The sequence below is a fragment of the Gossypium raimondii genome, chromosome 9 (genome assembly GCF_025698545.1).
Source record: "Gossypium raimondii isolate GPD5lz chromosome 9, ASM2569854v1, whole genome shotgun sequence".
Lineage (NCBI taxonomy): Eukaryota > Viridiplantae > Streptophyta > Magnoliopsida > Malvales > Malvaceae > Gossypium > Gossypium raimondii.
In genome coordinates, this window is record NC_068573.1 from 42907529 (window position 1) to 43051240 (window position 143712).

Sequence of the window (143712 nt, forward strand, 5' to 3'; positions counted from 1 at the left end):
CGACAGTACCACCCCTAATAATAACCCAATCATCAGTCTTTATTTTTCATAATACTTGTTAAAAATATAAGTATTCAAAGAGGGAAAAAAATTTATAGATACACCAAACAAACTGGTGGCATCAGAGAAATTTTTTAAAATTTCTTTTAAATGTCACCGATATGTTAAGTAGCACCGGTAAATATTTTAAAAAATAATTTTTTGCAAATAATAAAATTTTTCAAATTATTTTCGAAAAAAGGCCAGACGGGTACTTTTGTCTGTCAGTAAATTCCATTACTGACAGATTTCAATGCGTCAATAGCTTACGACGGTTTTAGTCTGTCAGTAAGGATTTGTCAGTAAATGACTTAGTGATATAATATTACTTTCAAAAAGAAATAATATTTATGGATTTTAACACAAGCCCACTAAATTCTAGGAGACCTTTTTCTAATTTCAATGATTGACCTATTAAACATTGGCACATGTCATACCTATAAAGTTAGTAGCCCTGTCAAATTGATTGGAAATAAGAATAAGAATAACTCTTTCAATTACAGTTATTAATGTGCTCTCATTTGAGAAAATTTGAAAAATGATTTAGGTAAAAACTTTAGGCCCGTTTAAGATATAGGCCAAATTCGGGCTTAAACATTCAAACCCGAGCTTAGTTAAACTCATTTATAAGTTTATAATATTTTATATTATATTATATAATTTATAACATATAAAAATTAAATCTATATTAAATATATAATACTGCTCTGATATAAATATTAAAATAAGGTTAATATGGTTATATAAAAATTTTCAATAAATAAAAAATATTAAATTAAAATAATATGAGTAGCCCTAAAACAGATTTGGGTTAATTTTTTGTAAATATAGATAGGTTTAGAAAAATTTTGGACTCATATTTCAAATAAGGATATGTTAATATTATACTTGAGTCCGGTTTAAACTCAATCTCACCCGACTCATGAACAACTGTAGCGAATACGTTATATATATATAATTTTTGAAAACAAAAACCTCAATATTTGACTTACGGATATATAAAGACAAAATAAGGATGTAGATTGGTTTCATGCAAATCACCCGCGTGCCTAAACATTTTAATCAAGGAAAGAATTTTGGCTCTTTCGATGTGGGTTTCAATTGAATGATAAAGACATGTGACACTGACACCCAACCTCTTTTCTGCGCCTAACAACGACATAGAAGCAGCTAAACAATCACATCGCAGCATAGAATGAGAACTTACTAAGCTGCACATATCCCCCTGCTATCTCCTCTCACAATTGTCAAACCCTTCCCTTACTAAATAGATAGCACATAATTGGCCATTAATTTATTAACCACTCATCGCTCGTTAGAGCTCGGCCAAAATGGCAATGGTGAAAGCAGTCGGCCTTGATGGCTTATCCGGATTCAGTTACCCATACATAAAGATGGAAAGGAGATTAATCTGGTTTCATGTTGTTGCCTTCTTGTGATTTCAGAAGCATCATCTTTATATCTACTAATTCACCGATAATTTTCGCATGCCGAAGCCATTAACATTGGGCTTCTTAATGCTTAAGCTCGTATTAAAGGGGAACCCTGCACCTTAAAATGGAAGATTATGCTTTTAGCATTTAAAGTTTCATATATTTTTAAGCAAATAAATGATAAAAATTATAATTTAAACTCAAAATGGTAAAACTAGAAAGATGTATGTCAATATATAGGGATGACAATTTGGATTGTATTACAAAATATTTAAAATTTTGTTTCTAACAGGTTCGAATACATCACAATAAATAAAACTATACTTTAGTTATCAAATCTAATCTTCATCTTTGATTAAAATTTACACAAACTAGTAAATATAAATATCAATAAAAAATCTGAAATTAAATATTTTAATTATTAATAAATCTAAAATGTTTAAAATTATCAAAAAAAAATCTTATTTAACATCTTATTCTCTAAAATCTTTTGTAACTTCTATTAAATCTTATTTATTTTGTATTCCTAAACCTAATCGAACAATGAGATGAAATTAGCGAATTTCTAGATTTGTAATTAACCCTTTTATTATTTGATCAACTCAATTAGTTAAATTATTTTAAACAAAAAGTTAACTAATGTTCATATAATTAAAATAAATATTATAATGTGAATTTTTTTCCTAAGGTATCCATTAGAGCGAACCTAATGACTAATCCTTTGCGTTTTATAGGCCCATTAAGAGAATAAACGTTGGTCACGAGTTTTAAAATTGCTTCATACCCAAAGCAAATATCGAACCCTTTAAACATGAGTTATATGAATTTATTTTGTAATGTGACATAATTATCTTTAATAAATATTATATTATAAAATAGTATACATGCACTTTTAATGACATATAACATATCAATTGTTATATAATTATATTGTGAATGTATAATAATTAAAACATTGTGATATTACAATGTGCATTCTTCTATAATGATGTGCAACCTAAATGTTGAACATGTAACTAATTTTATGGTATATTATAATAGATACAATTAGTATTATATAATTAAGGTATATTAGTTATGCATATATTATAACATAATTGTATATAGGGTTACATATCAAATTCCATTTGGCATGTTGGCTTGAAATAACATCGTTATATGCCAAATTCTACCGGATTGACCGAAGGGCTTTCTCGAGGATCTCATTCATTAACAAAGAAGGTAAAAAAAAATAGAAACAAATGAGGAAAAATAATTTATTTAAAATTAGTATTGACCAGTAAAAAAAAAATCTTTTCCATGGGAGTGAGTCTAGTTGATTAACAAAGAAGTCTAACCTATATACAATTACTTACATATTTAAGATTTAGGATGCATATCATTAATAGAAGAATGCACATTGTAATATCATAATATTATAATAATTATTTTACATTCATAATTTAATTATATAGCAATTAATATACTACATGTTCTTAAATGTGTATGTATACTATTTTATATAATATAATATGTACTAAATATAATTATGTCATGTTTTAAAAAATTCATATCATAATATTTATTATAATTATATAAATATTATTTTTTGTTTAAAAATTTAACTAATTGAATTCATCAAATAATAAAAGGGATAATTGCAAATTTAGGAATTTTGATGACTCCATCTTATTGTTCAATTAAGTTTACGAATACAAAATAATAAGATTTAAGAGAATAAAATAATAAATGGGATATATTTTTTGATAATTTTTAAGAATATATTTAAATTTATTATCAATTATTATATTTAATTTTAAAATTATTTTATTGATATTTATACGTTATTTATTAGGTGTGTAAATTTTAACCAAAATTGAGAATTTTAACCATCAACAGTCATGTGTCCAAATCTTATAGTAAGTAAAGTTCTATATATTTTGTAACCAATGCGGATTTGGATATTCAGCAAATATTAATATTTAATTCATATAATTTGCAGATTGAGATAATCTATAATTTGTAGATATTTGACCCATGTTATCCTTACTAATATAATATCATAATATAATAATGAAATTACATTTTAACTCTTATAAAATATATAATTCAATCTCAACCTCAAGGAAAAAATTTCGCTTCACCCTAGAAAATGATATTATTAATAAAAGGAACAAAACAACTATTGAGGGAAACTTAAACCCAACTCGAATTTACTATTTGTATTCTAATAATATATATGTGGATTCATTATTTATGAAAATAAAATGAATTTGAATAATAAATACTCAAAAATTAATATTTGAATATAGTAGTAATTAAAATATTCTAATTAAATGTCAATTGAGTTTTAATCTGATTGGAATGAGCATTGTTGTTAATAGGGGTGAGCAAAATTCGATTCAACTCGAAAAAATAAAAAAAAATCGAATTTCGAGTTAAATGAATCAAGTTATTCAAATTAATTAAATTATTCGAGTCAACTCGATTTTTTTTTTGAATTTCGAGTTCGAATCAAGTTTGATTTTTGAATTCGAATAACTTGAATAATTCGAATAAACCGAATATTAAACTATAATATTTTATATTTTTACCCCAAACTCTCAAACCTCTTTACTTTCCCCTAAAACGTTTACTTCCTTCCACTTTTCCCCTGAAACTTTTACTCATCTTCCACCCTCCTACCCCAAACTCATCCCCCCCCCATTTTTTTAATATTTTCCCCCAAAATTTTACTCCCTCAACTCTCAAAACTTTTTATTTTTCTCCTAAATTTTTAATTCTCACATTTTACCTCAAATCAAAAATTAAAATCATAAAAAATCCCTAAACCTAAATAGTAATAATTTTACTTATACCTACTATTTATATTATTAAATTAAATTTCACATTTTGTGCTATTTATATTATTTAATTATTTAATCATATTGAATCTTTATAAATTTTTGTTAAAATTGAATTATTGATGATGCTATAAAATATTAGTGTTAAAATTTTATGTTTGTATCAATTTCACATTTTATCTTTAAAATAAATTTCATTAAAAAATCATTTTTAATTTAATATATATATTTTAATTTTAAAATACATGTGACAAAAATTAGAAGATAATTGAAGCAACTAAGCAAGCAAATAAACTAACCCGTATATAAAATATTAATAATAAATTATGAGAGGATGACAGTTAATAACAAATTTGATTACGGTGGACAAATTTGATTACGGTAGGTGACAGTGATTACAAGGACCCAAAATCATTTTTTCTTAATTTAACTTGAACAAATATATTCGATTCGATTCGAATTCTATCTCACTCTACTTGATTCGAGAAAATTTCAAATCGAGTTAGGATAATAAAATATGATTCGTCAACTTGATTAACTCGAAATTTTTTCATTTGATTTGATCAAACGTTCACCCCTAGTTGCCAATATAGGAGGACGTGGATTCGAGTGCGTTGAAGCGCATTATCCTCATATTTATGGGTTGGGAAGAGACTATGGGTAGCTTTAGGCATTGTGTTAAAAAGAGCAGATATGATCAAGACATATAATGAGACAGAGTATTTGAAAACTGTGGCCCATTGGACTTTGCTGAAGCTAATGTAATGTAACAAATGGGTTAACTTACAACTCAGAATAACGATCAATACAGGAATCAATCATGGGCCTAAAAAGAGAATAAAGCTGATGATTAAACAAAATTGTAAGTGCGGAGTCCTAACTCGGGAACCAACCTCTGGTATACTGAAGCCACGTAAAATGGGCTACACTTCGTCGTCTCATTTAGCATTTTCTAGGGTACGATATTTACGGCATTTAGCTTCAATACCAAGTTGAGATACTTGATAAAATATGTCCGCAATTTGATCTTCATATTGGCAATAGCTTGATAAGCACATGAAGTAGCAGCTACAAATTCAATTTTCAGTTTTTGGTAAGGAGACAATTGGCTGTTTCATTTTCATGGCCATCAGAATTATTTCACATTAACCCGGTATTTAACAAAATAATAATTGGGTTGTATAGATATTTAATTGGATTTATTAATTATTAAAAATAATTATTTTTTGGAAGAATATTTAATTATTAAGTTAGTTAAATATACTAATTTGGTTTTTATTTATTTATTTAAATCATATAGTTAAATTGGACTTAGACCAACCCAACTAGCCTATTAGGGCTGGGGTTTGCCACAGCATAGGGAGATTATTTGCCTTGGAGTCGCCGACCTTATGCCCTCAGAAGTCCTACTATTTCACATATACGTACACCAAGTTGATAAAAGAAAGAAACTGAGTCTAAAAAAAATGACAATTTATTTCACCCTTGATTACACCTAACAATTTTATACTATCCTAACAACTTCTGATAAAAATAAAAAATTGAGATATTCAATCCCTAGTCCCTACTCCTACATGAGTCGGGTGAGGAAAATGAACAATTTATGTACGATTCATTAGTAAAGTATTAAAACGGCAGTTTTCATTTCCACACTGTTGTTACCAATTATCACTTTAGTTTAGCATTGTTTTTCACAAGTATTTTTGGGTCAAAAAAAATATTTTTAAGCAAAACCTAAAATTTTCCATTTACGCTTTTGGTAAAAAAAAAATTCCTATAGCGCTTTTAAAAAGCTCAAAAATATCTTGTTTAACAATACTTTAAAATAAGGTTGCATACACATTAACTCTCTTCATGAACCTTAAAATTAGGTATAACAGACCAACTTCATTTATTCATCTCCATACAAATTTAAAATCTCCCTCACTTTCCCTACCTAACTAATAATATTATTCATTTCCCATTTTCCTCCAAATAGTATTCTTCACTTGTGAGTGGTGACCCAATTTTGAGACATTTATGTGAAATTCATTGAAAAACCAAAAATAACCAATACAATATTGGCTGGCTAGTAAGGTCTAATTTGATTATACGTAATTGCGAGGCATAGATTTCTACTCTTATTATGCGTATATATTTATTGAATAGATGATTACAAATTGTTTAAAAATTTTAAAATCAAATTTATTTATTAACATATCAGTTGATTTATTAAAACATATTATATTACACTATTATTTTCGAAAAATAAAAGTTGGATCAAGAATCGATTAGAGTATCAATTTGGAGAGTGACTTAGAATTGGATAAATTGAAAATCGGGTTTCTTAAATATTTTTTAATTGTACCAATCAAATTTAATCATAGTTTAGGAAGGGGATAAATCACCATTGATTGAATAGTAGATGTCGGTAGGCATGGGCGCGTGGCGATCTACATTGTACCTGTAAAGCTAAAGACAAAAGTAATTAAGGGAATTTTCACTCCTGTCAAAAACCATATACTAGGTTTAGTGTTGTCTTTAGATTTCACGTTACCTATTTTTCTTCAGTAGTGGAGGGATTCAAAATTCATCATCTTTGTCTGTTTATTTTAGTGACCACATTAAAGTGCCAAGAAATTTATAAATAGCAAGGACATTTGACTTTATTTTCTTAGCATTATCTACTCCTGAAAAACCAAACGTGTAAGATATGCATTGGAGCAATAATGCTCGTTCAACAACCTTATTCTTCTTTTTTAATGGAATTTGAAGAAGGGACTATTCCAATGCTTTGAAATGGAGAAGGCAAATTTTGAAGGGTTAGCAGGTCCAGACCCAAAGGATCTCTCTCCAATTTCCAGGCAACTTCTAAGGGTTGATTAACATGTGGGTGTTCCACTTGAAATTGGATTTACCACTCTCCAAATTCTAGAAGGCTCTCGCCCCTTTAGGACCCAAAATACAAGTCTATGCACATGTGATTTTGCATTCCCAGGGCCCCCTGTTTCGACTCAATATATACAACGGAGAAAGATTGGGCAATACTCTTATTGACTACGTCTGCCGTCTGCGTTTGATATAAATCTTTTATTTATTCCAATAGTTTTGATTTTGTGATGACGAAACTTCTTTTCCTCGCAACTTAATATGAATTTCCCACTTGTTCATGTTAGGTATACCAACGATTTTCTGAAAGCATAAATCCCACATGAAATTTGATGCTGCTCAACTTTTGTAGCTAATTTAAACATATAAGACCACTGAATTACGTCAAGTAATTAGTATTCCAGTCAGAAATATGTTTCCATGAAAAGGTTTAACTTTTTTCCCCCCTTATATACAAGTTAAAAGGACAAGTGTTATAGTGATGGTTTAAATATTAGTGTAATGCTAAAATATGCTACTTTAGTTCCTAAAATTGTGGCATGTATTTAGGATTCATTTGTCATGTAAATAGTTAACATAATGTGCCAAAAATGTGATTGCGATTAAGCCGTATTTGCACTTTTTAGTTTGATATTGGGCTAAGCTGATGCTTAGTTTGATTATGTTAAATATTAATTGAACTTATGAATTTAAGCTTACTTAAGTTTTATATGTTCTAATTTGTTAAATGAGGTATGTGGGTATGTAAATGTGGGAGTAGGACTGATAAGTGCTAAAAGTAACATTTTAACATTGCTCTTAATGTGTTTTTGGATGATTATTCGATGTTAATTGTGAATTTTATACTTCTAATGTTTTAAATTCATGTTTTTATATTTGCGAAAGCATTTGAGGGCAATATGAGCGAAAATCGAAAATTCGGAGCAAGTTATAAGAGCTACATGGGTTGACCCCTTCCATATGACCGTGTGACCTACACGGGTTGCCACACGACCATGTGATAAGCAGTGTCGGTTGCACAAAATTACACCCTAAACTGTGGGAAATCACATTTTATAGGTTTTTCGGGCATTCTCAGACATATATATGACAAAATACGAAGATAGGAGAAAGTCATCATATAATACTCAATAAAATACTCGAAAAACACCATTGAAGTCGATTCTGAAGCAAATTTCCATCAAGATTGAAGACTCCAAATTGATTTCTCAAAAGATTATAATGAGTTTCTTTATTTCTTTCGGATATAGTCTTTTGGATGCTTTTATTTTAAAGCATGAACTAATTTTCTAAATACCTAGGGGAGATGAACCCTATGATAAATTCTGTCTTTTGATTTTTTATTTTACGCAATAAATACTTAGATCTTGTTCTCAATTACGTATGCTTAATTCTTGGTTTAATATTTCTAGATTATTGACCCATGTTTGATGTGCTTAAATCAGAGGAGGAATAGAGCTTGTTTAATAGTAGATCTTGCGTAATTGAGTGGAGTTGCATGCAATCCTAGAAATAAGAGGACATAAATCTATCGAATTAGATTCAAATCTAATTGGGGAATCCATAAATCGAATTAATGCGATAACAATGGTTTTAATTAGGAAGAAATTTTAATTAATCAACCTAGAGTCAATTACTCTTACTCTCGAAAGAGATTTAGCATAATTTAGGGATTTATACGGATCATGATACTAAGTAAATAAATTGCAAATTTAGATTAATTGTAACAGTCCGTTTTCAGTGAAATCGAAATAGTGATTTCGGGGCCACAAATTTGAGTCCGTAAGAAAAATTATTTTAAAATAATTTTATGGTCTACCATATGATAGGAATATCGTATAAAAATTTCATTAAGAAAGTTTTACCGATTACATGTTTAATTGGTAAAATGACCAAATTGTATAAAATGTAAAAGTTGAGTTCTAGTAGCTATAAGTATCAAATAGCTATGAAATTCAAAATTGGAGGTCCTTATATGGAAAATAGACCATTAAGAGGGGTTAGTTGATAAGTATGATGATTCATCCATGAAAAATTAAGAAAAGAAAAGGATAAAATTGGAAAGATGAAAAAATAAAGATGATAAATAATATAATAAAATAAAACAAAATATCATCATTTATCATCTTTCCTAAAATCAAAAGACGTGGAAACCCTAGTTTGAAGCTTAAAGATAGACAAGCTTACTTTGGCTCAATTAGGTGAGTATTCAAGTCTCGTTTTTAGTAATTTTTATGTTTTTAAAATCGTAATAGCTTAATTTAGCTATCTCGGGGATTAATTTGCAAAGTTATCAAACTACTAAGGTTTTTCCATGGATGAATATAGTTGAATTATGAAGTTTTATGGTAGAAAATGAAAGGTTGTTGATTGATAAACAACTTTTGTAAAAGGAATTTTGATGAAATTATGATTTAGGGACTAAATTGTAAAGATGTAAAATTCACGAAAAAAATTCTAAATTTTATGAAATACATTGGCTGTTAATGTTACATGTAAAATTGGTTAGACTTGGAATAAGGATTAAATTGTATAAATTTCATTTTCCGAGCCTAGGGATGAAATTGTAATTAATTAAAAGTATAGGGCAAAATGGTAATTTTTCCAAAAATACTAATTGGATTGAATTGAATATGAATTGTAATAAATTTATGTTAAATTCATTCGTATAGATCCAGATAACTCAAATACGAAGTTAGATAGTGAAAAAGAAAAAGTGTCGGAGTAGTAGATTTTGCTTACACGAACACTTGTCAAGGTAAGTTCATGTAACTAAATTGAGAATTCATATGTGTTAATTGAATTTTATGTATGTGATTGTATTGTTGCTATGTATATGAAATTAATCGCATATCTCATAATGCCCAACAAACATTAAGTCCCGATTGAATAAATGAAATTCGATAGATACAGGGTTCCTGTATTGGTTGTGGTCTAGCATATGTTGCAGACACACCACAGTTCAAAAGAGCGTCCCATTATTAGTCCTCTCGAGCTTTTCATTATATGGTTCTTGCGAGCTTCCCGTTAATAGCTCTTCAGAAAATCTTGATTGGTTGTGATTCTGCATGTGTTGTAGACACACCACAGCTCTTATGAGCGTCCCGATATATGGCTCTTCGTGAGCTTCCCGATTAAAGGCTCTTTGTGAGCTTCCTGATTAATGGCTCTCCGAAGCTTCTCGATATGGCTCGCTTGAACTTCCAGATATATGGCTATTCGGAGCTTCCTGTTAATGGCTTTTCGAAGCTACCCGTTATTTGCTCGCACGAGCTTCTTGATTATGACTCTTATGAGCTTCCCGTTATACAGCCCGGATAAGCTTCCCGTTACATGGCTCATACGAGCTTCCTGTTATATGGCTCAAGAGAGAGCTTCCCGATTATGTGCTCTAATGAGCACTCCCGAATATGAATTGACGGATTATAGTTTCGTACACTTCATGTGTACTACTCGTGCATCTATCGATACTATAAATGATTCAACGGGAAAAGTTCTGACATGAGAAATTATGAAATTGAGACGAATTGTTACTAGTATATACTTGAAATACAAAGATATGATATGTGCATGTTCATGGACACTTGAAGTGATAATACATGTATGTGCAAATTGAATATTGATAAGTCCATTCATGTTTCTTGGTATTTATGTGGAATACATGACTAACATGTTTGATGAGAATATGTGTTAGGCAATTGGCCAAATTGGTTTGAGCATGTTTTTTTGCTTACTTTAAATGTGAATTAATTGGTAAGTTAATTTCAATGTTATACGAACTTACTAAGCTTTAAAGCTTACTCTGTTTTATTTTCTCTGTTTGATAGTATCTCGGAAGCTCACCCTACTTGTTTTCCACCTACACCAACACTTAAACACATTCACAAACCATATCAAAGCATTTAAAATAAGTCCAAATCCTATCTTAAACATGACATAATATCACATACAACCAATGTATCTTTAGGTACCTCAGATGACAATTTATTATCATGTTAATCTATAACTCATACTTACCTATTTACTAAATGCATTTATGCATGATCACATTCATTCTTCAAACATGATAGATCCACTTATAAACATATCAAAAATATGTCAAACACAAGCCATTCCAATGGCTAGTTTCATTCAAAACATTTACATGCCATTATTGGCTAAATAACCTATTCATGCCATTATAACCATAATTAATTTACCATATATACCTAAATAGGCCAATGGATAGTGTGAGTGATCTTCGCCAAGCTTCCAATCGAACGAGCTTCCGAATTACTATAAAACAGGGGAAAATAAAATAGAGTAAGCATGTAATGCTTAGTAAGTTCATATAACATGGTAATTAACTTACCATTAATTCATGATCAAGATAAACATGCAAGACACATTCAACCAATTTGATCATAATCCCTAGCGCATATCTTCATCATCCTTGTTAGTCATATATTTCATTCAAATATCAAGAAATATGTATGGGCTCAATAGTAATTAAATTTCCATATAAATATGCTTTCCACATCATGTATTGATATAACATATACAAATCATATCCATGTATTTCAAGTACATTTTCATAATAATTCGTCTTGAGTTTAGACTATTTCATGTCGAAACTTTGCCCATTAAATCAATTGAAATGTCAATGGTTACACGGGTAGTACGATCGAGGTGTACAAATATATAATCATAGATGAACATATTCATCAAAAAAATTCTATGTTCATATAGCATTATCTCATATTTCCATATATCATTTATTATCATTTTCATGTATTTCAGGCAGATGCGTGTAATAATTCATTTCGTGTTCATATATTCTCATGTCAGAATTTTGCTTGTTGAATTTTATTTGAAATATCGATGGATACCCAGGTAGTACAATCGATGGATACCCAGGTAGTACACTCCAAGTGCACAAATTAGCAATCCGTCAATTCATATTCGAGAGTGCTCATTAAAGCACATAATTTAGAAATCCTCTCTCGAGCCATATAACAGGAAGCTCCCAAAGAGCCATTAATCGTAAAGCTCACAAAGAGCCTCACTGGAAGCTTATCTGGGCTATATAACGAGAAGCTCACATAGAGCCATAATGAGGAAGTTCACATAGAAATTTTAATCAGGAAGCTCACGAAGAGCCTTTAAACGGGAAGCTCACGAAGAGCCATTAGTCAGGAGCTCCGGATAGCCATATATCGGAAGTTCAAGCGAGCCATATCAGGACTTGCACAAAGAGCTGCGTTTGTGTCTGCAACATATGCAGGATCACAGCCGATCATAAAATAGGACGCTCAGAAAGAGCTGCGTTTGTGTCCGCTATATATGCAAGATCACAACTGATCATATAACAGGACGCTCATAAAGAGTTGCGGTAGCCCGCAACACATGCAATACCACTACCGATCAGGATGCTTGTAGGAACTATATAACGGGAAGATCGAGAGGGCTTATAACGGGATGTTCGTAGGAGTTGTGGTGTGTCTGCAACATATGCAAGACTACAACCAATTCGGGAAATCCCATATCCATCGAATTTTATTATTTAAACAGGACTTATCATGCATCGGGCTTTGTCGGATATAAGATTAATTTCATATTGATAACAATGGTACAATTCACATACACATAATTCAATTTAAAACATATAAATACACAATTTAGTTACACGAACTTACCTCGACAAATGTTCGTGTACATAATATTTACTAATCCGATATTTTCTCTTTTCTTCGTACTAACTCCGAATTTGGTCTATCCGGATCTACATGAATGAATTTAACATCAATTCATGTTCATTTCAATTCAAATCACATATTTGGAAAAATTACCATTTTGCCCCTAAACTTTTCATTAATGACGATTTCTTCCTTAGGCATGGAAAATGAAATTCATGCAATTTAATCCTTATTCTAAGCCTAACTGATTTTTACATGTAAAAATTACAACCCATGTATTTCATAAATTTTAGAATTTTTCCATGAATTTCACATCTTTACAATTTAGTCCCTAAATCAATTTTTCATCAAATTTCCCTTTACAAAAGTTGTTTATCTATTAACAGCCTTTCATTTTCTACCATAAAACTTCATAATTCAACTATTTTAATCCATGGCAAAACCCTAGTTCTTTCATAACTTTACAAATTAGTCCCCAAGATAGTTAGATTAAGCTATTACGATCTCAAAAATATAAAATTCATTAAAAATAAGACAAGAAAACATACCTAATTGATCAAAGTAAGCTTGCTTGAGCTAATTTCTCTTAGCTAGGGTTTCTATGGAAATAATTTGGGAAAGATGATGAAAAATATTATATTTTCATTATTTAATTAATTAACATCTTTTATTTTTTTCACCTTCCAATTTCATCCTTTTCTTTATTTTATTTTCCATGGATGAATCATCATCCTTAACCACTAAGCATTTTTAAATGTTCTATTTACCATATAAGGACCTCCACTTTAAATTTCTATAACTATTTAATCCCTTTAGCTATTAGAACTCAACTTTTGCACTTTGTGCAATTTGGTCCTTTAGCAATTAAACATGTACTCTGATGGTTGTCGATTCCACCAATATAATCCTACACCTAATTTGTAAATTTGAGCAGTATAGGGAGTAGGGTCGATCCCTTAGAGACTAGGTTTACTGAAAATTGTTTCTCTCTCGACTAGATTTATGTCTGAGCAGTTGTCGTGCCCAAGAAGTTTGGGGGTAAAATATGAAACCTAAAATAAACAGAGGGAAAAAATGTGTAAAAAGTAAAAGCTGAAGACAATTAAATAAGAAACAGTTAAGTAAATTTCAAGAAAAATCAATTAAATTTAGCTTAGCTTCAGGCACGAGTTTTTCCGTCTTTGAACCGATCCTCGAAATTGGATAAACTCTTCTTTTCCAATAAGCTAGTTATAGCTGCCAAGGACGCCTCAGACACCAACTCTTCTTTGTGTAAATTAGTTATGGAACGTCCTATAACTAACCCTTGTCGATCGAACAACCTATGAAACATTGATGATTTAGAACTCCGGCAGCTTTGCGTACTAGAAGAGCCTAGCTCAAACCAATGCCCTCAACCGCATGGGACATTTAAATTCGGTTACTACTTTCCTGGACGGAACCAAACAGCAATCCCCACTTGCCACACCAATGTGTTCACGAAAAATCGATTATACAATCGATCCTTTCGGAATTCCAATTATACGTCTAACCACAGTAACTCAAACGACGTCATTTTTGACTTAGTGTTTATTTGACTTTGAGTTGACGAAATCATACTCTTAATCCGGAGAAATAATAATACTAAAATTTAGGAGTTAAATTGCTCGAGTTCATAACTCACGGGTCTTGACAAAGTTAACACCGACCTAAAGCTGAAATGAGTTTAGTTGACTATGTTGGAGTTTGACATATCTGGAGTGGGTTGGATAAATGAAATAAGGTTGAAATGGGTAAAAGAATGGGTGGCGTGGTTTAACCTACTAGAAATGAAAAGGGTTTGAAAAATAAAATGTAAGTGGGGGTGTAGGTTGGTGACAAGCTGGATATTAATAAAAATGAAAGTATAAAGAATCAAAGACAACAAATAATTTCGTGAGAAGGAAGGAAAGATTGCATTCCAAAGATGAAAGTTTGATTCTGAAATGAACATAATACAACATATTTATACTAGTGGCTTTGAGCCAACTTTCCTAATTTAAAACCATTATACATAGAAAGTGCATAAAATCAAGGAAAAATATCCCCATGATCAAAATAAATCCCTACAAAATCTCTTACTAAGTCAATCAGAAAATTTCAGCCAATTACATCTTTTCAAAATTCCATTTCAGCCTGCTTTCTTTTGCTCCTTCCTTCAATCTAGCCCAATTGTTTCTCTTTTTTTTTTCTTTTGACCCCAAATTACACCCCTGTATAAAATTCAATATAAACATGGAAAAATCAGTGGTGCACTCTTATAAATTAACCAATTTAATTACATAAAATAGGTAACTTCAGCATTTAATCATAATCGGTAAAATTTCTTTGCAAAATTTTTATATGACATTATTATCATACTGTAGATCATAAAATAATATTAAAATAAATTTCCCTTCTGAAATTGGATTTGTGGTCCCGAAATCACTGTTTCGATTTTACCAAAAACTGGCTGTTACACTTACCTTCTAGCAGGCATAGTTAATACCATCCAATAAAGGAGGCCTCGAGTTTGATATTCCTTCCATCTAAATAGCAAATCAATGGCAAAATCTCCACTTATTACATCAAGAGTCTAGTTATAATGCTAATTGTGAAATCGTGAAATTTTCCTTTATATTTCAGTTAAATTGCAAATGGGCAACATTGCAATCAATTATAAATTAAAGATGGAAACTAAAGTGTAGTTACATTGTTTGGTAACTTCCCACTTCTATAGGGCCTTGCCCATAGAGTAATCCACTATAAATCAATTTGTACAAGACATGATTTAAGTCCAATTCACTCACAAGTTAGAACCTCACTCCTATAGTCAATTTAGATCACTCTCCCATCAAGATTTCTCCCTAAAGCTTAGTTGTAAACTAAACAACAAGAATAGTTTACTTACAAATATGCACAAAAATAAGTTACTCAATGAACAAGATAAGTGTTCTATTTTATTCGTACATAGACTAAAACAAGCATAATGTGACCTATTGAATTACAATCAATGTGGATATCAATCTCTTCAAATAAGTCTTTAATAATGAATAAAGTGGTAGAGATTTTCTCGATATGATCTTCCTTGAGAATCAAATCTCTTTAATTATGAAAACTTCAATCACATTAAGAGTCTTCATAAAGTCTTTGCTCGACCTGACTCTCCTCATATAGTCTTTAATAGTTGCAGCTAAAAATCTCTTAAGATGTTCAATTAAAAGCTCCAACAATTGGTCAAAAGATTGCAACAGATATGACAATAAGTTACAATGGTCAGTTAGATGCATGTTGGGTTGCAACTAGCACTTGTAACTGATGTAGACAAAGAGTTTAAATTGTAGAGAACTTTCTTGTACTCAAGTGACTGGCAATATAAAAGGGGTTACTTCCAAGTCATTCTATACATGCACAAGTTTAAAAGTCTAAAATTTCTCTAAAGAAATCTCTAAAGAACGTGAAGAAATTCTGACTAACAGCATACCTATTCCAAAGAAAGCTACCTTCTGATCCTGTTTAATTGAAGAAAGGGAGTCAAAAGTTGTTTTTAAGAAAGCCACCTTTTGATTCGATTCAAATGAAGGAATGAGAGCCAAGCTTGTTTGAAGAGCAATTCAACACAACATTTGAAGCAACTAATATCCATCTAAGATCAAGTTTAGATGACCCTTGTCGAAGCTCAACGGAAGAGAAGAGTCAAAAGAGTTCTTTGTAGATAAATATCTAAAGTTTTTAACTTTTTTATATGCCAAAGCTCAATCAAAGAGAAGAATCAAAGGAATTATTTGTAAATAAATATTGAATGGTCTAACTCTTTTCATGTCTTATATTTGACCCGAAATTTGTGTATACTAACACTAACAATTAACACCCTCTAAAACAACTATTTATAACTAACTCAGCCAACTCTCTAACTAACTCTCAACATTAACCACTATCAAATAACTTTTTCATTTTCATGTATTATTAATGTAGTTTTTCATGATTATATAATTATTTACAAGAAAACTCAAAAATATTTTTCTTTTGAGAAAAGAATAGTAAGAAAAGACAAATCTAGAAAACAGTCAACGGAAACGATTTATACCACCTACGCCAGCCGATAGGAAATATGAAAAGTTGGTCAAAGTCTTCAACGCCTCACCCTTACAATCGTATGCACGGTTCCATCTCTCTTCTTTATTTAGAATAACATCAACTTTCATTTTAGAATTTTCATTATTATCTTTTTATTTTTCCTTTTCAAAACTAATTCCAATCACTTAATTTATGTTTAACTAAATCCAATTATATTAACGTGCATTTGGTTGCCCAATCATTTTGTATTTACCATTGCTATTATTTTGTCACTGATGGCATATATCAATGAGAAATATCTTCATTTATTTAAATTATGTTATCTCCATCTATTATATAAAAAAGGAATAAACTTGGGGAGGGGGGACTAGTGGGGTCGTCTAGGCTTATAGGTGTGAACCATAGGCCAAGTGGGTCCCTTTCTTTTTTCACCCTATAAAAGAGCTGCATGCATGCCACGTGTATGACTGTGGGAGACGTATACACGTGGGACATGAAAGAATAACGCGTATAAGATCATGATCATTCAAAAGCCAAAACAATAATTAATTATGAACGGCTTAAAAGTTAAACCAAAAAATTAGCACAGTAAAATGGAAGTTGTATACATTTTTTTTTTCAACCTTTAGATTTTCGGAATTCCATGCAAAAATTACTAAATAAAAGAAGAAGAAGAAGAAAAAAAAAGCGTTACCGCCTCCTCCACGTACATTCTGGGAAAGCAAATCCCATCGTTGGGTCCTTCACTTGTTCGGACGGGTCCAAAAGCGAATAGACCACGCCACAAAGTTGCAAAATATATTATTCCATCGAACAAAAAAGACTATAAAATATATAATAAAAAAATTCACTTAAAATTTTATGGCTAAAACCTGGGATGATAATAAAATCTTCGGGTGCAAGTTATGTATGAGCGGTAGCAGAGAAGGAAGTCCCCATCACAGCATCGGGCATCAACAGTGAGACTTTCAGGGTCGTCAGCGTGACGCCGCGTGAACGCAATGGGAACAAATGGTAAAAAAACGATTTATATAAATTATATTTCAAAAAATAAAAAAACAATAAAGGGAAGGAAGAGAGAGATTCCGCGTAGACAGATAGAGACGGAGAGAGGAGTGTTGGGGGTAGGGGAGAGAATGTGAAGAAACAGAAAGCTTTTTCCTTCCTTGGTTTCGTTTTCTTGAATTTGAACGAATAGTAAAAACGCTCGCTTTTGACACCTAAGCTTCCAGCAAATCTATCTATCTATTAATCTTTTTTTTCCCCCTTTTTCTCTTCTTTTTATATATTTTTAGGTTTCTTCAGGGATTTTTCTTTTTCTTTTCTATTCTTCTTTTTAAAAATCTTTCTTGAGGGTTCACATTTCTTGTTCACACCATCTCCATATAAATCTTTCATGTTTCTCTCTCTCCATCTTTTCTTCTTTCTGTCAATCTTCTCTTTTTTGGATAATCATCCTTTTGAAGGCTGCAAAAACATAAGACTTATCGATAATCTTGTGTGGCTTTTGTATGCTTTGCGTGTGATAGTTGTAAATGGAAGGGCACCAACACCATCATCATCAATATCAGCAGCAGCAGTATCAATATCATCAGCAGCAGCAACAACCACCTACCAGCAGTGTTAACGTTGATCCTGATAGATTCCCTCAATGGAGTATTCAGGAAACGAAGGAATTCCTGATGATCAGAGCGGAGCTGGATCGAAGTTTCATGGAGACCAAGAGGAATAAGCTGCTTTGGGAAGTTATCTCTACCAGGATGAGGGAAAAGGGTTTTAATCGAAGCACTGAACAGTGCAAGTGCAAGTGGAAAAACCTCGTTACTCGGTACAAGGTAGGTATCTCATAATAGTCAGTATTTTGATTTAACTCCCTTTTATTTTTTAAACGCAACGGATTACGTATCCAGGAATATTTATTTCTCTGTTTTGTTTTACCTAAAATATGCATCCTGAAAACCCTATTTTATATACACATACGCATTCAGGGATGTGAAACGATGGAAGAAGAAGCTATGCGGCAACAGTTCCCATTTTACAATGAGTTGCAAGCCATATTCTCAGCAAGGATGCAAAGTATTTTATGGTCAGAAAGTGAAGGAGGAGTGACCGGGTCGAAGAGGAAGGCGGTGCAGCTATCTTCAGACGAGGAAGAAGATACGGAGGAAAAAGAGTTAGAAAGGAGTAGCGTTAGGAAGAAGAAGCAAGGCAAAACCAGTGGTGGTGCAGGTATTGGTGGCAGTACAAGCGGGAACGGCAATAATAGTAATAATATAAAGGAGATATTAGAGGATTTCATGAGGCAACAAATGCAGATGGAAATGCAATGGAGGGAAGCGTTCGAGGCGAGAGAACACGAGAGGCGGTTGAAGGAGATGGAATGGAGGCAGAAGATGGAAGCATTGGAGAACGAGAGGATATTGATGGATAGGAGATGGTATGAAAGGGAAGAACAAAGGAGAATGAGAGAAGAAGCTAGAGCTGAGAAGAGAGACGCCCTCATCACTGCACTGCTAAACAAGCTCAGAAGAGATGATCACATGTAGACGACAAGTATTTATTTATTCATGCATGTTTTAGCAGGAGATGAAGCCTTTGTTTGAGAGGTTTGTCCTAGAACTCTCGTTCTATATATCAGATCGATATGTTGTTTAGTTCTATGAATTGTTTCTCTCTTTCTGCTCTGCCCACCGAGGCTTCATCTTTTGCTAGTATAAGAGAGCTTCCATTTCCTTAAGTTTTTTGTAGTGTTTTTTTATTCTCCATTGCCATTATGTTATAGTTATAAGAGGTCAGTTGACAATGAAAGCACATTCTCAAAGCACCATGGATAAAAAGCTCCAAGGTCTAGACATATCTTGCGCGATAGTTAAACAAATTTAACAATATACACACAGGAAAATCCACAAACGATAGTGAGTCCGAAATAATGTTCATAGTGGCCACTGTTGAAAGTGGTCCATTAATTCTTGCTTCTGCCTCTCAACTTATTCAAAGTCTCGTACCTTTCACTCACATTACATTGATCAATCTCTTCATAGTAACCCTGGTCAGCATGTCTACAGCAAGAAGGATTTGGGTTTCTGGTTTTCCATGGATTCCTAAAGTTATGGCTGTCAAAACATGTGCTTGACTTTCCCATATTAGAAAGTTACCATATGTGTGTTGTGCATTTTCTGGTGAGCTAATTAGGTAAGGTGGACTAATGAGTGATAAAGAAGGATTACCGTAAGGGGAGTCATCCTCTCTAAAATGATTACCCTCCACGCAAAACTAGAACAGGCAAAAGTATGTAAAGCGGATATATAGATGAAAAGGTTGTTTCCTGATGTAAGTGTTAGCTAACTTTAGCTGAAACGAGTCTAGCGGATTTTTAACACGTTTAAGCTCCGTTTTTTCATTTCTAGTTTACTTCACTTATGGCTTGAACTAGAGATGCATGTCTTGATTTATTTTGTTCATCGTTACTAGTCTAGTAAAGTTGTGTGCCAGCTTGAAAATCATGAATTTAAGATTATGCAACTATGTACATATTGATTGTACATGAACCTAACATCTATTTACGTTCATACTTATTAACTCATTGTAAGTTGATGGAGCTTGAGTGGTTCGCAGTGCGAGCTTGCCTCGTTCATATTTGTCACTGTGAAGACGAATTATTTCTTACACTCTTTATATATTATGTGATGTGAACCTAAATTTTATTTTAAACTTTATTAACTATTATTATATATAACAGAATAGGAATCTGCATTAAGCATATTACCTTACATTGTTTTAGGGTATGATCAAGAAAATCTTATGGATATATATATATTTGTAGGCACTAATTAAAAAGAACTTCGGAATAGCCATTAACGCATGGAATTTAATTTATTTGTAAAAGCTTTTTTATTTCATTTCATTTCATTTAATATTAAAATTTTCGAAAAAAATTAATGCTTTAAAATGATTTGAGGATCTTTGTACAATAATTAACTTAGGATTTCACTTTCAATGTGTGAAGTGTATTTTGTGTAAGTGGTAGAGATTATGATAACAAATAGATCAGTGTGTGGGGTTGATTTCTAGGGTTATATATGTTATATCTGCCTAGCTAGCTGGCAAAAAAGGAAAAAGGAAACAAGAATGCCATGTATGTATTATACATTGTTTTTCATATGATTGGTATTTCCAAGTGGTGCATCAATTCACTGTAACATTCTTAGGCTGATCTAATTTTTTTATTTTTTAAGGTTCATGCATTCTCAAAATGTAGCAGAAATTTTTTGGTAGTATTCTTTCTTATGGTTAACATATATAACATATTATGATGAAGTTAAAAGAAAACAAGCTGATAATGGTAGGCATGTAAGGTCACAAAATCGCAGGCATTGAAATATTTTAGTATATATGAAAAAGTGTGAAAGCAAGCAATGAGTCTTCATGTGATGGCAACACATATTTGTCTGCTTGAGTTTTGCTTTTTCACATCTCCATAGCACTTTTCCTCGCTTATTGTTTTTGGTTTGCAAGTGATTGAAGCAATTAGTATCTTTGCTGACCCTATGCATGACTTACGGCTTTTTGTCCACAATATATTCTTTTCAAGTTCATAACATGCCTCTTCCAAATCCACATGATACTAATAATTATGATATATTTAATTTGTCGTTTTGTTTTTTCTTCTTCCAGTTATTAATAGACTCTAACATGCATCTGCAAAAGGGTAAAAAACAATTTGTACCGTGTGTTTTTCGATGATCTTTCCAGCCAAATGGATTGACTTATTATGATTGGAGACAACCAAGCTTTAACCATGTCTGTATGCATGTAATCCACCAATAGATTCAGATATGATTTGAGGAAATAAGAAGAAGCTTCAGATTTGCAGGACAGCTATCACTCTAACCGTGTTTCTCATAGGAGATATAAAGATGCTTATTAAATTCACCGACGTACGTATGTATTATATATGCTGTCACGAGCATATATGGATGTATCAGCATAAAACTTCGCAAAATGGTACTTGTAACTTTTCATTCACTTTCCTATTTATCTCTTCATACAACTAAATGCACTTCTGTTTCTCTTTCCTCAGAAATTGTTTACGTCGGTATTCTTGCTTCAATTACTTAGAAATTGAAGAAATGAAGGGCTAGAAGGGATAGTTAATAAGTGACCTTGGTGGATTCGAGTCGCGGAAATTATTTGCTGTGGGACTGATTTGTTCTTGTACGCATGGTCATATGTTTGGTTTTTTTCATGATTTAGTTATTACCAACTTATTCCACTTGTTGACTAATAAATTTTGCATGCTATATTAATGTGAAGGCCAGATTCTAGTGTCATATATTAACCATGTGAACCAAAACCCCGTCGTTTGACCAGATTTCTAAAACTGCAGGTGAAAACATCCTCAGCGCTACTTTTATTAAATTATCAAAATATGAACTTTGACTCTCTTCCTCGCTCATGTGCTCAGCAATTATAACGTTCCAAATGGAATAGCAACATCTTCAAACAAAACGGATGAATTAAGATTCTTTCCCATTTTAAACTAAGATGCACATTCGCTCCACATGCAAATATATTTCTCACCCTCATTCAAACTTTTGAAACACGGGACACGAGAAACACCCCAACCATAAATAAATTGGAAAATAGAAAATTAGTTCTTATTTTTTACTTTAAACGAGAAACTACTAGCACTAGAATTTTATTTAGGGGGGAAAATATGTCATAGCAACCATCAAATCAAGGGTCACGAAGGGAAAAAGCAAGATTCTCATTTCTACACAAATCGCAATTCTTTCAGTACCCCACTCACAATGCAATCAGATGCGACATTGCTTTCGCTTCATCAAGTTGACAACCTTTTCTCTTTTTCTATGTGACATTCAGGATCTGCTTTTTTCAAATCCTTGATTGGAACTGCATCTTTTTATGGATTATGGGACTTAATAATTTAATATTACGTTTTAATCACTTACGTTATTATATTGTAATATTTTAATTACTAAGTCGTTAATTATCGTCAATAGTGTAACGGTAAGCTGATGTAGCATATCAAATCATCATTTCAAACGAAAATTTTAGGTTAAATTCTACAATTGGTCCTTATATTTTTTACCATTTTGAGCAAATTAATTTCTTTTATATTCTTTTGAATTTTTCCCATTCTCTTATCACTCGAAAAAATTAAATTGTTCAAATATATATATATATAGGGACTAGTTTTAATAAATGGAAAACGTAGAAAAACTACATTAAAAAATAGAAAAGGGACAAAAGCAGAGGGACAAACAGAAGAGAATGGAAAAGAAAAGAAGAAGAAGAGGAAAGTTAAAAAAAACATAAAAGAAAAAAATCAAATTGCTCAAAATGAAAAAATATAGGACTGATTATATAAATTAACCTAAATTTTTATTTAAAATGGTGATTTAGCGTGCCACATCAGCTTACCATTACACGTTAACAACAGTTAATGACTCAGTGACTAAAATATTACAACACAATAACATAAATGACTAAAATGTAACATTTTAAACATAAATAATTAAAATGTAACTGAGATAAATAAATAAAAAAACTATTTTGATTGTTTTCCATTCTTTTAATTATTGTACTATTGGTAGATTTTTATATAAAAATATAAAAGATAAAGTATTTGATAATTTTTTAACTAAGTTAAATATTAGTATAGATAAAAATGAAAGAAAGCCAAAAAGCTTTCCCCTCATTCACACTATCCACATCCCTGAACAAAAATGAATAAACCCTAACCATTATCCCATGCCTTGTCAGCAGCAGCAACGGTTGCTGCCTTCTCCATTACTTCCTTTTCTTTCTCTATAGCTGCCACTGCTCCTTCCCCTTGTCTCTCCACCTCCACCTTCCACTGCCATTCACTATCTTTAACGCTTCCCCCTTCCCCTCCCCTTTTTTCGTCTTTGGCATGCGACTTCCAGGACTCCCCCACAGTCGGGCTTGTGCCTTAATCCTTGGATAGCTGCTTTTTTTTCTCGAACCAGTGGAGGTTTGCTTTCTCGAGTTTGCGACTTTGTGTGTTTTGTCTACACTTGATCCAAACAACTTTTCTCTTTGAGGCTACGTCAAAACTCATTGGGAAGATTATGGACATTAGCATCGAAACAAAGCACCGATTCACAATGCTTCTGGTGATGGATTTGTTCTCGAGTTGTTTGTGGTTTACCAGTGGGTATTTTTTGTTTTGTTTTAGCAATTATTAAAATCAAGTGTTGTTTCCAATATGCTTTTGTTCTCTAGGATTCATTGTATGGGTTTTGGGGTTTGTGAGCTAGGCTTGGGCTTAAAGCCTTTTATGCTTTTAGTTATTTATTTTTATAATTTATTCTATTTGTTACATCTCTCCAACTCTCAAACACGTGTCAAAAGCATAGACAACGTTGACCTCCTATTGACTTCACTTTAAAAGTTAATCTCGCTTGACCATCCGCTCTAAATAAGGAAGCATTGCCTGCACGCATTCTCAACGATCCACTGAACCAAGAAGGCTCTTAGTCATATGTTTTCCTAAAAATGGCTAGATATCCGCTTTTCAAGTATAAACATTCACGCCTTTGAATTCATATAAGACTGATATAAGTATAACAACCTTGTAGTAATTGGATGCATAACAGAATGAGCTCCATTATGCACATTCTTTATGTACCAGATGAGGATAACCTTGTACTAATTGGATGCATAACAGAATGAGCTCCACTATGCACATTCTTCATGTATCAGATGAGGATAACTCCCTTCATGATAACCTGACACGTCACACTAATGCATAAAAGAATCTCTCCTATAAATACCCTTATCAATAAAAAAAGAAGGGATCGCCTTCTAACACCCTAAAGTTACTCTGAACAATTATTTCCTCATATAGTTGGTATGCTCTCTTGTCACTATCTTGGCTCTCCGATTCTTTAGGTGAACTGACCATTATTAAGAAAGGAAAAAGAAAAGAGAGGAGAGAGAGAATGAATTGAGTGATTTAATTAGTATGAGTAATATTAAGAAAAAGAGAGTGTAATGTAATGGCTTGTGGTGCATGAAGTGGGTGACCCTACAAATCGAGAAAAATGTGTTGAGAGTGATTTTATTCTTTGTGGGGTGATAATATTGCGGTCAAATGGGAATAGTGAGTATTTAATTCGTTAAAATTCAAAAAGAGAAATTTAATTAATATTGCATCATCCATTTCTGTCTTGGGGGAAAGGAAAAGCTTTTCTGGAATGAAGTTGACTCCCTTTTTCCTTGTTCGTTTATGAGTTGGTCAAATTTTTGGACGATCTTCTATCCATTTTATTAGATGATCTTACATTTGATATATTAAATATTATATAAAATTAGTAAATGTGTATATATATTATTTTAGTTTGTACCTACCTACAAGTTCCCAATTTGAAAGAAGCCACGAATATGGTTATATTATTAAATTAATAAATTATTTTTATTAAAATTTTATTATATCAACAAGGTTCCTTCTATTATTAAAATCGTTAAATAAAATATTAGATTTTATATTACATCATTTAAAATAAAAATATTTAAACAAAAATAAATATTGTAAAATGAATGCCGTGAACATCTTGATTTTGAAATTTTCACTTTCTTCTTCTTTTTCGATTTTACTTTATTTTTAAATTTAAAAGTTACGTGACAAAGATTTTCATATCAAATTTTACTTATTATTTAATAATTAAATTAACGATTTCATTAATGAAATGACCTAATTAATATTCATATCAATAATTTAATGATGTATTTAAAATACTCTAAAGGTTAAGAATCCATTTAAAATAAAGGGCACAATTTAAGTATCTCTTCTGCAATTAACTCTTGTGTTAACTAACAAAGAAGAAAAGTAAATTAGCCACTTGTCATCTCAAGGTACGTACGGTCAATCTCTTCCTATAACTCTTCTCTTGGAATGTGATTTATTTAAAGCATTTCCTTTTGAGTCATAGTTTCCCATTATATTATAAATTAGTATTTATTAAAAATTTATTACATGTAAAAACTAAGTATTTAAAATAAATAAGTTTAAAATTAATATATAATAAATAAAAAATTATGGTTTAAAATTAAATAATAATACATGCAAGGTATAAAAATGAAAAAAATAAATAATTTATGAGTAAAACGAAAATTAAATTAAGAATACTTGTAATGACCCAAAATTCACGGGCATCGGAAAAGTATAATATCGGGCCTCCGTCTTAGTAAGCAGAGTCTGAAAATAATTATTAGAAATATTTATTAGACTAGTTGTGTGTTTAATTATGTTTTAGATAGGTGAATTTAGCCTAATTAAGAGTAATTAGTAAAAAGGATTAAATTACAATAGAAGTGAAAGTTTAATTATAGATTAAAATAAAATAAGAGGGACTAAATAGGTAAATAAGCCAATAGCTAAAGTTTAGGCGGCAATAGATGGAAAAATCTGAGATTTTTATGTTTTATATATATTATTTTATTATATAATATAATATATATTATATTATATTATATTGTTTTATATTATATAAATTAAATAGATGACAAATGTATGGTAAAGATTAAGACAAGTGTAATAGTAATAATTATATAGGTACACTTGTAATAAAAATAAATATATGCTTAAATAATAAGTAAAGATTTTTTTTAAATATATTATTATTAATATTATTAGTTAAAATAAAAGAAATAAAGTAAAAGAAACAATGAAACAAAGAAGAAAAGAAACAGAATAGCTAGAAAAGAAACAGAGAAAGAGACGAAAAACAGGGGAAGAAAAAGGGAAAGAAAATAAAAAGGGGAAATTGAGATTTTAAAGCTTCAAGTTAATTGGTAAGCTAAATTTAGCCCTTTTCTCTTCATTTTGATGTTTTAGAAGCTTTAAAACAAAGTTTTGTTGAAGTTAAGTGGAGGTTATGGAAGTTCATAGGTTTTTGAACATGATTCATTTTGAACAAGTTGTTAAATTAGGGGTTTAGTTGATAGAATTTCTAGTTAGAATAGATAAAAGAATGATTTGTAAACTAAGTTGTAAGTTTTACATAGTTGGGATTAAGTTACAAAAAGCCTTAAATTAGGGTTTATGTTGAATAAATGATGGAATTGAGGATTTATTTGATAGAGTTTCTAGTTAGAGTTGATACAAGGATTAAATTGTGAAGTAAGCTACAAGTTTTGAATTTTAGGGATTAAATTGGGGAAAATTCGAAATTAGTGAAAATGCTGAAAATTTTGTAGATAAAATTTAGTTTAGAAGAAATTTGAATAGAAATAGAGTGTGAATTAAATTAGAAAAGTAGATAAATTTAGTTAGGATTAAATTGGAATCAAAGTCTAAATTAGATAGAAATTTTATTATTATTAATTTATGTTGTAATTAATGGTGTAAATTATTATTATTTTCGTAGCTAACAAGGAACTCGAAGCATCGGCACACAAAGGAAAGGAGAAGGTTATTGAGGAATAATCGAGTAAATTCGGGTTTGTATTACTATAATTCAAGTTATTTATTATTAAATGCTAAATTTTAATTTATATGTGTCTAGTAAATGAAATGTGAGGTAAGTATTAATATTAGTATTAATATTATTATTAGTATTATTATTATTATTATTATTATTATTATTATGAGTGGGAATTAAATTGAATAGTTGATATGAATTAATATTTGAATTGTTTGTTGATTGAAAGCGGAAATGAATTTAAATCGAATTGTGAATGGTATTAAATTGTATGGAAATGTATTGAGTTGTGAAAATGTGTGAATTTGTGAAATAATTATTGATTGAAAGGTGGAAAAATGATTGAATTGAAAGTGTGAGAAATTGTGATTGAATTGAGAATATATGTGATTTAAATACCCTATTAACTAGTCGAAATTTGAGTCGGATATAGTTGGCATGCCATAGGATTGGAAGAGTTCAGGATACTTGACCTCGAGTCGATGAGACACTGGTGTCACTATATTTCTTCGGATAGATTCGATGAGGTACTGGTACCAACTTTCTTGCTTTGCCGATGAGACACAGGTGTCAACTATTGCTTCGAACTATCCGATGAGGCCTTTGGGTGCCATTCGGTGTGTTTGGTTGGATCCGTATCCGCCAAAGTCCGAGTTTTGTTAATAGGGTAAATAATGAAATGATAAACCGAACGAGTTGGTCAACGAGCTATTGAAATGATATGAAAAAAAAGTTGAATTGTGAATTGAAATGTGAAATGAGATTGAGAAATGAACCTAAGGTTCATGATTTGTTCAAACTCAAATTGTGGATATACGATATTGGTTGATGAATTGCTATTGTTGAAATATTGAATTTAAATTGTATATCTGAATTATGCATTACATGTTTATTATTGTTATAATTTGAATTATGGTAATACCACTGAGTATGAAATACTCAACAGACGGTTGTTTCGTCTTGCAGTCGATAGGAGTCAAAGGTCCGTTCAAAGATCCAGATCAATCCCGACTTGAGATAATTTTGGTGATGTATATTTCTTTTGATAATGTGGCATGTACATAGGATGTGTATAAAGGTTGTTATGTTTTAATATAAATGGTAAAAAAATGTTAGTATTAAAAGTTTATGAATTATTATGAAAGAAGTTTATCTATTTTGATTTATTTATTACCTTGTTAAATTTTAAATTGATATTATGTTGATTGAGTTTGATTAGAAGTATTTAGAATAGAAAATGTGAATGTGGAATGAATTGGTTGATTTGGTTATATTTGGAAAAGATATGATTTTAATTTGGGGTTCTATGTAAAAATAAGTAGAAATGCTGTCGAAATTTTTATAAAATTTATAAAAAAAAAAAGAGAGAGAGATGAAGTCAATTGGTAAACAAACATATGAATTTATGATTTTATTTCAATATGATTGTTAGTTATTTAAGAATTTTTGTAAACTGTCTGATATGTCCGGTAATGCCTCATAACCCTGTTCCGGCGATGGTTCGGGGTTAGGGGGTGTTACAATTGTTGGTATCAGAGCTATCAGGTTTAGCCGATTCTCGGGCTAAATCGAGCTTGGAATTGAGTCTAGATGTACATGCCACTGTCGAGTCTAAATTGAGTCGGGATTTTTGGATGCTGACCTATTTGTTTGCTTTGTTTATAGATTAAAGATGTCTGAAGAAAGAATAAATGATACTGATGAAAGAATGTATACTGAAGATAGAGAATTAGATGAAACAGAATCTGTTGCACCGAGTGTGAATCCGTTGGGTAACCAACCTCCTAATGTAGAACGAGAAAATGCTAGAGATAGAGATGAATCTCAATTACTGAGAATTATAGCTGATGCACTACAAAGAGTAGCGGGGACTACTCCTGCTACGACTCCAGTACCTACTCAAAGACGGGCCCCGATAAAGGAACTGAGAAAATATGGTGCCACTGAATTTATGGGTCTAAAAGGAGTCGGTCCATCCGCAGCTGAAAATTGGATGGAGTCGACTAAGAGAATTTTACAGCAGTTGGACTGTACCCCCCGGGAGTGTTTAATCTGTGCTGTATCGTTGTTACAAGGGGAAGCTTATTTATGGTGGGAATCAGTAGTTCGACATCTACCAGAGAATCAGATAACGTGGGATTTATTTCAGAAAGAATTTCAAAAGAAATATATCGGAGAGATGTATATCGAAGATAAGAAACAAGAATTTTTAATGTTACAACAGGGTGATATGTCAGTAATAGATTATGAGAGGGAATTCTCGAGATTCAGCAGATATGCCTCCGAGTTTATTCCGACAGAAGTTGATAGTTGCAAAGATTTTTACGGGGTTTGCGAGACGAAATCAAGGTACAGTCAGTATCTCATCGGATCACTGTGTTAGTAGATCTGATTGAGAGGGCTAAAATGGTGGAACAAGTTCTGGGCCTTGATAAAAAGACTGAAGTTGTTAAACCAACCGGGAAGCGTACAGGAACTACGAGTTCAAACCCTCAGCCGAAAAGACCAAAGGAGTCTCAAGGTGGTTGGAGATCCAGTTTCAGATCAGACAGAGGCGGTAGAAGTAGAGGAAGACAGACGACAGTATCTACTGGCAGTGTGAGAGGTCATTCTCGAGAAATAGAAATTCCAGACTGTCAGCACTGTGGAAAGAAACACAGAGGGGAATGCTGGAAATTAACTAGAGGTTGTTTCCGATGTGGTTCTACAGACCATTTCATTAGAGACTGTCCGAAAGCTGATAGTACTGCACCCGTGACATCACAGAGATCAGTATCTACTGCTAGAGGCAGAGGGACAGGTAGAGGTAGCTTGGTTTCAAGGGGAGGAGGTAGTAGAAGGAGCAATTATATTGGTACCCAGCAGTCTGAAGCTAAAGTACCCGCCAGAGCTTATGTGGTCAGAACACGGGAAGAAGGCGACGCCCACGATGTAGTAACAGGTATATTTTTACTATATTCTGTGCCTGTTTATGCTTTAATTGATCCCGGATCTTCACACTCTTATATAAATTCAAAATTAGTTGAATTGGGAAAATTTAATTCTGAAGTATCTAGAGTGACTGTAGAAGTGTCGAGTCCGTTGGGGCAAACAGTATTAGTGAATCAGGTTAGTAGAAAACCAGTGTTCGGTCCAGCATCCAGAGTAATCCCGACCTCAGAGAAATTTAGCGATGTATTTTTCTTTTGATAACGTGGCATGTACCTAAGTAATGTTTATACCTAAGTGATGTATAGGGATTAGTCAATTTGAATGTTTGTATCTATGATATTGCTAAAGGAAGATGTGTGAGTATGTGATAATGTTTGGCTTTTAAAATGGTTAAGTATGAATATGTTTGGTAATATGTATGTTTAGATGATAAATCATGCATGGAAATCATGAAAGAGTAAAAATTTGTAAAGAAACAGATTTCAAGCAACTACAGTGATGTGACTTTGAAAATCACCTAGGATATTATAAAATTAATTAGAGGGTGAATGATATATGGAATTAAAGCTTGTTGAGTCTATTTTCATGGAAAAATAACGGTTTAACAAAAGAAATTTTATATTTTAAGATATGAGAACTTTAGTTAGACAGGGTCAGAACTGTTTTAGGAGTCCTCTGTTCTAAGTTTAGAAAATCATTATAAATTGCACAAAAATGGTTATGAGTTGTAGTTTATATCTATAGATTCCTTATTGAGTCTATTTTCTGTAGAAATGAGTAATAACTTCATATGAAAATCCTATAATGAGAAAATTTATTTTTAGTGGCAAGAGGTCAGGACAGTCAAGTGGTGAAATAGGGGAGACTTTAACTAATAAACTGTACTAATTGGCTGAACCAAAAATTCTGAAAATTTTATAGTAGGAAGATATATGAGTCTAGTTTCAGGAAAAATTTTCGGAATTAAATTTCGAGTCCCGTAACTCGATTTATAATTAATTTAGTAACTGCTGCGCGATTAGACAGATTGCTGTAAATAGTGAAATTAATTTTCAAAACAAGTTTTTATGCTTCGAATTAGTAAGATAAGCTAAGTAATGCCTCGTACTCGACTCCGGAAACGGTCTCGGGTAAGGGGTGTTACAATACTAAATGCATTATAATTGTTTATCGTGATGTTATTATCAATTGTGAGTTATTATCGAGTTAACTTGTGACGCAAACTCAATTAACATTATCGATATAAAAATCTTATCACGCGTGTATGCATGTGAAAACATAAATTTAGAACACAAATGTGCTTTTAAAAATAACATACAATAACTAATGAAACTTATGATTTGAAACTAATTAATAAAAACACATGAAACATATAAATTATTAGAATGAAAAATTAGATTAAATTGTTTAATATGGTGTTGTCGTCAATCTTGAGTTGGTGTCTAGTTAACTTGTGACATTAATTCAATTAAATACATTATTAATATTAAAAATCCTATCACACGTGTATGCATGTAGAAACTACAAATTTAGAACACAAATGTGTGTTTAAAATAATATGCAATAAATAATGAAACATATTATTATAACACATGAAATATGCACGACGTTAAAATAAAAAAATAGAGTAAAATTGTTTTTCATGGTATTGTGACCAATCTTGAGTCAGTGTCGAGTTAACTTGTGACATCAACTCAATCAAATACAAAATTGAAATGTATAAAAACATCAAAATAAAGCTTTAATTGAGTGGTATTTAAATGTTTTACTAATACAACTGGTTTGAGTTCAAATGTCGCTATATGTATATTTTATTATTATTTTAATTAAAATGACTAAAATACCCTTAAATAATATAACTTATTTTAATTACGGAATGACATTTCTATAATTTTCCTAATCGAGTTGGTGACCGGTTGAGTGTAACACTAACTCAATAAATAGTATAGATATAAAATTGATGGAGGTAATAAAGTATGCATGATACAATTGAAATGTAAATATTATATTAAAATAAAGTTTTGGTTTAATGATAAAATTAATGCTTTATTGATGTAAATAGCACAATTCAAAGCCAACCTCATGTAATAATTTATTGGATTTTTAAATAAAAATGAAAATATCCTCGAATAATATAATTTATTTTAATTATAAAAGGATTTTTTGTAATTTTATTAACCGAGTCAATGCCCAAATGACTCGTGACACCAACTCAATCAGGACTTAAATAATAGTATAGATATATTGATATTATATATTATTATTCGTATAAAAATGATACATCATAAAAATTTAAAATTAATTTTATTTAATTTATTATAAAATTAACAATAATACATGAAAAATATTTTTAAACAAATAATAAAACCTAAAATTAAATCATCGGAATATGTTAGCGTAAGAAAATATTCAACAATTCGATTACCGATACAATAAAAATAAACATTAAACATATATATTCTTTATTGATCCTTGGCCAAATATAAATAATTATTATGTAATTCAGTTAATTGGTTAGTAAGTAAAAGTATATAAAACTTATCTCTCATCAATAAAAATTCATATTATTTATGAGATTAATAAAATAACATATAATTATATTTTAAATATATATATCTTAAAATTAAAATACTCTTATTATTGTATAAAATAGATCTTTAAACTTAAATAATGCACAAACATGTTTGGAGAACGTAGGGTAATTAGATTTGAATATGATAATTTTAATTAATATTTGTCTTCGTATGCGATATACGGGTTGATTGTGTATACTAATTAAAATATATTATATTGAATTATTAAAAATGATACATAATTTGTAACATTTCATAAATATTATTATTAAAAAAGTAAAAATAATATAAATATTTAATTTTTATAATGATGACAATTTAAATTATAATGACAAATTTTTTAATATTTAAAATAATCTTGAATGATTTGATATTACTCCATTTCAGCTCTACTCCTAAAAAGATTTAAAATATAATTTAAAGATTAAAAGAGAAAATAATATGTAAATTAAGTTATTAAACAAAATTACATAATGAAAAGAAAAAATAACACAATTGGTAATTAAATTAATAAATTAATTTGTATGATTTAAACAATAGATTTAATATCTTTCTCATTTATCGATTAAAGAAATAAATATTTTATATATATTATATATGAAATTTGATTTTTAATAATTAAAAAATGAGTGTAAAATTTAAAATTTAGAGACTTGAACCACATATTTATATTTTCTTATATTAGTTATATACGTAAAGCACATTTATTTTTTATTTTTGTAATCGATTTACTAAATCAATTATAATAAAGACTATCGAGACATATGATCCTTGTTATATGAACAAGTATTCAATTTGATATATTTTTATAAGGAAATTAGATTGAACTAATATTAATTTTAAACTTTAGTCAATAAAAACGTGACAAATAATTAGCATGTCAAATGACAAACGGTTAGGTGTGCCACATAGAAATTGTTTCATTTTATTGTAATCTCAAATTACAATAGTATATATACATATATATATATTAGATTACTTGATGGGATTACTTCAATTCTCACTCATTCTTAATAATTGTAAAGTGTAATCGAGGTGTTCTAATTACACTAAATGATTAACCAAATATGCTACAAATGTGTATATATATATATATATATATATATATATAAATAATGAAAAATGTGTTGAAATTAGTTTAATTGAAATTCAATTAAAAATGAAAAATTTGGGCTTGAAGCCCACAACTAAGGGGTATAATGACCAATTGAGATAAAACCATTGAAATCAAAGTCGTGAGGAGAGATCTGAAATCGAATGTCTACATTACTTTTCAGTCAATAGAAATTTTCATTCAAATTGGTTCCTAATTAGAATTTAAATCCAACATTTAACAAAAAGGGTTGTATATATAGGTAATCTAAAGACAAGAACAGTATGTACAACTTATATAGGAGTTAGGGGTTTAACATGACAACCATGGAGAACGGAGGATGTAAGATCGATGAGGATATCTCATGCTTGTGCTGAGCTTGGTAAGGACGCCATTGATGATTGCTCCAATTTGTGGAAGTCCAAAGGTGAAGGAATATAGACTTCAATCAGGTGGCGTTGATGTTGATAGACCCTCTCCTGGAATGAACTCAGTCAAGGAAAGGCTGCAATCGATGATTGGCCTTCTTTGAAGGACGATGTTCTTTTAGAGATCAGAACAAGTGGATGCATTGCTTCCACTAATTATATAAATTATGGTCTTTCTTTAGTCTTTACTTTTGTGTTCTTTTTGCTACATTTATTAGTGTTGGCTTTGGCTCTAGCTCTGGCTCTGGCTCCACAATGTAGTCAAAACGTAAAAGACAAGTAGGAAGGGGAGGGTTTCAAATTCATTCTGTATATGGTTTTAGTATTAATTCCTCAGGTGGTCCCGATGGTTACCGTTTAGGCCTGACAATAGAGATTTGTATCGTAATGCCATCCCATTCCCTGCTCAAAATAGTAGAATCCAACGCTACAAGCTTTGACAAAAATACATAAGTCTCAAATTCATGTCCAACTCAACAACAGTGAAGCTTGGAAAATGTATATTCTCTCCCTAAAGCTGCAAAATATATAAAACCCATATAAGTCTACAAAGAAGAATTCTTTTTGTGTTTTCTAAACTCTGTTACTAGTACTTTTTTATTACTAACAAGTTTACATTTGCTGATGAATCAACATGCATTCTATTCCTAAGCCACGTGAGACTCGAATCTTGTTGCAGAGACAAAGTGGAAGAGTAATCAAAACCGGCCAGCTCTTTTCACACCCGATTTCCCCTTGGAATGTTGTTTCTTTCAAGGTTTACCAGTTACCGCCTTGCTTGGAAAATCATTGCTTGCCTATTATGTTTGCACAAATTTACATGTGTGTGAAATCCCACAAATTCATCAGCTACCTGCTGCAGCAGGTAATCAAGTATATGCTCCTCAAACTCTGCACAAATCTCTTCGAATGTGAAAACTTTCTTGGTTTCCCAGTTTGAGAATTTTATATCTCCCTCTGTCAGCTTGCTAAGCTTATCAACCAACTCCATGTAATACTCAGTCTCCTCCACATTCGTTGACTCAAAATTCTCCTGCTTTCCAAGGCCTTCAGGGATTGAAATGCGAGCACTAGTATCAGTAGTGGTGAGGGAGTCATGTTTCACTGACTTTGATGACCATTTCTTCGACTTCACTTCCAAAGACCTTGAATCTTCTGTCAGAAATGTTAATACATTACTCAAGTTAGATGGCAATGACAGTGTACTGTGTACCACACACATATAAAACAATTGAAATTTAGAACCCTAACCTGAGACGCCATGGACGACAAATGGGTTCTCAGAGTACTCAATTTTCTTAACTGGACGTTGATTCTTTGTCTTCCTAGTCACAACAGATACTTCCTTCTGATTTACCACCTTCAATGCCTTTGAATTTGTTCCATTAATGCAGCTACCAGCCTTGAAAGAATGTTTACCAGAAACTCTCCTTGGCTCATTTTTAAGCTTAGATATCTTCTTGTTTTTCTCTCGAATCTGCTTCTTACAAACTACTTTCTCTATTACATTATCTTTTTGCTTACCGTACTTACTACCTGATCCATCTCTTTTCTCGGGTTTCCTTGGCTTAAACCCTGCAGCTTCATTGTTTCTATACTCATTATCCAAGTACACAACCAGGAAGTCTTGGTTCTGATTATGTTGGAATAGTTGTGGACCTTGTGGTACCTCACGAAACGACGATGATGATGTTCTCACACGGCGATGTTTGGTTTGTTTGAAATCAAGCTCCAGCATGTAATCCATGAAATTGACTGACCTGCTGCGGGTAACAGGACCAGGAATTTTACTTTTCTGAAGCCAGTTGTTCTCCGGCAATGAGTCTAGCCCCATTAGCCTCGCTACTATCCCAGGACCAGTTTCAGAAGCTTGGACTTCAACCTTGGCTATATCATCCACAGTGTTTAACCCTACGATGTGGTCTGATGGGTGTGTTTGGGGAGTCCCTGAACAAAGAATCCGGCGCAAAACGGATGAAAAACACCCAGAACCAGACCTTTTTGTGTTACCCATGGTTCCAACTGAAGACAAAAAGAAAGATGAAAAAAAAAATGCTGTAATGATAAGTGAGTGAGAGGCAGAAATGTGGGTGCTTGTAGGCAAAAAAGAATGGTTCAAATATAGTCAGCAAAAATAACCCACCGTGGAAAAAAAACAGGGGCGGGCTTTGAGTTTGAATCGTACACAAATGAGTATGAATTTCTGCATTCATTCATAGGATAGGGAGAAGGTGGGTCTATATATATCATAGACAGGAGGAGGGTGTAGTCGTGGTATTCATGTTAAAAATGGTAGAGCTACGCGCAATTAGGTCGCGTATAGAGTGAAGGATTATGTGCATTTAAGACAAAGTAGCCTGCGACAACATTTATTGATTCTTGTTGGCCCACGCGCCATGCTGAATTAGGGAATAAGGAGAATAAAAAGAGTTGATTATTTTAGATTAGCGAAGAGGGGGGACCAGGTTGTATATTTAGGCATATTTTTATCATTAAAAGGATAGAGGGAAAAGCAGATTGGGCAGCCGAAGTTGTGGACTTTTGATGGTGCTCAGATTAGTGAGGGTTTTGGATGATTGTGGCTGTGGTCTTTGACACTTTTGAACTACGTATTTGCTGCAGCCACCGACTCTACAGAAGAGTACACGATGGCTTCAACGAAATTTATTTGTTCAAGTTCGTTTGGACCTTCACATGCCTCTGTCGGGCATTTTGATCGATTGATAAACATCATCTATATAAAATGTTAAACATAAGCTTGACTAATTCTAACTGTCTATAGGGTTTAACGTTTTTCAGATAATTTAGACGGTTTGAAATTAATTATGTTAGGGTTTTTATTTAATTTGTGTTAATTGGGCTTGTTAAGGTGTTTTGAGGAGTACGATTTGATCTGTAAAATTAAGGGTGAGCTAAGGGGCATCGGAGTTGGTACTTCAATAACTATTATAAAATGATTAAGTGAAGATCAAAACAAACAAAATATATCGCTAAATGAGCAAATTAAGAATGTGAAGGATACTAGAACTTTAGTTGCATCTTTTGGAAGATTTATGTTCAACCAATTATACAGTTTATAAAGAACGTAAAAGATTTAATTGTATCTTTTAAAAAATCATAAAAAAAATTTGCAGAATATAAATTGTTTAATTAAGATTTCACATAAATATGTATAATTTGTGAGTCTAAATTATAGATTATCAATAACTTTTAATTTTACAAATTAAATCAAGCAGCTCAGCCTCAACCACACCAAGTTAAAAAAGACCAACAAATTACTAACTTGATTGGATTGTTATTTGCAGGCATCCGATGGTCAATCGAATATTAAATTACCAAAAAGAAAAAAAAAAGGGTGTTTTTACTTGATGGTGGTTTGTACGTCAACCCATCATTCAATAAACGATGTATGTGTTTATTTTTTAAAATTTAGCACCTTTCAAAAAATTCTAATCCAAATTTAAAATATTTATATTTTAAATAATTCACTTATATATTCAATTCGCTCAAATTTAAAGGTTCATTCAAAATTTAGAAAGATTTAAATAAAAAATTAGACTCGAAAAATAGTTTATGCAAAAATATTAAACATGTTTAAAATATGAATCGGCTTGAGCTTAAACATTTAAGGCTTAAATCTAGCTTGACCCCTTTTTTAAGTTTATAATGTTTTGTATTATATTATTTTATATATTATATAATTTATATCACATAAAAATTAAATTCTTAGTATTATATAATACTACTATAATGTATACATTAAAAAATTTTAATATGACTATATATAAAATTATAATAAAATATAATACTATTAATTATTAAATTAAAATAAATCTAAATATATGTTTTAAAATTTCAAAAACAATATCAGTGAACCTAAAATTAGTTTGGGTTAGCCATTTCCAAATATGGGTGGACTTCGAACTAGACTTACCGAACACAAATGTATTTTCATCATTTTTAGGCCCGACCCATGAATACCTCTAGTGTATATGTATATAAAAAATTAAATTTAAATATTTTATTTTATTTTTAATTAATATTATGTTTTAAATTTTTTTATAGTTATTCAAATTTTGAATTTTTGAATTTATATTTTTTATAAATTATAATAAATGAATATAAAATAAAATAATGATATCTACATATAATTTTTTGAGATTAAGAATCTCTATTAAAATAATATTAATAAAAGTGATAAATCTTAAATTATACATAAACTTTGGTTGTTATTTAAATGTATACATGAAACTTTAATTTTCAATCAATCATATATATTTATATTAATTAATAAATAAATTTATTTTTATATTGGATAAATATGAGTATGCGATATATAAACATAAAAATGATGTTATATCAATAATTGTGTTAATAATTTGTGAGAATTGATATTCAAAGCTCATGTATAGTTTTGAGATTTATTCCTTAATAAAAATATACTATGGTTTACAATATAATAGTCAATTTTATTAGCTATTAATAAATAAATAAATAAATAAATAACCTCCATATTTACAAATATCAAAATTTTAGTATCAAAGTCATCTTAGATGTACATTATGGTGGCAATACAAAGTAGATAATCTCACATTGATTGAGAAAAGGTTTCTAAGGGGTTTAAATAGAGTCTTGCTTCCTATCCTCGTTGAGTAATTGGGGACTAAAAGCTCAACATACGTATGTCTACTCGATCGTGTTAACATATAAGTTTGTGTTTTTTGGATAAAAATGATGTTGGCTTTTTGTCCATTAAACAGAGGTAAACTCAACTTAAACATAGGATGTCAAATAAAGATACTGCACAGACGGTAGAGGACTCACTCAGTATCCACATCTCCACTAATGGAGTTTTTCTTTTCACCATTTCCTTTTTTTTCTTTAAACTTTCTACAGTGTCATTTTCCTTGTACCCCAAGCAAGGAAAGTAAAGAAAGATGAAGCCAAGACAAAGCTCTGGAGGTGGGAGTAATAAAAAAATGATTTTAAGTTGTTAAGTAGTTTCCATGTCTTGAGCCCCAAGTAGGTAATTCAAGGCCTAAGACAATAAAGAATTCAATATTCACCAATAGGGAAGAAAGGCGGAGTCAGTGATCCTTTCTATAATTAAATATATATTTTATGATGAAAAGGAGGAAAAAGAAAATTTGAGAAGGAAGACCTCTGGTTTAGTTGATTCAAATGGAGGATTAGAAGAATGTTTTAAACTTGCAAGCATTAGAACAGCACATGCTACACAAGTGATCTTTCTCGCGCCTACAACAGCGAGGAACTCCAACGCAGTTATCAATGGATTCGTTTGTTTCGGAACCCAGGCCGGCTTCATATGAAACCCTCAGCAACAAGTATTGCTCTTCATGTGCTTTACTTATATGAGTCGTTAGCCTTCTTTAATGACCATCCGATGACTGATTACATATATTTGTTTATGCTTGTTGTAATATAGTGTTCTTAAGAGAGAACGGAGGGCAAGAGAGAGGCAAGTCAGAGAAGAGGAGAAAAAGAAGGTGACCACGAATAAGATACCAGAGAATCAGAGGCAACAGGTGGCAAATGATGATACCATGGATCCTACGGTAGGTTTCACCAACCACCAATTCTCTACTTAAAGAGCTCTAGTTGCTTAGCTCCCTTAAATAATGTAAAAATAGTTATGGGTGATAAATGCTCAAAATAAACTTTGGTGGCAGCAATTCCTCAGCAACAGAATCAAAAGTTTGGCATTACTAAAGGAATCTGGTGTAAATCCGTACCCTCATAAGTTTGATATTTCAATGTCTATCACTGAATTTATTGACAAATATAGAAGTTTGTACGTTGGTGAACATGTTGAGAACACTGAAATCTCCTTAGCAGGTACTCTGCATATGAATTGGTTTTATCTCTATGATTGTCTCTTAGGAGTGTATTCTGATCAAGATAACATTTTCCTTAAGGGAGAATTTTGAACAAGAGGTCATCATCGTCAAAACTATATTTTTATGATCTTCATGGAAATGGTGCTAAAATTCAAGTGATGGCAGATGCAAGGTACATACATAAATACATACGTACGTACATATACATCTTTGTCTTCAGTTCCATCATTGATCCTCTAAGATTTTCTATATTAAGTTTCAAAGGTCTCCTTATCATGGATAATGAAATCAAGCAACTTGTACCTTTAACGTGAGCTTGATTTTGGTAGGCATTCCGACATGGATGAAAATGAGTTCTGTAAGTATCACTCTGGGGTGAAGCGAGGTGACATTGTAGGGATATGCGGGTTCCCTGGTTAGTGTACATCTATTTTAGTAGGATATATGATAGATTGCTCATTTTCCGTCGTTTTTTTAGCTGCATTTGGTAGAGTAAGCAGTTTTGCATATATTCGGGACCCAGATATCAAATTTTATGTGGAACTCTGATCTAAGAGAGTACATAACTTTCTTTATTTAATATATGGTTGTTTAGTTCCAACTAATGCTTCTTATAGTGAAGATCCAATTCTAGAATTTGGTCATTATTCTTTAGTTACGTTGAGATGATACAGTTGATCTTAGCAAGCTTTGAGTGCAGAAATTCATCTTAAAAATGCTTCATATACATGCATCTTCTTCATTTACGCATGTCAGGTATATAATGTCTTTGCTCCTGATTATGCTACAGGGAAGAGTCAAAGAGGGGAATTAAGTATTTTTCCTAGGTCACTCGTGGTACTCACCCCATGCCTGCACATGCTTCCAAGGCATGCAATCACTTCCAACAGCGATGAAGCACAGTCTAAGGTAAAAGATCACAAGGAATTTCTCAACCTTCATAGATGTTTTTCTAATGCTAATTATATACTGATATCCCTAGAAGAAAACAAGAAATCATTCATGGACCCCTGGAATAACAAGAAATCCTGAAACTTACATTCTCAGAGATCAGGTATGTAATTGCTACTATTTCGGTTGCCAAGAGATTGTCTTTCTTTGAGGCTTGAGAGTTGAGAAATTGATAATAACTTCTTTTATGTTAAGGAAACTCGATATCGTCAACGTTATCTCGACCTGATGTTGAACTCAGAGGTTCAGAAAATATTCAGGACCAGGGCCAAAATCATATCTTACTCCAGAGACTTCCTTGACAATCTTGGATTCATAGAGGTATGAAGATACTTAAAAGGGTTGAATAAATGTGTGGTAAACATTTTTTTGAAATCTTTGTGTTTATAAATATTCTAACCATCTGTCTCAGGTTGAAACCCCTGCGATGACTATGACTGCTGGAGGAGCTGCTGCTCGGCCATTCATCACACATCATAATGAATTGGATATGAAGCTCTACATGCGGATATCACCAGAACTGTATCTCAAGAAACTGGTTGTCGGGGGACTTGATCGAGTTTATGAGATTGGGAAAGTATTTAGGAATGAGGGAATGAATCTAACTCATCTTCCAGAATTCACGATGTTTGAATTTTACATGGCCTACGCAGATTATAATGACTTGATGGACATTATAGAGAAGCTGTTATCAGGTTCGTATTTCACACTCACAGGAATGAGAGGGGTTGTTACCATAGCCTTAGTGCTCTACCTTAACTATTGATATATAACTGCCTTTTTGTTGGATTGAATGCATATCTGGTAGGCAACCAATGACTGATTTTGCAGGTATGGTGAAGGAGCTGACAGGAAGCCATAAAATCAAGTACCATGGTAATGGATTCGACAGTGAACCTGTAGAGATTGATTTTACTCCACCTTTTAGGTAAAGATACTATATGTAGTATATTGTAATATCACATAGGTCATAAGGCTAAAAGTATCATGTCAGGTCTGGTTACCATTGTTTCCCTAACTTGTGCAGAAGGATTGATTTGATAGAGGAGCTGGAGTCTAGGGCGAACCTCAGCATACCCAAAGATCTTTCCAGCGAAACTGCCAATAAGTTTTTGTTGGAAGCTTGTGAAAAATTTGATGTCAAATGCCCTGCTCCCCACACCACAACTCGGTTGTTAGACAAGGTCATTGCTTCCCCCTAGTTAGTTCACCAACAGTTAATCATCTACATAATCATATCACATCAATATATTTGGCTTCATACTTATTAGAATTGGTGAATCCAGTAACAGCTTGTGGGCCATTTTCTTGAAGAAACGTGCATAAACCCTACTTTTATCATCAACCATCCAGAGATAATGAGTCCTCTGGCAAAGTGGCACAGATCAAAACCGGGGTTAACCGAGCGCTTCGAATTATTCGTGAACAAGAGAGAGGTAAAACTGCAAATACAAAGTTCATGCTATTAATTAACTAGTGTTGCAACCAACTAATCCCGATCTTGGTTGCAGCTATGCAATGCATATACTGAATTGAATGATCCTCAAGTACAGCGCCAAAGATTTGCTGAGCAGCTCAAGGTAGCATCTTTTTTTATTCTACATATTACTGATGCAACAACAATAGGCTGTTCAGTGCTGTAATGTAACATGGTCATACTGTTCTTTTAGGATCGACAATTGGGAGACGATGAAGCAATGGTGTTGGATGAATCATTTTGCAGTTGTTTAGAGTATGGGTTGCCCCCAACTGCTGGACTGGGAATGGGGATTGATCGCCTAGCTATGCTGCTTACGGATTCACCAAATGTCAAGGTTACGGTTCTTCAATCTTCATTAATTAATGTATTTATGTACATACTTGGATCTCAATGTGACACTATGGTGTTTGTTGATATAGGAAGTTATCCTTTTTCCAGCAATGAAGCCTCAAGATTAGACTTTTCACCAACGACCAGCTGACTTTGAACCGAACACAAGGATTAGTTGTCAGTTTGCTGTATTTATTGTTGTCTGTGTATTCCTCTTTGGCTAATTGGAGATGGGTACTTTAAGCTCCTGTAATAATAAATGCTATCAAATCATTATTATAATATCTTGTATTTTCCACTTTTAATTTTTTTTTCTAATTTATCAATTGAATCGGTGAGTAAAAAATTTTACATTAAAATATTGAATTAACACTCATTCCGATTTTGGTTTCAAGAAAATTGCTATCCCTACCTCTTACTACAAACCAACTCTGCTCATTTCTCATTTATTCAGTAAATATTCATAATTACCTTAATTTCACTTTTTGAAAAATGTTAACGAGTGTGGTCATATTTCTATGAAAAATATTGTAATTAAACAATTTTTTTTAAAAATAATCAATGATTTTTTCCAAAACAAGGTCTTGGTTATGATATCTAAAATAATAAATACTTAATCAAAATTATACATTTTCGATTCGTCTAGGATGAGCGCTTTGATCGAGTAGTCTTCTTCGTTATCTTCAAACCCACGTCTGCCGAGTGTGAGGTTGCTTTAGAATCTCAAATAATCCACTCGTTGGCTGCATAATTCATTTGAACTCGTTATCGTCCTAACATAGCCAATAGAAACACTTACATAACCAATTTAAACCAATTACCGAATAAATAACTGGCATCCGAAAATAACCATTAAATTTACTGGTGCCGGAGCTCCACCGAATTGTCATTAAACAAGACATACTTTCTAATTAAAAAATTTACTGAATTAACAAAAACACAAATACATAAGAAAATGCTCCACGTTCCTCTCTCATTCATCCTCTAACAAAATATAATTTTTAAAAAAAATTTCAACTCAGGTTGATCTACCACTAGAATTATATATAACTATTTGGTCACGCAAAGAGAATGACTCCACCAAAATAAAATAACGGTATAGTGCACTGATGGTGGAGCCATTCTAAATGGACCCACCTAATAAAATAATATTTTTTAAAAATTTAAAAAATAAAAAAATAAAATAGACCAGGCATGTAAAAAAGTCCTTCGCACCACCAAAAAGTTAATTTTTGTATTTAAGTAGCTGACGTAACATGTTGGTGGTGCCATTATCTTTGGCTCCATCAACTTTTATGGTTCAATTTAGATCATTTACGTATATAATCAAAATAGAGAGTCATTTACATAATTAATCAAAATTTTAGGATCATTTATATATAAAAGCCCTTATTTGATCCTCTAACTTTACAAAAAAAAAAGTTATTTTAGCCATTTATTTAGTTTTTTTTATTTTTTTAACCGTTGAACTTGTATTATTTATCAAATCACTCCAAAATGGATGGAAAAATTAACCTTGCTAATGTGGCGTACACATGGATTGCCACGTATATGCCACATCATCAATTAATTAATTATTAAAATTTTAAAAATTGATTAAAAATATTTTTAAATATTTTTTTAATTTAAAAAATGAGTTAATTACTAACATAGTATACAGTGGATATTAGTATTTTGGAGTGATTTAACAAATAGCTCAAGTTCAAGGGTTAAAAGAGACGAAAAATTAAATAAAAGTTAAAATTATTATTTTAAAATTAAAAGGCTAAATAAGTGATTATATACTTTTACCATTAATCTCATTACTTAATTTCTTACAACCTTATACTTATAAAAATCCTTTTGGCCAATTAGCATATATAATATAGAAATCCTAAACTTGCGTGCCGACTTTATCTTTCTCCGTCCTGTATTATCTCGTCTACTACGTTTTCCATTTTCGTTCCGATCCGTAACTCTCATTTCAGCACCATGACTGTTCACTCCCAGATTCAAGGTTCGTTTACTAAATTTTATTTTTACAAATTAATTATCAAAAGTTTCCCTTTTTCTTTTCAATTGTTTCTCGTCGTTTGATTCTTAGATTTGCTCTGAAATTATATGGGGAACAGTTATTCGATTTAACGAGCCTTTTACTAATCTTCAATCAATTTGTTAGTAACTATAAAGAATATTAAGCGATGCATTGGTTCTGTTCTCTAAAAAATTAGGAGCGTTACATATATTTCTGGATGAATACTAGGAAATATGAAACGTGGATATCTGGGTTAATTTTTTTTTCAACTGAAGAAATATTTATATAATTTGCTAAGTGATGGTGTTTTCGATTCTTGTGTTTGTTTGGTCTAATAAATTTGCTGGCTTCGATGTCTCACAGATGAAACTGGCAGAAGTGTCAAGCCTTCTTATTTTAGCTCGCCACCTTTGGACGTTTCGGTCGCATTCCCTCAGGCAACTCCAGCATCTACTTTTCCTCCTCTTGGTATGAAATCTATCCATTATTCTCTGTTTTTCAGCTCCGCTTATGTTTATGCATTTGAACTTGTTGAAAATGGTTGCAAATTTGACTGTTTTTTGGAGAACAACAAATTATTCCTTCTGGTTGTTAAATGATTTATAGCTTTTGACAAATTGTTATTGCAAGGGGAATCGTGATTTCTAACTATGTGTTTGGTTTGATCTTGGAAAACAATTCAGCTTCCGACTATTATCAATTTAATGATCTATTGAGTCCTGAGGAGCAGGCTCTACGTAAGAAAGTAAGAGAGTGTATGGAAAAAGAAGTAGCTCCTATAATGGCAGAGGTATCTTTCTAATAATGAACCTTTTTCACAACATTTTGTAGATGACAATTAAATGCTGTGGTTTCTAGTATTTAGTTATGTTCGTTTCTGTTTACTTATATTGTATGTTCACAAAGAGAGCAACTAATTTGAAATTTTTCCCTCAGTACTGGGAGAAGGCAGAGTTTCCATTCCAAATTGTTCCCAAACTTGGTGCTCTTCATATTTCTGGTGGTACTATCAAGGTTATTCCTATGCAGGTTTTGGTTTTTAGCTTATTTGTTCCTTGAAGTGGAAATCAAGCAAGATGTTTGGTTATTTCTGGGTTGCAGGGTTATGGATGCCCAGGTCTCTCCCTCACTGGAAGTGCTATTGCAATGGCAGAGGTTGCTAGGGTTGATGCAAGTTGCTCAACTTTTATCTTGGTGCACTCATCTCTAGCCATGCTTACAATTGGTGAGATCTATGATACATGTCAACAACCAACATTTCTCTCTATATATTAGTTCTAATTTCTGGTATCACTTCTTTTTATCAATAATAGCATTATGTGGGTCAGAGGAACAGAAGCAGAAGTATTTACCATCATTGGCACAGTTAAAAACTGTAGCTTGCTGGGTAGGTTTTTCTTTTTGGCATTAACATCTGGGTAGGTATTTAGTGTCTTTTTCAGCTATAATTAAAGATATTTAATGTCATATTCAGGCTTTGACTGAGCCTGACTATGGAAGCGATGCTAGTTCTCTGAAGACAACTGCAACAAAGGTCCATCCACAACCTTGTCTTTTGGTTTTCACATCTTTTTTTAATATAGCTAATTTCACTCACTGGTCAGCATTCTGAATTTTGTGTCTTATCATGTTTGCTTTCATCTCAAACATTCAGGTAGAAGGAGGATGGATACTTGAGGGACAAAAACGCTGGATAGGAAACAGTACTTTTGCAGATGTGTTGGTTATCTTTGCCAGGAATACTACAACCAACCAGATAAGCGGGTAAGTGAAACAGCATACAAGAAATAGTGTTTAGCATTTGGTCTTGCACACAAAAGAATCCATTAATGATAGACACGATCATATGTTCACTAGTAACTAAAGTATCAGTATTAGCAAATATAGAATGATAACCCAGGATCACTTTTTCAGTTGAGAACTTATGTTCATGAAGAAGTAGAAGCATTCAAACCTGGTAATAAGTATTAAACAATGGTAAAGCTTGTATTCAGGGACCAGGGCCTCTGGTCCCCATTGAGTTCCACAATTGTTAAAATTCTAAACAAAGGTGGAATGATATATCACTGGTTGCAGACCTTTGAAACTACCATGGGCTGTTTACTGAAGTGATAGCGTAGGAGAGAAACATTGAGATTGCTAATTGGAGGGTGATTAGATTCATTGCCTGCTCTTTTTCCTTAAACACGGGATGCTTCTGCCTTCTGTTTCAGATATTTAGTTAAGAAAGATTCCCCTGGATTGACAGCTACAAAAATACCAAACAAGATTGGATTGCGAATTGTTCAAAATGGAGATATTCTCTTAAAGGAAGTCTTTGTTCTGGATGAGGACAGATTACCTGGTGTGAACTCTTTTCAGGATACAAGCAAGGTTTGTTTTAATAACCTTCCTCAAAAAAATGAGATCTGAACTCAATCCTTCTTTGTAATCTGTCGATAAGTTCAAGTTAGTGGACAGATCCCATTTATATGGATTTTTTTAATTTGTTCTGCTGGATCTTATGCAATATATATGCACATATGAATTTCCACCATGGCAAGCAGGTACTTGCTGTTTCTCGAGTAATGGTTGCATGGCAACCTATCGGCATATCGATGGGTGTCTATGATATGTGTGCCAGGTATGCAATGAATTCTTCTCCGGTTTGCGAAATTACATTTCAAGCATTCAAGATAACATGTTTTGCATTTGCTATGATGCAGGTACCTGAAGGAGAGGAAACAGTTTGGTGCTCCATTGGCAGCCTTCCAAATTAACCAGCAGAAACTTGCTCGCATGTTGGGTAATATTCAAGCAATGACTCTTGTTGGTTGGCGCCTTTGCAAATTGTATGAAGAGGGTAAAATGACTCCCGGTCATGCCAGCTTGGGAAAGGTATAAACGTTTATGATATAGAAGCCCATGATTTCATGTGACTTTTTTCTTTTTGAAATCTTATACATGACAAAACTGTTATGATCTTCAGTCGTGGATTACCTCAATGGCAAGAGAGACAGCTGCTCTTGGGCGGGAGTTACTTGGTGGCAATGGAATTTTGGCCGATTTTCTTGTTGCAAAGGTTTTCTCTACTCTCGCCTCAAAATCACTTTCAATTTATTCCTGCCAAAGTACAATTCAGAATAGAAGTAGGTTCGAAAGTGCATACAGCATGATGAATAGCTAGATATTAGATGTTAGTTTTTAGTGAATCAGGTACTTCTGAAGATTTGGTCCGCATTGGTTACCCAATCAGGGTAATTGTGGAAGATGATCTACTTTTGTTTTTGGTAGGAACATCCTTAAGTTTTGTTGCATTGGTGACCATTGCAGGCATTCTGTGATTTGGAACCCATTTACACATACGAAGGCACGTATGACATCAACAGCTTGGTAACTGGTAGGGAAATCACTGGTTTTGCCAGTTTTAAGCCAGCCTTAGTGAGCCAGCGAAGCCGCCTATGAGAAGTACCGTGTAGACTTTCTTCCCTTCGAACTTGTTACAGTAAAAGTTGAATAATGTAAAAAAGAATCCTAAACAGAGTCAATCAACTTATTACAGTAGAAGTTAAATAAATTATTGCTTCTGTTGTCATTACTTGCTTAATGCTTTTGAATGTGAATCAACATTTTTTTACCATTATAATATTGAGGAAGAGGTAAGGGGAATAACAAGGTTTAAAGCCGTGTCATCTAAGTGTCAAAGAGTAACCTTTTTGATTCGTTATATTATATAAAATATCATCATCTCACAATAAATATTTGGAAGTTGAAAATTTTACCCAAGCTGCTGTCGTTGTTTTTGGCTGATAAAATTTATCGAATTTGATGCGAACGGGTATATTTGTTAAATCATTGGATAGTCGATTATATTTCAAATTTTTTAACAAATAAGTAGGTATGTATCTCTAATTATTTAATGTTGAAAAGATCAAGTTTGTTATATTTACATTTATGACATGTCATTAGATTAATGATTTTAGTAACAAAATGATCTAATTAATATAACCTCAATAGTTTAAGGATGAAATAAGATTGATTCGAAGCTTAAAGACCAATTTAGAGTAAACTTCATAATTTGGAGATCTAATAATTTATGTAAAAAACTAATTGGAAAAAAGTAAAAATATTTCACATCTTAAGACACTTCCTTTCCTTTCCCCTCTAATTGAGATAAATAAAAAGCAAGTCTGCCGTGCCTAAATAAAAAGGAAGAGTTTACCTGAGATGCTTATCCAGAGATTGTTACCATAAAATGCAATTATGATCCACAACCTATGAAAGGCATAACAATATAATACACCGTCTTACAATCTCATTTCTTTTCTTTCCATGCTCTCTCTATGGCTAACTGCTAAAAGCAAAACTCAAAGCCACTAGTTTTTGAGCAAACCAGCAAGCTCACCCTTCTCGTACATTGAGGTCAATATATCACACCCTCCAACCAGCTCTCCATTCACAAAAACTTGAGGGAATGTGGGCCAGTTACTATATTGCTTCAGTGTCTCCCTTAATCCACAATTATACTCTTCATCCAGCACATCTACACTCTCATAATCCACTCCTTGGTTTTCCAGAATGGCTATTACTCTCTGCGAGAATCCGCACATCGGGGCACTTCTTGACCCCTTAATAAAGGCCACCACCTTGTTCTGCTTCACCAACTTATCGATGAGTTCCTCAAGTGGAACTGTCAATTGGACATGACGACCGGGAGTAAGTCGGAGATCTGCCTTCTTTTTTGGAGGCTGCCGGACCCAAGTGGTGTTTCCCGATTCATTGCCTGGCGGGACCTTTCCAGTGGCTTCTATATGCTCTTCCATCCATGACTTCCAAGCTTGAGTTAAAGCTGTTCTATCAGCTTCATTGACTACACCAACCTACACAAGGCGAGTACATCACTCTTTGATTCTCTTAACTACTATCAAAGATAAACACCATCAGTTTTACCATAACATGACCTCTCTACAAGGTAGAGTTAAGAGAGAAAATATATATTATTGAAGAATGAGAAAGCCAGGTTAACTAAGCTCAGACATCCAATGCCAAAGCCAATTTGGTGGATTTCAACTCAGCTTGCTTGGTAAGGATAGAAGCATTTGCTGCTTACTTTATTCATTACAAGCCTCAAGGATGGTTCATGATGAAAGTTCACAACTTACAATTTTGTTTACATATAATCCACCCAATTTGGTGGTACAGCCTTTGATTCCCAATTCATTTCCATGGTGAATAAAACTGTAACAAAGATCATTCACCTTAAATGTCTAGTCACTAAACATTCAATTCCAGCACATTGATAAATACAAGACATTGGAACATTTGAAACATCTAGACCCACCATATTACAAATAGCAATGAACTTTTGGTAACTAAACAGTTAAATAAAACAATCGGAACTTTCTGAACATGATTGAGCTAAAAACTTAAGCAATTCTGTTCAATATCTACTCATTTCAAATGGATTCCTGCATTTGGGATTTCCCATTAAGAAAATGCAGAGAAGCTGCACATTCACCAGTGCTTAGAATTACCCAACTTCGACTACACGGTTCTCAACCCACAAAAAAGATTGATGATTCCCTTGCATTTAACTTTACAAGCTTTATGCTATTAAAAATCCGTCAAACTCAAGCATCAACCCAGATCTTAGAAGTTGCATTCACTTTTTGAATTAAATATCTTGCAGTTATTTACTCAATAATTCCCAAACTCAACAATCAACATTCAAAGAATTAAGAAAATTCATAAAATATACCTTAACGGAGCAGCAAAGCTCCGGCACTGAAGTTTTATGAGAAAAAAGGCTGCTAGCAATATTACGCGAGATGCCTATAAATTGAAGTTCGTCATTTTGATCAAAAACGGCGTAGACTCCAGCATCCGAAGGGAACTTAGCGGCAAATTCCTCGGGAGTGGCCGGGACGGGAATGGGTTCGACCTCCGAGAGGTTCTTGACAGCAGAAGCGATTATTAAAGAGCGAGTTTTTGTGGAAATGGGAGGTCTCAGAGAAAAGGAAGGGAAAGACAGGGAAGGGGCGAAGCGTGAGTATAAGGAAAGGGTAGGGGTATTTTGGGGAGCATAAGAAGAGAAAGTGCGAAGTGAAGAAGAGGAGGTGAAGAGTGGAGAGACATTGATTGCGGCCATTAGAACAAAGATTGCCTGAAATCTGAAATTGGGATAAATTAATGATTTGATTGATAATTTGAGTTGTGTTAAGAACCAAAGTTAGAAGGGACAGGAAAGTGGAAGAAAGATTTTTTCCCATTTTTGGCTTTCATTTTTATATTTATTTGTTGCCATCAACTGGGCTAGCAATCTACATTTTAAAGTATGGGCTTCACAACTTCCTTTTTTCTTTGCCCCATCAAACTGGGCTTAGCATTAGTTACCCAATCTAGCAATCTTCCTTTCATCATTTGTGCCTGAGTGGTTGCCTAATAGAATACGTAAAATGGACAAATTTTATTTTAAGCTTTCAAGTTATAACTTTTAAAAAGAAAAAAAAATCGATTTAATCTTTTTTTTTAAATTATAAAAATATAAATCAATACAATAATACAATTACATTTCACGTCTCACCAAAATATAATATTTAAACCACATCTTCTAAAATCTTTTTGGACTTCACTCATGTGCCTAACTGATGCCACTCATCTTCCCTGTTTTTATCTTAGGTAGTCCTCCATCACTCCATTTTTCTATTTTTGCTTTTGCCTTTTCTTAGAGGACTCTCATCAGTTTCTAGTTAATTATCTCTTCGTTGTGGCCCTTGTCGACTTAGATGAGGATTGGCAAATGTCCTGTCGAGTTCCTCCCTTGATTCTTTAGAGTTTTCGACGATGGTCATTTTCAAATTCGTGCCTCACAAGCTTCCCTTGCCCCCGTCTCCTTGTCACTCGAGGCAAGACACGCCTTTTTGGATAGCCTTCCTTCTTCTTTGACCAAGGGTTGTATCGTTGCAAGAAGTGGGCAACACTTTGGATTTTTTTTGGGCTCATTTAGTTTACTTGAAATGGACACGACAATTCATTTATTACGTAACTATCATATAAGTTTTAAATAATATGGCATATGGTAGTCTTTATAAATAACAAGTTTAAGTAACTCTTTTAGTTAAGACTTTTTTTTTTAATTGGATGTAGGAAATGGGGTTGTTTAGTATTAAACCCAAGCTCTCATGCCTATAACATAATATTATTGTCACTATACTAGTTTTACCTATATGAAGTACGCTTTTTAATATCACTCATCTTTTACTCAACTTCAATATTTTTGTTCCAATTTTATCCTCACCCAACAACCACATATTATAAATACAATTATTCATGGGTCGGGTGACTCCTCCCGCGATCAGATCGGCTTAGCCTGTTATTTCTTGTCCTCGGGCCAACTTGACTCGGCCCAAATTTAATTTAAATAATTTTAAAATATTTTTATTTAGATTTAACTATAAAATATATAAATAATTAAAAACTATATATTTATTAATTTAAAAAATGATATTTTATTATTTTATATATTTAATATAAAGTTATACTATTTTATTTTATTAATATTAAAATTATACATTATAATATTTTGTTATTTTAATATACATATTTTTAAATAATGAAATTTTGGTTTATTTTAAATTATATAAAAATAAAGATGTTAAAGGTAAGATGGTACATTAACAAATAACATTTATGTTTTAATTTATAGCAAACGCTGATAAAAAGAATAATTTATATTACAAATTTCACCAAACAAACATACTGATGTTGTATCCTCCATCTTTTATCTAACTTGAATATTATTTAGGATAACACTCGTGTTTTACCTCATGCCTACCAAACTTGAAAATCTCTGCAAGGCTGTGTAACTTCTTGGTTCATGCGATCGCCTCCACCTATGAGCTCAATTCTTTCTTCACCCATGTTCTGGCCAACTAGATGCTAACTTTCAAATCTAATCACCACCAGGTTTCCTTATGGTCATCTTCAATATAGTGGTAATAGAGCGCCTGTATCCCCACTTCTTTGTGTGATCCTCTTGTGTTATCGACTTTGGCTTTATTTCAAAGAGGTCGAATTCTAGTTTTCATAACCTTTGGGTTTGTTTTTTAGGATTGAACCTGTGAACTCTTAATTCTCCAACTATTTTAGTTGATTTCTGTATTCAACTCTATTTTGTAAGAACTTTTTTAATGGACAAATACATTCACACAATTATAACTTTTTGAGCAAATTATTATAAACTCAATAGTAAGTAAATAGTTTCATTAATTAGACTGGAAATTTGGAATACCAGTTCATTTTAACTTTTTTAAGCATAAAATGTAAATCTCCCCTAAATTAAAAGTGATTATATGTTCTGACATAAAAACTAATACATCCAGTATTTTACATTCATACTTTCACAACAAAACTTGAACCCAAATTACCCCAAACCCCCAAAAAAAAATCTCAACTTAAAATAATCCGAATTGGATGATAATCAGATCTGAACCTTCTCAAAACCAACCGTTCATTACAACTAAAAGCAAAGGATTCAGATGCTTCTAAATAGACTTGAATATATAATAGAAGCAGATGGGGGGGAGAGCCGAAGAATGAGATGGAAGAAGCTTAGCAAGTTAATCCATTGCGCATGCATGCAATGTTCCAGGTAAACGTAGGTCAAAATTTATTATGCGAGAAGGCATTAATTCACTTCTTGCCAACACTATTGATAATGGCATACACTGTAGCAACCGTAACGGGAAACATTATTTTTGGTTATTATCTCTATGGGAAGTCTATAATTTGCTTCCTCGTGTCATAGGCTGTATTTGATTCATTTTTGGATACACCATGCCCTGAGTCTAAGAACTAAGACATTGCAGATGTTCCCATTTCAACAATCTCCACTGCGTGTACATGGTTTAACCAGTGGGCCTCAAACCATGTTAACTTCCTCTTCAGACTGTTGCTTGTCCCCTGCAATTTCTCAGTTCGTATGGCTCATGGTCCCTTTATGCAGGATGAAGGTAGAAGGTAGAAGGCAGGTTTGCCTACTGCAACAAATAAGAGCAATGGAGGATATAATCCAAATTATACAATTATATTTGAAAAAAGAAAATAACTACTCAAACGAGATGCAAAGGAATCAGATAGCTACCGTCTATATATACTTGTAACATTCAAGAAAGGATCCTTGTGCCGTATGTTCAACATTACTTGTCAACATCTGTACGGATATCAGCCTTGCCCAAGTAAACCAGCTGCATCTCCTCTCTCCAGATCTGCACAAAGCATAACATGTTGAATATGTTTAAATATTCACTAGCATCTGCATTCAAGTTATTTCAAGAGTCAGCTTAACAGATTACAGTTAGGCTCCTACCGTGTCACGAAATTCCACCCGGATATGAGGTACATTTGTCTTGTGTATATCATTCCCATCAGGCCCTCTCTTGTAGTAGTGCTTTCCAATCCAGTGGGACTGAAACAGACAAATTCATAGAACTAATTTCAATTACATCAAATCATTTCAAAGAAAGGTCTACCGAAGTGGAAGGGAGTAGTAGACCAGGAACAATTCCTTAATCAAACCATTTACTAGTATCATGAAATAATTTTCAAGCAATTAGACTGGTGCCATTTGGAAAAGACAACAGGCAATTCTTTATGTACAAGTCATTCCTAGTCTTATAAAAGGTTGCAGCAGTGTATCACTGCCCTTCCTAATCATCACCAAGATTCTAAATAAGAAAGAATTTTACCTTCAAAGCATGAGAAAAACCTGACTGGTAGACTGAATTACGGGCAATCTCACATAGATCACATGAACTAAGCTTCCACACCTGCAAATCAATGGTTTTAATTTAATTGAACCATAAATAATAGTATATATTGTAGATTCTTGCTGAGAGAGAGATTACAGAAGCAGCTATGCTATACTCTTCCACCAAAGGTTCCTTTGTTAAGTGTATTTGAAGAGGATCATCCGTAGAAAGGGAAACATTCAGACCCCGCAAGAAAAACATTGGAAAAGGGTTCCGATGATAGTCCAAAAACAAGGAATTGTTGCTCAGAGGAGACATAGCCAAGCCAATCTGATAACCAATAGGCCATGACAACAGTTAGAAATGCTGTGCTTATTGATAACTAAAATTACTTTTCAACTTTCCATGTGCTCTTACCTGTGCCAAATAATAAAGATACTGTAGCACAGGCGATTTCCTCAAATTGATTCCATGTGCAATATTATGAGCAGTTAGAAATGTTGCCGCAAGATGGTCAATATCACCAGCCTGAAACACTAAAAATATGAGGGGCACACATAAAATTGAAATATTCATGATAGGTTGCATATAACTTTCATAAGTACCTCCCCAGAATGTGGTCGGAATTTGATGGTTGACATGCCCTTGGACTCACGAAGCTGAATAAATCATGCCACGAAGGTAAGTATTCGTATACTAAAGACATAGTGGTTGCATCTAGTACTGATTTAAAGAAGAAAGCCAGTACTAAAAATAATTGGCGGAGGGGCCAATTTATGTAATGAAAGAAGTTTAGAAAGCCAATGCAAAGAAAAAAAGTAACTGTTCTCAATAGTTACATTTATTTAATTTGAGACTGATAATTTGAAACTATAAAGATGATAAAGGTATTCATATCTAGTGAAGATGAAACAGTGTCAACTTATATAATGCATACCTTGTTTAAGGTGTAGAGGTTCGCATAGCAGTAATATGCATAGTAGGAGAATGCAGGATTAAATACATTAGTCCACTCATCTGGTCTTGGCATGTGTTTTGTGGGGCGTCTTTCAGGTTTGCTTTCATCATCTACCAAATCCAACCCTACAACCTGAATTGTCAACAAGAAGCAGATGTCATGGCAAACACCACAGACTGAGTCACAACGTAACCCAAACAAAACCATGGCAATGCCCCCCAAAAAATCAAATAAAAGATATTAAACCTGTTTCAAGAAAACATGCAACTGAGGATGTGAATCAGGATCCACAGTAACCTCAAAAAGAGGAATAAAGATGTTGTCAAGAATGTTCTGAAATGATGTAACAATCCCCATCTCCTTGTATACATTGTAAAGTCGAGGGATCTGAAGCAAAAAGTAGTCACATAATCAAGGATTAAGAACTATTTCAACAGTCTCACAATTTTATTATATGAGCCTGTGTCACATTCTACTAAGGTTCTAATCCACATATACGGACCAATAACAGACCTATATATAAAGGTTCACAGGATATATCACAAAAAGCCAGTCATTATGCATTGAGATATAAAAGAGATATAAGCACCTGAATTAACCAAACAACATTTTCACTGTACAATTCGTTGTTAACGATCCAACTAGCCAGTTGATCCCACTCACTTTGCTTCCTGCCATATATAGATATTCTGTATTCAGCCATCTGCAACAAAAAACTGAACATCAAAACAACGAAAATCCAGAGAACATGTATTTGCAGAACAATGTGAGAGGACAACCATGTAGCATATTATCAAAAGCAGATATTAGCATCAATACTTCAGTTCATTGAATACATATAGTTCCTCAAAGAAAGAAGTAAAACATATTAAGCAAATTTATAGGAGGACAGTTCTCCTTATAATAGTACTACTAAACTCAAGTGCTCTGGAGGGATGCTATCCCCAAGTCTGAAAAGCCAAACCAGAATTTATCTCAGGGAGAAAATGTATTTGCGAACTAGAATTAGCATGTACCTGGTATTTGCTTGCAGCAAGATCAGAAAACACCTGCTTTGTCAGCTCCCCAAGGAATCGACCTGCAAAGTTACAAAACCTGACTGTAACTTCACAGTGAAAATCACCACAAAGAAAACATTCCTTCATGGCAATAAACCAATCAAAAACACAGACATGGAATCATTTTAGCAAAGAACCACAGAAGCACCTTATAATGTATAATAACACGGACATGAAGAAGAGGCACTGATGTTTCATTGAAATAAAAGTTGGAAGGACTTATTCAGCACCATATCTGAACCTCAGTACATGCTAGAAGCAAACAATTTCATAGAGAATTCCGCATAGTACTCCAGTGTCCTAAAAATCAAGGAAATAAAAAGGATATACCTTGGATAAGATTATCCTGCTTGAGGAAAATTTCCCTGAGCCTACTTTGACCACAAGGATTATACTTGAGGTTAAATTTATCAAAACGATGGAAGGTACTTTTGTCTGCATGAACATCAAGAAGGTCCACATTTAAATCATATCTGCTCAAACAAAAGCAAAAATAAGTTATATTTAGTTGCATAATCTCTCCCTCCCCTTTTGAGAAAAAAAAAAGGTAAAAGGAAGTCCTTACCCAGTTAAATCCAGGCTCTCAAAAACTTCTTTCAGGGTTAGGTACGTCCCATCTCGAAATATTACAACCTAAACAAAGAAAGAAAAAGGTAAACTCAATTTTCGGCCAAAAATGCTTCTTCACATGCACGCTTTCACACACCTCTTCCACAAAGCAATGAGACTATCCCGACATCACTTATGTAGTTATAGTTGGTTGACCAAACAAATTAGCTTTTATGCAATTTCCATATTAGAGAGAATAAAAAAGAGTTGCAATTTGCAAGAAGAGTGACACGATACACACAAACACATTTACATAGCACCTAAGGACCGAGGATATTAGTAATTTTAAGGACCTTTTGTAAAAGCACACCAGAGAAAATCAACAAAAATGAAAGTTACCTCATCTGGTTCCTTCCTCAACTTGGACTTTATAAACCTCAAAAGGTGTTTCTGGTTCATGCATGCTGAGTGATGAACGTGAGTATCAACCTTCCTCACATTATAGAAGTCCCTATGTGGTGCACTTTTCTGAGCTAGAAATTCTCTATCCGAATTAAGCATCAAATGAAGATTGAATTTCTGAAAGAAATCAAAATGAAAAAGAATTTTAATGATCAAAATAGAAAATTACAAAATTAGGGTACACTTCATAAACAGGGAGAAGCATTTACTTGTTCTAGAAGATTTAGCCGATGATGACATAAAGTTCTGATATTGCCTGCTGCTATAACTCGAAGTATGTGATGCAAGTCAGTGAAAAAGGTTGTAGCATCGGCTACAGGAAAGAGCTCTTCTTTTGCTGAAATAAGACAGATGAAAAATGCTTAAGCAAGAGAGTAGTACAGATCACAAGTAGGAAAGTTAATATCAGGTATCACAATACTTACAATCTTTATTTGCATAAACATGTATTACTCCATCTTGCATCTCAAAATAATGCTGCAAAAAAGGGCATGCATCTTTACAACTCTAAGGAAGAATTGAGGTAAGTGCAAGTAACTTGTGGTACAGAATTTGGGATTGCAAGTATAAGCTTACATCAGATTTTCCCTCAGGAGCATAAAAAAAGGGTGCTGGATTAGGTTTTGGTGTGCTTGGGTCTGATATAACTTCTTTCTCCCAAGGAGCAACTGCCTCCTTGAATACATATCTTTTCCGCATTTCTAGGCATTCTTGCAGAACTACATAGACATCAACTTCATCCGGTGATGGTACCTCTGATATTAAGTAGAAGATGAAAATTTTATTTAAAAATATTAAGGAAATTGTGCTTAGTGCTTGCAGAATCTAATATCATAACCTTAAACTTTAAAATAGGACCTTGTAAACTTTTTCTAACAAGGGAATACACACATTTGCCGTCTTAGACTGCTGTCAAGCACACTAAAAACACCCTTTTAGTAGCTTATATTTTATAAAAGAAAGATAAGCATGTTTTAATATGTAGCACAGGAATGTATTTTAGGTATATTTTGAATGTTAGAATTTTTCATTGAACAAATTGCTAAATGTATAACAAGGTGAAAACTTTGAATGCGCACACAATTTAAAGCTTTAAGACACAAGATATGGTGAGAGTGGTTTATGAAGCGATAATAAAAATTATGATGCAGACCTATTACATACAAACCTAATGTAGCATACATTAGAGAGTCAATACCAGTAGGGGAAATATTAAGTCGTGCAAAGGTCTCGTGCTCTGGCTCTTTCCTTAGGATATCAGCTGCAATAGGATCAGGTGGAACACCATGGAGGTCACCTGATACACTATGAGATCGAATCATGCTTGAAGCAGCTATCTGAATCGCCTCTCCATTAGCATTAATGTGGTCCGGCAAATTTGGGCCCTACCCAAGAGAATTTCTATTACTCAAAAGATTGATCAAGTTTCCAACAACCTATAAATGTATAGCAGAAGCAAGCTCAGAAAGGAAAGGGGAAAAATAGATTACTCACAGCATTTCCATTAGTATGAAGATATGTAAGGTCAATCTTAGAATTGTCAGTCATATTATCTTCATCCTCTGATCCTTCCATGCTCTCAAACGCACTTGCACTAGCAACAGGGGACTTGGGAGAAGTAGGTCGCATAACACTTCCAGATTTCTTAGTTGGTGTTGCATGGCCACCAGACTTCCCTGAAGCCAAAACAATTACAGCATCTAATCAGAAAAGACAATGACACAGGGAAATACAAAAAAGAAAGATTAAAAAGAACAAGACAGATCAATTTCTTTCCAAGCCCTAAAATTGCATCTTTCTCGTGAGTGGAAGTTGGGTTAAAGTCTGAAAGAGACGGAGCCAACAATCTGAAATGCACAAAAAAAAAAAACCTTCATTTGTTTTTATTTTATAATCTACAAGAGATAATGGTCTTCAATTATCTTGATTGCAGTGTTTGTCAGGTTCCGGCTTCAGAAATTTTCCGAGTAAAATTCTCTAGAGAGCAAGGCTGATGTTCCTCGGAAGTACTTCCGTACAAAAGGTACTCTTTAATTGATGCCTCGAAGCTTCAAGTTATCGTCTTTTCCCTTCGTTTTGTGCTGTAACTTGATTTCCCCTTTTTCTTTCACTCACGCTTACAAAATCAGCAATTTGTTTTTCCAATTAATCGGATAATAAGTTCCGTCTCTTTTCATAAAATAAGAATAACAGAGAAAAATGCAAGGAAAACAAGTTTCCAATGCGTTAGTTCTGTAATGTGCAATATTTTATTAAACAAAGTAATAAGCTATTTACTTTATACATATTATTATTCAACAACTCATCAAATCTCTGGATTTCAAATCCCATATTTACCTTCCGGCAGCATATGGAGCCTCGGCAACCCGGGGGGAATCCCGTCAACATGGATAGTGCCGTTACGTTTCTCTTCTCCATCAATCCCGCCGTACATCATCCAAACATCCGGCAAAGAAGAGGAGCTACGGCGGTAATATCCGCTGCCCTTCCGGCGAGAGTGGTGGGCGCGCCTTTTCTTGGAGGGCAGCGGCGACTCTCCCTCCGAGATATCCTCCCTCTCCACCGTTTTGGCGAACTCCAGCAACTGATTTAGGGTTTTCCTGTGCATGTAATACGCGGACACGGCCACCAGCGAAGCTCCAACCAGAGCCGCCATCGCAAGATGGACAGTGTACGTGTCCATTTAGAACTCTCTAAAACTCTTTTTTTCTTTTCGTTCCAAACTTTCCAAATCTACAGCCAAAAAAAAGATAGAAAGCAAGAAGGAAAAATGAAAAAAAAAAACCCAAAAAGCCCTAGTGAAACTCTCAACACTCTTGGGCGAATGAAGAGAACAGAGAGAGAAGCTCTGTTTCACGGGAGACAACACAAGATAGGCTTAATCCACTATTTATAGGGCAAAAATAGAAATTTAAAAAGAAACAAAAGAGCACCAACCTAATAGGCCAATAAGGACAGATTCGCATTCTCTTCTTTTCTCCCTCTTTTCTGACCTAAACTTATTGTATTGCTAATTAATTTTTAATGTTAAAGTATGATTATTGTCAATCTAATGCGAAAGCAAGTTTAATTTAATTTAATAAGCAAGTTAAAGGTTTTTAAGTTGAATTAGTGTCGTAATTAGCATGCATTGATATCTTAGTTAAAATGCATTGGTAGTAGAGTTTTAAAAAATAAGTATGTAAAAGAAACGTTGTTCTTATGTTGTATAGAATCTCCGCTGCTCATTCTATTGCATGCAAATCTAATTGCTTTGTAGGAATTAGGATTGAAAGAAAATTAGAGAAATTAAGAGGGAGGAAGTAAAAAGTGTTGTGCAACAATATTATGTTGGCTGTTAATAACGATTAACATTATATAAAATAAGAATATCATATGATGGTCTGATGGTTAAAGGTGTTCATCGCCTCAAGTTGCGCTAATCGCATTTGTTGATCGGGCGTAGAGGTGCTCATGGGCCGGGGCGGCCCGGCCCGGCCCGACGGCTAGCCCGAAATATGGGACGGTTTGGGTAAAAATATAGGCCCGAAATATGGGCTTGGGTAAAAAAAGGAGGCCCGTTTAGAAAACGGGCTGGGCCTCTGGCACCACTTTTTTTGCCCAGGCCCGGCCCGATATAATAAATATATTTATTTTTTAAAATTTTAAAATATTTTTTACATACTTTTTGAATTTTTTTAATTTTAAAATATTTTTAAAATACTTTTTAATTTTTTAATTTTAAAATATTTTTAAAATACTTTTTTAATTTTTAAAATTTTAAAATAAAATGGGCCAGCCCTGCTTATGATTTTTTCCCGGGCCGGGCCTGGGTAAAATCTTAGGCCCATATTTCGGGCCCGGGCCTAGGACCCGGACCGAAATTTTTTATGGGCTCAGCCCGGCCCGGCCCATGAGCACCTCTAATTGGGCGTTGCCATGTTATTGTAATTGATATCAACAAACAATTTTAACAATAATATTTTATGGGATCATCAATAATTTAATTTTAACAAATATTGATAAAGATTCAACATGATTAAACAATTTAATAATATAAATAGTACAAAATGTGAAATTTAATTCAATAATATAAATAGTAGATATAAATTGAAAAAAATTAGGGTTTAACAGAAATAAAAATTTTTAAAATGAGTTAATATTTAGTTCATTCAATTATTTGAGTTATTTGAATTCAAAATTCAATTCAATTAATTTGAAATTCAAATTTTATTTTATTTTTTAAATCGAATCAAATTTTTTCACCCTGAATATTGTTCTTTTAAGGAGCTTTTTCTTCATTTATATATATATTTCCATTTTTCGTGATTTTGAGCTCTTGTTTTCTCTATTACAAAGTCTTTATCTTCCTATAAGCTTATCTCTCAACTCGATTTATCACCAAAAGTACAAAAGCATTGTCTATAATAACCAAAAAAAAAAGCCATTGCCAACATCCTCAAAACGTCAAGCTCGTGCTTTTTTTTACCGGGGAGGGACTTCGGCTTGGCCTTCTCCCATATTAATTTTAGGTTTCTATAAGTTTTTTCAACACGACTAATTTCAAATTTTCGAAGCTTCACCACCATTCATGTTATTTTTCCAGTTTCTTTAAGATTTCTAAACACATTTTATCCCAATTTTTTTATTTCCTAATAACTCTAATATCTTAAAGTTATTTTTCTTATATTTTAGTAAAAAAATAGGATTTTAGTTTATTTTGTAATTTTATGATTTTTTATATTTAATTTATTTTCTAAGTTAATTATATATTAGTATTAATTTCAACTCATTTTGAGAATTTTTGGTCCATTGTAAACTTAATGAAGCATGAAAAAGGAATTGATAGTTTAATTTATATAAGGAAGATAGTTTTCCACTTCAACGAACAAATCTTGTAAATAGTGACAGATAACATTCTACTCCAACGAAAACATCGTGGCCTAGAACAATGTAATTACTTTTTCAACTTCTTAAGCTCTGATTTTCTCATATGTTGTTTTTGTATTTTACTCTAACCTTCTTTCATGTTGTACATCTTGTAAATAGTGACAAATAGCATTCAACTCCAACGAAAACATCGTCACCTAGAACAATGCAATTACTTTTTCAACTTCTTAAGCTTCGATTTTCTCATATGTTGTTTTTGTGTAAAACTCCCAATTTTGTAATGGGTTTCATTCTCATGGACTTTTGATTCTCCCTCGTGTTGCCTTTTGGTTTCATTTTCATGCAACACTGTATAATGCAAAATTTTATAAATATGCAATAATTAAATTGGTTCCAATTCATAATAATACAAATCGAAAGTTCGTGTCACTCGTCATTGGCTCTCGCTTTTCTTTTCTCTCTCAGTGGCTTGACATCGTCTTTAGTTACGAATAATACTTCAATAATAGCGCAGTATCAAATTCCATCCAATTACAAAACTAAACATATTTTGTAATTTATTCAATTTAGTCCCTAAATTCGAGATATCATAACTTTCAATCTAGAACATCGGATTAAAATCTAATTTCACACATACTCATTAAGAAGCTCCTTCTTTCTATTCCTACTGAAATTTTACATTTTAATTCAATTTGATTTCTAATGTGCGAAATCAACAATTAAGCTTTAAAATTTAGTCACTTCATAAACTAAATTTAATTTCTATCAATTTCACACCTATTTTTTTAATAAATCAACAATGGTAACTTTCTAAAACTTTAGCAATTTCACAAATTGATACATGGGCTAACTAAATCAAACTCCCATAACCTCAAATTTATAAAAATTACAAGAAAAATACTTGAATTTATCACCTAATTGAATAGCCGAATAGCCAAGGGTTTGAAAGTTTTCTTCAAGCTATTTCTATGGTGGACGGTCGTAAATGGGAAGAAGATGGTAGATTTCCACTAACTTTTCCTATTTATACTTTAATTAAATGTTCATTAACCTTGTTTAACTAATTTAATTATGATTTACTTAATATAATTAACATTTTAATCCAACATAGTGGAGTTTCCATCATCATCCGCTGTCAGATAACTAAAAATGGTTTATTTACTATATTGACCTTTAGCTAATTGCAATTTAAATCCCCAAGCTTTTAGTTAATTAAAAATCTATAGTGATTGAACTTTACAATTTAGTCTTTAGGCCTTAATTAATTATAATTTCGGCTAAATTGTCCAACCAAATATCAATTCATCAACATATTAACTCCGTAAATATCCTTATTTGATATTTACGGACTTAGTTTACAAAAATAAGATCCCGAAATCATAATTTTCGATACCACTAAAAACCGAATCATTACAGCATAGGCATCCTAATCGGCTAGACAATGTGTATATATATAGATAAGAAAGGGAGAGGATTAGGATGCTGTATGGGATAATTAACAAAAGAAATCGACTTACTAATTACATTTCTCCTAGCTCCAAGTGGTAGTTTCATGATACTCGTTTTGTGGAATTATTAAATTTAAAAAAGCCAATATTTTTTAAATAAAGGTTTTTAAAAATTTAAATAGAAGTAGCAATTTTTTTTTTGAAAAATCTAGAAATGCAAAATTCCAGGCTTAAAATTAATTAATTGTTATGAAAGATTAAAATTGACATTATATATACATTTACACCAAGACTAACTTAGCAAGAGGTATTTTTTGTTGGATATACGGAGTGTGCATAGCAAGTAGGAATATATGTTTGGAAAAACTTAAGAACTTTTATGCATCTCACACCTCTATATAATCTCCTCTGAAGTCATATCAAAACTGATGAATCGTGGAAACAAAATTCCAACATTGTCTTGGGTTTGTGTCATGTCGAAAAAGGCACGTGAGTAGATGCAAAAGACATGAGTTGGCGTTTGGTGGATTAAGGAATTACATTCTATTTTAGTACAACAACATATTTTCATCAGCGTGAATTTTGGTGATTGAAATAAAAAGAAGAAGAATAAGAATGTGCCATAGAACAATACCCAGAATCTGAGCAACACTAGGTTCAAGTGGTTTAAACTATACAAAGGAAATGTAATGTGCTTATCGCATCCAATGCTTTTAATAATATGTCCATACTTCTAAGAACTTACCAATAAGTCTAACGGTTTACTAAAATTTCTAAAGATTTATTAAAATATCTAACGGTTTACCAATATAACTAAAGATTTACCAATATATCTAACAATTTACAAATATTTCTAATGATTGCTTTTTACCAAAATTTCAAAGGATTTAGCTACATTTATGAGAATTTACCAATATCTTCAAATTTTCTGAGACTATACCAAGCCTTAACAATTACCAAAATTTTGAAGGATTTTACCAATATTTATAAGGATTTACTAAAATATCTAATGATTTACCTAAAGATTTACCAAATGATTAACCAAAATTTCTAAGAATTTACTAAAATATTTAACGATTTACCAATATTTTTAAGGATTTATCAATATATCTAACATTTTACTAATATTTTTAAGGATTTACCAATATATCTAACGTTTTATCGAATTTCTAAAGATTTATAAAAATATCTAACGATTTGTCAAAATTTCTATTGTTTTTCCAATATTTATGAGAATTTACCAAAATTTCTAAGATTTTACTAATATTTTCAAAATTTCTAACATTATACCAAGTGTTAACAATTACAAAAATTTCTAAGGGTTTACAAATAATACTAACGATTTACCAATATTTCTAATTTCACAAACAAATCTAACGATTTACTAAAATTTCTAAAATTTACCAATATTTATAAGGGTTTACCAAAATATTCAAAGATTTACCAATAAATCTTGATTTATCAAAATTTCTACAGTTTTACCAATACTTATTAGAGCTTACCAAAATTTATGAGATTTTACCATTATTTTCAATTTTTAAGCCTTACAGCAAGTCTTAACCATTACTAAATTTTTGACTTTACTAAAATATATAAAAATTTACTAATATTTCTAAGGATTTATCAAAATTTTTAAGAATTAATTTACCAATATATCTGACTATGTACTAGTATATCTAAGGATTTACCAAAATATTTAATGATTTACCAAAACTTTTTACAACTTACCAATATATGTAACGATTTACCAAAAGATATAAGGGTTTACCAAAATATTTCTAAGGATTTACTAAAATATCTAAATTTCAATCATTTTACCAATATTTATGAAACTTAATTTATCAAAATTTTTATGACTTTATTAAAATATTACCAATATTTCTACGGATATATCAATATTTCTAAGAATTTTAATATATTTAACAATCTACTAAATTTTGTAAGAATTTATCAAAATATATAATGATCCACCAATATTTATCAAAATATCTAAATCATTTTGCTAAAATAACTAACACTTTGGATTTATTAAATATCTAAAATTTTACCAATACATCTATCAATTTATCGATATTTATTTAAGAGTTTACCAATATGTGCATTGATTTGTCAGAATATATAATATTTTATTAAAATTCCTAACTATTACCAAATTTCTTAAACTAAACTTTTTTTTTTTTTACCGAGCAACCTACAAGCTTAGAAAAGCTATTTCTAAGCATTTTATGTAAAAGGTGATAAAAGAATTGTCGGACTCTTTGCGTGCCCCTTATTTTGTAACACGTGTACTAATAAAAATTCAGCAAATTAATTACCGTTCACTTAGAGAAGAGAAATTATATGAAACTATGATTTCACGTTATACTTATTTCTTTTCAATAGAAACATGATAAATTATATTTTTTCTCCTAATTTTTACTATTTTTAGTTGATAATTTGAATTTTTTCAAGGGGAAAAAGATAAAAATCAAGAGAAAAAAGTTAAATTTGTCATGTCCCTATTAAAAATTTAATAAGATAACATAGAATCACATTTTCATACCATCTCTAATCTCACCTATGTTTTGTCGTTAACTATATCTGCTTAATTTTTAAAGCTCTTGAATCCTTCTGCTAATGCATCTATGGACGAAACAAGATTGAGGGAAGGCTAGAGAAAGTTGCCCCTTTTTCTTTTCAGAACAAAATTTGGTAAAGGCGGGGCTAATCTGAGAAAGTTAGGCTTTAAGATTTTCTCAAAAATGAGTTTGCAAGCTGAAAGTAAGATATCAGCACTTAACCCTAAAATAGATTTCGTTGTCATCAATTTCGGCCATCTTTTACCTAACAAAACCTGAACCCCTTTTTTATATACGGTTGGCTGATTCCCTAAAGCTTTTGTTATTTCTGGATCTTAGTTAGTATATAGGTGAGATTTCAATTGCAACATCAATAGAGTGAATTGAAGGAATAAAAATAGATCAAAATCACCAACAATTTGTCCAAGGAATTGAAGTGAAAAATAGAGAATGTTTTACTCTATAGGATCTTCCACCTCCCAAATGAAACCATTAGCGCCGACAGCTAGATTTCACAACACAAAAGCGTTGGAGTGCCTAGAAGAAGGTTCTAGAGGGGTTTCCAGAGAGAGGCCATAGCTCTAATCATTGGTGATGGAGAAGTAAACGGCAAAATCTCAGTTGAAGGCACACAAAGGGGTACACGATGGGGGCAGACGAATTTTGTTCTTATTTACTTTTCAATAAGGCTATTAATCATAGACATCACAAGTATGTTTTTCCTATTGAAATGGACGCAAACAACTCCCATAGTCATCCTTCTTGAAAATCCCGCAAATAAACTGCTATTATAACCATGAAAACCCCACGAGGTTGAAAAAGAACAGTGACAGGCCAGCTTTAGTTGTGTGTTGTTATTAATATGTTCCAAAAGGGTTGCTCATGTAACACTATTAAGTCAAATATCGACCCTATATGTCCCACCTCGTTGATGAGGATGCATTTTAGAATCTTGCCTCACATTCAGGATTAGTTTATGCTCCGGGCATTCCAATAACATATCAACCAAAAACACATTTCATTCCATAGTCAAAAAGCATACAGAAAGAAGAGAGGCACCTTGCAAACTGAAAACCTCTCATATGCCATGCCACTCCATCATTAGTAACTACCTAAACATGGAGGGGGGGTTACAAAAAAAGATACGATCAACCTAGAGTTGCACAAAACTCCAAGACTCTCGACTTAAGCAAAACACAGTGCCAGCAGGCACTTAAGGGGTTATTGCATCAAGTTCTGTATTTGGACTCGTCAATGTCGATTCCTTCCTCAGCTGCACGCTCTCCTCCCGACTTGTCCATGGTACTCAGTCCACCTTTTCGCCCCATTTCCTGGTACCCCTCACTCCCTATCTGCTCCTTTCTTGTCTGACCTCCTTTGCTTCCCAGCTCCTGGTACCCTTCTCTCCCCAGTTGCTCCTTCCTTGTCTGACCTCCACGGCTCCTCCCTAAAACACCATTTGATCAAAGCGCCAAACTAATAGGTCAGTATCATATAAATGCAGGCATTGAATAATGAATACAAAACAACAAATTAGACATCAGGTGGTGCGGGTCACCTTCTGCAAGGTGCTCTTGAGCTTCGAGACTCTTCCCACCAGTTCCACCGGGAATAACCGTCTCTCCCTGCCTTGCCCTGGCGTCAAGTTCCTGTCTTTCCTGTTGCGATGCCATGGCCACTTTCACTCTTCTCGGGGTTACTTTTGCTTCTTTCGTAAAAAGAACTTGGAAACTACTGAGACAAGCTTACAACAGGTGAATTCACGTAACTGTGCATACAAAACGTAGAGTTGGTGCTTTATATAAAGGCAAGGTATGAAGGATGAGCGAGGGCGCCGATCAAGGAAGGCAGGACACGTAATCGAATAAACGCGGCGAAGGAGGAGCAATGAAGCCATATGGCAACGACACGCAGGTGCTTAGTCCTTCAAAAATGTAATTTGGATTCAAAGTCGGTTGACACGAGTCCAATGCTAGCAGAGTTAACTAGCTAGTACTATTACTGACTAGTAAATAATTTATTTGGTTTCTCAGACCATTTGAAGGTTACGGACCTTATGGCTAAAAGCCCTCCGGAAGAATAGCTAGATCGGACAGCATCGAATACAGATCCGTAGGCCGGAAAATGGGCCCGTTATATGAGCCTCTTTGGTCTTTGTACACATTGTCAACCCTTCTTGACCGATTTTTGTTTTTTGGTATCAAAAATTTTTTTGGAGCAACAAATAATACTAAACAGATAACTTTTAGAATTAGAAGTGCTTATGAACATAAAAGTAAAAACAATCTTTTCTAAAGAAAAAAGGCTCTTAAAAACAAGAGATAATTTTAACCTTTATAAAGTATTTTATATAATATTTATATTAAGTATGCAATTACATTTCTATTGAATTTTATTTTAAATATATATTATTAAATATTTAATTTTTGTTGATTATATTTTAATATTTAAAACATAATTTATTTATTTAAATTAAATTTTATAAATAATTAACTTAAAATATTTAAAATTTATATTTTATATATTTAAAAATGAACAACAAATTATAAGCTAAATTAGCCATATATGCTAGGGTTTTTTTAATTAGGCTTATAAGCCATTTTTTTATTTAGAGAAATATGTCGTTTTTGGAGAGAGATTGGACGCACTTTTTGTTTCTCTCTCAGGGTTAGGATTTTTAATATTTTTAGGTTTAGGGTTTTGGGGTTTTTTAATAGAGTTTAGGGTTTTTGATTGAAACTGGAGAATTTTAAAGGTAGTTTTGAGGATTCGGGGATGTAATAACGCGCATCATAACACATACATTTCCTATGTCATGGTGGGATAGGACCATCACCTCTAAAACCCATTTTGGGGAGATCTAGTTTCGAGGTGATTGTGCTTGATAAGATCAAGAGTCGAAGTCTAAGTGGAGGTCTCAGTCGGCGGTCGTCATGCGGTCACAGGTTTGAGCATAACTGGAGGCCAGTTGAAGGTCGTTATGCGGTCACGAGTTCAAGCTTTTTGAATACCCCACAAATGATGCCTTATATATACCATACATAAGATTGATGTCATAATTATAAGGAAAAACGGAGAGATTTCCAATGTAATCAGTGTATTTTTTTCTATTTCCACGCACCCGATATCTTTAACCTTTCATTCTTATCCGAATGTTGACACCGAGGTGGACACAATAGGACTCTTAGGGGGAGAGCAGATGTTTCAAAAGAAGTAAGGGTCAAACTTGGGTCAATGGTAGCGGTTGTAGTTATTAATGTGTTGTTTAATAACGACAACCACTGCCAGTCCAAAAGAAGCATCACCTTTACTCCACCGAAATAGCTGCTCCCTACCTGAGAGTTTTCCTACATCCACGACGGTGGTGACTTTTGAATAAAAAGGAAGGTTAAAGGTATCGACTGCCTAAAAATTGAGAAAAAAATTACGCCGACTATAGTGAAAAGACCCATAGTTTTTCCCTATGATTATTCCCTCAAACTTTTATATGTTATTTATAAGGCAACATTTTCAGGTATCTGAAAAGTTTGAGCTTGTGGTCGCATAACAACTGTCAACTAGCTCCCCTATTATGCCTCGATCCATGACCACACCACATAATGGTCGTTGATTGAAACCTTCACGTATACTGCCACTTGCGATCGTACAAAACAAAATCACCTCGAAACTCGACTTCCCCAGGATAGGTTTCGGAGGTAATGGTCTCATCTCAACATGATATCTGAAATGTGTCCAGCTCGAAGCGATATCGCATCACCAACGATTCAATAATACCTTGAACATCAACAAAAAAAATTTAGCGACAACAATTTTTAACACCATAAGTGTTTTATAGAAGTGGGATGGAGAGGCTGTGGGAGAAGATGTTTGAGGGACGATGAAACAATGAGTGAAATACCCCTTTTATAGGCGTGGAGGAAGGGCTGAATTGTAATGTAGAAATTTACCGTGGTCGAAAACGCACTGCAGGACTAGCGTATTCTAAGAATATATTGAAAATGTGCTTAAAAATGGCTAAAAAATTGGACCAACTGGGCGTGCTTTCTCTAACCTTTTTCTTCAAAAGTACGTTAAAAGAAGTTGTTTCAGAGAATAATTTTGAATAATTGATGCATATTTTGAGGCGCCGAATACTATTGGGAACATTGTTTTGATGAAATTATATAACTTCAGAAACGCGTTTCCGAATAATACTTTGCATTTCATCATCATTGTTTGACAAATATGTGTATTCATAAACGGATTTTGAAGCACGTATTTCCTCTCTCGTTGGCTTAGTTTCCTGTTAAAGGGACGTAATTTGCATAACTTAGACACGCAACAAATTAATACAAAAAATTTGAATTTTTAAGTTGCGAGAGATGTGTGTACTTTTCTTGACAACCCTCTACTTATTTTTTTGGTATTATTAATCCAATTCGTGACCGATATTGAAATGAATTGACAAGTAAAATTTGTTATTTACTACGATGGTCAAATCTGTAATATAGCGGTCGGGGTGGTATTTGTAGGAGCATAGTCCGTGGAATTTATGTTCAATCGTACCATTCAATTACGTGAGCTACAGACTAGAACCAGGAGAAAAGTTTGAGGATTAACCTAGGGAAGAATTTCGAGGTTGCGATGTAGATATCTTGCTTCCATTAACCCCTATAGGTATGACCTATTTTGATGTGAATGGGAAGCTCTAGCTCGAGATGGTCATATCATCACACGTCTCAAGCGGAAATGCTATGATGTAGTTATACATCGAGTTTTTCGAGGCTGATGGATCTGGCCCATCTTTGGCCACCATTGCTACTAATGTTGGAACCAGAGCTGAAGCAAAAAGTCTTACTACATAGTTGTGCAATGGGTTTACTGGCTTGTTACAAAGCTCCTACTATGATGTCCCTAAAACATTTATGGGTAGACACTCGTCAGTCTTCGGGACGGATCTAAACTTCGAGAGGCAGTACCAGCGGGGGTATGAGCATAACCCTAATCTCGACATTTAAGCTTGACATTTAATTAGTACGTTCGATTTCAACTTCAGTGCGGGCTCGATGTCATGGGTAAAAAAAACTTATACTGGGGGTTCATTGACGTACACCGGACACCAAACCGATACAAAATTTGGAAGACACATGGGTTACAGAAGAACAGATGACTTACTTCTTTCAATGAAGACCGATGAGGGTATACATCAAACTCCTTGATTAAAGGGGACAATGAATGCATAGATGAGAAAGAAGATGCGATCCAGGAAGAGGATATACATAATGAATAAGATGCGGTTGGGGAAGAAGATGCAGGTGAGGAATAAGAGACAACGGATGCAATTGACGTGGAGGAGTCAAACCCTGAGCCAATTCGGTAGTGCGAACCTGATGGTTCGAATGTGGCATTGTTTTTCGAACTGGAGCCTGTTCCAATAGAGCCAGATCCTTGTGAGTCTGATGATGATAGCTCAGACAATGCTCCAAATCCAGATCCGCGAGACAAGACATATCAGCTTCCGCCCTACATAACCAACATTGACCTATCGACCGAGAGTGGTTTAGAGTTTTCGCGTCTACCACACGAAACACCTGGCCATGCAAGAACATCCTAAAAAATATAGAATGCTAAAGTAATTAGATAGAATTGCCTATTAATTGCTAAGTTAAGGTACAATGACTAAATTGTAAAAGTTTATCACTATAAATTTTTATCTGGCCAAAGGCTTAATGACTTAAATTACTATTAACCAAATATCCAAAATGACAATTTAACTGTTTTGGAATGAGTGTTAGTGGATGATGGTGATTAAGGTAATTAAAACATAATTAGTTATATGGTGTTAGTGGCTGATGGAATGATATTAAAATGTTTGGTATTATTTATAAGAAGTGTTATGAAAGTTTTGGATAATTTATAAAATCTTTTTATAACAACTTGATTTTCAGTGGTACCGCAAAAGGTAGTTTTGAAACTGCATTAATTAATAGTTGCAATGAGGGGGAGAGATTGAGGGAGGAATTAAAGAGTGTGGAGCAAGAGGAGCAAATTCACTGTATGTAAAAAAAAATCTTAACTAATTTAGAATTTTAAAGGTGATCGCAATCCTAAATTCTTCCACGTAAGTACAAAGAGAAAAAGTGAACGGAATGCGTCACACGGTATATTAACAATAATTAGGTTAAAAACTCTTTGAGATCAAATTGAAAATTTTCGATTTTTTATTTTTTTGCTAGGTGGGTGGTAGAGGTGCTCATGGGCCGGGCTGAGCCCATAAAAAATTTCGACCCGGCCCGAAATATGGGCCTAAGATTTTGCCCAGCCCATGAAAAAATCATAAGCTTGGGCAGGGCAGCCCATTTTATTTTAAAAATTTTAAAAAATTAAAAAAGTATTTTAAAATTAAAAAAGTATTTTAAAAATATTTTAAAATTAAAAAAATTAAAAAAAGTATTTAAAAATATTTTAAAATAAAAAAATAAAAAAAGTATGTAAAAAATATTTTAAAATTAAAAAAATAAATATATTTATTATATCGGGCAGCCAAAAAAGTGATGCACGAGGCCCGACCCATTTTCTAAACGGGCCTCTTTTTTTTACCCAATCCCATATTTCGGGCCTATATTTTTATCCAAATCCTCCTATATTTCGGGCGGACCATCGGGCCGGGCTGAACCGCCCGACCCATGAGTACCTCTAGTGGGTGGCATATCGGTCAATGATATTAAGAGGATGCTAACTCATATTAATATCCTTACTCTTACATAAGATCACTTACTTCTCTTACATTGGTATTTTATCTCCACGTGATATAATCTTAACGTGTCATGTGATGAACATAATGATCATTAGGGATTTACATAAATGTTAATTTTAGAAAGCTTAACTGATTACTTATTTTCAATTAAGAAATAATGTATTTTCAGTTAAATACTCATTTAATTATTAAATTATTTTATAATAACTTTTTATTATATTATGCCAAAGAAAAAATACGTAAGGGATGAATTTGCATAGAAAAACAGAACATTCACGGTAATGATTACCTTGCCGCATCCTTGGCTACGTGTTCGTTTTTATTTTTGTTTGAAAATAGGAGGGCCAAAGTGACTGAAATACATAATTAAGAGTATTTAGACAGTTGCCACGATTTTTTACCACAAAACATACAACACCCTGCCGGGCCGATGGCCCAGTGGTGATTGTAATATAAAGACGAAACTAATATATAAGCAAACGCTGCCGTTAGCGTAAGGACCGCAACCCTAGCCACCCTTCCCTGATTTCATTTCTTCTGTACTCACAGTAATCACCTCTCCAAAACCCTAGCTCTTTCACTCACTGCCGCCAATTTCAACCAGTAAGCTACTACAATCCAATCTCTTGCTTATCTCCATTATTACTATTGCTTTTTTATATTGATTTTCTCCCTCTTTTTTTCTTCCTGTAATTAAACAGATTATTTGTTTATAAGCGTCGAAAACGATGTCGGACGACGAGCGAGAGGAGAAGGAGTTGGATCTCACCTCCCCTGAAGTTGTTACTAAATACAAGAGTGCTGCTGAGATCGTTAACAGTTAATTTCATCTCTTCTTTTTCTCACTTTTAGTTTATTTGGAAACGGGTTTTGATTTTTTGAATTTAATTGTATCTTCTTTGGCCTTTTTTTTTTCTATTTTGTTTTTATGTTTGATAGTGTTTGGAAATATGCAGAGGCTTTGCAGTTAGTTGTAAAAGAATGCAAACCAAAAACTAAGATTGTTGACATTTGCGAGAAGGGTGATGCATTTATCAGAGAGTAAGTGTCTAGTTACTGATGGTTTAGTGTTTTCATACGTTTTAGAATTGATGGTGAAATTAGTAATTTATGAATTATTGTTCTCTGTTTATGAAATGTGAAGGCAAACAGGCAATATGTATAAGAATGCTAAGAGGAAGATTGAGAGGGGTGTTGCCTTCCCCACTTGTCTTTCTGTTAACAACACTGTTTGTCATTTCTCTCCACTTGCTAGTGACACCTCCGAGCTGCAAGAAGGTGATATGGTGAAGATGTAAGCTTCACATACTATTTCTGTTCCCTCCCCCCTTTCCTAATGTAACATTTTTGAATATTTTATTGGGGTTTAATGCTTTTCCCCCCTTTATGCAGTGACATGGGTTGCCACATTGATGGGTTTATTGCTGTAGTTGCGCACACCCATGTTGTCCAGGAAGGACTAGTCAATGACAGGAAGGCTGATGTTATTGCTGCTGCAAATACCGCCGCAGAAGTTGCATTGAGGCTTGTTAGGCCTGGGAAGAAGGTAATTGTGTTGCATTTTTTGTTGCGACATTGTATATTATTCTTTTGTGTTTTCTTTAGCTATTGTGTTTTTTTCCATCTTATAATTCTTCAGCCAAACTTCTGAATTTCGGTTGTATTTGTGATTGGTTTTTGAAACATGTGAAGACTGTTTTGATTTTCGACTCTTGATTTTTGAATTTGATCCCCTAAATGATGAATATATTTTATTGGCTATGGATTTACATTCAAATGAAGCTTTTTGTCATAGTTGCTCTGATAGGGGCATTGATCTCTTAATTCACTATGGCTTTTGATTTAATTAATGTAAGTGATTGAGAGATGTAGGATAAAAATTTGAAGGCTAGGCAACTTTGCTGAGGTGATCAATCTTTTGTCGGTCACCACTTTTCCCTGTTGCCAATATTATGTTTGGTCATGTTAGGCTGCCTTAGGGTAGTTCATCTTTTATTTGTTTATGCTGATTGCCCTAGATGGCCAACCTTTTCTTTATCACTAATATAAAGTGGGTGTTACCCTCATGGCTGTTTTTATTAAACTGTTGAGAGATATCATTGAGTAAATACTTTCGTACTTAATTTATATTTGTTTCAAATCTTTTCTTTTTTGGTTGCGACTGGTTTTGGACTATTGGTAACTCTTTTCTCATGATCTCTACATGATGAAGATAATCTCTGCTATGGATTTTGTTCCAATGTAGCATCTTTTAGTCATAGTTACACTGCTAGAGATTCATGTGGGACTGTTCCTTTTGTGCCTCACTCTCTACCCTCCATGTGAACCATCCAATCTTCCTGCTGCAGTGGGAAGACAAATCACAAGAGGTCAACAGTTTTCTTTTTCATTCGTCTAAAATTATCTAACATAGGTTGGTTTTCAAGATCTCCTCAGATCCTATTTTCCCTATGTGATGAATAGTGTTCAACAGCTATGGACCAACATCCAAGTGAGGCTTTTGTCATAGTTACTCTGATAGGGAAATATCTTTAATGTTCCTTCTTTTGAATGGACTATTGTAGACTGGTTTTTAGATAAATGCATTATTAATTACTAATTTCCTTTGTAATTTATATTGTTTAGAACTCATTCACACTTCTTTACTTGATATTCTCCATTTTACTTAATGTCTGTAATTATGATTTTAATGGCAGAATAAAGATGTAACAGATGCAATTCAGAAGGTAGCTGCAGCTTATGACTGCAAAATTGTTGAAGGTGTTCTTAGCCATCAACTGAAGCAGTTTGTGATAGATGGAAACAAAGTCATACTCAGTGTCTCCAACCCGGATACGAGAGTTGATGATGCGGAGTTTGAGGAGAATGAAGTTTATGCAGTAGATATAGTTGCTTCAACTGGTGAAGGCAAGGTAAATTTTTCTTCTTGTTTTTTAATCTCTCCCGTCCGCATTTGTCAATTAATCTTGTCCTTAAAACTCCCATGTGCTGAAATTGCAGCCAAAACTATTGGATGAGAAGCAAACCACTATTTATAAGAGAGCAGTTGACAAGAATTATCATTTAAAGATGAAGACCTCTAGATTTATTTTCAGTGAAATAAATCAGAAATTTCCCATTCTCCCATTCACTGCCAGGTCTGTGATTGTTAAAAGAATTTGTTATGAATATATGTTGGTGGTTACTTCTGCTGTTTAATGCTTCATGTGGATTTTCTATCTAAGGGCTCTGGAAGAGAAACGAGCTCGTCTAGGTTTAGTCGAATGTGTGAATCATGATCTGTTGCAGCCATATCCCGTTCTTCATGAGAAGCCTGGTAAGAAATGAAGGCTGAAATCTAGTTTAATAGTGATAGGAGATAGAATGTTGTCACTATGAGCTTACACAATCTGGACTGTAATTCTGCAGGTGATTATGTTGCTCATATAAAATTCACGGTGTTGCTAATGCCTAATGGATCAGACCGGATCACACTGCATCCGCTGCAGAAGCTGCAGCCAACCAAGACAATAGATGATCCTGAAATCAAGGGATGGTTAGCTTTGGGAACGAAGACGAAGAAAAAAGGTGGTGGGAAGAAGAAGAAAGGTATGTTGTAAATATCATAAGAGGATAAACATGTTCTTTGTTGGGGGTATGCAGTAAACCCAAGGTGGTTCATGTGTTGCAGGTAAGAAGAATGAGGATGATAAAGCTGATGCAGAGCCTATGGATGCATCAAAAACTGATGCCGCTGCATCTTAAGAAACAAACTCCTATTCTTCTACTCGACCTTTTTTCTTTTTAAATTTCAATTTTGGTACTTTGTTCACTTTGTATCTGTTTGTCAAATGTTAGTGCATCAGATATTGATCCTTTTCCTAATTGAATTGGGCTTTTACTCGAATGTCTTCGTCTAATTATATCATATCTATGGGTTTTAATTAGGTTTCCTGAGTTGAAGATGAAATGTTATTGTTATCGTCGCCATAAATAAAGTTTGATTTATATGTGACTTTTTAAAACCTAGTTCGGTTTGAAAATATTTTAATATGGCCTCGCGTAACTTGGAGATAGACTTTATAATATTTAAAGTATGATAATTATATCATCAATTTGTGGAATCCATTTTTAAAAGTATTTTTAGTGCAGGGATTGTTATATAATAATTAATTTTTCAATGTATGAAATTTAGTTTATTAGTGATGAAATTTATTTGGATTACTTGGCACATTATTATATTAATGTAGTAATAAAAATTATATAATATATAAAAAGTATAAATTTGAATTATTAAATTAACTTTAAAAATAATTATAATTTAATTTAAAATTATTATAACGTTACCATTTCATACAAGGCTACCCACGTGTTGTTCAAGCATAAGTGACAAGAAAAATAATGTGATAATTTTTTTCTTAATTTACCTAAAATTAGAAGTAATATTGGTCCAGTATCATTAAAAGTAATATTGACAATATATCATTGAATTGAATTTAAAATTAAATTTAAGATAAAATTAACCAATAATATTGAATTAGAATTTATATCATTTTAAATTACATTTTTTATTTTAAATTAATAAATGTCGAGAGTTTTTTCCTCTGATCTCCTGTGAAAGTCATCTTTATATTTATAAGGCACAGTTCCATGATGGAATATGCTAGGAGATAACTAGACAATGACAAGTTACCCTTCTAGATTTGACATGTATCCCTAGAGTTATCCTTACTGAGATCTCGAGAGTTAGCGAGAGGTGAGCAAGTAGAGTGGTGAGCTAACGAGGTAGGGAGCTAGCTGAGTGACGAGCTGGTCAACATCCAACCCTTTAAAATATATATTTGGTTGTTTTGCTAATTTTCAAGTATTAATGTGAGTGCATCTCCCATAATTTTACTCAGTGTTGTTCTTCTTAGGCCCTCACAATTTTGTTTGATTCATGCCATCCTTGCTCAGGTTATAGCTCGTGTATAGAACTGAAAAAAAATTGGTATGTGAAATCAACTTATCTACTCGGGTCATTACTTCATATTTACCGGTGCTAGGCTTTTATATAAATAAAATAATATTCACTTTTATACCATGTTTGTATGTACGTGAATAGTCTTCCTAAACAACTTATGTATATATATATAAAAGATAATATTCACTTTCATATCTACTTGCTTTTTAATAAAATAATAATTACTTATATATATTATATGGGATACAAATATTTTAATAAATAATAAAAATAAATACGTATATTCATGTAGAATGTTAGTAATATAAAAAAATTAGTATAATTTAAAAGATGTAATAAACGAAAATATGTTTTCTCAAATAAGAATATTATACTTATAATAAGAAAAATCAGAGAATTTAGTTCACTAATTTTTATTAAATTTTTTGTTTCTTTTTCATTTGGGTTCGAATTTGAGGCTGTAATTACCCATCATCTAAAGGTAGATTAAACTTAAGCCGATACTTGTTTTTAGGCAAATTGTTGAATAAAATTATTTTTTGAGCAAGACTCTGTAAAGTTAAAATTGGTGAATCCAAATTGTATTAACAAATATCATGTGTTGATATTTCTTCTTGCCTTACTCTCATTGGAAAAAAAGCCTTCTCCTATCTTACTGCCCCAACTCCCAACTCCAGTTCGGACAACTAATAAAACAATAACTTGCAACAAGTGCAGATCGAGGTAATTTCAATATCATTCGATTTTTTTTTGTCCAACTCAAGTTCATCATTGTGTCATTTTTCTGTTACATAACTACTACTTGAATTTTTTTATTATTTCAAAATGTCACATAATGGATTTAATAGAAGAATTTTAATGATGTTAACAACTTGACCTAAATTTTGAAATTTAAAAGTGGAGGATAAAATTTCAGAAAAATGAATGCAAAGGATCTAAATTTCAAATGTACAAAGAGCAAAAGATTTGAAGCATATTTTAACTTTTATTAAACTAAAATATCATAAAATAGATAAATTACGTCTTTTTGTACAATTCCTTTCATGACCCATAACATTTCTAAACTCTTAAATTGAAAGATAAAACATATGAAGTGTGCTCAAACTTACATTTTCTTGTATGTTTCTAGAGCAACAATGCCAACTAAACTAATATTCAATTAATCGTATTATGTTTTTAAATATAAATATTATGTTTATATTAATATTAAACTTAAAATTGATTAAAATATAATAGAAATTTGTACAACGATTTATTAAATAATACCTAAAACTACTCATAATTCCTCCTAAACTTTTAAAGAGAGATGGATAAAACTTACTTAAGAACACTTAAACTTATGTCCCTTACAATAACAACAATGTCGATGTTAATCCGCTAATACTCAATTGAATAATTTTGTGAAATAAGTTTAAAACTATTTAAAATTTAAAAATATAATTGTTCGTTATAAAAAATAATATAAATTGTTAAAATGAATATAAGTAAGTAAGTAACATATAATTGTGAAATAAAAATTGAATTTTTAAAGAAATTTATTTTATGGCATAATTTAATGGAACGGATATAGAAGTTGCATACATGTCCGTTCCACCTATGCGGTCCAAGGCGTTCTAATATTTCATTGGTCAGAGAGCGTGGGAGCACATGCATCCGCCACGTGTAACCAGCGGCTTCAAGGATCGGGACCCCCCCCCCCCCCCCGAAACATCTGGAAGTTTTTGCGTTTCAATCCTCCCGAAACTATTTATCATGCAACCGTCATTTTTCTCCTTTGCAACTCGACGACTCCTCCTCCTTTGTTGATTCATATCATATAACCAACATTCCGATTCAAAAATCTTGCATCTAAAAAAAAAAAAAATCCCTCCGCCGGCGCTTCACGTTTTTGCGAAGATGAAAATTCGATCGCCACTTTCTTTTGCGCTTTTTTCAACGCTGTTAGTTTTATACGGTGAAGCCAAAACCATTGATCCTTACAAGGTAAGGAAAAGGAGCTTTCAGCCCCTCTAATTTCTGCTCTATTTGTTTGCATTCACTTCTTACTATAATTTTTGCTTAGATTTTCTGGCGATTATGATTTATGAATCGACAGAATCGTCTTTTTTTGCTTTTCCAGTTTGTTCCTTGATAATTTTTTTCGAGTGCTATATATGGATACCGTGAAACCTAATATATGCATTCTTGAAATTCCAATAACTTATTTTATATTAAAGAATAGTGGAAGCATTGAGGTCATGAAAGGTGAGCTTCAGCTCTTTTGATTAAAAGAAAGTGAAAAATGTTTCTAATGAATCTACTTGATCCGCAGGTTCTTGGCGTGGACAAAAAAGCGAGTCAAAGAGAGATTCAGAAAGCTTTCCACAAGTACGTTTTACTTTTATTTTGTTATCTATTATGAAAATTTAGTACATTCCTTCGTCTTCTAGGTTATAAATTGGTCCTTTATTCTTTCACTATGTCTTGATGATTAATGTACATTATTTCAGTGATTACCATTGCTTCTATTGAATAAAAATGTTTAATTTGTAGCATTACCTTCTGTTGTATTCTTCCTTTTTCGTTTTTTCGTTTCTCAATATAGATTTCTTGTCATTTGATGCCAGGATTTGTGTTGATACTTTTAAACATGCTTGCTTATGCATATTCAATCATATAATGGCTACAAACATGCATTTGTTTGTATTTTTTTTTCCTAATCATTTTGCATGATTTGTACTTTACCAGGCTTTCTCTTCAATATCACCCTGACAAGAACAAAAGTAAAGGTGCACAAGAGAAGTTTTCTGAGATCAACAACGGTATTATAAACTTCTTACTTATTATCCTCCTGTGTTTCCCCTGTCCTTTCTCTGAATTAGGAAGTAGTATTACGGCCTTGATCTACATGGTCTCTGAGTCTTATTGCACAGATGTGAAGTTATTAAATTTATCAATAAAAGGACGGATTTGGTTATTGAACCTTTGAATTATTGTACTGCTTTTTGTCCGTTATATCAAGAAATCTGATTCATCTTTTTTGTATGATCAGCATATGACATTTTATCAGATGAGCAGAAGAGAAAAAATTATGATATGTATGGTGATGCCAAAGGTGCCCCAGGATTTGATGCTGGACACCCCGGGGATCATGGTGGATATACTTTCTTCACTGGCGGTGGACCTGGACAAAGTGGGTTTACATCAGGACCAGGTGGATGGCAGCACATGGGTGGGCAGGGAGGTTCCCAGAGTTTCTCATTTTCGTTTGGTGGCCCTGGTGGATCACGCTCATCTGGTAGCCATGGTGGACCAAGTTCCTTTGGTTTTGATATTGACGATATTTTCTCAGGGTTCTTTGGGGGTGGTATGAAACATCAGGGTCAGTTTGGCGATTTCAGCAGTTTCCGCAGTTCGAGCAGGTCTCAGTCACAATCTAGGAGTTCATCTAGGAGCATCAGAGCAATAAATTCGGAGGCCTTCAGGAAAGAAATAACTGACCAAGGGATGACTTGGCTTTTATTATCTTATACACCATCATTGCAGGGGAAACAATATTATGAATCTATCATGGCGGAGGTGGCCAGTTTATTATCAGAAGCTATAAAGGTACCGTTGCGCTTGTAAATTTCTGTAATTCGAATTTGCTAAGTAGTGATTCCATTAGCTGACTTTTCTTTTTGTCCCTTGTTAGGTTGGGAGCATAAATTGTGAAACTGAGTTGTCTTTATGTAAGGATCTGGCTGTTCGTCCAGGGAGGTCTCCAAGGTTGTTTGTTTACTCATACAAAGGAAGTGAGAAGGGTTCTCTTGAAGAATACAATGGTGATTTGACGGCTAAGAATGTCAAAACATTTTGTCAAGATCATTTACCTAGGTTTTCAAAAAGGATTAGCCTAAATCATTTTGACTTGTCTTCTAGTAATGTAGAAAGATACCCAAGGGTGATGCTTCTTTCTACCAAAAAGGATACACCTGTAATCTGGCGTGTTCTCAGTGGCTTGTATCACAAAAGATTCACTTTCTATGATGCAGAGGTATGATTCCAAGATCTTAATACTTTGAAATTTTTTCTTGTAACTCAGCGAAATTTGGTGCTTCTAAATCTTATTTGAATTAGAAACATATCTATTCAATTTTATGCATGGAAATGATAACGAGTAGCCCAAACTTCAGAAATTTTAGTGAAGTGTTTACTTGATGTCTTGCTCAGTACAGGCTTTTTTCGTTATTTATGTAGGTTCATGATGTTTCTGATCCAGCTGTGAAGAAGTTAGGTGTTGATGCACTTCCAGCTATAGTTGGGTGGCTGTCCAATGGAGAGAAGCACATCCTGAAATCCAGTATTTCGGTAAAGGATTTGAAATCTGCAATCAAAGATCTCAGTGTGTTGCTTGATAGTTTTGAGAAGAAGAATAGAAAGGTAGCTTCATCTTGGACTAGTGAAGAACAGACAGCTTCCACAGAGGGACAGTTGCCTTTGTTGACAGCCTCGAACTTTGATGGTCTTTGTGGGGATAAAACTCCTGTCTGCATTATCGGTGGATTCCGATCACCCAAATCTAGGGATAAGCTGGAGTCCCTTCTATCTAAGGTGAGAAAAATTCCTCTTTCTAAAGAACAGATTTCTTTTACCCTTTCAATTGGTGAGAAGTAACTCAAAAGGTGCAAGAAGAATGTTGTGGCCTTACAATTTAGTTTCTACTAACATTCTCCTGTTCAAGTATAGAATACTGAGTGGAATTTGATATTGGTTTTCTTTTTCTCTTTTTAGATAGTAATATGAACATGCTAGTTGGTGGTGAATAATGTAGATACCACTAATATCACCGTATTAAATGTTTGCACTGGAGATTGCTTGCTGAAATGCCTAAGACTCTGTTGCATGTTATTATGTACTTTCAGGTTTCTAAGAAATCTCTATCAAGGAGACAGAATGTAGCATCTGGTTCTAGGGATGCTTTATCCTATGCCCTTTTAGATGCTACCAAGCAACAATCATTTCTAGGTGCATTTGAAAAGTCTGGATTCAAATCGATAGATAACATCCTGGTGGCGTACAAACCTCGGAAGGGAAAGTATGTTGCATTTACAGGTGACATGACCATTGAAGAGGTAGAGAAATTCATAAGCTCTGTTCTTAATGGAGACGTACAATTTACCAGGACAAGGCAGAAGCCAGTTCTTAAGTGAACCAGTGTACGAACATAGTTCTGGTTTCAGAACACGATGTACAGATTGTAAAGCTTTCACATCAAGCGAGTTCCTGAGACATCTACACAATACAAACACCTTCGCCCCGAAATGCCACCTTCGAGCTGTGTTCTTTCATCATACACGCTTTATGAGTGTTGATGAATATCTGCATCATGAAAAAGGTGTTTACAAAAGCATTGTTGGTATCAGGGCCGGAAAATCCCCGGCTCCATCTGACATAGTTGTAGAATAAATTATCTTTTTTGACAATATAGAAAAAGAGAATCACGATTTCAAGGTCTTTAATCATAAATTCTTTTGGTCTCTTGCTTTATCAGCCAGTGCAAGTGTGGTTGATGCTTTTGTTATTTTGTCAATCATCTTTTTTTTTTTGGTTGGATCCTCAGTTGTCGACGTCATTAGTTCTAAGTTAAAAGATGAGTTTAACACTATATAGACGTGGAAGATTCGCATCTTAATATGAATCCTAAACGTTCAAAGAGATGATGGAATTATGATGTTATTACACGACATGACAGAGAAAGAAAACAAGGGATGGTAGTCGCCGTTTGAACTATGACACGAGAATACGTATTCAAACACCACTAAGTTGGTTTCTGGTCAGTATTGATATTGACATGATGTTATTACTGTAGAACTGTTTTTATGTTGTAGTATAGACTACAGAGTTTCTTGTTTCCCAACAATGCTTCCCGGATGGGTCACTTTCCTCTAATTGCCTCGTGAAACTGTAACAGGACACTTCTATATATACAGCTGCTAAAGCAAGATACTTTACAGGTAATGCCATCAAGGGTTGGTTAACCCCTCACCCATTGTTTCAGAAACCTCTTTACAGCTTTCTTCTAGTTGCTTGCTTCATGTTTCATCCACCAATGGCTAATTATTAATGTCGAAATTTATTATGGGTATTAACTATTCATATACTTGGACTTACTTACCAATTTGAGTTTTGGTTCTAGAATACGTGGTTGTAATTTTCTAATAATAATAGGAAAAAGGAAACGACCCATTGGAATCAATCTGGGTTTCCCGTTCAAGAACGTTCCCATTGGCAATGGCATTAGCAGCTTGTTCAATCAACTCATGTGCTGGTTGCTTCTCTCTGCGACAGCTTTCGTCTGTAGGAAGTGGGCGCGTATTGCCTCCACGTGCTCCATGCTACCGTTTTTCTGTGGACTCTGAATCATCTTAAACTAAATGAATTGTCCTTCTTGCTTATTCCCGTAATCATCGTTCAGGTGGTCAATTTAAATAATGATTCTATGGTTATCAAGTTATAAAAAAATTTATACTCGAGTAAACTTAACCTATGCCAAAGGTGTCTTATTATTGTATACAGTAATAACTTATGGCTTCATCAATCATCCAAAACCTGACAGGTAAAATATACTAGATTTCTAAGGATGGATGACTTGGTGACTTGGGCGTAACTCATTCCCAAAATAATACCATCGGGTTAGGTTAATTTCATAACCAACGTGTGGTGATATATTTTCAACTTGTTATAAATAGAATTAGTGCTTCTTTTGGGTTGGTGAAATTAACCCATTATTGATGTAATCTCGTCAATATTTGGAATAAATTAATGAAATTAAGTCCCTTTGACCTTGAAAATAAGTCATGATTCCGTCCTCCACTTGAAGCAAAAAGGTTCTCGAAATAGGATTCCCAGCAATTCCTATGGTTTCCAAAACCTTGGCTTTGCTTCTGGTTTTGTTTTTCAATTCAGAAGTCCCAGTAAGCACAAAGCACGCGGCAACTATGGAGAAAAATCAAGGAAAGTGAACTAACAGGTGCAGCGTTCAAAAACCATGGTTACTTACAGCCCAACTCATGACGCTTTGGTTGACCACTTGACCCACTTTTCTTTAGCGGTGCATCCCATTCATATTTTAACATTATATAACCAAATTTTACTATTAGTATTTGTTTCATGAGTGTGTGAAGACCCAACTTTACAAGATTGATTCTTATGATTAAAATATGAGTTACGTTTATATTTTAATTTCAAAGTATTAATATCTAATCTATAGTTTAACCATTCAACACTTATTTACAAAATTCCTGAGTTATAGTTTTATAAGTAAATTTTATGGAGAAAATGACCTTGATAAAGCTTAGTTTATATTTAGAACCTTAAATTTAGTTTTTAAAAATCAATTAAGTTTCTATTGTTGTTTTTCATCCAATTAAGTTCATAAATTATAAAATTGTATGTTGGATCAAAAGTAATTTTTCTAATTTTCATTCAATTTCTTGTTAAAACTTGTGTGGTTGATGAATAACTAAATAGTTACAAGCGAGTGTTACTATTATCTCATTTTGACATACAAATATTAGTTTTAACATTAAAATGGATAGAATTTTAACATAAAATTCAGTTTGCTCTTTAATCTAATGTATATAGATTAATTTATCTATTTTTTAGTAAAAAAAGTAAAATACAATCTAAAATAAAAACTACAAAATAGGGGTGAAATCAAAATTTCTTTTAAGGGAACTGAAATTAAATTGTAATTTTACAATATTAAAAATGTAATTTCATCATTTTAATAATCTATATCTTTATAATTTTTAAATTTTTATGTTTTTAAAAGATTAAAATATAATTTTATATTTATTAATTTAAGGAGCCGCACTCTACCAGCTCGCCTCATAGTAGTTTTACTAGCATGGTACGTGTATAAAACCCACTAATCTATTAGCCGTTAACAGCTGAAATTAAATGTAAGGAGAGCATAATTTTATTTTAAAAAATCATTAACCCAAAAATAAAGGTAAGGATGAAACTGCATGAAATTAATTTATTTTACTGTTAAATGAATTAATTTAGTTTTAATATCATTAAAAATACATCTTATTTTAAAAAAAATATCATTTACATGAGTGATTTATCTCTAATTTACGAGGACTATTATAGGAGGGATTCCTTCACCTTGTCTTTTTTGCTTGTTTGCTTGGTGCATTTGGGAGAACATAAAACTCTTCACCTTTCAAAGTATACCTTGAAATCCTTTTGAGATCGTCAAAGTCTCCTATAACTGGGCAAAGTAGTACATTTCAATTCATAAGAACACTTAGATTAGCAAACATGAGGATAGCTCCAGTCAGGTATTGACAAGTAATTGGGCTCTTTTAAATAGTGATGGTATTGTTAAATTGGACTTAGGAATTGGAGCTGCTGGGGGAGTGGTGTGTGATAGGAATGGTGATTGGATTTTCGGATATGACCGACATTTGGGGCAGTGTTCGGTATTTGATGCCGAATTATGGGGCATTTTGGATGGTCTGATGCTCCTTCAAAAACAAGGCTATAAAAAGGTAGTGATTCAATCTGATAATTTGCAAGTGGTTAAAGCTATCCAAGACAATTTATTGGAAGACTCGAACTTAGTTCTGACCAAGCGGATTCAACAAGTTCTGCAACATGAAAGTCATTGGCTTTTAAGGCATGTTCTTAAAAAAAAGAATCAAGTTGCTGACTGCATAACAAAAATGTCTTTTAATAAGAGGGAAATTTATAGGTGTTTAAGAGCTCACCTAGGGAAATAATAGAAGTCTTAACTCCAGATAGATTAGAAGGCAATTGTGGCCAAACTAACTTAGTTTAATTCCTTTTGTTTGCCTTTGTCAAAAAAAAATTATTCACGGTTTGATGGAGTTAATGTTTTAAAGTTTTTAAAGTTTTGTAAATGAAATATTTTATTTTGAAATTGAATTGTAATCGAAAAATAATTGTCAGGATATGTTTTATACAACAAATGTTAACTCGTTACAATTTAAAGTTATTTTATTTTATTTAATGATATAGGGACTAAATTTAAATCATTTAAGGAGGACTAATTTGATATTGTCCTTATAATATAAGGATCTGCACAGTAGTTAACCTAATTTAGAAAGAACGAATGTGTCCGTACCTTGTAGCGCCACATAATCCTACGTAGGCAATCTGCCCATTAAAGATCCCCCAGCTACTTGTACGAGGGGAAAAATCATCCATAGGAACTAGAAACCAAATCCACCCGGTCCACTCTCAGAGAAAAAACCGCCCCCTGTATCATTTTCCCTTTTAAATACCATTATTTTCCACTTCACCTCACATTCACATTCAAACTATTTCGCCAAAACAAAAGGTTTTCCTCTCCTTCTCTGATTTTCTCTGCATTTTTCTTCGCCCGATTTCCTATTTCTTTTTCTTTGAAATGGATACCAAGATTGGATCACTTGACAACTGCAAGCCTGCTTCCAACGACGTTTGCTCTCCGGTAAACGGCACCGTTTCCACCATTCAAGGTTCCGTTTACCCCGCCGTTGTCAACTTCTCTGAAGCCACACTGGGCCGCCACCTGGCTAGGCGGCTTGTTCAGATCGGAGTGAACGATGTTTTCTCTGTTCCCGGGGATTTCAACTTGACTTTGCTTGACCATTTGATTGCCGAGCCTGGGCTTAACCTCATCGGCTGCTGTAACGAACTCAACGCTGGGTACGCGGCTGATGGTTATGCTCGATCACGTGGCGTTGGTGCTTGCGTTGTCACATTCACCGTTGGTGGGCTCAGCGTTTTGAATGCCATCGCCGGTGCTTACAGTGAGAGTCTCCCTCTTATCTGCATTGTGGGTGGACCCAACTCCAATGACTATGGAACTAACCGGATTCTTCACCACACTGTTGGCTTGCCTGATTTTAGTCAAGAGCTCAGATGTTTCCAGACTGTTACTTGCTATCAGGTTATATTCTCTCCTTTCCCCTGTTATTAAATACTATTGCTGTAGTTTTTTGTTTAATCAGGAAGATGCTAAATATGGTGTCTTTGGTTTTCTCTAGGCTGTGGTTAATAACTTGGAGGATGCTCATGACATGATCGACACAGCTATTTCAACTGCTTTGAAAGAAAGCAAGCCTGTTTATATCAGCATCGGCTGTAACTTGGCCGCAATTCCTCATCCTACTTTTGCCCGCGAGCCCGTTCCGTTTGCACTCTCTCCAAAGTATGTTTTTTTCCTTCTCTTTACAAGTTTAAGATTGTTCTGTGATTAATTTTCACGTCAAGTACTTTTTTTTTCTTAATGGGTGTAGATTAAGTAATAAGATGGGATTAGAGGCAGCGGTGGAGGCAGCTGCAGAGTTCTTGAACAAGGCCGTGAAACCCGTTTTAGTCGGTGGACCAAAGCTACGTGTTGCCAAGGCATGCGAGGCTTTTGTTGAGTTGGTTGATGCTGGTGGCTACGCCGTGGCGGTAATGCCATCGGGTAAAGGGCTTGTCCCTGAGCATCATCCTCATTTCATTGGGACGTACTGGGGAGCTGTTAGTACTGCATTTTGTGCTGAGATCGTTGAATCTGCTGATGCTTACTTATTCGCTGGACCTATTTACAATGATTATAGCTCTGTTGGGTACTCTTTGCTTCTTAAGAAAGAGAAGGCGATTATTGTGCAGCCTGATCGGGTGGTCATTGGTAATGGGCCTGCATTTGGGTGTGTTTTGATGAAAGACTTCCTTAGAGAGCTTGCCAAGAGGCTTAAGCACAATAATACTGCTTATGAGAATTACCATAGGATTTTTGTTCCTGAGGGACAACCTTTGAAGGCAGCACCTAAAGACCCTTTGAGGGTCAATGTTTTGTTCCAACATATACAGAAGATGCTTTCTAGTGACTCAGCCGTGATTGCTGAAACTGGGGATTCTTGGTTTAACTGCCAGAAGCTGAAGTTGCCCGCAGGATGTGGGTGAGTATTAGGGAAGGAGCTTTTTATGTTATGAATTAAAATCCAAAGATGGGTTTTTTAATTTGACATTGAACTCAAAAACTTTTGCGCAGGTATGAATTCCAAATGCAGTATGGATCAATTGGGTGGTCAGTTGGTGCCACTCTTGGATATGCACAGGCTGTTCCGGAGAAACGTGTCATCGCTTGCATTGGTGATGGTAGTTTTCAGGTACTTTCATTTTTGGCCAGTAATAATATTTTTTTTCGTGGAAAAACACATGCACTAATAAATTGATTCACATGTGTAGAATGTTCTTGTTTTGGGTACATCTTTATAATGTTGGTGGTGATTGGTTCAATAGGTGACTGCACAAGACGTGTCCACAATGCTGCGATGTGGGCAAAAGACCATAATTTTCCTCATAAATAATGGTGGGTACACCATTGAAGTAGAGATTCATGATGGACCATACAATGTGATCAAGAATTGGAACTATACTGCCTTGGTTGATGCAATTCATAATGGTGAAGGCAAGTGCTGGACAACCAAGGTGAGTCAAATTCAAACCCCGTACATTGCTCGAATGAATCAAATGAAGTTCCTGACATTGATAAAATAGCTTGATATAATACTAAAAAAATTGATATTGTTTTAGGTATTTTGTGAGAAAGAGCTCATTGAAGCAATTGAGACGGCAACAGGAGCGAAGAAGGACTGCTTATGCTTCATTGAAGTGATCGTTCACAAGGATGATACTAGCAAAGAGCTGTTGGAGTGGGGCTCCAGGGTTTCTGCTGCGAATAGCCGACCCCCAAATCCTCAGTAAATTCTTGGCGCTGCCTTCAGCACATGATGCTTTATGCTTTGACCTATTTAAGTTGATGAAAATTTATGGTATGAAAGCTGAGTTTTTCAATATTTTTCCAAAATTTGCGGAGTGCTTGCTCATATTTGTGTACATCACTTTCAACGTCGTTTCCAGTAATGAATGCTATGTTCTGGTTTTTTTTTTATCTCTTTTGTCTTTTGTGGAAGGTACCATTTGACATGATTAAGGCGGAAAGGAAATAGGTACAAGTATGCGAGGTGTGCCTACTAAAATTTGTTATAGGAGGAAGGGTTGAGTAAAATTCGATTCAATTTAAAAATTTGATAAATTTTTCAAGTTTGAATTATTTGAGTTAATCAAGTTATTTGGATTAACTCAAATAAAAAATTAAGTTTTTTAGTTTAATTCGAATATGATTTACACAATTTGAGTTATTAGAAAATCCGAATAAGAAAAAGCAAAATTATGTCGTTTTGATAAATGTCTATTTTTTAAAATTAAAAGTTAAAATTATTAAGTTAAAAGGTAAAACTATGTTGTTTTGATAAACGTTTACTCATTAAATTAAAAGGCAAAACCATTATATTGTTTACGTAGTTAAATAATTTTGTACTTTATTTACTAATTAAATAATGGTTCATGTAAACGTAACATTGAGTATAAATAATAGGATTCGTTAGCTCGACTCAATTTGACTTGAACTTTTATGACTCGATTCAATCCTATTCGAAAAAAATTCAAACTGAATTTGATTGCTGAAATAGGATTCGTCAACTCGATTAACTTAAAAAAATTTAACTTGATTTGACTTGATCGAATACGCAAGGGGAAGATTTTCTTTAAAGCTAATCCGAAGATGTAAAGGTGTAAAGAGGCTCTTCTTGTTTAGAAGCAGATAAAAAATTTCCCCCTCAAAAAGATACATGGATGATAGGGAAAGATTAGAAAAGCTATGGGTTGTATGAAAATAGTATGTGCTCCGAAACACTCGATTATTGCATCTTATTCATATACAGATGTCGTTGTCATGCAAAAGAACAAATTCCCAGCAGAAAAATATCCGTAGACTTGACAGTTACAGCATAACTAACATGGCTACTGTTGCAAATTTAAAAAAATTTATTTTCTGTGCAAAAGTCAGATTCTGTCAAGAATGCACTTTACTTTCTCTATTGACTTGGACACGTGTCCACTGCTTCTTGCCCTTTTGTGTCGAAAACTCTTATTTATCATTAGTCCTAAGGAAAATTTTATCCACGACAGATTTTGGGTTACTCATCATGAAGATTTTATTTTATTTTTACCTTTCTTCATCGAAATGAACTCACAAAGAAGTTAAACCCATAACTTCCGATGATCAAATCTATAACTCACAAAACACAGAAAAAGGGTACTTGAAGGATCTAGGGCTTTGTGCAATTCAACATCAGTATTATAGGCTAAGAAAAAATGGAGGGGGGATTACAGAATATGGTTTGTTCCTTCTCAAAGGACACAAAATCAAGATCCCCTTCTTTCTTGGCGGCAACGGCGGTGGAGCAGTGCCGACGATTCTTTCGGCGATGCCATTCGTATTTGTCAACAGGCCTCCCAAGCAAGTTATCTTGTTGTGGAGGTGTTCAAATCTTGCTTTATCGCCGGTGTATGGCGTTGGGCTTCAAGGTTCTCAAGCGATTAAAAGGCGATTAGTGTAACGTTATTAACCCTTTCAAATCCAGTTAGGTTTCATATTATGAAAATGGGTAACTAGTTCAAATACTTTTCTTTTCTAATATGTAAAAAGTAGTTTATATTTTTTTTTAAAATCTTCAACGTCAAAATTAAAGCAAAACTCTCCTCAATGACATAAAATAATTGGTAGAAAATTAGAAAAAGATTATGAAGAACATGTTCTTTTAATTATTTTATGAAACTTATTTCTTTATCGATTAAAAGATGGGTTTACTTTTAATTAATAAGAAATGTTGTAATAGAGATGATTAATAAACAATTTTTCTCAAATAAAAAATTATTAAAATGACTCAAATATTGGACTATTTAGAAAAATAATCTAAAATCTACTCTAAAATTGGATGTCACTTCCCAATGGGCCACTACTCAATAAAATGTCTTCAATAATTGTCTCATAATTGATTCACTTAAAAAAATAACTATTTTCGTGCCACCGCCTATATAAGTAGGAATGAGCAAAATTCAATTCGATTTCAAAAAACTTGATAAAAAAATTAATTTTGAGTTAAATAGTTCGAATTATTTGAGTTGATCAAGTTATTCGGATCAACTCGAATAAAAAATTAAGTTTTTCTGTTTAACTTGAATATGAATGACACAATTCGAGTTATCCGAATAATAAAAGGCAAAACTACGTCATTTTGATAAATGTTTACTTTTTTAAAAGTTAAAAGGCAAAATACATTATTTTGATAAATGTTGACCCATTAAGTTAAAAGACAAAACAATTGTATTGTTTATGTAGTTAAATAATCTTGTATTTTGTCTACTAGTTAAATAATCGATCCATGTAAACGCAACATTGTGTATAAATAATAGGATTCGTTAACTCGACTCAACTTCACTTGAAATTTTTTGACTAGATTCGATTCGATTCGAAAAAATTCAAATTGAGTTTGGTTGCTAAAATAGGATTCGTTAACTCGACTAACTGGAAATTTTTTTACTTGACTCGATCGAATACTCACCCCTACATATAAGTTTTCTCAAATACTTTCCAATGCGGCACCCATATAAGATAAAAAGATATTGAGATTATTAAAAAAAAAAAGATAATTAAAAAATTATTTTTATTAAATAAACTTTTTTACTGTATTTTCACGGGTATTCTCAAGTAAAAGATAAAAAATTATTATTTTATTAAAATCTATAATGAGATTATTCAAAAAAAATTTGAAGTATAATTAAATTAATTTGGCGCCTCCATCAATCTCATTATAGATTTTAATAAAAAATTAATTTGTTCAAAAAATTTATAATGACATTGTTAAAAAAAAGAGATTATATTAAAGGTATGATTAATTTATTTTATTGATGTTTTTTGGTATCTTATATTAGATTTTCGTATTTAAGGAAACGTTATTTTTGTTTTTGTGTTTTATTAAGTTTAAGTTTGTATTAAAGGTATAATTAATTTGTTTGATTAATGTTTTGAAGTATCTTATATCGGTTTTTCGTATTTAAGGTATGAGCATATTTTTTATAAGTCATTTGGGTTTATTTAATGTTTGGTTATTTGAGTTTATTAATATAATTGATATGTTATATTAAATTATTTATTATTTTAAATTAATGTTTAACAATATTTTAATTAATAAATGTGACAAAAATCAGGGTGAGTTCACGTACCAAATTAAGCGATCACACGGTACGAATGATAAATGAGACGGTAAAAAAATTAATTATGTCCGATCGAGAAGTTGAAATGCTAAATTCACGGAATTATTTTTTAGTTGATCAATTTTTTTTAATTGACAGGATGAGTATCATTCTTTGAGGGCACTAGCCATGGGCCTGGCTACTGTCCGGGAGACTTTATAATGCCATACTTGGAAATGGCAGGATTTGGTCAACGGGTTTAATCGAGATGTTTGAGTTGTGGTTTGATGTAATATCCATATTGGTTGAGCAATGGCGGCCGGAGACCCACACATTCCATTTACTGTATGGGGAGTACACTATCACACTTGAGGACGTCGCACTACAACTCGGGCTACCAATGGATGGTTATGCGATCACTAGTTTCAATAAAGTGGTCGAACTTGTGGCCTTGTGCGACAGTTTGCTTGGTCAACTGTCAGATGATGGGAAGAATAAATTTACTAGTTCTGAATTTTGGTTGGTTAAAACAAGATTTCAAAAACATATTGAGCAGTGCCACGGAGTTGGAGCTTATGTGCGCTGCTTGAGCATTTATTATGCAGCTGATAGGGTGTATTGATGCCGGATGCGAAGAATAATAAAGTCCATACTTGTCCCATTGTCAGATTTACGCGTCGCTTGAGAGTACATTTGGGGGTCGGCAGTATTGGCAACACTGTATCGTGAGCTATGTCGGGCTACAAAGCATGATACGCAAGAAATAAATGGCTGTCTAATACTGCTGCAATCATGAGCGTCGTATAGGATGTCATTTTTGGCATCAGTGGGTCACCAACCACCAATGTGGCTGCTTGTAAATAGGTAAGAAAATATCAATAATAACCCAACCAACAATTAAATTTTTTTACACACATTTATTTGTTAACAATTTTCTTTTGTTGGCAAATGGTCTACATACCCTGCTATAGGGAGGTCCGTACAACTTGGGGTATATCGTCAAATAATTGAGGTGTATTCCGGGGAGGAGGTGGAATTTTTATAAAAATGTCAATAAAAACTGTATTTGGTCACGGTAGTATAGCTATGTTAAATACTTTGCAGTTCGTGTGGATGACATATTCTGTGTCGGACGTTGCCGTTGTTATTCCGCAGTGGGGTCATGCACACTCAACCGTGTGGTGCATCAACGCTTCGGTGTTGAATTTCTCGATTGTTGAGTGGTATAACGGCGACCGATTCCTTCAAATACAATTTGATTGCAAACAACAGTATAAATAGGTCCGCACAATCTTGAATATTAAAAATATTGTTTTTAAAATGTCTATACTCGATTTTAGCTTAAAGTTTTTGTTCTCAATTACTCTGAAAAAATTCATAAAATTTCGATAAAGTGTCTAAATTCACCAAAAAAAAATATTGATGTCGGTAGGGTTAACATATAAAAGAAAAACTGAAATTGGAGCCTAAATAGAATCTAAATTATAAGATTCGTTTATAAATAGAACAAAATAGAGGAACAGACAGCTCAAGCGTTCAAAAACCAGGGATAGGTCCAAAACCACTTGACGCCCGTTCCCTATAAGTGGAATTATAATGCAGAATAATAAAATATCCCAACATTTTTCATTTTGTCGACTCTGCGCTGTTTCCTTCAACCTCGTCTATTCACTGAGTATAATAACATTAATGTATTATTGTTTTATAATGTTGGTCAACTTCATCATACCTCCCAAGATTGATTCCTATGATTTTGACATATTTTTGAAGAATTAATATCCTTTTTTAAAATAAATACTAATAATTAAGCTTTTAGTGAACAGCGTACATAATTGAGTCATCATAATAAAATAATTAATTAGACCTTCTCGTCAATGAAAATTATTGTTGATTAGTTTGATTGTTGATAAATGTTGACGTGGTAGATGGAAATTGACTTGTAGTATGCTATGTGGATAAGTATGTTGATGTAGCATGTCATGAGAGGTATATTTAAAAAATAAAATTTTAAAAATTATTAAAACATGTATGCATAGAATGAACTTAGACAAATGATTATTCAAATTCATTCTGGATATGGTTCAAAATACTATAAAAATTATTAAAAAATGATCAGAGAACTAAAACCTATTGAAATAATTATTAAAAATTATTAGTTCAAATATTTAAAGGTAGCATATAAAAAGTATTACTTTGAAACCAAAAAGCTGTTAACTTTTTAAATGGAGTTATTATTTTTAATTTGTAACAGTCTATTTTTCAGTGGTATCCGAAACAGTGGCTCGAGGCCACCAAATCCGGAGAGGAAGCTCGTAAAATTTATTATTTAATATTTACGAGTCAAATGTAGTTTTAAAAAGATTTTTGAATTGGTAATTATGTTTCATAATGAATTATTAGGTTCGAGTGGTAAAACCCTAGGTCAAGTGGTTTTAGAAAATGAGGTATCGAGACCTCGTTTCTATAAACCAAGCCGTAAATATTTTTATAAATATTTACGGTGTCATTAAGGTGGTATTAAATTTTTGTTGAAAAATTTTAACGTTTCGGCAGTTATTTAATTAAAAAGAACTAAATTGAAAAAGGTGCAAAACTTGCTAATTATAATAATTAAATGATTAAATAGCTTAATTAATAAATAAGGAAGGACTTAAGAAATAAATAAACCCAAATTAAATGGTGAGGCGGCATAACAAGAAAAAAATAATAAAATAAAGCCATTGGCAAAATGGTAAATAAGTTGAAGTTAAAATAAAACAAATTGATTTTAAAGTTTTCTATGCAGTTCTTCTTGAACATTCGGCCAAAACCAGCATTAGAGAGAAAGTTTTAAGCTGGTTATTCATATCTTGGTTTCATGTGAGTCCAATTCTTACCTGTTTCTTCTATTTTTATAGTTTTTAGATTGTTACAATTAGGACTAATTAAATTTTACTTTAGTTTTTGAATTTATTAAAAAATTATTAAATTTCATGCACATACATCAAGACATCTAAGCATATTTTACTTCTTAAGCTGAATATCAAATATGTCAATTCATACTTCTATTCATGTGCATAAAACCAAACAATCCATATCGCTCGGCTTATTGTCCATTAGAAAATGCAACATAATCAATTTCACCAATAGTCAAGTTTAGCATATAAACATCTTAGCCACTAATGCATTTAACCTTATCAACTATGCACCACTTTTTTTTTTTTTAAACTCAACTAATAAGTCATACATGCCTAACTTCCCATTTAAGTACAAAACATGTGTATGCTTTGCCATTCATCTTATCTTCTATTTGGCTAGCAAACTAACCATACAATTTACACCCAATTCGCATGCTAATTATTAAGCCTAAAATACATATAAAACCAATACATACTTTATTCACTTGACTAACATTAACCATTTTCCAAGTACTTTAGCCATTCAAAAAAAACCAATTCCATACAAGTATAAATCATATCAAAATTTCATATACACACCCTAATCAATTTATAATCTATATATCCGGTCATGCAAATTAACTTCTATATAATATTTAAATCACATTCAATCTTTGCCATCCTATATTAAGCCTAAATAGTCAAATCATAATAATGGCATAAACATTTCATAAACTTAAAAGAACACATACCAATGCAAATATTTCATACTTACAATAATAAGTCAATTACCATAATCGATCATACCACTATGTATACATATAACACATTTTGTAATTCAAGCATTAAAACCATTAGTCCTTTACATATCGAATTATCAAATAACTTATCAAACACACACACACATATATATATATATATGTGTGTGTGTTTATTTCATCTACCGATTATATAATAATATATCAATTTCCATTTTCAATCCATTTCACCAATGTACTCATGCCATTACAAATTTACTCAAATTAACCATTTCAATTTGCCAAATATTCATAGCATAACATAGTCCACACATAATGAATACAACCAAATTCAAAATTAACATATAACTAATACTTAACTACATGATTTGATCACCAATGCCGAATCACAGACTAGATTATGACCATCACCTATATTTACATCACATAAATCGAAATAACCATTATTTCATCTTCGTATTTTACCTATTTAATCAAGCCAAATCTCAATACCATTCCATCACACAAATTAGACCATAATTCATACTTACAAATTAAACTAATACATGACCGAAAATCACTATCATTAGCATCATTAACAAACCACAACCATAACACATCCGTCATCCATATCAAGCTTACCAAAATAAAATAATTATAAACCATATATATATATATATATCATTACGTCTTATCAAATTCATATACCAAGCATACCCCACGCTTTTACTATGACCAAAATTACTTAAACCTTGGATCATTAGCATTAGATCAAGCCATTTTCGCATGTCTAAATATATATACAAAAACTAAATTAAACTAGCCTATACATGCCACATAACCAAAAACTCAAAGCTTTAATTTACCGAAGCCATAACCGGATAGTGTGATCACGACTCCAACGTCTTTCAACCCGAGCAAGTGTAACACCCCTTACCCGTATTCGATGTCAGAATAGGGTACGAGGTATTACCAGAACATATACACTTTTAACCATATTAAACCGAGTTGTAAAATTTCATCTAAACTAAAACTTTCAAATTGTTATTCTTGATTCGCTAATTAGGGTTTACATAGCCCAATATACTCACAATCTTTCATTTCCTCGTCGTATGAATTTAAAAATTTCCATTTACTTATTGAATTTATCACGAGTATTGAATTGATCCGTATCATTACATATTCTCATGTCGTCACATTTTCCTATTTAACTATTGTAATATATCAATTACTCAATATCTTATAAACTAAGTGTCACATATACATTATCCATTCATCTCCCATACAACTATCAATATTAGCCACAAAGATAGAACAAATTTTCTCTATTCGATGTTAAATCAAAACATGTTACTTCATTACCAACTACCCTTACTCAAGATACACCTTAAATTAGCCCAAGTGTTTAACCAATCACACATGACATAAATATATTTTATCTATTATTGCGAATATAGATGTGCTACCCAAATCATAATTCACCTCACATAATAACTAAGTTAACTTTTATCATTTGTCAAATAAATTACAAAACAAATTATATAACAAAATATAGATACATTTTAAACCTCACCAAAAAAACAAATTCTCATGGCATTATATAATTATCACGCATCAAAGACAAATGTATTTGATATTTCTATCACACAAACCAGATTAATCAGTGCAACCTCAATGATGTAATCATCCTTTTAACTTACTTAACCAAGCCAAATTATACCATCATCTCACACATAGAATGACCCACCTATCATACTTCTCAATTATGTCACTTAATAGACCAAATATACCTAATCTTTATCATCATGATCAATCCACAACCAAAATACATCCATATATCTAAATTACCACACACACATATATATATACCATACACACATACTATAAAACTTTATTTTCCCCATGAGCTTAAATCATGACCAATAATGCACAAATATAAGTATCATTTCTATTTCATCGTTTATCAATTATAATCGAACATATGACCAATTATAGACAAATCATTTATATATTCTCTAATTTTCCTCCTCCTCCTCTCCATTCCACATCCTTAATGTGTATAATACATTTAAGCAACATTTTCCATACTATCACTATTTTCCTGTATGTGAATTCAAGCTGTCTATCAGAGTCAGAGTCACTAATTTATTTATATCTCGATCTACAGAGCTCCAAATTAAGATCCGTTAATTTTCCCTGAAACTAGACTCACATATATTCTTACCATAAAGTTTTTAGAATTTTTGGTTTAGCCAATAAGTACATTTTATTCTTTAAAGTTTCCCCTATTGCACTGCTTGACAGTTCTGACCTCTCTTCACTAAAAATTGATTATTTCATTTTACATAATTCGGATGGTATTCCCGTTTATTTATAATGAAAATATACTCGTTTATGATTCTAAAAATATAAGGTTTAACCCCTAATTAATTTTGTACAATTTTTAATGATTTTCCAAAGTCAGAACAGGGGATTCCAAAATTATTCTGACTCTATCTCACAAAATTTATTATATCTCATGATTTACAATTCCATTGCTTACACCGTTTCTTCTATGAGAAACTAGGCTCGATAAGCTTTAATTTCATATTTTACTCATATTCTAATTCGATTTCCACGATTTTTGGTGATTTTTAAAAGTTGGCACACTGCTGCTGCCCAAAACTGTTTTAGTGCAACATTTTGATTACCATTTTGACCCTAAACTTTTAACACATGACAATTTCATCCTTAGGCTCGGAAAATGAAATTCTTGCAATTTAATCCTTGATCCAAGCCTAATAGTTCTCATACATATCAATAACAGCCCATGTATTCCATGAAATTTCAGAATTTCTCCACAATTTCAATACTTTTCAACTTAATCCCTAAAACATGTTTTCATCCAAAATTCTTTAATAAAACACCTTTAAACATCCATTAACATCTCAATTTCATCATAAAATAACAAAAATCATATGAAATTATCATTGGTATCTTCCAAAACTTTCAAAAAAATGATAAACTAGTAGAATACTAAGTTGGATCTAATTGTAAAAGTCTAAAAATATAAAAATTTCAAGGAAAAAGCAAGAATTAAACTTACTTGAAGCCAAAATATGGAATACCAACTCCAAACCCTCTTCCATGGCTGTTTCCCACCAAAATTTCCAGAAGAAATGGTCTTGAAATCCTTAAAATAAAATTTTGCCACATAAACTTTATTGTAATTCCAATTTTGTCCTTAAATACATAAAAATCTTTGATTTTTTTAACGGTATGCCGCCTCTGCCACTTAAGTTGGTCCATTTTCTCCTTTAGTCCTTTCTTATTTAATTGTTAATCTATTTAATCACTTTAGCAAGTTTTGCATCTTTTCAATTTAGTTCTTTTTAATTAATTGACTACCGAAATGTTAAAATTTTCTGACGAAACTTTAAGACTACCATATTGACACTCCTTAAATATTTATAAAAATATTTACGACTCGATTTATAACATCGAGGTCTCGATACCTCTTTTCCTCAATTTCTTAACTTAATAAATTTTAAAAAAAACACAAATTACTAATTTAAAAATCTCTTAACAATCATATTTGACTCGTAATTATTGAATAATAAAATTTACGAGCTTATTTTCTGAATTTGGTGGTCTCGTACCACTATTTTCAACATTTCTAAAAATCGGGCTATTACAGCAAGTCTTTAGAACTCTCGGATATCGACGGACATAGTCGACTACTCAACTACTTTCGACTTTCCCCGATCTAATTTGCTTGATTCTGAACTTGATCTTAATTTGCTTGAGCAAGGGCCGAATACCTAGCTTGGTTTTCTTATTTTCTTTCTCTTTTCATTCGGCACAAAGATAATGAATATGGCCACTTTCTTATGTTTTGTTTTTATTATAATAACATTATAATATATAAATTATTATTATAACCTTTATAAAAAATATAAAAACTATATATTTTAAACATAATGCCGTCCACTATCTTTTCAATGGTCAAATTGCAACACAAAACCCCCATAATTAAAGAACAACCACTATTCTGCCCTTTTAGAAATAACCACTAAATTTTCATTTTACGCAATTTAATCCTTTTATTTAATCGGACACTCAAACGACAAAATTAAAGCACGAAATTTTCACACAAGTAAATTCATACATAATAAACACATAAAATAATTTTAAAATATTTTTCTAACTCGGATTCGTGGTCCCGAAACCACTATTCCGACTAGGGTCAAAATTGGGTTGTTACATCGAGGCTCGTATAAGGGATAATATGTTTGATTTTGATTGGTTTCTGACGTAAATGTAATATGATATGAAATATCAGTTAACTTAATCTGTAAACTCCGGTAATGTTCCATAACCTTGTTCCGGTGATAGATACGGGTTAGTGATGTTACAAAAATGTTAGAAAGTAAGTTGCAATAATTTTTACTCCTTTTTAATGTAAAAAAATATTATTTTTAACTTTTTATTTGTTGATATTATTTTTAAGTAACAACATAGAAATAATTAGGACTAATCTTAAATTTTATTTGATATATTTTGAGCTAAATTTTATGGCACCTTAGAGGAAATTATTAAAATATTGAATATTGACATTAATGCCAAAATTTGATTATATTTTGAAAAATTTAATTTTTTCGGAGTTTATGCATAACTAAATGAAATTTTTTTATCTTAGTAAACAATTTTCAAATGAAAACTTGATATTGCTAGAACGAAGGTCACAAGCCAAATACATCACTTTTCAGGTAGAGCCTAGATCTAGAAAGAACGAATTTGTGTTAGTAGGGAAATAATAAAGGAATCTAGCGCGTGATTTCACACGATTCTTGCCTCCCAAGCGCATTTATAACAGTATCTAGTTTCCCATAAAACATCCCCCTTGCCTGAATCAAAAATAATCAGTAATAAAATAGAAAATCCGATCCATAGAAAGTAGAAACCAAAACCCCCGGTCCATCTCTCAACAGAAAAACCGCCCCCCGTATTTCTTTCCCCTCACTTTCTTCCCTATAAAATCCGCTCCCATTCTTTTCCATTTCACTTCATCATACACAACAATTTCTCGATTACTTCGAAACTTAGAAAAAAAAAAAAAAAGAGAGAGAATTCACTCCTTTCTTTCCCTCTACAATTTTCTTCGCGGAATTTCGTATTTCTTTTCTCTGAAATGGATACCAATATTGGATCACTTGACAGCTGCAAACCTACTTCCAACGACGTTTGCTGTCCAGCAAACGTTACCGTTTCTACCATCCAAGGATCCGTTTCCCCCACCATCATCAAATCCTCTGAAGCCACTTTGGGCCGCCACTTGGCTAGGCGGCTTGTGCAGATCGGAATAAGCGATGTTTTCTCTGTTCCCGGGGATTTCAACTTGACTTTGCTTGACCATTTGATAGCCGAGCCAGGGCTTAACCTCATCGGCTGCTGTAACGAACTCAACGCTGGGTACGCAGCTGATGGTTACGCTCGATCACGTGGCGTTGGCGCTTGCGTTGTCACTTTCACCGTTGGTGGGCTCAGCGTTTTGAACGCCATCGCCGGTGCTTACAGTGAGAACCTCCCTCTTATCTGCATTGTGGGTGGACCCAACTCCAATGACTATGGAACTAACCGGATTCTTCACCATACTATTGGCTTGCCCGATTTTAGTCAAGAACTTAGATGCTTCCAGACTGTTACTTGCTATCAGGTTATATTCTCTCCTTTTCCGCAGTTTTTTAATAACATTGTTGTAATTTTTTGTTTCATCAGGAAGATGATAAATATGGGATCTTTGGTTTTTGCTAGGCCGTGGTGAATAACTTGGAGGATGCTCATGAAATGATCGACACAGCTATTTCAACTGCTCTGAAAGAAAGCAAACCTGTTTATATCAGCATCAGCTGTAACCTGCCTGCAATTCCTCACCCCACTTTTGCCCGCGAGCCAGTTCCATTTTCACTCTCTCCAAAGTAAATTTTCTTTTCCTCTTTTCTGTTCAAGTTCAAGATTGTTCAGTGATTAATTTGCACGCCAAGTAAATTTTTTTTCCCATTTTCACTCTCTCCAAAGTAATTTATTTTTCCTCTTTTCTGTTCAACTTCAAGATTGTTCAGCGATTAATTTTCACGCCAAGTAATTCTTTTTTTCCGTAATGGGTGTAGATTAAGTAATAAGATTGGATTAGAGGCGGCGGTGGAGGCAGCTGCAGAGTTCTTGAACAAGGCGGTCAAACCCGTTTTAGTCGGTGGACCAAAGCTGCGTGTTGCCAAGGCATGCGAGGCTTTTGTTGAGTTGGCTGATGCTAGTGGCTACGCCGTAGCGGTGATGCCATCGGGTAAAGGGCTTGTCCCTGAGCATCATCCTCATTTCATTGGGACATATTGGGGAGCTGTTAGTACTGCATTTTGCGCTGAGATCGTTGAATCTGCTGATGCTTACTTATTCGCTGGACCTATTTACAATGATTATAGCTCTGTTGGGTACTCTTTGCTTCTTAAGAAAGAGAAGGCGATTATTGTGCAGCCTGATCGGGTGGTCATTGGTAATGGGCCTGCATTTGGGTGTGTTTTGATGAAAGACTTCCTTAGAGAGCTTGCCAAGAGGCTTAAGCACAATAATACTGCTTATGAGAATTACCATAGGATTTTTGTTCCTGAGGGACAACCTTTGAAGGCAGCACCTAAAGACCCTTTGAGGGTCAATGTTTTGTTCCAACATATACAGAAGATGCTTTCTAGTGACTCAGCCGTGATTGCTGAAACTGGGGATTCTTGGTTTAACTGCCAGAAGCTGAAGTTGCCCGCAGGATGTGGGTGAGTATTAGGGAAGGAGCTTTTTATGTTATGAATTAAAATCCAAAGATGGGTTTTTTAATTTGACATTGAACTCAAAAACTTTTGCGCAGGTATGAATTCCAAATGCAGTATGGATCAATTGGGTGGTCAGTTGGTGCCACTCTTGGATATGCACAGGCTGTTCCGGAGAAACGTGTCATCGCTTGCATTGGTGATGGTAGTTTCCAGGTACGTAATGCCATTTTGGCCACTAGATTTTGATATTTTTGTGTGGAAAAACGAATGCACTATAAAATTGATTCACATGTGCATAATGTTCTTGTTTTGGGTACATCTTCATAATGTTGGTGGTGATTGGTTCAATAGGTGACCGCACAAGATGTGTCCACAATGCTGCGATGTGGGCAGAAGACCGTAATCTTCCTCATAAACAATGGTGGCTACACCATTGAAGTCGAGATTCATGATGGACCATACAATGTGATTAAGAATTGGAACTACACTGCCTTGGTTGATGCAATTCATAATGGTGAAGGCAAGTGCTGGACAGCCAAGGTGAGTCAAATTCAAACTTAGTACATTGGTTGAAAGAATCAAATCAAGTTCCCGACATTGATAACATTGCTTGATATAATACTAAAAATTTGATATTGTTTTAGGTATTTTGTGAGGAAGAGCTCATAGAAGCAATTGAGACGGCAACGGGAGCCAAGAAGGACTGCTTATGCTTTATTGAAGTGATAGTTCACAAGGATGATACTAGCAAAGAGCTGTTGGAGTGGGGGTCTAGGGTCTCTGCTGCCAATAGCCGACCCCCAAATCCTCAGTAAATTCTACAGTATGCTTTATGCTATAAGCTTTTGAGTTTCTGAATGCTGAGTTAAAAATCTGTAGTTTTCAACATTTTGCAAAATTTACGGAGTGCTTGCTCATCTTGGTGCAAATTCATTTTCAGTAATGAAAGCTATGTTCTGGTTTCCTTTCTCTTCGTCTTTTGTCAACAATTTGAGGGCGACGAAAGAACCAGTTGGTATGCTAAAGACGGAAAGGCGATAAATACAATAAAGTACTATGTAAAATCTGGGATAGATATTTTTTGGGTATCAAATTCATTGGAATTAGATGGTGTCAAGGGGATCATATGATTTGTTTTCCCCCTCAAAGCTTTGCGTGGATCATAGGGAAAGATTAGAAAGTTGTGGGGTCCGTGAATTTAATGTGCGTTCCAAAACAATCAAAAGTAGCATCATGATATTTCACTCGGGTACAGCTGCCTCCCTTTAAGGAAGAAGAGCTAAAACCGGCCATTGAAATGTTTCCACCACAAAATTGAGTTTCGTAGATTTGACATTTACGGCAATCTGCTGTGTAAAATATTCTATGTGAAACATGATAACGTGGCTCCTAGTTTCACCAAATTTGGGTAACTAAAATTTCCTCCAACGAAGAGAAAATCTTCTAGTCCAACTATAGTTTTTCCATATTTTTCTAGAATGTATATATTGAGGGAAAATGTTATAAAAAGAGTTGAAATTAAAATTAAAAAAAAATCAAATGAGCTTTTAGAAAAAAAAACTAAAAAATAACACTCAATTAGGTATTTAGTAAAAAAAATTAATCAAACTCTTTTATTAATAAAATTAATATTAATCGGACGGATGTTAATGTGTGAATAGCAACAATAATAATAAGTTGACACATGGTATACCATGTGAATAAATATGGTAACATATATTTAAGAAGTCTTACCATTATAAAAAATTTATATAAAATACATGTGTAGAATGAATCTGCACAATTGATATGTGAATAGCCTTAACCATACCATTAACTTTGAATTCATTTGTTTCCTTTCTTTCTTCCTTTATTTTTATATTATATTTTTATTAATACCTTTTAAATAAGATAATTAATTATTTTTACATAAATATAATTTAATAAAGATATCTCAAGTTTATTATATAACTTAATTAAATATAAATGTGAAATATTTAATTTTAATTGATTTTTTATGAAAACGTCAACTATGTTTAATTTTATGGTACTTCAATATGTAACTAAATTTCTTTATTTTTAAAAGTTACTTGTACAATCACAATTGTAATTATAAAAAAAATTCAAATAACTATAATCAGAATTAATAAGGATAAATATGTAAATGCATGTTAATTATTTAAATTTAAATTTAACTTTAAGATAAATTATTTTTCTTCTTTATTTTAATCAATTTATTTTGGGTAAATTATCTTGTTAATCACTCTAAAATTAGGTCATTCCTATTTTAATAATTTATTTTTTGTAATTAATTTAGTTACCGCCAATAATTGCTAAACCTAATGAAATACTCCCATTTTCCCTTTGTTAGCATTTTCAATTTTCAATTGGACTTCCCTCGATAGATATACATTGTTGATGACTGTCCGACGAACTGATGCCACCAAAAAACTCTGTTCCTTCTCTCCTTTGCTTCTATCGAAATAACCAAAAATCACATGACCCACACTCAGAGCCTCAAAAAATACCATTGGATCTACGCAGTTTACCATTTATGTTTTATTTTCTCTTTCGTTTTTTGATTTTTTTGCTTCTTCATGTTCTCCTTTTCTTTCTCTTTTTGTTTTACTTGTCCTTTTTTAGGTTCAAATTTGGGGTAGAATTTGAAAAATGTTGAATTCAAAAAAATATTTAAGGTTTTGGGTCGATTTTTGAGATATTTAGGAAAATAAACCGATTTGAAGAGAGAAATAGAAACTGTGCCTTTTTTGACACACTAGCTCATTTGGTTATATGGTTAAATATTAGTGGTTTTATTTTTGAGTCTCGGGTTCGATTCCTCTCTAACTCACATTTGTATTTTTATTTCATATTGCTTCAAACTCTACTTTTATTTTCAATTACTATTTTTAACACATTGACTCTTTTGGTTAGAAGGTTAATTAATTATGATTTTATCATTGAGTTTTAGGTTCAATTCCTCTATATATGTATTTTTTTATTTCATGTTGTTTCAAACTTTTTAATTAATAAATATTTTATTTTCAAGTTTTTAATTTTCAATTCATTCTTTTAATTAATAACTCTTTTATTTCGAAATCAAATAATTATTACCAAATATAATTATTTTTAGTAAATATAATTTTATATATATAATATTTATTTTTCAATCCATATAATGAGCATAGTAAAATTTAGTATTATATATTTTTATATGCGTATTTGAAATATTTCACATATAAACATAATGATATTTGAAATATCATTCCTACAATGTAAATGAAAAACAATGATATTTGAAATATTTTACATATAAAAATAATAATGATATTTGAAACAGTTATTTGATTTTATAATATTAAAAATCACCATACCCACAATATAGGTGAAGAAAATAAATGTTTGATATATAAATATTATACATAAAGACATATATATATATATAATAGTTGACGTTTTAAAATATATATATTTAACATAATGATAAATATCAATTTTATAAAAAATATATTATATAATTAACAATAATTATTTAATTTATAAATAAAAGATTTATTAATTAAAAGATAAATAAAAATAAAAAAACTTGAAAACAATATATTTATTAATTAAAAATTTAATTAAAAATAAAAAAGCTTGAAACAATATTAAATAAAAGTACAAATGTGTTTAGAAGAGAAATCAAACCTAGGACTTAAGGATAAAATCACAATTAATTAATCATATCTAACCAAAGGAGCTAATGTGTTAAAATTTTAATTGATATAATAACAAATTTAGCCTCAACGCTTACACATTCTATCAATTTGGTATTTATTTAACAAATTTAGCCATAATATTTATACATTTTGTCAATTTGATCTTTGATTTAATAAATTTAGTCCACAATATCAATACATTCCGTTAATATTTACACATAATATATAAATAAAATGGCTAAAATTTTTATTATACCAATCAAAATTATGTACAATTGACGGAAAATATTAATGTTATGATTAATTGCCCTTAATTGCTTACTTTCAAATTTAACTGAGATTAAATTATTTTAATTTAAAAAAAATTACTCAATATCAAAATTGAAAAACACTATACAAATGCTTTATACCTATATGATTTAATACGACATCATCTGTTGCCTATAGAACTTCCTGATACTCGTCATGCTGCATTGCTGTCTTATATGGAGATTGAAGTAATGGGGCTTGGGGTTTAGTCATAGATCCTAATCTCAACATTTACTAGTGAAGGTATTGATAAATGATTAGGCTGAGCATGTTTATAATTACAAGTGTCCTCGTCTATTTTTCGGTTTGAGCTTAGTTTTGGTTAGGTAATATTCAGGTAAATTTTTTTAACAATATCAACTCTAAAATTCGAATATCTTTTGAATAAGAAGTCCACTTTTATTTTTTCCAATCACTTGTTGCTTATATTAAAGAGTTTTGCGGCCACCAATTAAGTCAGTAAATTTGTTCTCTCAAAGTTCACATTGTGTCCAACAACATGTATTCCATGGTCACCCTTGGAATAGCCTTCCTGACTTAATAAAAATGCAATGGGTCAAGCAATACTACAATGGATTAAAAATCACAACAGCTGCGATGGGCAATGTGACTCAGAAATTTCCGTCGTTGTTCCAGCAACATTTTGTGATTATTATCTCTTAAATCCTATGATGATTGGACCCTCCACCCTTACCTCGGGCTCGGGGAAATGGACCTTTTTTCTCACCTTGAGGCCCAACTCCAGGCCTCAATTTGTGAAGAAAGCAGAAATGTTTTTTCTTTTAAGAACAAACCAACAAAAAGTATGACAAGTTATTAATGACACCAATACAATTAAAGGTTTAATAAGATAAATATTTTAAATGAATGATGAAAAAAAAATCACTCAACTTTATCTCATCTAACGTGGCAAGTTAACTGACTAAATCAGTTAGTTAACTGGTCACGTCAGCAGTCCCATTAAGCCAATGGCGGAAAAAATTAATGGGTGATTAATTTGTCACTTTTCTATAACATTAATTACTGTTTTGTTATTTTTCAAAAGTTGAGTGATTGAATTGAAACCAGAGCGACTATTTTATCAGCTACCCCAAAATTGAGTGACTATTGATGTAATTTACCCTAATTCTAATTATACATGTGGACAATATTGTAAGATTATATTTGGTGAACAATATGATTGTGGCATATAATTGCTTAATTTATGGTTTTTTAGTTATGCCACAAATTTCATACATATTACATTAATATTTTTATGATTATTATAAGAAGAGAATGTAAAATCAATGCTGTTTATTGATTTAATTAATTAATAATTAAACTTAATATTTTAGTTAATATTATATTTGTTTCACTAAACTACGGAGAATATTTTCTATAGAATTATTCAAACACCAAAAATTATTAAAACGATCAAAACTAAACCCAAATTTTTAATTCCACTTGGACTCAAATTAATTAAGATTCAAATATAATTATTTTTATTCTAAACATCTAATTAGATTAAAGTATTTATAACATAAGCATAAGATTAGTTTGGTTCAACTCTAACCTAATTAATGTTAATTAAATCTAAGACCTAACTTGAATTATTCTATAATTTAATCCTATATGGACCAAAATTGAATATACTTCTAATCAAAATTAAACCCAACATGCCTTAACCTTAAACTAAGACCATCTAACTAATTTTCTTAAAGCAAATCTACTTGTTACTCTAATAAATAATATTAAGATTGAGATCTTAATTCAACGTAATTAAATAAAATTTAAGAATACCAACAAGTGTTGAATGTAATAGTAAGTTACGTTTTATTCTTAAGAGAGATAGAGTTCAAATTAGAAAATGACGTTATTGAGAGAAACAACTATGAACCTCTAATATAAGCCGTAAAACAAATATTTTTGTTCCTTCCCGAAATTGTAAAGACCCTAACTAAGTTGAGATTTAAATTCTCAAGCTAAATTCACCATCCTATTATTTATATAACATAATATACTAATTTAAAAGATTACAATAAGATTCTTAAATGACCTAATAGAAAATCCTATCTTATTTCATTCCGATTCCTAGATTCATTTTTATATCCACGTCAAATTTATTTAGTTAACCCCTAAATTCCTAAAAGGGTTAATTCGGTGGCAAGTCCTCCATTAGCGGTTGAATATTCAATTTAATTCCTACATCTAAACCACGATTCAATTTAATCTCAAGATTAAGTGTAGAATGGTCTGAAAATTAATGACGATGTGTGATGTGAGTAAGTCAATGTTTTTAACTCAGATATTATAAAGCATTACATTTTACTTATATTGTCAACAACATCGCAGATAATTTGGAATTGTAGTCCCACGTTTTTATCATTAGTTGAATAAATAGTATAAATCAACAGTGAACTGAACGCGAAAGCACTCATTAATTATTGAATGCCTAAATCAGTGCATCTAGTGATGTTAAATATAGTGTTGTTATTTCAGTATCAAGTAAAATAGGTCTAATATAAAAATAGAGAAATTCACACTTTTTTTATTATGTAAAAATTAACGAAAAATAACAATTTAATACTTTATATATGTAATAAATTAATAAAATCAATATTTACAAATAATTCTACCAAATTCTCAGTTTCATTAAATAAAATATCAAGTATTGATAAAATTTAAATTTAAATTTTATTTTACTTTTCATAAAATAAAAATAAAAATCATAATTACGCCAATAAAATAAAACAAAACCCAAATCCTGAACTTCATGCTTATGACAGGAGCATGTAACACTCCTGATACCTCTATAGTATTTTTACCCGAAAACATTGAGTTCATACCATAAATGGTCTTTTCTTAATAAAATAAAAGTAACTAAGAAGAGAAAGAAAGAAAGAAAGAAATAGGCAAAAAGTCTAAATGTGGTAGGTGGGTTGGTTGGTCTGATTCTATTAAATAAAGGGCCGATGGCAGGAGCAGTGGCAGTGCCACCAATCAAGTCTTTGCTTTGTTTTGATTAATTCCAAAAGGTTAGCTAAAACTTCAAAAACAAGATGCTGCCCTCAATCAAAAGTCTAACCAAAATAACACTAGACAATTGCCGACAAAAACAGGGAACGCGTCTTGTATTAAACAACTACTACATACAACAACGCGGTTTTACCTTTGAAGCTTCTTTCTTTGGCCGACCATCCCATTCTTTGCCTCTCCTCTCCTCTTCCCCTTCTACATTTTTCTTCTGGTTGCCTTCCACTGCCAAAAGGGGTGCCTTCTGGTCGCTCACCACTCACGCAGGATATGCTAAAAGCTCATGCATGCCTCAACCTATTCCCACTCTTATCTTCATTTTAGTTGTATGGATATCCCACCATACCCTTACCAATGATGATTTCACCATTTTCATGGATTTTCTTTAATGCATTTCTAGTAGCAGCTTTCTTTACCATCCATCTAGTTTTGGTTTCAGGCCAATGTCAAAGAGATCAGGGACAGTTGTTGCTTGAGTTGAAAAGCAGCTTCAACTCTACTTCATTGGGAAAGTTACACAAGTGGAATCAAACAACGGATTGCTGTTTCTGGGATGGTGTAACTTGCGATGCTAGTGGGCGGGTTATCGGTCTTGACTTGAGCAATCAATCAATTTCGGGTGCAATAGACAATTCGAGTGGTCTCTTCCGTTTTCAACATCTTCAACAACTCAATTTGGCTTACAACAGACTCATGGCCACTTTTCCTACGGGGTTTGATAAGTTGGAGAATTTGAGTTACCTTAATTTGTCAAATGCTGGCTTTACTGGGCAAATTCCAGCTGTGATTTCGCGCATGACAAGGTTGGTTACTCTCGATCTATCTGTAAGTTCGCTTCTTGGAAGATCATTGACGCTTGAGAAGCCAAAGCTGGAGATGCTTGTTCAAAATCTCACAAAACTGAAATTCCTTCATCTTGATGGGGTGAATATTAGAGCAACGGGAAATGAATGGTGCCGGGCCATATCATCACTAACTGATTTGCAAGTGTTGAGCATGTCCAACTGTAATCTTTCAGGACCTATAGATTCTTCAATTTCCAAGCTTCGATCTCTGTCAGTAATTCGCCTCGACAACAATAATTTGTCTACTTCAGTTCCAGAATTCTTTGCAGAATTCCCAAATCTGACATCCCTTCATCTTAGTACCAGTGGTTTGCGTGGAGGACTCCCAGCAGAAGTTCTCAAGATACCTACATTGCAGATCCTTGACTTGTCAAATAATGAATTACTAGAAGGTTCGTTTCAAGAGTTTCCTTCGAATGGTTCTCTTCAGACACTGACACTTAGTGGCACAAAGTTTGGGGGGCAAGTACCAGATTCTATCGGTAACCTTGGGCAATTGACAAGAATAGAGCTTGCAAGTTGCAATTTCAGTGGACCAATACCGAAAGCAGTGAAGAAACTTACTCAACTGGTCTATCTGGATTTTTCCAGTAACAGTTTTTCTGGTCCAATACCATCATTCTCATCGTCAAGAAATCTTACACAGCTAAACCTTGCTTACAATCAGTTAAACGGCACAATTCATTCCACAGACTGGTCAGTCCTTTCTAATCTAGTAAGTATTGACTTACGAAACAACAAGTTAAGTGGAACCATTCCACCTACTTTGTTTGGCATTCCATCACTGCAGAAAATTTCCCTTTCCCAAAATCGATTCAATGGCAGCCTTGGTGATCTCCGTGGTAAGACTACTTTACTGCTTGATACCCTTGATCTAAGTAGCAACATGTTACAGGGGCAATTTCCAATGTTTGTATTTGAGCTTCAAGGTCTTAAGATCCTGACAATTTCTTCAAACAAGTTCAGTGGGTTCATACAATGGACTGACATTCAGAAGTTGAGGAATCTTTCCAACCTTGATCTGTCATATAACAACTTGTCCATTGATGCAACTTCTACTAATTCTGCCTTGTCTACCTTTCCCAACATTACAACATTGAAGTTGGCTTCCTGCAACTTGAAAAAATTCCCTGGTTTCTTGAAAACTCAAGTAAAATTAAACCATCTAGACCTTTCGAAAAACCAGATGTCGGGGGAAATACCCAATTGGGTTTGGGAAATTAAAAACCTCGCTTATTTAAATCTTTCTCAGAATTCTCTTATGAAATTCGAAGGACCTTTTCTGAGTATTACGTCTACACTAACTGTTGTCGACCTTCATGGCAACCAGCTCCAAGGGCAAATAGACCGTCTTCCACAATACGCCACCTATCTAGATTACTCAAGAAACAATTTCAGCTCTGTTTTGCCACGCGATATTGGTGACTTCCTCCAGTTTGCCTATTTCTTCTCCATCTCAGATAATAACTTCCACGGGAGTATCCCTGAGTCGATATGCAAAAGTTCATATCTTCAAGTACTTGATTTGTCTAATAATTCCCTGAGCGGGTCTATTCCTGAATGCCTGATTCAGATGAGTGTGTCTCTTGGAGTACTGAATCTAAGGAGAAACAATCTTACTGGCAACATTTCTGACACATTTCCAGAGAACTGTTTACTACAAACTCTAGTTCTCAATCGAAACTTACTGCGAGGAAAGGTTCCAAAATCCTTGGTCACTTGCAAAATGCTGGAAGTTCTAGACCTTGGAAACAATCAGATCAATGATACATTCCCATGCCATTTGAAGAATATATCCAGCTTGCGTGTCCTTGTTTTACGAGGCAATAAATTTAATGGGAGCGTGCATTGTTCAGAGAGGAGCCCTTGGCCTATGCTTCAGATTGTCGACTTATCTTCAAACAGTTTCAGTGGTAGACTGCATGAAGCATGCTTGTCGACCTGGAAGGCAATGCGAGCTGCTGAAAGTGAAACTCTATCAGAGCTCAACCATCTCCAATTTAAAGTTCTAAAGTTAAATCAATTTTATTACCAGGATGCCATAACAGTTACCATGAAAGGTTTAGAGTTAGAGCTGCTGAAGATCCTAACGGTGTTTACCTCCATTGACATTTCACGCAACAATTTTGAAGGGCCAATACCAGAAGTGATTGGAACATTCAAAGCTCTTTATGTCCTTAACTTTTCACATAATGCTTTCACAGGGTCGATCCCGCCATCTTTAGGAAACCTGTCTCAGCTAGAGTCTTTAGACCTCTCAAGTAACAGTTTCGATGGTGAGATTCCCATCCAGCTAGCAAACCTCAATTTTATTTCATTTCTTAACGTCTCCAACAACAAATTAGAGGGACAGATCCCAAGAAGCACCCAGATTCAATCATTTTCAGAAGCTTCATTTGAGAACAATAAAGGATTGTGTGGGCTTCCTCTAACTACAGACTGTGTAAATGGAACTTCTCCAAAACCACGTACAACACAAGAATTTCAACCAGCAGATGAATTCGATTGGCAATTGATATTCATTGGAGTGGGGTTTGGTGTAGGAGCAGCTCTATTTGTTGCACCCTTAATATTTTGGAAGACAGCAAGTAAATGGGTCGATGAGATTGTTGATAAAATCCTTGAAGTAGTCCTTCCAAAGCTGGGTCGGACTTACACGTGTCCTGGTGACAGGAAGGTTGATGAAGATGAAAATCTTGAAGAAGACAACAAAGGAAGTGATGAAGAAGATGAACAGAGCCAGGAGACAACTGAAGAATTTCGCGGGAGATATTGTGTGTTTTGCTCCAAACTTGACCAAACCAGGAAGAAGGCAATTCATGACCTGAGTTGTACCTGCTATGATTCATCATCTTCATCTCCTTCTTCTTCCACCTCTCCTCCCTTTTCTCCTTAGACCTTTTTTTTTTCTTCTTATTTCTATGTTTTGTATATAGAAGAGAAATGAACATGTAATTTCGGAACCTCAGTAAATAATATACTGAAATGAACGATTTACTCTTCTGACTCAATATACTGAGTCACAAATTCACAGGCCCTACGTACATTGCATGCTGCTTAACTTCCCTCAAAAGCAAATGCACCATGTGATGAAAACAATCATTTTCATTCAGGAATTTCGCCGAACACATGAATGCTCATAAATAATAAAAGAAGCCATGAAAATTTTAAGAATAATAAAGATCGAAATTTTAAAAACCAGTGCCTGAGGATTTATCGACTGCCTTGAATCCGTCTATGCACCTAAAAGACAGCGTCCTCTTTCCATTCCCTTCTCCATTCCCCGCCAAAAGACGTTTCTCTGCTTCTTGTTCGACCAACAACGTTTGTTTTGGTTTAGTCATTTATAGAGGAGGCTAGGCCTCTTCATGTTTGATAGTACACCTATAGCTTTCCAATCTATACTCTCTGATTACAGCCCATGGCTTCCGTGAGATTGGGCTTATTCAGCCGAGTCCCGTATAGTTAAAAGTTGACTATTTCTTCAGTCTTGGTCAAATTATTACAATCCATCCCTTTTATTTATTTATGTGCTACTAAATATTATATTTTCCGAGTAATTTCCCCGTACCTTCTTCTTTCTTTGCCGCCTTCAAACTGAAAAGGAATCAAGACACTTTTTTGAGTAATTATTGGCTTCATGCACGCGCGGGTTAATGTTCCTGTGGGCGTTGATTGGAGAAATTGTTGTATATAAAGAGTGAAGAGCAGTTAGGGCTCGTTTTATGCCGTCCATATGGGTATTGGAGCTTCCACCCCCAAGACTTCTTCTGGTAATACTTTTCTATTCCTATTTTTATAGTTTTTAGCTTCATTTATCATGTTCGTAATTGGACTATCCGTGTTATCACACCTTGTTTTTAACTTTTAGATTTGTTTTGGGTATTTTTTAACATTTCTGAAAAGTTTTAAGCTTTGATTGATTGTTGGATTGGATATTTCCAACTTGGTAAGAAAAAAGCTGTACTTTCCTGTTTTATTGTGATGCTTGAAATTGATGTTTTGTTGTCTTCATCGGGTGATGGCAGGCGAATTGAAGAAAAATATTGCTAAAAAATCTGGTCTGGAAACTGATAAACAAAGGGTCTCGATTAGACGGAAAGAGAAAGACAAGTCAAAGGTTGAGGAAACAGGGACTGCCAAAGAGAAGGCTGAAGAGACCAAAGCTAGCAAAGAAAATAAAGTTGAATTCGTGAGGGAAACTGAAGAAAGATCAAAGGCTTTTGTTGCAATTGCTGGAGTCAGAAAAGCAGTTGACAAGCTTTCTGAAAGAGTGAGTTCGCTTCTCGTATTTATTAGCATGGACAGTGAAGTCTATACTCTATATCCATTGGGGCTTGATCTTATTTTTCTTTTCACATTTGGTTTTCTGATAGGTGGCTGCATTAGAAAAGGCTGTGAACAGTGGGACAAAAGTTTCTGATGAGGAGTTTGATGTATCGGCAGAGTTACTCATGAGAGAGCTGCTGAAATTGGATGGGATTGAGGCTGAAGGAGAAGCTAAGCTACAGCGGAAGGCTGAGGTTTGTATTATAGGCTTTAGTTTTACTATATATTATTTATGGAAAATGTTGTCATGTTGCATCATTTGATATATAAATATTATAACCAATGGCTAGAAAGTTTAGCTTGAACTGATTATGAGTTGTGTTTATATCCCCTTATCTAAGTTGTTTCTTGCACATGACCTGAACCCTTTTTCCCTTATGTGGATATTGATTTTATGGGTGGTAAGCTTTAAAGGATTGTATTTAATGCCACTCTAGGACTACTCTACATGAGAAATTTAGGACCTTTATAGTTTTATATTTCAATGAAATTGCGGTGTGAATGGGGATACTCAGTCCATGGTTCCCGTATCTTCTCATTTGGCATTGCCTAGTGAGGCCTTGGTTTCGATTTCTGTTGTCCTTGGAAGTGCTTTTGTTGGTGATGCTGTAACACTTCCAATTATGACCAAGCACCAGCAAATCCATGATGGATCCTATTCCTTGATCAATTGTTTTGCACTATGATCTTGTAGGCATACATCTTGAACAGGTCTAACACAGCAAACCCTTTTGCTTTGTGTTGAAAGAGGATATGGTTTTATGCAGTGGGTAGGTTAGGCAATGCTTAACCTTTAGACCATGTTTCAAGCTTTACAAAATTGTGAGATCTGTATCTAGCTGATGATTAATCCATATTTCTGCTGCATGCTGTCGTATGAACTCATTGTTCCCTTGATCAGGTGTGTCGTGTCCAAAACTTCCACGAGACACTGGACAAATTGAAGACAACAAATTCCAAATTGTCTTAACAATAGTGGCAAAGCTACCATTTGACCCTGGAATGAGAAGCTTGACTGTCCCTCGCCTATGTCATCTTTGACAAATCCGTAGCAGATGGAAGCAGTTTGATTAGTTAATATTTGCCCAATTCTTTATCCTATAAAATTTATCTGTTTAACGTAACACATGTATCGCTCCCTTGTTATGATTCATTAGTGCCTTGTTAATGAATTGTTCCTTTGCTTGAGCTGTACCATTATCAGAGTATATTGGAGATGATCTTAAGTAAATAGAATTTATTGTTGTTGAAATATAACTATTGACAAACACATTTGAAACAAGAATACATGAAATCTTAGTCACTGATGATTAGCTGATGCTTATGCAATTTTGAACCTGACTTAACTTACAAGTATTAGTCCATGCCCTTTCTTCACATCTATGATAATGTTCCAGCGGAAAGCAGAATATAGTTGCAACTACTTGAACCAAATGCAGTGGCAGCAGAGTTCTCCGCATCACCTTAATCCATCTTTCCTCCTGGGAATGCTTAACTGTGATGATCCTGAACAGGGTAAAGTTATTTTTGGGCCAATTAGTCCAATTACTGAAATTTGGGCTCGGAAACAATATTTTCGAACTTGGTTATAGCCATAGGCTAATAGCACCAGCTTAGCTGGTTACCATTTTAGATGAAGTGGGTGGTGTAAACATACCCTCGCGTGAATGTGTAGTCACTGCTTACTTTGTCTTCCACTTCTCAGCCCCAGGCCATCATAATGGGATATTGTTTCGGGGATTTGCGTTGTCGTTATCGTAGGTTAAAAACTTAAAACACTTGTTTAAACATCATCATCCCCTCGTGGACTATAATAATGTACGTTTGTGGCACTGCTCCTAGTGTTCTACTCATCTTTACGCTGTGGGCCTCCCTGAATCAATTGAAACATGAGACGTAAATTGTAAATTTTTTTATGAATGAAAAATATCAATAATATTTTTATAATTGTATCAAATATTTGAATTGTCAATAATACTTTTTGATGAATGAAAAATCTCAAGTAGGGGGTTACACATATATCAAAATGTAATGCTCTTAGCCAGCATTAAGCCAAATCAAGCAACCCGAAAATAATAATTAGCAAGTCTTTTGTTTCTTACTCTTTTAATTAAGCAAATTGGTACATGTTATACCCCTCACCCAACAAGGACATGTTGCAGAACTAGCAGTGGCCTGGTAAAAGGTCAAACAGGTGCCCATGGATGCCCCCTCCCCTCGGCCAAATACCCTTTATGGTGACTCTCCCATTGGAACATGCATGACTAGCCACAAATGAGCCTCATTTAAATCAACTAAGAGACCACCTGCTTTTGGGCCTTCAAGGGGATCATTGAGGACCACTAAAGCATAATAACCTCGTACGACCTTAATAAGAATGTCAAAGCATGACCATATAGTACTATGCATAATGACAATTGACATGCAATGGACCTGCCACCTAGCTGACCACACGAGTAGCCTATCATCTATATTGTCAATAACATGGCACTACATAACAAGGGGAACTCCCCTATATATACCGTAACACACAAGGAACCAAGGATCAGCTCCTTCCCCAAGTATCCAAGCATAACCTCCTTAAGAAAACTCTTAAGTCCTTGGCCCTCTCTTCTTTCCCTTCTTCTTCTTTCTTCTCCTCCTTTAGCTCTTGATTTTGGTTCTTCGCTTGTCATAGGTGAATTGACCTCCTAGGCACCACCACTTTATCCTCTTTGTTGATTCCCAATATCAACAATTGGTGCGATAAGTGTGGATTGAAAAACCATGGCTCATTCTTCCATTGATGTCCATGTCAACAATACAAACTTCAACCTAGACCAAGGCCAACCTTCAACTCAAGCATAAGTACACCAACCTCCACAAGTCACTCAACAACCATCTCTTAACTTCGACCAAATTACTCAACACTAGTTTCAACCTCCTCCAGGCACCTCTTCTACTCTTTCTTGAGATGCTCACACTTATCCACCTTTATTATTAGTTCTTACCTCTACCTTGGTGGTACGCCCAACCCCCTCAAAGTAATGCCACTGCTCCTCCCATGGGCCAAACCTCTTAGCATCCTAACTATAGCTCCCAACACAGTTCATTGAGATGTAAAAGAAGATGAGACGCATTAAAGCCCAGCTTTCAAAACAACAACGCCTCTATCAAGAGCAACATGAGAGGCAATGCTTGTTAGATCAACAAAACTAAAAAAATCACGTTAAAATGAAAAGTGTTGGAAGATCGAGTTTGAAAATGCATCAAAAAATAAGTTTAAGAGAAAACTAGAGTTTGAATTTTTTTTCAAAAAAACATGAACTTGGTCGTATTATCTAAAGTAATAAACACTTAATCAAAATCATACATTTATGATTCATCTAGGATGAACATTTCAATCGAGTAGTTTTCTCCGCTATCCTCAAGCTCACGTAGTCTTCTCCGCTATCCTGAAGCTCACATCTGTTAAATTTATTAAAATAATATTTTTTAGAAAAGTTTGTAACAGCCTATTTTCAGTGAAATCAGAACAGTGGTTTCAGGATCACAAATTCGAATATGAAAGAAAATATGTTTTAACATTATTTCATGGTTTGCATTATGATAGAAATGTCGTATAAAAATTTTGTAAAGAAATTTTACCAGTTACATGTCTAATTTGATGTAAACGATCAAATTGCATAAAGTGCAAAAGTTGAATTCTAGTAGATAAATGGATCAAATAGCTATGGAATTCAAAATTTGAGGTCCTTATATGGCAAATAGACCATTTAGAGGAGTTAGTTAGATAAGTATAATTAGTCATCATTGGAAAATTAAATAAAGAAAATGACTAAATTGGAAAGTGAAATAATAAAATATGATAAATGATTAAATAATAAAAATATCATCATTTTATATCATCTTTCCTAAACAAAAACATGGAAACCCTAGCCATGGAAATTGAGTTTTGAGCAAGCTTATTTGGTTTAATTGGGTAAGTATTCTTGTCCCTTTTTAATAATTTTCATGTTTCCGAGATCGTAATAGTTTAATCTAGCTATCTCGGGGATTAATTTGCAAAGTTATCAAAGTATTAGGGTTTTTCCATGTATGAGTATGTATGAATTATAAATTTTTATGGTAGAAAATGAAAGGTTGTTGATAGATAAACAACTTTTGTAAAGGAAATTTTAATGAAATTATGATTTAATGACTAAATTGAAAAGATGTAAAATTTATGGAAAATTTTTGAATTTTATGAAATACATGGACGTGTGGCTTGGCCGTGTGACCCAAGTCAGTAAGCTCCCAAGTTTGGACACAGGCTAAGACACGACCGTGTGTCCCTATTTCTAATGCGCACACGTCCTGAGACACGAGCGTGTCTCTTAACCGTGTGAGCCACACGGCCTGACCACACGGGCATGTGTCCCCTGCACCTTGGAAAATTTTTTATATTTTGCGAAAAATTCTTTGAGTACCTGGTTTAGTCCCGACTTGTTTCTAATGCATATTTTGGGCCTCTAGGGTTCATAAAAAAGGACAATATGATTGATTATGATTAGTTTCTAATATGAAATTTAAAAAGATATTAAATATCTGTAATTGATCTGTAAATTCTGGTAATGCCCCGTAACCCTGTTTCGGCGACGGATATGGGTTAGGGGTATTACAAAGTTAAATTGAAATCAAATTACCTAGTAGAATCCCACTAGGGGTACAATTTTCCCACTGTTCAACCACTGAAGAACCACCATTGTCGACCGTTGGATCGTCGTTGTCTCAATCGTCGTACCCGATGATGTTATTCTCGGTGCAACTTCCCCTCAACACCTCGAACTGTCATCATTTTGTCCAAATGGGTCTGGTCGGCCTGACGCCTCCTCGTAAGGCCACTATTGTATTGGCTAGGGCGAGGCTAGCCGTTCAAATAGCTTGCTGCCATGGTCGGGGCACCATCGGCTAAGCATTCGCATGTCTGGCTAGTGCGATAACCGGTTCGGCTGTTGTCGATTTAATTCAGGCTAATGACGACCTGATCAATCCGATCCAATCATCGGTTGGACCGTCGGCCCAGATTCATACACCTGGCTCAGTTCAACCAGTTTTGGGATTGTATGCAATGTTAAGGTCATATTACTTGGGATTATATGTATTTTGTTAAAGACAAATTTTCTAAATGTATGAGTTGCATTCTTTTTGTGAATTGTGGCACCCATTACTTGATTCTTAGATATCTTATTAATAATTATTACTTTTGGCCACTAGAAGTGGAAATATAAAGATAAATAAGAGAACAATAAAAGTTCTTAATATAACTCTTCAAAGAAAAGAGACAATTTATGAAAAGTTGTTGGTTATATATCTATCATACACATGAATATCTTATTATTCAATTAATATTCCTTAAAAGGAAAGAAATATATGTCCCGTAGACAATACAATAGTGTAAACCATCCTTGGGGATAATAAAACATTTTTCTTGTTTGGTAATAAAACAAACCAACTTTTGGTGGTACAAAATTATTTTAAGGCTCCGAAAAGCTTATAAATTGTACCTTTTGTTTAATGTGATGATGAAACATGTTATCCATTCATAAGTATAAAATTAATCCAAAGCTCTAAAAGATTTAATGCATTGTTATTCAAGAAATGAATAATAATTAATACATTATGTTCTAGACGGTTCCAAAGAAATTATTATTTTTAAAAAGATATTCGTTGTAATGAATATCATATTGAGATTGTGTACAAGGAGAAGATTAAGTGAATGTCCATCAAGATAAATATAAGTTTGATATACTTTAGGACTCTAATATTCATTAAAATTAGAGTTTTATTTCATTTATACTTCTTATATCTATACATATAGATTTGGGAAAAGTATAGTAAACATCCCTATTGATCAATAAAAATATGTTTTTAAAGTCTTTTATTTTTATTTTTGTTTTTACTTCTTTTTATAGTTAGGTAACTAAAAAGAAACTTTAAGTATAGATGTATAGTTTATCCAAGTAAAACTAAGTGAATTTAAATTATATTCAAATATATGAAATATCAAATTTAAATAAATACAAGAAATATTGACTTTAAATGCTTTTAAGCAATTAGTATAATCTGTTTGTAATATCTAATTTAAATATATAGCACATTTTAGATACTAAAATCACATATAAGCACAACTCTTGTAAATTAATAAAAAAAAATTCGTAAGTGATGGAATAATTGATTCAAATATAAAGTATGCTAATTTTTTTCGTGTATTTATTGTACAGCCCAATATTTGCCCAGCCCAAAACCCAATTAAACCCTAAACTAACCCAAACCAGGCCCAAAATAAAAATAAACCCTAGCCCATTTTCAGAAAAGAAAAAAAGAAAAATAGCAGCAACCTAGGTGCGCCGCACCTAGGGTCTTCAGCTACCTGCCCTCTGACTGCCACCACCCACCGCCATTCACCTGTCCTCCACTTGCACCTGCTCCACCTGCAAAAAGAAAGAAGACACGCAAGCAGAAACGGGAAAGAAAAAAGCATAAATAAATTATGTAATATTGGCTATAAAAAAGCCAAAGAGAACAGATTTGTGGAGGAGGGGGGATAAATGTAAAAAAAAAAAATTAAGGAATCAATACCAAAAAAAAAATACAAAATTGGAAGAAAAGATTTTCTTCTTTTCTTTTTTTTTTTCATTCTGTTTTCTGATTTGTTTTCTTCTTTTATCGTTTTTTTATTTAATCATATATATAGAATAATAATAAAAAGGGAGGGTTTTTTTACCTATTTTTGGCGGTGGTGGAGAGAAAGAACCGAAAGGTTTCTCTCACTTTCGGCCCGATTTGCCAAGATCTTGGCGTTTCTAACCCCAAAACGGGGTTCCTCGTGAAAAGGGGGACAAGGGGGAGCATTTTAAGTTTCGGCCACTGCTGATTGGCAAGTTGCCGCCAATGATCGATGGTGGGCATGGCATTTGTCGACAGATCAAACTCGAATTGGGTAGAGTTTTTTTTTTAAAAAGAGAAGAGCTTTCAGCCTTTTTTTAAGAGAAAAGGCAAGAATGAAGTTTAAAAAAAAATTTATTTATATAGGCGTGTAAAACGACGCCGTTTTGGGCATAGCTCCAGGCGCCAAAACGACGCCGTTTTGGCCCTGACCCGCGCGGTGACCCGGCCCTGGGGGGAGGATCTGCGTGTTTTCTTAAAAAAAGGCTATTGGCGCGCAAGGCATCTCCTCTTTTGAGCTGTAGCGCAATCGGGTCTTTGTGGTTTTTATATTTTGGCCGTGTAATTTTCTGATATTTTCATTTCAGATCCATGTTGGAAACGCGCGCATTTGGGGTTGGGAATATTTCTGATTAGTCCTCGTGCCTTCAATAGCGTTCTATTTCATCCGCCACTCTTTTTAATTTATTTACGATTGAGACCCCTAAAGTTCATTTTCAGTTTAAATTAGTCCATTTTTGTATATTGTTGCTATTAATTAATTTTAATAATGTTATCATTATTTTACTACTATTATTATGTTTAATACTATTATCACTATTATTTTTTATTTTATATATTTTACTACTATTATTATTATTCTTATTTATCTATTTAATATTATTGTTCATTTATTAATGCATGATTATTTATTGTATTTCTTATTTATTATTATCACCATGTATTTATATATATACTTTTGATCCCAAGTTTCCTTATATACATGTACATACAAACTGTAACACCCCTTACCCGTATCCAACACCGGAATAGGGTACGAGGCATTATCAAAACACATACACTTGTAAACGTATTTAACCGAGTTATAAAATTTCATCTAAATTAAAACTTTCAAAATAATTGACATGCTTCTATAACTTTTCACAATATATCCTCAAAATATTATAATCATAATAATTAGGGCCTACGAGACCCGATACATACTCATGCAATTCAATGTTTCATTTCCATTTCATTCAATTCGCAACTTCTCATGCTCACAATTTAAATCAATTCACTAGCAATTTCCATTTAATTCACGTACAATTCAATGACATTAAGTTCAATTACCATTTAACTTAACGTTTATCGATTATACCATTCAATAACACATTTATAAAATTCTCAATTTTGCAATGAAAATATCACTTTAGCTTAAATAACATCATCTTGGTATAAATACACTACCACTTATCCATTTACTTTAAATCTTTTGGGCCCATTTGTCACTTACCATCCTTAATCAAATTAGGGAACGGTTACGGAAAATTGAGTACTTTACTTTGACTTTGCCATAGTATAATTATGGTCTTACGTATGATCACTTATCACTTGTTCCTGATCAGATAAGTGTAGCTAAGGCTACCACTTATCACTTTGTCACTTGATAAGATAAGTGTAGCTAAAGCTACCACTTATCACTTTGTCACTTGATCAGATAAGTATAGCACTTATCACTTTTTCACTTGATCAGATAAGTGTAGCACTTATCACTTTTTCACTTGATCAGATAAGTGTAGCTAAAGCTACCACTTATCACTTTATCTCTTGATCAAATAAGTGTAGCACTTATCACTTTTTCACTTGATTAGATAAGTGTAGCTAAAGCTACCACTTATCACTTTGTTTCTTGATCAGATAAGTGTAGCACTTATCATTTTTTCACTTGATTAGATAAGTGTAGCTAAAGCTACCATTTATCACTTTGTCTCTTGATCAGATAAGTGTAGCACTTATCATTTTTTCACTTGATCAGATAAGTGTAGCTAAAGCTACCACTTATCACTTTATCTCTTGATCAGAAGTACTCAAATCCGGCGATCCGCTCAATTTGATCATTTGTTCGATTTTCGCATTTTTATTTTATTCTCATTTCAACAATAAATATATTTCATCACACATTATATAATTCATGAAATTAACATTTAATCATTAAATTTCAGCCATATGAACTTATTATTTCATTATCTTTCCACACTTGTTTCTATGCACATCACACAAGATATAAGCATATCATTCAACTATAGTTGCAAGCTAGTGTATTTAAACATAACTCTTTTTGGAACTAACCACACGATAAATCATTTCAATGCATAACTTATAAATTTAACGTGGCATAATCTAGCCACTACTTGGCCAAAGCCTAAGCATATACACCAAATATGTTAGCCAAATACACATATAGCATAAGCATTATAAGCATGGATGAACACAACATTTATTCATGTATCAGGCTTACCAACATGTGTTAATTCATAAACCATTCATGACATTATTTCATGCCAAATCATATACCGAATATACCATACACACATACTATGAAACTTTATTTTCACACATGAGCTTAAACCATGACCAATAATGCACAAATATAAGCATCATTTCTATTTCATCGTTTATCAATTATAATCAAGCATATGACCAATTATACACAAATCATTCATATATTTCCCAATTTTCCTCCTCCACCTCTCCATTCCACATCCTTAATGTGTATAACACACTTAAACAACATTAGCTATAATTTCACTATTCACTCACATGTATATTCAAAGCTGTTTATCTGAGTCAGAGTCACTAAATTATTTTTATCCAGAGCTACGGAGCTCCAAATTAAGATCTGTTAATTTTCCCTGAAACTAGACTCACATACCTTCTTACTATAAAATTTTCAGAATTTTTGGTTAAGCCAAATAGTACATTTTATTCTTTAAAGTTTCCCCTATTTTGCTGTCTGACAGTTCCGACCACTCTTCACTAAAAATGAATTATCTAATTTTACATAATTTGGATGATGTTTCTGTTTATTTCCTTTGAAAATAGACTCATTAAGGATTCTAATAATATAAATTATAACTCATAATTATTTTTCTTCAATTTTTTATGATTTTCCAAAGTCAGAACAGGGGAACCCAAAATCATTCTGACATTGTCTCACAAAATTTATTATATCTCATAATTTACAATTCCATTGCTTACACCGTTTCTTCTATAAAAAACTAGACTCAATAAGATTTAATTTCATATTTTATTCACCCTCTAATTCAATTCCCAAAATTTTTGGTGATTTTTCAAAGTTATACTACTACTGCTGTCCAAAACTGCTTTAGTGCAAAATGTTGATTTCCATTTTGCCCCAAATTTCACAGTTTATACAATTCGGTCCTTTCTCAATTAACCCCTCAATTAATCTAATTTACTCAATTAATACTTTACCTAGACATTATAAGTTGTTTCACAACTATTGAAATTCAGAATTTTCACATATAACTCTATCTTCAAACTCTTTTACTATTAGGTCCCAAACATTCACTTTCTATTCAATTCTTTCAATAAAATCAGCATATGAACAATTTAAAGCTCTAATTCCATGCTAAATCATCATATACTTCCAGCACATATTTATAGAAACTTTCAACTTCTTTCATAGAATCAAAAACTAATGAATACAACAAGTGGGCCTAGTTGTAAAAGTCACAAAAACACCAAAATTTCAAGAAATAATCAAGAATTGAACTTACCTGCAGTAAAAATAGGAAGAACCAGCTTAAGGAAACCCTTCTATGGTGTTTTTGCTGATGAGAATACAGAAAAATAAAGAGAAATCTAAATAATTCCACTTTGGTCCTAACTTTATTAAGTAAATTTTGCAATGTTCCAATTTTGCCCTTTTTTCTCCTTACTTTGTTGCTGATTTCATGCCTTTGCCGTCCAGCCCAAATAGACCTTGGGTCTATTTGCCTTTGAAGCCCTCTTCCTTTTATCATTTAAGCTATTTAATCATTTCCCATAATTTTGCATTTGTTACAATTTAGTCCTTTTTGTTCAATTAATTATCGGAACTTTAAAATTTCTTAACGAAACTTTAATACTAACTTTTTATTCTAATTATTTTAATATTTATTTCTAGTGCACTATTCACTATTTCAAAACTTTTCCTAACTTCACATTTAACTTATACTCACTAAATTAATAATATTTTTTACTCATTTGTCGAATTTAGTGATCTCGAATCACCGTTCCGACACCTCTGAAAATTCAGGCCATTACATTTTTTTTCCTCGTCGGATTTGTGGTCCAAAAACCACTGTTCCGTCTAGACCCAAAATCGAGCTGTTACAATGTTTGTCTTTTTATGTTTTATATTTATATATATATATACATACGTATATTACCACCCATACATATATCTTTTGCATTTTTTTCTTTCTTTCTTTATAATTTCGAAGTACATGGATACATATATTTTTAATATACGTTCATGTGAATATTTTATATTTCATATGTTTTACCTATTTTGTAGCTTCAAAATACATTCATATACATACTGTATATTTTCATACATTTCATAATTTTATATATACACATGCATTTTTATAATATGTCTATATAAACATACGCATATATATTTTTGTAACTTATTTATATTTGTATGTGTATTTATATATTTATATATATATATATATATATTTTAATACATATTTACATATATCTAAATACCCATTTTATTTTCATAAACACTTACGTATATGTACATATTTATATATCTTTTATATTTTCATATTTTTATTCATTTTCGTTATTCATTTATTTATTTACATTGTCATCATTATTTTGAGAGAATATTTAAATTTTATTTGTTTATTTACTTGTTATTTTATATGTAATCGATTTGTCTTTTTTCTCTTTATTGTGGTTGCTCGTATTATATATGTTCACATCGTCAGATTTATTATTGTCATTTTAACATTACATCGATTTTTTCTTCAAATTCGTAAGGAAAGAAAATTTTGAAAATAAAAATAATACTCGATATTTAGAATCTTCGAGAAAATCAAGCCCTAACGTATTGGGTTCCGATTTCCTTCGTTGAATCTAAATAATCGGAAATTTTTTATATAAAACATAACTAAAAGCTCGTTATTGGGAATTCAACACGTAGTGTCCTAATGTATTGGATATGATGCGTTGTTTTCTCGAGGCGAGGATTTTCCTTGTAAATACAATATTCAAGATTTAATTTTTTAAGAAAATTGTACCCAACGTGTTGGGTTGCAATTCTTTCACATGACTTAAACAATTGAACACCCTTTTAAATTTTACTATGCAAGTTTTTAGACTAGTTCATTTCTGAAAAGGTAAAATATCGTGCCCTAACGCATTGGGTGTGACATTTTCTCTTTCTGAAATGAGAGAGTCTTAACGTGTAACTTGATTTTTATAAGTTTTAAAACAAAGGATCGTATTTTAAATCTCTTCAAAGTTTTCAATTTTCGACATTAAGACAGTAACTATTCAACTAGGTACCAATTTTGGGCGTTACGAGGGTGTTAATCCTTCCTCGTACGTAATCGACTCCCGAACCCGTTTTTCTAAATTTCGTGGACCAAAATCGTTGTTTTAATAAAATCAAACCGTTTATTAAAAATAACCACTTTTCGAGGTGATCCAATCACACCTCATTAAAAAGGATTGGTGGCGACTCCCGTTTTCATTTTCATTTTTTAAAATTCAAGTCGACCCCGTTTTTGTCAAAAAAATGGTGTCAACATTTATTATTATCATGATACCATATTTTTTGGTATTAACAAATATCCAACTTAGATTATAATATAAATATAATAAAATAATTATTAATAAATATAACTCATTGTTAAATTTTAAATAAATTTTAAGTAATTAATATAAATTATTTATAAAAATTAATTTAAATGTAAAAATAATATTTATAACTTATAGTTAACATAAAAAACTTATTTAACTTGAAAAACACCCTAACTGAAACTCAAAACACCCTAGATGAACTTATACTAACGTTATAAATTGACATAATGATTTAGTTTGCACTTCAATTTTGTTAGAAAGATTATTTTAGCTTTTTATTTAATTTTTCACTTCTTTTAGTTATTAAATTTATATTGTTTGTCAAATCACTCAAAATAATAAAAATTAACGTTTGTTAACTTTGTTGATGTGACATACTGCGTGTGTTTACGTTAGCAATTAATGAATTTTAAAATTTAAAATTATTAATTATTAATGTGGCAATCTACATGTACGCTAATAAAAGTAACAGATACTAATTTTTCATCTATTTTAAATTAATTTAATCAAAATATAAATTTAAAAGCTAAAAATATAAAAATTTAAAAGAAAAACTAAAATAAAATTAAAGGGCTAAATAATATGTTTGTAAGGGACCTCGCATACATGTGATGTAGGGTAAGAGATATTTCAGTTTTTGATATAACATTATGACCACATGAACGTTAGATAGCGTGAAGTGAAGATTATAAAAAAATCTACCAAGAGAACAAAGAGACATATAAAGGTGGACCTGCTTCTTGAGGACGTGAACATCCAACCGCTGACTTGAAGTACTTCAAATTATTATGTTTATTTCATCACGTGAAAAATCCATGCATGATTGCCTTTTTCTAAATTCATACTCAACCCATCAATCTCCGGATTATTTTATTTTTGCTACAATTTTTAAATTTATTTATTATATTTTTTATCTTAAATAAAAAATAAATACGTTACAGCACATATGAATATATATCCTCTTATATTGGTAACATTGTTAATGTCAATTAAGCTAAAACTTAACATAAATCTATAGTTCATTATCCCATATTTGGCTATGACATCCTATTCTTGTATACCTTACAACCTTTTAGTAAATTTCTCGCACGATTGTGATTGATGGTATTCTTTGATTTAATTTTCAGATATAATTCATTCTCTAATTGAGCGAAGCATATCCAGAACAATGATTTTGAAATTGTTTAGGAGGAAAATAGACTTTAATTCTGTGCAATCAAAAGTTCTTACTTGATGGAAATCACGTCATGATGTCCAACTTAAAGACTTACTGCATGGCCAAATTCAAATAATGGAGGACTAGAGAAATATGTTGTGGCATGGATTTGAACTCCTTGGTATATTGGGAGCTTGATACAAAAGAAATATGCTAAAAGTGATGAGAGTGATTAAGATAAATTTCAATGTTGATAATGGAACCCAAGGTTGATTAACCAAATTGACAATATATACAGATCTTTGAGTGCCGTTAGTTTCTAAAATTAATATCGACGGGATCATACGAAAAGTTGAATACGAGTCATTGCTCAACATCTAACTACATTGTGGGTAGAATGGACATCTAAATGATACTTGTCTGAGTGTTTAGAGATATGAGGATTAAACACAACCATTGGAGGGGAAAAGTGGCAATTTCCGACATTAATCATTAGATCCAAACGAAAAATCTTGGAGTACCCTAGATGGAGGTAGATCATCAATCACAAAGACTAGGTAGGAGAGAAAATAGAAAGTTGATTCCTAATCACGATGCCAATTAAGCATTAATTCAATTGGCATGATTACTATTGCATCAATGAGGAAAACGTGAGTTTAAGTATGTTTAAACATGTATTTCCTTCGATTTAAGGGTTGAAAAAGAATTATGGATAAAAATATGTATTATATAAAAAATAAAGATAATGAAAATGGTAAATCACCAGAGAATAAAACACTTTAACAAGGAGGTCCTAGATTTAACAGTTTGGCAAATTTTCATAAAACTAAAGGTTAATATGTAGTTTGCCCCCTAAACTTGTCCAAATGTACCTAGTTGGTACTTCAAATTTTTTATTTGTATCTAGTTGGTACTTAAACTTATAGTTTGTCACCCAGGTTGGTACTTCCGCACTAATACCATTAGTTTGTATTGGCGTGGTATTGAAAACCACTCTGGTGGTGACATGTGGCAATTTCTCTCTATGCCATGTGATAAGCATAAATTAATTTTTAAAATTTTTTAAAATAAATTAATTAAAAAAAGAGTATAATATTTTGTCCAGATTCATTCTTGATGCGAATTTTTTTATTAATTTATATATTTTAATGTTTTTAAAATTTTTAAATTTATATCTGTCACATGGCATATTAAAAGGTTGCCACATGTCACCAACAGATTGATTATTAGTGTCATGTCAATATAAACTAACAATCTTAGTGCAAATGTACCAATCTAGGTGACGGAATATAAGTTTAGGTACCAACTAAATCTAAAAAAAAGTTCAAATACCAACTAAGTACTTTTGAACAAGTTAAGGGGCAAACTACATATTACCCTTAAAATTAATGGTAAAGTTTCTATGACACAAGATTCAACAATGCTTTAAAAATTTTAACCTTCACCTCCTAAAATTTTATAAAATTACCTTAGCCTTCCTTAAAAGAATTTATTGTAGGAAGAAATAAATCAATATTAAATATATATTTAAAAAAATTTCAACAAATTTATCTTAGGATTAGTTTAGTATTATTTTTAAAATATACTTTTGAGACAAAAACACTTTTAAAATAAAAATATTGTTAAACAAAATACTTTTGAGCATTTTAAAATTACTTTTAAAACAAAAATACTTTACAAAAAAACAACTTTTTAACCAAAAGCAATGCTAATTACCTTTCCGCTAACAAATTTCCAACCATCAAACCATGGTGTCGAATTAAGATTCACACTAACAATGTGAAAGAACTAGGTAAAGTAAGAAAACAACTATCCAAACAGAAAGAAGCAGAGAGTGAAATAATAGAATAAACTTCTTGTTGTTTATTCAAATTTGCCTACCTCTTAATTCTTAATGTACAAGATATAAAGGCTTTCGAATTGAGTAACAACCTCACTAACTGACTAACTACTTCTATTCTCTAATATTCATCCATCTTCTCTACGTGCAAGACCAGAGAAAACTCAAAACGAGTAAAACTCGATGACGAAATGGGCTTAGTGAGAACATCACGACCGATCACACTGGAACTTCTCCAACAAAGAACCGTGCCATCGCAACCTTTTCACGAACAAAAAATAAATCTAACTCAACATGCTTAAACTTTGAATGAAGAACAGGATTTGCAGCAACTGCAACCGCCCCAGAATTGTCACACCAAATTTGAGGAACACTATTAGACTGAGCATGTAATTCTTTAAGTAGCGACAAAAGGCACGTAACCTCACTAGTAATCAAGAAGAAGACTTCTAGATTCGCCTCGGCAGATGATCGAGCAACAACCTGTTGTTTCTTCGTACACCATGACACAGGTGTATGTCCGAAATAAACACAGTATCTAGTAGTAGACCTCCGGTCATCAAAATCTAATCCCCAGTTTGCATCAGCATATCCAACTAAGTACAAACTAGTGGATGGACGAAACACAATTCCAAAATCAATCGTACCACCTAAATACCTCAAAATGCGCTTCAGGGCAGTCATATGAATGGAAGTAGGACAATGCATAAATTGACATATTCGATTAACAGCATAGGCAACATCAGGCCGCATAAGAGTGACATACTGTAATGCTCCTGCAAGACTCCTGTATTCAGTCGGATCCTGTAGCCGCTCACCACCATCGCGAGTCATAACAGAGGAACTAACCATCGGTGTATGAACACTCTTCACATTCTCCATCGAACAACGTATAAGAATATCACGTATATACTTCTTCTGACAAAGATGAAGGCAACCTGACGAAGAACGATTAACCTCTATCCCAAGAAAATAATGAAGATCACCCATGTCCTTAAGCGAGAACTCACTATTCAGCAAATTAACAAACCACTCTATGACAGAAGGCATATCTCCAGTGATAATAATATCATCAACGTACACAAGCACATATAATGTTGACGCTGGTACAACTCGAACAAACAAGGAAGCATCAGACTTTGAAACTACAAACCCCACGGAGACTAGAAATCCTTTTAGCCTTTCAAACCAGGCACGAGGAGCCTGACGAAGACCATACAACGCTTTCTTCAAGCGACACATCAAAGGTCTGCCATCTGAGCCATATTGAACATAACCGGGAGGTTGATGCATAAAAACTTCAGTGTCAAGGTCACCATTTAGAAACACATTATTCACATCCACTTGTCGAAGTGACCACCCCCTAGACACAGCAATAGACAAAATAACTCTGATAGTAGCCGGTTTGACCACTGGACTAAACGTTTCCTTAAAATCACAACCCGGAACTTGAGAGCAACCTTTTGCAACTAATCGAGCCTTATATCGAGCAATAGTGCCATCAGAATTCTTCTTGATTCGGAACAACCATTTGCACCCAATGACCTTACGATTATATGGAGCAGGAACGAGCTCCCATGTGGAATTACGCATAAGAGCATTATACTCATCTTGCGCAGCAGTGCGCCACTCAACAGTAGCCAGAGCTTCTTCAATTGTAGTCTGTTCAACAGCTTCAACACTTAAAACCTTAGGCTTGTAAACCCCTGCTTTAGCGCGAGTAACCATTGGGTGAGTATTGCCCATACCGTATCTATTAACTCGACCATCGATGCCGATTAAACACTGCGCAGACGGTCCCATATTAGACGAAGAGAGAGCATTGGTATCACTGGAGAATCCCGAGCCATGCTCTGATGGAAGATCACTCAACTCAGTTCCATCATTAGCTGAATAATCATGAGCTGGAAGACTACCCAACCCAGTCCTAACATCAGTTGAAGGATTATGAGACTGGGGCTGCTCCACACTAACATCTAATACAGGATCAGTAAGCTGAGACGATACCCCTTGTACCGACGGTGTCATCATGCATGGCTCAAGAGTCGAGGATGAAGGTGGCCATACAAGAGGAACAACTGTCGAACTAGTCTGACCGGTTGTTGATACAGACTTGTCTGAACTAGTCTCGGTAAACAAAAACCTCTGCTCATCAAAGACCACATGCCTTGAAATTATAACCTTACCATCTGGTAAAAGACATTGATACCCCTTGTGACGAGGACTGTAGCCCAAAAAAGTTGACGACTGAGACCGAAATTCCAACTTACGACCCACAAATGGACGTAAGTAAGGATAACAACAGCAACCAAACACTCGAAGATGATCATAGGTCGGATCACTTCCATACAGTTCTTTAAACGGAGAACTATCCTGAAGTACAACCGTGGAAAGTCGATTTATGAGATGAACCGCACAACAAAACGCATACCCCCAGTATTCCATAGGCAAATTTGCATGAGCCAACAACGTAATCCCCATTTCAACAATGTGACGATGTTTTCGCTCGACTACTCCATTTTGTTCTGAAGTATACGGACAGGTCAGTCGATGAATGATCCCCTGAGATTCTAAGACAGACGTAAACCCACGATATTCACCTCCCCAATCGCTCTGAAATTGCTTAATAGACTTGCCAAACTATGTCTTAATCAACTGTTGAAACTGAGTAAAACATTCAAGTGCTTGAGCTTTTTGACGTAAAAGATAAACCCAAGTAAACCTGGTACATATATCAATAAACGAAACATAATATCTCTTATCACCACATGCAACAGGTGCAGGACCCCAAAGATCAGACACAACCAATTCAAAAGGACGATAGCTAGTAGTCGAAGGGGAGAAAGGCAACTTATGTGACCTGCTTTTTTGACACGCAGTACATATACCATCCAGACCAATTTTATTTGAAACAACATTACATTTATTTAGAATATTTTTGACCACAGAAGTCGACGGGTGGCCTAAACGATTTTGCCATAAAGCAAATACAGAAGTAGTTGAAACTGTATGTGGAACTTGAGAATGAGCAACAAACGGAGTAGTCGTAGGCAACGTAGAAACCGCTGGGACAGAAAACTGATATAGACCATCATGAATGCGGCCCGTCAGCAATATCTCCCGAGTCACCGTATCCTTAATAACACAATAGGTAGGGTGAAACTCAAAAAACACATCATTATCACGAGCAAACTGTGAGACAGATAAGAGATTTTTCCGTATACGTGGCACACATAAAACATTTGATAACCGTAACGATTTATCTTGAGTAGGTAAAATAGCCGTACCAATTGATGAAATTACCGCAGGAGTACCATCACCCATTAAAAGAGATGACTTACCTGAGTATGGCGTGACATTACGTAAAGCTGACACATCACGACAGACATGATGACTTGCTCCCGAGTCAGGATACCAAGACGTGGTGCCACCGCACACTGGAATGTACGAATCATCATTACCAGTACTGGATGCAAGCTGAGCCATATTAACATGAGAATCTGATACTGAAGGATCAGAATAATCAGACGCATGTAAATCCCCTAGCCGTGGAAGCCCAATACATGGATTAGATCCGGTATAGACCCTAGCACGCGGTTTGGTAAATTTCAGAACCGGACCGCCAACACCTAGTCCATCACCAATCGGTTCAGGCGAGCCGGGATCATCTTGATCAAGTTGAACAAAATTAGAGGATGGTACAAAATTCGGCCCAGCATTAAACTGAACATTCGGTCCATGAGAAGAGTGTTGAACATTCGGTCCATCATTAAACTGGACATTTTGTCCATGGGATTTGTTTCCACTAGAACCGCGCCACTGTCCATTTCCAGTAGTGAACCCGTGTAAAGTGTCTCCACTATACCCTTGCCCAGCATCATGACCGAATTTAGACAAACTGGGCTTGTAGGCATCATTTTGTGCATTAGACACATGTGGCCCACGTGGTAATGACCTATTTTGCTTGCCAGCACACACATTTTGACTAACATATCTATTTTGACCAGCATGACTCCCTTGACTATAAAAAATTCTTTGACTCTTCTGATGAGGAGCAACCATCTGTTCATCACCATTTTGCACAAAAGTTCCAGAATCACAACCTTCAACACCAGACATTTCATTTGAGTCTCGGTGATACCGATAATAGCATTTTTGAGCCACATGACCAAACCGACTGCAGATCTGGCATTGAACACGAGATCTGATGAACCGGCCACGACCACGAACAAACGCACGACCTCCACGACCGGCCCCTTCCACCGATGGCTCATTTTCAACAAGATTTGCGTTCAAACTGACCTCCTGCAACACTCGATCTTGACGACTCTCACAATCGACTAGCGCATCCACCAGACGTTGCAACGGCAGAACTACAGGCGACAAACGAGCAGAGGAGATAACCGCCTCAAACTCCGACGGCAAACCCGCAAGCACCACTTCGATCTTTTCTTCATTGGAGATACGAGAGCCAGAAGCATCTAGCATAGCACATAAATCTTTAATCCGAGCAACATACGCCTTAATCGAAAGATTACCTTTCTTCAACGAGTGAAGTTCATGCCGAATCCTCGACTGCTTGGCGCCCGTATCAGCGGCAAAAATATTATCGGCCATGCTCCATATGTCGCACGCCGTGCAAGCATCATCAAAGGAGGATTGATGAGAGGAAGTTACAGTAGACAGAAGCCAGGACATTAGCAGTTGATCTTGCTGCGTAAAGACTTGAGCTGCCGGATTTGGAGCACGAGATCCATCGGGTAGAGCGATGAATCGCGACGGCGGAGCAACAGTGCCATCTAAAAAACCTACGAGTCCATAGCCATTAACAATCAGCTTTACCTGTTTACGCCATTGAAGGTAAGTACCTTCATCGAGTTTGACCACTTTATGTCGAGGAAGAACTGTTGTGACTCGATCGACAGCAAATACACCGGAGCTAGGTTCACCAGACGCTGAATCAGCGGAAGCCATGAGAAGCAATGACCAGAATCACTTGGCGAATGATACCATGAAAGAACTAGGTAAAGTAAGAAAACAACTATCCAAACAGAAAGAAGCAGAGAGTGAAATAATAGAATAAACTTCTTGTTGTTTATTCAAATTTGCCTACCTCTTAATTCTTAATGTACAGTATATAAAGGCTTTCTGAATTGAGTAACAACCTCACTAACTGACTAACTACTTCTATTCTCTAATACAATGCCAAACAACACAAGCGTAGGGACAGGCAGGACATTGCATTGTCACTGTTTCTGCTTTTATACATTATCCCAAATTGCCAAGTGTACCAAGCATTCTCGATTGTTTGAGAAGGGACACACCACTTGTGACGGCTTCTTTAAATATAAAATTTGTAATTTTAATTTATCTGCTTCTCTTAAATTGGTATTTAAGATTTTTTTTATTTTATATATTAGTGTCTCAATTTTCATTCCGTCTATTATATTGATATTTTTTATAACACCGCTAAATTTAGGATGAGATAACATAATAGAATTATAACATGTGATATTAATGACATCATGATAATATTATAATCTAATATATGTTATAAATAAAAATGTTTAAAATACTATAATTATTTAAAATCTAAAATAAAAATGGAATATATATTAAAATTGTAAAATTACAAAATAATCATCTCATCTCAACAAAATCCTTTTCTTTTTATCATCACTAAACAAGAGAAGGCATTGTATGAAATTGTGATTCCACATCATCTTTATTCCTTTCCAATAGGAGTATGATAAATCAGATTTTTCCTTCTGATTTTTAGTATTTTTAGTTGGATTTAAAAAAGCTAATTTGTTATGCTCCTATTAGAAAGGGATAGCGATGACGTAGAATTACGATTTCATAGAATCCTTTCTCCACACATCAATTACATTTCCATCTAAAAATCAGATAACAATTTTTTTTTTCATTCTAAAATTTAATCTTTAACAAAAAAAAAATCCTTAACTTCAAAATCCTATTAACTTCATTTTCGTGGGTTTGATTTTTATGAAATCTGGGCTTGAGGTTTTTTTATGAAATTTCAGAAAACTCATATCCCATACCAAATTTATATTTAAGCATAAAATAAATTCAAAACTCGTGAATAAACTCGACTCCTCTTATTTAAAGCCACTCTTTTAAGTCCTGTCTGTCCTAGCCCTATACATAAAGCACAACCATACACTCCATCATCGATTACTTCCACTATGGATACTCCTCCTCATCTGTTATCATCTTCCATGGCTCCCCATAATCCTCAATAAGATGATCACGTTTTCATCTCTCGTGATACCAACTTTGCGTTGCATGGTGAGATTATGTTGCTTATTTTTCTCCTACTTTTTGCCCTCTTCCTTTCCTTCCTGCTCTTCTTCCTCTACATAAAAGGCTCCCGAAGTAATGCTAATCTGCGAGATTATTCATCCCAATAAGTCTGACCAACTAAATTCTTCGCTTTGCACACCAAAACCATTCACTGCACTGCATGAATCCACCTGCGTAACTGTGACTAATGGTACAGTAATACTATCAAACGGAAGCGTGATTTAAGGCTTTGAGGTTTGGTTTCTCTCTCATATCACTCGTGGAGTACTAGGCAAGGCAACCAGGGATGAATCGCCACATAACGATGCCTAACATATTGCCATGAAATGGGAGCTGCACAACTAATGGCGGAGAATACATATAAATTCAATCTATTTATATGGATTTGTAGGTCTGATTTTTAAAAATCCTATGTACATGTGGAATATTATGTATTAATAGGGAAGCTAATGAGGTTACCGATAAATTGGCCAAGGATGGTGTTAATACAATGTCCCCTACTGGTGCAATGTTGACAGAGGGAGTGAGATTGATGAGAACATCGAAGGCGTGCGATTGAAGATCCTTTGGAAGGTCTTGGCTTTTGTCCACACGATGTTGGGCTGCTTTTTTTTTTTTTCCCTTTTATCTGTTTGCTGTCCTTGTTTTATTTATTTATTTGTTTTATTTGCTAATGAGGTTGCCGAGAAATAGATATATGATTTGCAAATGGGTTATGGGCCTGTTGCTGTTAGTGGTGGATGCAATAAGGACTTGTACAAACTAAAAACTGGGTCCTTCCATGCCTCGAATGCTTTGAGGCCTTGAGGATTTCAAATTCTAGTTTCACATTGCCTTTAAAAAGTGATTTTCACAAGTGTGATTTAGGATTTTATGTATTAAGGATGATTGAAAGTTTTTATTTTCATTTTTAATATTTAATATTTTAAATAAATTTTATAATTATTTTAATTTTATTAGGTTGATTTTATTAAAAATTGAAATAAATTATTTTTAAAAAAATTGAGATATTCAAATTACCATATATATCTTTTATCCAAAACTATAAAAATTATATTAATAATATTAAACTTAAAAAATAAATAATCTTTTAAAACCAATATTTATTTTGATCAAACAACATAATTATATTCAGTACTTATATTTATTAATTTACCAAACAATTTTTAATATAAATCCAATCTTATAGAATTTAGCATTAAAAACAATATTTTATTTTTCAGCGCTTAAATTTTTAGTTTATTAAATACACCCTTAATATTACTGTCAAAAATTGTTATGAAAATTTAAAATATTTATTCTAAACATGAGGTTGAAAAGTAAAATAAAAATAAAAATTAATGTAGACGTTATTCAAATTCATAAATATTATGATAAATGAAACTAGTTATCTTAGCTTGTGATGAACAAGTTTGTTTGTACAAATATCGCAGAACAGAATGTGATACGATGAGATAGAATGCAATAGAAACAAAGACACAGGGAACGGGTTACCTACTCTTAACGGTCAAAGCGAATCCTTTCATTCTGACATTCTGAATTCTTTAATTCAAAATGAATCAAATCTCCTCAAGTAGGATTCGAACCTCACGACCGATCGACTAACAATGACCGCTCTACATTGAGCTCTTGAGGAACAACGGGATATTAGATCTCATAGAGTTCAATTCCCGTTCTCAACCCATGACCAATATGAACTCAAAGTTTCCTTCGTAACCCCCAGAACTTCTTCATAGTGGCTCCGTTCCATGCCTCATTTCATAGGGAACCTCGTGTCAATTAAAATATATCTAAATTATTTTATATAAATTTAATTTTATGATTGATAATAAATATATTTTAAATATAATTATAAAAGAAATTAAGTAAAATATATGCTAAAAGAAAATTAACAAATATCAACTGTATTGTTAAGAGAAATATAGATACTTTCTAATATGGATAGTAAAGTAAATATAAAAATATTATTTAAAAAAAACAGCAGCTTATGAGAGGAAGGAGCACTTGAATAGGTTAAGAATAGAACGCATGGCCTTATATGATGTGAAGTGTTGTTGACATGAGCCTTAGCGCACCAATTGGTTTGAGAATAGAAGCTCCCTGATCTCTGCCAAGATGTTGAGGCTAGATTGTCGTGTGATATTTGATTTTTTTTCTGAGTGCGTCCAGGCTATAGGCTGTTTTATTTTGACAATTTTATCATGCAACTTGTGCATGAGATCAAATTCCAGCTACCCAGTCTAATCATGCTGATTCTTTCTTTCAAGACAATTAGGCAGCGTTCCTGAAAGCAAGTCCTAAATTGATTTTGGTTGGAAGCACTAATTACCACGTTTCACCAATGAAAAAGGAAAAAGAAAAAGTTAAATCTTCCAATTAGCTCTCTTAAATTTGGTTTTAAAATCAGTCATCCAATTTTAATTCGGTTCACAACAGTATTGATGTAAGTTTTTAAAACTTCTTTATCATCTTAATCTCCGAAAATGATAGTTTCGTGTTTATCAATTTAATCCCATCGTAAAATTCTGGGGATGACAGCTGATGTGGTGTTTGTTGATCTTTATTGTCAGAGCTAGCCGCACTGGTCCCCAAACTTTGACAAATCGAATTATCTTTGTCATCCATTGATTAGTTTAACTATCATCGATCGTACGAAAGATGGAACGGTCCAGGAGGATGGTTAGCAACCCAATCAATGAGGCAGCATCCTGTCCCAGTGCTCCAAGATATAATATTTAAAGGTTGACTAATACATATGGATTGAATTCAAGTCTCTACCTTTTACAAATTAACAGTTAAAAAATGAAAAAAGAACAGGTTTGATTGTTGGATATCTATCTGCCGCTGCTCATGGAACTGGAAGAGAAACCAGCGATGGAAGACAAGCGATAAGATTTTGTGATACTATCAGAAGAAATTGTTTTCAAGTACTTCAAGTAAGTTTCATCGCTAGAATCAAACGCCTCCCAGTTATCAATGGAAGGAATACGTTCATCCCCGTTGAGATAGCGCACGATTTTGCTCATGCTAGGCCTAACTTCAGGCTTTGGATGAGAACAAAGAAGACCCAACAGCAGGACCAGCTTCACCTCTTCCGTTACATAACTGGAATTCAACTTAGGGTCCGTTGCATCAAGAATATGACCCATTTGGTGGCACTCTATCACCCAATCTACCAAGAAGAAGTTCCTTGAATCAACTGGCTTTCTCCCGCAAACAATTTCAAGGAGCAAAACCCCATATGCAAAAACGTCTGAGCTAGTAGAAGCCTTGCCATTGCGAGCCAGTTCTGGTGCAATATACCCAATAGTGCCCACAATGTTAGTGGTGTGCGAATCTGTACCATGATCGTACAACCTTGCAAGGCCAAAGTCCCCCAGCCGCGCATTCATGTCAGCATCTATTAGAACATTGCTAGACTTCACGTCTCTGTGGATTACCACCAACTCCCATTCTTCATGCAGATACAGTAGTCCCGCAGCAATGCCTTTAATGATATTGAATCTTTGTTCCCAGCTTAACACAAAGCCTTGTTCTTGATTGAAAAGGAGGGAATAAAGGCTTCCGTTGGGAATGTAATCATAGACCAGAAGAAGATCATGCTTTCGCTTGCACCATCCTTGGAGATAAACCAAATTCTTGTGCCTTAATCTTCCTAAGCTTTCGATCTCCGCTACGAATTCTCTCAGACCTTGGATTGAACTTTGAGTTATCTTTTTAACAGCAACTTCAGTTCCAGTTGTAGGCAACACACCTTTGTACACTGCAGCAAATCCTCCAACTCCTATTATCTCGCTCAGCTGGAAACCCCTTGTTGCTGCATAAAGATCCTTGTATCGGAACCGGTGAGGACAATCTAATTCCCAATCTTCAAGATCCTCGTACTTGGCATTTCTTTTGTACAAAGTAAAATAGATCAATATTCCGAACAACAAAACAGTCAAGGTGGATAAAGCAACAATAAGACCAATAACTCGAGAATCAAAAGAAGATCCATCGTTTTGTTTTGACGGTGCCATAGGTAGTCGGGAAGTATTGAGTTGGGCCGCTGTTCCATTCGTGGAGAAGCTCCATCCTAAGATGTAATGAGAGCTCGACTTTTGTCCCGTAGATGCAGAAAAGCCAACGTACATGGTTTCCTGAACAAAAGGTGTTAAGTCAATGGGATGGGAAATGAGAGGCTTAGAGGGTTTGTTTAGGTGAAAGGGACAGATTGTAACATTCACAAAGTTGCCATCATATTCTATCCAGGCCTGGATGGGATCACCGCTCTCCAATATCATATCCTCCTTTAGCTCTGTGTTTTTGACATAATAAGCGGCCGGTTCCGTCACGGTCGAATACATGGTATTGATGTTAATCCCAACATGATTTCCTTTGCTGTCTAAACCGTCGTTGTATCCATTGACAGTATCGAATTCCACTGCAACAATATGGTTGGAGGATGACCCATCCGTCTCCGAGTTGAATATTCCCATGTAATGCTCTGGTAGAGCTCTGGGGAACTGCTTGGAAGGGGATAACGTGAAAGCAAGGCCATGGCCTCCTCTCCCTGAGCTTGGAGTAACGATAGCTAACACGAAAGTTGTGCTAAAAGAAGAAGCTTTGGGAGAAGGTGAAGACTTGTCGTCCAACATTTGTAATGGTTCTGAATAGAATGCATGGCCAATAGCGTCACGTGAATCGTTTGTCAGCTCTAGGGCGCCACTGGGACTACTAATAGAAGCTCCGTCAAGGGTAAGCTTGGGTTCACTTCGATTGAAACCATGGAAGATGAAATTTGTGGGCTGAGGTTGAGCAATAACTGGGAATAAGATAAACCAGAAGAGAAGGAAAGCCATGTGATTTTTTGAGCCAAAAAAGTTCTCTTTCTAACAAATAATATAGCATAAGAAATATGTGAATAGAAACAGTTAGTCCCCAATGGATGACTTGAACATTTCAAAGTCATGCACTGATCAAATGGCATTGGCTCAAAACTGGTGATCTGGGCAGTTGCCGTGGGGAAGTGGGGTTTGAATTTTAGGGACTAACTTGAAATATTGACCCATTGGTAATTTATCACGGAATGTCCCTTTGTTTGTTTTATCACCCTAATAAATATTTTGGGTTGAAAATAGAGCATATTAGAATGTTGTGACATATTCCAAAATTTCTTAAAAAATGCAATTGTTACGTAATTGTGCAGTCATGCAAGGCAAAAAAGCACAACCGTGAAATCAAGTAAAATAACGGAATGTTTTTGACTTTACCTTAGAGCTTAGACCTATAAAGGTAAACCCAATGAAAATAAATAAATAAATCATTTTTAATAAATATACTTTTTAATAATTTTTTTAATTTTAAATAATATATATTTATTTAATTTAAAAAATTTGCCATTAATGCATCTATACTATCATACTAAATACAGAAGCATTTCATTATTTTCTTAATAACCCAAAAAGCCTAATGCTAGATTAAAAGTTTAAAAATAATTAAAAAAAAGTAATAAGTATAGGAATTACATCTCAAACTTTCCCAAAGTATATTGACTAAAGGCATATTTTGACTTGTAACTTCAAATATAATATAAATACAAATAATACATTTAAATAATTATAATAAAAATTAATATTATAAATAGATTAAATAAATAATTAGAAAAATGGGTCCAAAACAAATTTAAATAAAACTCAAAGTAAATCAAAATTAATTTAAATTAAATATTATTTTATTAAATTTATTGAGATGAGATTTTAAAATTAAAAATAATTACTTGGCAACCATGTGACACAAAATGACATTACAATGGACTTGAATTTAACAAATAATAGTAACGTGGTTAACAATTCTTAAAATTCACGTAA

At 33.2% G+C, this 143712-nt stretch overlaps 15 protein-coding genes across 20 annotated transcripts; 10 read left to right on the top strand and 5 right to left on the bottom strand.

Annotated features, from left to right (window-relative positions):
* The first annotated feature begins 18045 nt into the window (after positions 1-18045).
* Positions 18046-22243, top strand: LOC105799954 (trihelix transcription factor GT-3b). 3 transcript variants are annotated; one of them, XR_008188670.1, is made up of 4 exons: positions 18046-18746; positions 18900-19517; positions 21586-21915; positions 21992-22243. XR_008188670.1 is itself a non-coding variant. In XM_012630777.2 (2 exons), exons 1-2 carry the CDS (start codon positions 18447-18449, stop codon positions 19455-19457), a joined length of 858 nt encoding a protein of 285 aa, XP_012486231.1. In that variant the 5' UTR covers positions 18046-18446; the 3' UTR covers positions 19458-19732. The 3 variants fall into 3 exon arrangements, 1 of the variants encoding a protein (XP_012486231.1); XR_001135700.2 differs by having other exon boundaries at positions 21586-22243; XM_012630777.2 differs by lacking the exons at positions 21586-21915; positions 21992-22243 and having other exon boundaries at positions 18900-19732.
* A 7543-nt stretch (positions 22244-29786) lies between these two features.
* On the top strand, positions 29787-30569 carry LOC105797726 (uncharacterized). The gene has a single exon (XM_012627653.1). It carries the CDS (start codon positions 29787-29789, stop codon positions 30567-30569), a length of 783 nt encoding a protein of 260 aa, XP_012483107.1.
* Positions 30570-34820: 4251 nt separating this feature from the next.
* LOC105799955 (uncharacterized) lies at positions 34821-36662 on the bottom strand. 2 transcript variants are annotated; one of them, XM_012630779.2, is made up of 3 exons: positions 36549-36662; positions 35657-36427; positions 34821-35557 (listed from the first exon to the last, which is right to left on the bottom strand). In XM_012630779.2, the coding sequence occupies exons 1-3, from the start codon at positions 36616-36618 to the stop codon at positions 35172-35174; spliced, it is 1227 nt and encodes a 408-aa protein (XP_012486233.1). In that variant the 5' UTR covers positions 36619-36662; the 3' UTR covers positions 34821-35171. The 2 variants fall into 2 exon arrangements, with proteins under 2 accessions (XP_012486233.1, XP_012486232.1); XM_012630778.2 differs by having other exon boundaries at positions 34821-35560; positions 36549-36659.
* A 2884-nt stretch (positions 36663-39546) lies between these two features.
* Positions 39547-43329, top strand: LOC105799957 (lysine--tRNA ligase). 2 transcript variants are annotated; one of them, XM_012630780.2, is made up of 15 exons: positions 39547-39750; positions 39852-39981; positions 40096-40261; positions 40342-40435; positions 40593-40678; positions 41054-41172; positions 41246-41317; positions 41410-41535; positions 41627-41909; positions 42046-42142; positions 42242-42398; positions 42507-42650; positions 42726-42794; positions 42885-43028; positions 43114-43329. In XM_012630780.2, exons 1-15 carry the CDS (start codon positions 39695-39697, stop codon positions 43150-43152), a joined length of 1782 nt encoding a protein of 593 aa, XP_012486234.1. In that variant the 5' UTR covers positions 39547-39694; the 3' UTR covers positions 43153-43329. The 2 variants fall into 2 exon arrangements, with proteins under 2 accessions (XP_012486234.1, XP_012486235.1); XM_012630781.2 differs by having other exon boundaries at positions 41249-41317.
* A 1528-nt stretch (positions 43330-44857) lies between these two features.
* On the top strand, positions 44858-48612 carry LOC105799958 (acyl-coenzyme A oxidase 4, peroxisomal). The gene is made up of 13 exons (XM_012630783.2): positions 44858-45020; positions 45402-45506; positions 45722-45828; positions 45975-46052; positions 46140-46263; positions 46352-46425; positions 46513-46572; positions 46693-46802; positions 47252-47411; positions 47585-47661; positions 47744-47915; positions 48007-48099; positions 48351-48612. The coding sequence occupies exons 1-13, from the start codon at positions 44996-44998 to the stop codon at positions 48480-48482; spliced, it is 1317 nt and encodes a 438-aa protein (XP_012486237.1). The 5' UTR covers positions 44858-44995; the 3' UTR covers positions 48483-48612.
* A 534-nt stretch (positions 48613-49146) lies between these two features.
* Positions 49147-51278, bottom strand: LOC105799959 (bifunctional monothiol glutaredoxin-S16, chloroplastic). The gene is made up of 2 exons (XM_012630784.2): positions 50776-51278; positions 49147-49897 (listed from the first exon to the last, which is right to left on the bottom strand). Exons 1-2 carry the CDS (start codon positions 51163-51165, stop codon positions 49394-49396), a joined length of 894 nt encoding a protein of 297 aa, XP_012486238.1. The 5' UTR covers positions 51166-51278; the 3' UTR covers positions 49147-49393.
* A 2383-nt stretch (positions 51279-53661) lies between these two features.
* Positions 53662-60667, bottom strand: LOC105799960 (AMP deaminase). 2 transcript variants are annotated; one of them, XM_012630786.2, is made up of 20 exons: positions 60131-60667; positions 59288-59469; positions 58992-59178; positions 58370-58548; positions 58219-58270; positions 58003-58130; positions 57731-57910; positions 57348-57415; positions 57113-57255; positions 56741-56802; positions 56314-56427; positions 55971-56111; positions 55704-55856; positions 55372-55425; positions 55184-55294; positions 54923-55096; positions 54764-54844; positions 54385-54483; positions 54160-54283; positions 53662-54052 (listed from the first exon to the last, which is right to left on the bottom strand). In XM_012630786.2, the coding sequence occupies exons 1-19, from the start codon at positions 60474-60476 to the stop codon at positions 54215-54217; spliced, it is 2523 nt and encodes an 840-aa protein (XP_012486240.1). In that variant the 5' UTR covers positions 60477-60667; the 3' UTR covers positions 53662-54052; positions 54160-54214. The 2 variants fall into 2 exon arrangements, with proteins under 2 accessions (XP_012486240.1, XP_012486239.1); XM_012630785.2 differs by having other exon boundaries at positions 53662-54055; positions 60131-60666.
* A 7002-nt stretch (positions 60668-67669) lies between these two features.
* On the bottom strand, positions 67670-68438 carry LOC105799961 (protein SLE1). The gene is made up of 2 exons (XM_012630788.2): positions 68227-68438; positions 67670-68115 (listed from the first exon to the last, which is right to left on the bottom strand). The coding sequence occupies exons 1-2, from the start codon at positions 68339-68341 to the stop codon at positions 67898-67900; spliced, it is 333 nt and encodes a 110-aa protein (XP_012486242.1). The 5' UTR covers positions 68342-68438; the 3' UTR covers positions 67670-67897.
* A 5404-nt stretch (positions 68439-73842) lies between these two features.
* On the top strand, positions 73843-77290 carry LOC105799962 (ERBB-3 BINDING PROTEIN 1). Its single transcript, XM_012630789.2, has 10 exons — positions 73843-74007; positions 74106-74223; positions 74361-74445; positions 74549-74698; positions 74797-74950; positions 76101-76316; positions 76405-76541; positions 76629-76720; positions 76813-76992; positions 77075-77290. Exons 2-10 carry the CDS (start codon positions 74133-74135, stop codon positions 77146-77148), a joined length of 1179 nt encoding a protein of 392 aa, XP_012486243.1. The 5' UTR covers positions 73843-74007; positions 74106-74132; the 3' UTR covers positions 77149-77290.
* Positions 77291-80094: 2804 nt separating this feature from the next.
* On the top strand, positions 80095-83854 carry LOC105799963 (dnaJ protein ERDJ3A). Its single transcript, XM_012630791.2, has 7 exons — positions 80095-80329; positions 80658-80713; positions 81074-81147; positions 81378-81934; positions 82020-82361; positions 82565-82918; positions 83230-83854. The coding sequence occupies exons 1-7, from the start codon at positions 80243-80245 to the stop codon at positions 83515-83517; spliced, it is 1758 nt and encodes a 585-aa protein (XP_012486245.1). The 5' UTR covers positions 80095-80242; the 3' UTR covers positions 83518-83854.
* A 3785-nt stretch (positions 83855-87639) lies between these two features.
* Positions 87640-90266, top strand: LOC105799966 (pyruvate decarboxylase 2). Its single transcript, XM_012630793.2, has 6 exons — positions 87640-88271; positions 88369-88532; positions 88621-89271; positions 89364-89481; positions 89615-89803; positions 89909-90266. Exons 1-6 carry the CDS (start codon positions 87747-87749, stop codon positions 90077-90079), a joined length of 1818 nt encoding a protein of 605 aa, XP_012486247.1. The 5' UTR covers positions 87640-87746; the 3' UTR covers positions 90080-90266.
* An 11642-nt stretch (positions 90267-101908) lies between these two features.
* Positions 101909-104791, top strand: LOC105799965 (pyruvate decarboxylase 2). Its single transcript, XM_012630792.2, has 6 exons — positions 101909-102720; positions 102819-102982; positions 103175-103825; positions 103918-104035; positions 104174-104362; positions 104467-104791. The coding sequence occupies exons 1-6, from the start codon at positions 102196-102198 to the stop codon at positions 104635-104637; spliced, it is 1818 nt and encodes a 605-aa protein (XP_012486246.1). The 5' UTR covers positions 101909-102195; the 3' UTR covers positions 104638-104791.
* Positions 104792-110831: 6040 nt separating this feature from the next.
* Positions 110832-114692, top strand: LOC105799967 (receptor-like protein 7). Its single transcript, XM_012630794.2, has one exon. It carries the CDS (start codon positions 111175-111177, stop codon positions 114559-114561), a length of 3387 nt encoding a protein of 1128 aa, XP_012486248.1. The 5' UTR covers positions 110832-111174; the 3' UTR covers positions 114562-114692.
* Positions 114693-114831: 139 nt separating this feature from the next.
* On the top strand, positions 114832-117251 carry LOC105799968 (BAG family molecular chaperone regulator 4). The gene is made up of 4 exons (XM_012630795.2): positions 114832-115438; positions 115694-115938; positions 116042-116188; positions 116896-117251. The coding sequence occupies exons 1-4, from the start codon at positions 115402-115404 to the stop codon at positions 116962-116964; spliced, it is 498 nt and encodes a 165-aa protein (XP_012486249.1). The 5' UTR covers positions 114832-115401; the 3' UTR covers positions 116965-117251.
* A 23262-nt stretch (positions 117252-140513) lies between these two features.
* On the bottom strand, positions 140514-142769 carry LOC105799969 (probable L-type lectin-domain containing receptor kinase VI.1). Its single transcript, XM_012630796.2, has one exon. The coding sequence runs from the start codon at positions 142702-142704 to the stop codon at positions 140698-140700; it is 2007 nt and encodes a 668-aa protein (XP_012486250.1). The 5' UTR covers positions 142705-142769; the 3' UTR covers positions 140514-140697.
* Positions 142770-143712: the final 943 nt, after the last annotated feature.

Coding starts and splice junctions, on each gene's coding strand:
- LOC105799958 (XM_012630783.2), top strand. CDS start 44,996: ATGACTGTTCACTCCCAGATTCAAG. Junction 45,829..45,974: donor TAGCTCCTATAATGGCAGAG/GTATCTTTCTAA, acceptor TTTTTCCCTCAG/TACTGGGAGAAGGCAGAGTT. Junction 48,100..48,350: donor CCGATTTTCTTGTTGCAAAG/GTTTTCTCTACT, acceptor TGACCATTGCAG/GCATTCTGTGATTTGGAACC.
- LOC105799966 (XM_012630793.2), top strand. CDS start 87,747: ATGGATACCAAGATTGGATCACTTGACAACTGCAAGCCTGCTTCCAAC. Junction 88,272..88,368: donor AGACTGTTACTTGCTATCAG/GTTATATTCTCT, acceptor GGTTTTCTCTAG/GCTGTGGTTAATAACTTGGA. Junction 89,804..89,908: donor GCAAGTGCTGGACAACCAAG/GTGAGTCAAATT, acceptor ATATTGTTTTAG/GTATTTTGTGAGAAAGAGCT.
- LOC105799960 (XM_012630786.2), bottom strand. CDS start 60,476: ATGGACACGTACACTGTCCATCTTGCGATGGCGGCTCTGGTTGGAGCT. Junction 57,256..57,347: donor GAGAGCCTGGATTTAACTGG/GTAAGGACTTCC, acceptor TTGTTTGAGCAG/ATATGATTTAAATGTGGACC. Junction 55,097..55,183: donor ATCTTTATTATTTGGCACAG/GTAAGAGCACAT, acceptor ATTGGTTATCAG/ATTGGCTTGGCTATGTCTCC.
- LOC105799961 (XM_012630788.2), bottom strand. CDS start 68,341: ATGGCATCGCAACAGGAAAGACAGGAACTTGACGCCAGGGCAAGGCAG. Junction 68,116..68,226: donor TCAAGAGCACCTTGCAGAAG/GTGACCCGCACC, acceptor ATGGTGTTTTAG/GGAGGAGCCGTGGAGGTCAG.
- LOC105799955 (XM_012630778.2), bottom strand. CDS start 36,618: ATGAATGCAGAAATTCATACTCATTTGTGTACGATTCAAACTCAAAGC. Junction 36,428..36,548: donor GCCCCTGTTTTTTTTCCACG/GTGGGTTATTTT, acceptor TTTTGTCTTCAG/TTGGAACCATGGGTAACACA. Junction 35,561..35,656: donor TGTCGTCCATGGCGTCTCAG/GTTAGGGTTCTA, acceptor CATTTCTGACAG/AAGATTCAAGGTCTTTGGAA.
- LOC105799965 (XM_012630792.2), top strand. CDS start 102,196: ATGGATACCAATATTGGATCACTTGACAGCTGCAAACCTACTTCCAAC. Junction 104,036..104,173: donor TTGGTGATGGTAGTTTCCAG/GTACGTAATGCC, acceptor TTGGTTCAATAG/GTGACCGCACAAGATGTGTC. Junction 104,363..104,466: donor GCAAGTGCTGGACAGCCAAG/GTGAGTCAAATT, acceptor ATATTGTTTTAG/GTATTTTGTGAGGAAGAGCT.
- LOC105799957 (XM_012630780.2), top strand. CDS start 39,695: ATGGATTCGTTTGTTTCGGAACCCAGGCCGGCTTCATATGAAACCCTC. Junction 39,982..40,095: donor ATGATACCATGGATCCTACG/GTAGGTTTCACC, acceptor CTTTGGTGGCAG/CAATTCCTCAGCAACAGAAT. Junction 41,173..41,245: donor GCGATGAAGCACAGTCTAAG/GTAAAAGATCAC, acceptor TGATATCCCTAG/AAGAAAACAAGAAATCATTC.
- LOC105799959 (XM_012630784.2), bottom strand. CDS start 51,165: ATGGCCGCAATCAATGTCTCTCCACTCTTCACCTCCTCTTCTTCACTT. Junction 49,898..50,775: donor AGCTTTGCTGCTCCGTTAAG/GTATATTTTATG, acceptor CGCCTTGTGTAG/GTTGGTGTAGTCAATGAAGC.
- LOC105799954 (XM_012630777.2), top strand. CDS start 18,447: ATGGAAGGGCACCAACACCATCATCATCAATATCAGCAGCAGCAGTAT. Junction 18,747..18,899: donor ACCTCGTTACTCGGTACAAG/GTAGGTATCTCA, acceptor ATACGCATTCAG/GGATGTGAAACGATGGAAGA.
- LOC105799963 (XM_012630791.2), top strand. CDS start 80,243: ATGAAAATTCGATCGCCACTTTCTTTTGCGCTTTTTTCAACGCTGTTA. Junction 80,714..81,073: donor ATTCAGAAAGCTTTCCACAA/GTACGTTTTACT, acceptor GTACTTTACCAG/GCTTTCTCTTCAATATCACC. Junction 81,935..82,019: donor TATTATCAGAAGCTATAAAG/GTACCGTTGCGC, acceptor GTCCCTTGTTAG/GTTGGGAGCATAAATTGTGA.
- LOC105799969 (XM_012630796.2), bottom strand. CDS start 142,704: ATGGCTTTCCTTCTCTTCTGGTTTATCTTATTCCCAGTTATTGCTCAA.
- LOC105799967 (XM_012630794.2), top strand. CDS start 111,175: ATGATGATTTCACCATTTTCATGGATTTTCTTTAATGCATTTCTAGTA.
- LOC105799968 (XM_012630795.2), top strand. CDS start 115,402: ATGGGTATTGGAGCTTCCACCCCCAAGACTTCTTCTG. Junction 115,939..116,041: donor TTGACAAGCTTTCTGAAAGA/GTGAGTTCGCTT, acceptor GTTTTCTGATAG/GTGGCTGCATTAGAAAAGGC. Junction 116,189..116,895: donor AGCTACAGCGGAAGGCTGAG/GTTTGTATTATA, acceptor TCCCTTGATCAG/GTGTGTCGTGTCCAAAACTT.
- LOC105799962 (XM_012630789.2), top strand. CDS start 74,133: ATGTCGGACGACGAGCGAGAGGAGAAGGAGTTGGATCTCACCTCCCCT. Junction 74,446..74,548: donor GGTGATGCATTTATCAGAGA/GTAAGTGTCTAG, acceptor TGAAATGTGAAG/GCAAACAGGCAATATGTATA. Junction 74,699..74,796: donor GAAGGTGATATGGTGAAGAT/GTAAGCTTCACA, acceptor CCCTTTATGCAG/TGACATGGGTTGCCACATTG.
- LOC105797726 (XM_012627653.1), top strand. CDS start 29,787: ATGGTGGAACAAGTTCTGGGCCTTGATAAAAAGACTGAAGTTGTTAAA.